General features: G+C 41.8%; 1 protein-coding gene across 4 annotated transcripts; it reads right to left on the bottom strand.

Annotated features, from left to right (window-relative positions):
- Positions 1 to 367: 367 nt before the first annotated feature.
- On the bottom strand, positions 368 to 52,696 carry TAB3 (TGF-beta activated kinase 1 (MAP3K7) binding protein 3). Of its 4 annotated transcripts, none has more exons than XM_086618672.1 (10): positions 35,989 to 36,022; positions 32,207 to 32,315; positions 31,246 to 31,356; positions 20,590 to 20,778; positions 16,439 to 17,573; positions 16,121 to 16,294; positions 12,784 to 12,944; positions 10,165 to 10,258; positions 7,974 to 8,057; positions 368 to 4,952 (listed from the first exon to the last, which is right to left on the bottom strand). In XM_086618672.1, exons 4-10 carry the CDS (start codon positions 20,689 to 20,691, stop codon positions 4,804 to 4,806), a joined length of 1,899 nt encoding a protein of 632 aa, XP_086474798.1. In that variant the 5' UTR covers positions 20,692 to 20,778; positions 31,246 to 31,356; positions 32,207 to 32,315; positions 35,989 to 36,022; the 3' UTR covers positions 368 to 4,803. The 4 variants fall into 4 exon arrangements, with proteins under 4 accessions (XP_086474798.1, XP_086474806.1, XP_086474783.1 ...); XM_086618680.1 differs by having other exon boundaries at positions 16,121 to 16,198; XM_086618657.1 differs by having other exon boundaries at positions 16,121 to 17,573.
- Positions 52,697 to 121,896: the final 69,200 nt, after the last annotated feature.

The raw sequence follows: 121,896 nt of genomic DNA, 5'->3' as shown, positions 1-121,896 counted from the left end.
CAAAAAGTGTACATACAACCAGAGAGGGTGCAATTAAAGAAAATACAGTACTTACCCAGCAGTATGGATCATCTTAGAAGCAGCACTTAGAAGAAGCAGCACTTAATTCCTGGAATGCTTACCAGATCACAGGACAAATCATGTCTCCAAGTGCCACAGGTTTAAGACATGATGTAGTACAATTGCCCAGTGAGAATCACATTAATCACCAAAAAGAAAACCCCAAAAGCCCTGAAACAAATTTGCTATAGCTATGTGTTCAAGCGGAAGACCAGAAACAATCGGACTGTGAAAGCAAAAAGGCTGTATTTTTAAAATGTTTCCTACTACATAGAAGAACAAATGCAGGATGTGATGTTTGCTTAGTTTTATTAATTTATTTTTGCAGGAATCTGCAACTTGGAGTATGCACTTTCTGGAGGTACCATGCATGCATAGCCTCTGAATGCTTTTATACAATTTCATCTCTTAGTAATAAGTTCATTCACAGCATACACAAATCTAGAATGTAGACACCATATATACAGGATTAAACAAGATCGTGTCTTCTTTTTTAATGAAAAAAATTTAACAGGGTTTCACACAGCAGGAAATATGGATTAGACACACTGGTGCCACCATAAATAAATAAGTTTCAAGAACACAGTTTTTAAAAATCGGTTTCAAAGGTACTGAAAATCCAGGATTATAATATTGCATTAACTCCATCGATTTCTGATTATTCAAAACCAAGAAAAATATTTGCATTAATATTTATGGACATAAACAGCAATGAAAGCCCCAAACTGAAGAAATCCGACAAAATTCAGTCATGGCTAGCTTCGTATAATATCGACATTTTGAAACGAAACAAATGCAGCAGCACATAGAGACAGTACTGACTATGAGATGTGATATCCGTGCATGTCTTCTTTCTTTACGGGATTCAAAGTTGCTGTAGTACGGAGCACAAATTCTGTGGTACCAAACAAGCTGATTAATTGTTTATGTCCAACTGTCCACTTCTCATCAGGATAGTCATTTTCACATTCTAGGGTATACGGCTGAATTTTAACACAAAAACTATCATCCTGATGACAAGCTTGCTTTTAACATATTTAATATTCTCACATTCTTTTTTAAAACATTCTTTATTGGTTTTACTTTGTTTTGTCCCCATTTCAACTCAAGTATTTTTATTTCGGTTTCAAGGGGTTTTACAATCAATAGTAAATGTAAAAGTATTTAGAAATCGAAGTGAGAGATGTATAACTGGGACAGATAAAGTAACTGAAAGAAAAGGTTGTTGGTTTTTTTTTAAAAAAAATGATTCAGTAGCATATCATAATCAGAAAGTACTGAGACCAGCTCTTTTAAGAATTATTACACCTTTTCACCACACCTCCCATTTTTCAAGGGAAACACACACATACCACAGACACACAGATACACAATTCAATCTGATCTAAGACTACATTTTACAAAGTACTTCCTTTTGCTTGACTTCCCACCCCTTTCCTCTTTGCCCAAACAAGACTAATAATTACATCAAATTAAAAGTAGATCCAAAGTTCAGAATTTCTTTTGGTTTACTATGTTCTGAATAATTTTCCACAAGCCCCGCTCTAAATAACCTTTTAAAGAACTACAGGAGCATTCTATAATTAAAGGGAATTCGTCTTAATAGCACAGTAAATACAAAATAAGCTTTATAAAGGTTCAATGAACAGTGAAATCATTTTGAATATCTGAATGTCCAAGTCAGTTACAAACTCTACCACTCTAGTAGCATGGTTGAGGGAAAGCTCAGTCATTAAGGAAAAAAAAAAGGAACACACAAGTAGTGCATTAACTCAACACAATGGCATCAGCATCCCACCATTCAGACACACGCGCACACACACGTTTTATACAATACAGTGCATTTTGTATGCCAGCTGACATTAGGGTTTTATGTGCATTCAATAAATATTACATAAACCAATCTTTTTGGCATAATCTACAATTCAGTTGGGGAGTGAACAGCGTCACCTGCTTTCAGAAGGGAAACGGATCTTCCAATATCCAAAATACAATTTACATTCTAACAAGCTAAAAATATTCAAGCACCATGTAAAGTCTTTACTATTAATGTTTGCGTATGGGCATTTACAAGTAAAACAATACAACAGACGGAGGTTTTTTTTGTACAAGCAACAAATGAGAGTATTGAAAAACTGGAGTAAAATTATTGGTACGGAGGAATTCATTTGCAATTTAACGGCACTCACTCAGTCTTCTAAAAAGCATCTGCTGTCACGGCAGCCTTCTATCTCTTCCTCTGGCGAAACTATGACCAAGATGAGCAAGTCTCCATTTATGCTTATTACAGTTCAGGGAATTATTGGACTGCAGGCACTTCCCTCCCCCCTTCAAAAGTAGCATCTACTCTGTCTGAAAATGGCACAACTGTACTGATGCACGACACACCTTCTCTCATATGCTGACTGTCATTTCAGTTGCTATCATTTTGTAACTCCAGCAAAAACAAATGCTTCTGGAATTTCAACAGAAGTACAAATGAACAGAAAATTGAAATAATACAAAGGCAAAGGCATCATGATAGAAAAGTCATGAAGTGACTGGTATTGTTTTGAGTAATCCATTATACAGCTGATAACAGCAACGGTACTGCCTATCCTGGGTATACTACTTCTGCTCATCTGTTTCCTAGTTACCTCAGTTTTGTCAGACTGTCCACATACATGAACAAAATTAATATTTGCCTTCTAACTTCATTTGACAATAATTTTTTTTTACCCCTTTCCACCATGAGATGAGCTCCCCACATAGTAATATACATCATTAGAGAGGAGGGAAGGAAAACTAGCTCTGATGCCTTTGACTTTGTTTTGCTCATCAGTGGTGCACACTGATTGCTGGACATCTTTCAGCTTATTTAAAATTATGCTGGAGGTTTAATTAGTGCCAGAACATATTGAAAAATGCCAGATAAAATACTGGTTCCTCATCTAAGATCACAGTTTGTTGTTTACTGTTATCTTTATAAACCGCAGGGACAGAAGACACCAGATTGAGCAATGCAGTCAAGATGAGTCTTCTTCCACCCACCCCTTACCAATGCTGCTTGATCTTAAATAAGGATTCAGACACATGATTGTTCTACCACAGCTGAACATGTTATCACACATCAAGCGAACTGGGGTAATTGACCATATGGATGCAGCTGCCACGAGCTAAGAACAATTTAAAATGAAGTAGTTTAAATCTCTTCTGGTAAGGTTTAGCGAGCACATTCTGCTCCACAGTTGCAAAGCTGATTACCATAATTCAGCTGACGTGCTTGACTGTGTCTCTGAATCTTGACAAAGGTATGCCATAAAAACTCAAATGCACTGTACCAGATTCTGACCAGAACACATGAACACCCTACTCAGTCGCGCAGCTGCGTAACGTAATCACTCAGCTGCCCAAACCCAAGCTCGATTTCGCAAGTATCGAGTGCTTTATTGCAGCAACCTGAAGCATCCAAACAAACTGAACATCACCTTTATAAATCAGTGTATCATATGCATGAAGTACCAGTGCGGTTTGCAGTTGCAAGTCTTGTGTTCTTCAACCTACAGCAAATATTTCCTGACCAAAATATAAAGAATGCAGTGTGTAATTCTTCGGGATCTGGCATCTGCCATTTTACACAGGCTGGTTTATTAACAATGTGCAAAGAAACCTTTACTGAAGAGCTAATTGATTAATTATTTTCAGCTAACTTTGAACTGGGGCACAAAGTACCTTCTGTGCTGTAAACATCATAAATTCTTCAGAAATTGGAAGCTGAAAAGGCCTAAGGAACTGAGTACAAACTCTTCTTATACACAACCATGGCTGAGCTCAAGTGTTCCAAACCAAATTTGGAGTAGTCTGTGTTTGGCATATGTCACTGTGCTGCTACAGAGCACAGGCTTAGATGATTGTTGTATATAAAAGCATACTTTTAGCTCTGAAACACAATGGCCTAATGAAAGCATGCAGCAGTATTTTCATCCGTAATACGGTATAATTCATTCTTAGTTTATTACCAGTGTTGACACAGCCAGGTGAGCACTGTACAAGCAAAAGGGATTGTAAAAAATTACCTCTGATTAAACTCTCTGTAACACTCACACGGTATCTCATTTAGTCACCTTAGGTTACTACTTCAAACAGCAATTTTTTGTAGACATAAGTTACCCTGAAAAAAAGCAGCAATTACAAATACCCTTCTCCTTGTTTTTTATACATTGCAAAATTTATCATTGCTTTTACCTGTCTTCTTTTTTCAGTAGCTTACAATCTAGAAGCACAGGGAGCCTTTGTTTTCCAGCTAGCTGTGGCCAGGTTAAATCAGCTCTGGCTCTTCAGTTTTTCTGGTTAAGTGTAATGTTTCACACCATTATCAAGTCCTATAATTTTTTTTAAAAAAAACACAGGGTTTTTTTTTTTTTTAGAGCCACTAAGCAGTAACTATAACCACAGGACTAAATCCCAGTAGTTATTTGCTTTCCTGTATACATTCTTCCCAAAATTAATCCTTTTACATTTTCAGGTTTCATTTTCTGCTTTGCTCACTGCAAGGGGATAAGAAAGGATTTCACCCTTAATTTATTTATTTTTAGTGTAGCACAAGCAGAAACATCCTAACATATTACTCCCATCCCTTGCAATATGAAGATTGTTGACTGGCAAAGGCTGGGCAGATGGTCTGAAAGGTTCCCCATGTTTCCTTCTCCTACAGCTGTCGGCTTGAGAGCCTGTTTTCAATCCAATGCAGCCCCTTCCTGATTTTCAGGTGTATCGTGGCATTTCACACTGCTCACAGCGATTTAGTGCTGGGTGATTTAGAAAGGTGCAGCTATCACAATTCCATGGAGCCCCTTCATAGTCTTCATCTCTTGGCTGAGTCCGTGAAGTCTGTTTGGAGCTCGTTTGATGCTCTAAAAAAAAAAAAAAAAAAAGAATACATTGTTTCTTATTTCAGAGAGAAGGATGATAGGAAAGCTTATACCACTGGTTTGTCATCTCATTAAACCATTCTATCTTAAAATGAACATGAAAACCTTTCCACTTAGCTAATGTTAAAGGCCTTTTACTAAAGCACTTCTAATTCAGTTTGTGAAATCTGAATACTTAAAGTATTTCACTTCTGTGAAGAGTCACTTAACCACACTACATTAAAAACAAAAAGAGTAGTCACCACTGTTAAGTCACCTATACTGCTAAAGGTTTAATAGCTTAAAAGGTACTGAAAAGTTTGTTACTGGCATTGCAACAGCATCCTGTTAAGGAATGACTTCATAGGTTTACATACAGTAGCCAAGTACCAAATTTTAAATTCCAATAACCCTACTTTATTGGAAGCGAAAGACTACTTCTAACTTTGTTCCTTCAAAAAATCTGACAGATGATATTCTTTCCACATCTTTTTCTAGCACTTAGCCAGGCTGAAGAAAATACAATATAAAGATAAAATGACAGGCCTGTTTCAAAGCAAGATGATTGTTTTTTCTTTCTTACGGCTTTGTAGCAGAGATGTGTGTTTGTGAAGCAGCACTTAAGTCTGTTTTCACTCACAAAATCAGTATGTATGCAAATCATACACTAGGTATTAACTCATGGAAAGACTCGGTTTTCCAATGTCTCCTACCACCACTTCAAGACCACAGGTTATTTATTAAAAGTGACAAATACTCCTAAGATGTGAAAACACAGCATTTTACAAAATGTTAATATCCAAAACAAAACTAGCACACATACATAGAAGGTAAGGTTAAGATACTCATCTGCTAAACAAACATCTGTAGAACAGCTTAATTAAAAGAGAACTTAACGCTGTAAAAAAGAAGACTAATTTGTAATTCAAAGTGGACACGTTGCTGCCATCTGCTAAAGAAATCTAGCAGATGGCTGATGACAAAGTTAGTGCAAATAGTACTTAGGTTAGTTTTCAGAGACATAACAAAGAAAATAAAAGTAACGCCCTTGCTTAGATATAAGTCCTCTCCAGTCCAGAAGCTGCGCAGTCGCATGAACAGTGCTTAGCCTCCACAAATTCCTTCTAAGCAAGCAAGTAGTGCAGGCCCTAGACTGCATTCACCTTGACTAGCTAGACAGCAGCACAGAGCAGATCCTTGTCTGCTCATACCTGTCTGTCTGCCCACACCTTCAACAGCTGAATATTAAGGAAATGGAAATTTTAAGGAAAAAAAAAATATTATTTTGACGACTCCATGTTAAAAGCCAAGCTCAGAATACAGTACACCAGCCCTAAAACTGATCTCTAATAAGTTGACAGACAAAACTGGGAAGCTAGTCATAAAAGTCATACAAATCCTTACAAGATGCTATTTTTTCAATTGCCAAATAAAATCACTTATTTCATGCAAGTTTTGCAGATTATTTTGCTTTTCAATAATAAATCAAATAGGCTAGTGTAATTAAAAGAATCTCTTCAACCGTCAAAAAGTAGGAGTGCCTTAAATCAAACAAATGACCGCTGCAATTTAACACGAATCTAGGCAGCTGCCCTCATGCCACTGCTTACCTGTCCTTCCTGGACACTACCACCTATGCAGGGAACACATCCCAGTATTGGGGTTTTCTTTGAACCACAAGCAGTAGTTCTGAGCCTTCTCTTTCTTTTAAATTTCTACATACCATGCATTTTATTACATTGAAGGGAAAAATACTTGCTTTAAAAGAGGAGGAAAAATTTCCTTATATGAATTCAAAATGCAACTGCAAAAACCTTTGTGAAGCGCCTATCAGCAACTAGAACTTATTTACAAAACTTGGATTGTCAAGCAGACTATATGATTACTGATTCAGAAGAGCGACTTCTTCTCCACTAACAATTTTAGTATGTGCTAGTTACAGCAAGAAGTGACACACGCCTAACGCTTCCAGAGAAAAGACCGCTGTTTCTCTGTATCAGAGCGCAGGATCCTAGATTGGCTGTTTCACCAGAAAGATACAAAGTGTTTAATTACCTTCCCTAACATTTGAAACCATTCCTTTAACAGATTTCAGGAAGAAAGAAAAAAAACTAGAAGGTCCAAAATGACCTGAGGAAAAAGGTAGGACTCTGCTCCAAAACCACTGCTGAACATAGCAGAGCTCAGCAAGTTACTGAGCCACAGGGCCACCAGGTGTCTATTGACCGTGAGCTGAGTCATTCGGGGATGTACTGACTTCATCTCCCTCCACTGGGTAAAAAGCAAGACTAAAGACAGAGCTCCTGTGCTCACATAAAACTTAAGTGTCCTCAGCTGGATATGAATCTCGGATACTATACAATGAGCACAGAAAATTTTAGAAACCAGTAATGAACTTGTGTACAAGTGGGACTCCATTATCACTTTAGACCAACGTGAGGAAATGCGTTCTGTCTTGGTCCTTAAAATGTCTGAAGCTCTTGCTGCACTAAAACTTCAGAGCTACTGTGAAATTCATACTCTGCACAAAAACAATAGGTAAAGTGTGACCAGTCAAGTTAAAATATAACTAAAAATACAAATGCAGATTTTTAAAAAGCTGCTGTGATCAATTAAGTTTGCATAAAAGATCCCAAGTAAACTATAAAATCCTAACAACACCTATTAGAAGACAACTAAACGAACCTTACACAGACCTCTCAACCTAAAAGTATTTTAAAAATATATAATTAGGAAGCTTCAGTTAACACACAAAAGTTTGTATACTTTCAACTCTTTTTGTAATGGTGAATAACAGTATTAACAACATATTAACAGAACATTCATTTGTGACAACCTGCCTGAGGAAAACAAGTTGTAGCCAGGATTACTGTACTTAGATAAAAATGTTCTGGTTTGGTTTATACAGAGAGAAAAGTTATAATAATTAGAATTGCTTCCTGTCATGACAGGAGTTTTTTAAAAAGGGGGGGGGGGGCTTTCTCAATGCAGATCAGTCAAATTGATGCTTGTTTGTTGACCTACCCTTTTTATATGGCTTTGGCGGCACAACAGGACCAGGCTCTATGTTATCATAGAAGTTAGACGTGGCTTTCGGATCAAAGTTCCCTGTCAGAAAAGAAAAGTAAGAAAGCGTAACTCCAAGGTTATGCACATGCCTATGCCAGTGATATGAACATCCAGAGGCTTCAGATTTTACATATCTTTTTATTCTGACATTATGTATTAGCTTTTTCCTGAGTAGCCTTGTGTCACACTTTCAGATTTGTGTTGATCCTAGTAATTTTTAGCAGGTGTGCTGATTTTGGCTGGGATATAGTTAAATTTTCTTCACAGTAGCTAGTATGGGGCTATATTCTGGATTTGTGCCGGAAACAGTGTTGATAATACAGAGATTTTCTCATTATTGCTGAGCAGTGCTCAGACAGAGTCAAGGCATTTTCTCACCCCACCCCACCAGTGAGTAGGCTGTGGGTACACCAGCAGCTGGGAGGGGACACAGCTGGGCCGGCTGATCCCAACTGACCAAAGGGACATTCCACATCATACTAGATCATGTTCAGTATATAAAGCTGGGGGAAGGAGGAAGGGGAGGATGCTTGGAGTGATGGTGTTTTTCCTTCCAAGTCATCATTTCACATGATGAAGCCCTGCTTTCATGAAGATGGCTGAACACCTGCCTGCCGATGGGAAGCAGTGAATTCCTCGCTTTGCTTTACTTGTGCATGTGGCTTTTTACTTTACCTATTTAACTGCCTTTATCTCAACCCATGAGTTTTCTCTTTTACCCTTCTGATTCTCTCCCCCATCCCACCAGGGGGAGTGAGCAAATGGCTGTGTCCTGCTTAGTTGCTGGCTGGGGTTAAACCACGACAGCAGGCTAATCCCATATTGAAGAATCAACTCCAGCCCTATGTTCTGTATTGCTTTAAAAATATGTGAAAACATAAATCCTTCTGTAGGACACATTCTTGGCAAACAAAGCAGGACTACGCATATTCTATCTATTTGACTGTATTTATGTCAAGTTTGTCACAGAAAGAGGATTTTAAGACCTAAGTAGATTTCTGTTTGCCAGCTTCTTGGTTGCAGCCTGTAGTTCTGTTTTGTTATTACTTGGTCAGAGCTTTTGTCAGCAAAAAGTTAAATTTTTAAGTAAAGAATCTTCACTAAGGAGTACTTTTTTTAAAATTTTCTCTTGACAAAGTCACTTGTAAGTCATCACTTTCTTGGAAATGTAATTTAACTTGGCCAACAGAGATATCAGGAAGTGAAGTTTATCAGGAAAAACACACCTTTTAGAGATAAGCTGATATTGATAATCAAAACTGAACTTTAAATAGAGTCCAAGTATCCACATTTAGGCACATACTGTATTAGAATCAAAAAATCATTTAGGTTGGAAAAGATCTTTAAGATCATTGAGTTCAAACATAAACCTTACACTGCCAAGTCCACCACTAAACCATGTCTCCAAGTGCCACATCCACACATCTTCTAAATACTTAAAAGAATTTTTTCCTAATACCCAATCTAAAATTCCCTTGATGGAGCCATCTCCTCTTGTTCTAACTTGTTACTTGGAAAAAGGGATTGACACCCACCTCACCAAAACCTCCTTTCAGGAAGTTGTACAGAATAAGGTCCCCCCTTAGCCCCCTTTTCTCCAGACTAAACAAGCCCAGTTCCCTCAGCTGTTCCTCATGAGACTTCACCAGCTTCGTTACCCTTCTCTGGACATGCTCCAGCACCTCCACGTCTTTCTTGTAGTGAGGGGCCCAAAACTGAACACGGTGTTTGAGGTGCGGTCTCACCAGTGCCAAGTACAGGTGGATGACCACTGCCCTGGTCCTGCTGGCCACACTACTTCTGACACAAGCCAGGATGCTATTTGCTTCTTGGCCACCTGGGCACACTGCTGGCTTATATTCATCAACTAACACCCTCAGGTCCTTTCCCTCCGGGCAGCTTTCCAGCCACTCTTCCCCAAGCCTGTAGTGTTGCATAGGGTCATTGTGATCCAAGTGCAGGATCCAGTACTTAGCCTTGTTGAACCTCATACAATTGGCCTTGGCTCATCGATCCAGCCTGTCCAGATCCCTCTGCAGAGCCTTCCTACGTTCAAGCAGATCAACACTCTTGCCCAACTTGGTGTCGTCTGCAACACTTTCACCCATATTTAAATTATGTTTTCAAAAATCTATCGATTCTATACCTCTAGATTGAAGGAGATCAACTTCTTTCAGTGTACAGTCAACGTTTATCTGCAGCTGTCTGTTGAGGCTTCTCAATCTGGTCATTTCCTCAGGCTAAAAAGAAAAAACAGAAAATAGGAATTGTGGGAAAGTCAGTATCTCATCTGACATAGAAATAACATTGCTATATCTTTAACAGCTTTATTAGAAACAGAGTATAGCTAAGGCACTGAAAAATATAGTCAAGATTGCACTGTTTGTCTTGTCCCCTCTACCCAATTTATTCTCTCAAAAAACATTCTTCTGTTGGCATTTGAGGAGGAAAACAAACCAAACCAGGAAAAATTAACAAGTTACTTAATCTTCAAATGCATTAGTAAGATGACATAGCTGAGCTCAAGTTCATAAAAGCTTACACCTTACAAAATTCTGATAAATTGATGACTTCCTACAAGAGTTTACATCAAGATGATCAGGAAACAGAATATGAGCTGCAGTTCACATTAATTATTACTTGATTATAACTGAATAAGGTCAGAAATTTATTTATATGCATCATCCCAAGGAGCTCCAACATGTCAAACCTTCTAGTCCAGTACACTTAAATCATTCAATACTGCAAGACAGTAACAATTTTTAACAGAATAACTAGTTATTTAAGTCCATATATTTGCATATCATGAAGAAAGTCCAAGTTACTGGAATACAAAGTGTACTTAATGCTAGCAACAGTGATTATTAACATGTATATAGGAATAACTACCCTATCCCAGGATACATTCCAGCATTGCAGACAGAGTCACAAAATCACAGAATGTTTGAGGTTGGAAGGGACCTCTGGAGGTCATCTGTTCCAACCCCTCTGCACAGACAGCTTTTAAGTATCTCCAAGGAGGAAGACTCCACAACCGCTCTGGGCAGGCTGTGCCAGTGCTCAGGCAACCACACAGTAAAAAAGTGGTTCCCAATGTTCAGAGGGACCTTCCTGTGCTCCAGTTACTGACCTCAAATCAGACTTTGTGCCACTGATTACCACTCCTGGCTTGGCTGTTCAGCCAGTTTCCAATTCACCTTACTGTCTGCTCATCCAGCCCATATTTTATCAGCTTCTCTATGAAGATCTTACAGGAGACAATGTTGAAAACCTTACTGAAGTCTAGGTAGACAATAATCACTGTTCTTCCCTCATCTACCAGGTCAGTCTTTTAATCTTGGAAGTCTGTCAAATTAATCAAGCTTGACTTCCCCTTGGTGAATCCAAGCTGACTACTGCTGATCACTTTTTCGTCCTTCACATGCCTGGAAATGGTCTCCAGGATTAGCTGCTCCATCACTTTCCCAGGGATCAAGACAAGACTGACCAATCTGTAGTTCCTTGGGTCTTCCTTCTTGAAGACAGAAGTGACCTCTAGTCTTTGGGTACTTCTCCCAAAAATCAAAGATTATCTAGAGCGGCCTAGCAATGACATCTGCCAGCTCCCTCAGCACTCATGGGTGCATCCCATCCAGGACCACAAACTCATGCATGTCCACTTTGCTTAAGTATTCCCTGACCTGATCCTCTTCCACTAACGGTACACCTTCCCTGCTCCAAGGTCTCTGGGACTCAGGATTCCCGCAGGCCTGTAAAGACTGAGACAAAGGCGGCATTCAGAATCTGAGCCTTTTCCATGTCCTGTGTAACCAGGTCTCATTAAGCAACAGGTCCACATTTTTGCTAGCCTTCCTTTTGTCACCTACATACTAATAAAAGCCCTTCTTTTTGTCTTTGACATCCTGTGCCAGATTCAACTCCAGTTGGCTTTTAGCTTTCCTGACCTCATCCTTGCACACTCTGACACTGCCTCTGTATTTCTCCCAGGAACATACCTGCCAAATACCTTGGAGGTAGGAACATACCTACCTCACCATACCTCACCCTGAGGCAGGTGAGACAGAACAGCCCCAACTATGCCTTCCAGCCTACATGTCTGTGCATTGTTGATGTCAACACAGTGAGTAAGTCTGAACTGATTTGGTTAACAACTGCACAAAGTGGAAGTTATTTTTCACTCTGACGAATTCTCTCATCAGAGCCATGCAGATGTCTGGGCTAGAGTCACTTGCAGGCAGAAGTCACACAGATAGGAAGAATCGACAAGGAAAAGAGGAGAGAGAGATAGGTGTCAACTAACTGAGCCAACACCACCACTGAAAAGTTACTTGGCACATCCTGCATATAGGAAATGAGAAACAGATTATCTAGGAGATGCAACCACTCAAACAACAAAATACCTCAACGTAACAAAATACCTTTTAAAAAGGAAAGTGAAACTTTGCTGCACGAACACCAAGCTGTATATGCCTTGGGCTCTTAAATGGACATGCATACTTTTATATTGTTAGGAAATTTGTTGTTAGGTCCAGAAAAGCACATATATTCGAGTTTCAGAAACTCTGTTGTGAACACTAAGAAAGCTGGACACATATCTGTTTCTTAAATTATAAAACTGGCTTACAACAAGCCAAGAAGTTACAAAAAATCATCTCCAAAGACTAAAGATTTTATATCTCAAAATATTTTTTGTATAATACTTTAGTTCATGAACACATAAAAAATAGATTTGTATCTTGAATTAAAATACTAACAAATTGCTTACTGTTGGAATTGCAGTTGTACAGCTAACTCTTCGAAGCCGCCTCTGCATTAGGTCATGCTCCATACCATTGACTTCAGCTTTCAGGCGCTCGAGCTCTTCTTGCTCCAGCTTCAGTTCCTTTGCTAGTCTCTCCATCCTTGCTCGTTGATGTAACAGCAAGGCTAATGTTTTACATGGAAGATACAGTTAGTAACACAAAAAAAAACTCGAAAATGGAGTTCTTAACTTATACGTAAGATTCATGAGTGACCTTTCTGGAAAAAAAAAGTGATCATAAACATGCAGCCGAATATCAGCGTGAAGATGCTTTCATGCCAAATGAGCTACAAGTTAGAATCAGTTCTTCTAGAATAAAAACACATTTTAGACAGTAACTTGAAGTTGATATTACCATTTTGGTCAAAGCTTCTTTTTTTGCATTTGGTCTTTCTCATCTCAAAAATACAAAGGCACCTGTACAAGGAGACAGCTTCTCAGGATGAAACAGCAACCTAGTTATATTAATACTGTACTGGCAAAAAAAAAAAAAAAATACCAGAGGTAAGATCAGAAGGTAACACACACTTCACATCTGCTCTTCAACAGCAGCTGACATGCTAGCTTTATGCCATTAGCCCAACGTCAGTCCTGAACTGTTTCTTTCCCTGCTATGACAGATTATACTATAGTAACTTTAAGTGGTCTTAGCTTTTCAGAAAGTACTGTAATTCTCAATACTCTAAGTTCCCCAGTGCTCAAAGGCAAAACTACAAAACTTCAATGAAACAGACTAGAGAATCTAGAAAATAAAAAGTGGGGGCAACTCAGGTGCTTCAGAGTCTTTAATTCTACAATAAAGCTGATTTGCTGTCCTCTAACCTCTCTCTGCTGTTAAATATTCTCTCATATTTTTGTCATGTACTGAAGTTTTTGACTTTCAGTCACCAGCTGATGTTGGGCTCTCAGGGCAACCAAAGAAAGAATTTTGACTACCTAGAAAATAAAATACAGTTTCTGCAGCAAGAGCATTTCTCAGTATTTCATCAGGATGCAAAGCTGGCCAAGTTAATTAGCATGATGCTTAGCACTGTCTAATCTGGCTGTTTTCACCTGATTAAAGCCTATTAGGACAGAGGAAAATAAGAGAAATTTGCTGTAAGTATTCAGACTAGCATGCTGCTCATATAACGACGTTCCATCAAGCTGTTCAAATGTAAGAAGATGTTGTAGATTCTGCACAATGCTATTTCATACAAAGCACCAGCCAGCATCTGCCCTTTTCTTCATCCCTACCAGAGACAGGCAAAGGAAAACTACATAATATCTCAAGAATATTTGCATACTAGCAAAAAAACATAATAGAAAAATAAGTAACAATATGACACAGCTTACTGGGGGAGGACAAAAAAGAAACCACCAGTCAGGAGCACAAAAATGACTGGTTTTTATCAGATGTCAGTACTCTGTGCAAAAAAGTAGCACTATGTTTTGAATTTTGTACGGGTCCACCAATTCACCGCCAAAGAATAAACACTGAAAATCCTATCCAAGAATAACAGGCACCAATATTACTGAACGAAACTATTCTCTGCTTTTTGAAGTAGCACAGGTCATCTAAGTAGAGTTTAAGAGAACACAACATTTTTTAAAAAGAAGTACAGATACCAGGCTGTATGATTTTACACTACTACTATCAAACCTTGCCTTTGTTTGACTCCCCCAACTTAATATCTGATATGACTACGTTACAGACCTTCACAATATACTCTAGTACAACCCATCAAACATGACTCATGCTACAAAGAAACAGTGTAAGTAGACATCAGAAGGGATTTTTGTTAACACTTTTCACAATAGTTCATATCCAAACCAAACTTAAATTAACTTGTTGCCTACATTAAGGTGTTAAATATAATCCTCTTTAGGACTCTTTTGTGGTAGTAACGATGGTTCTTCTACAATTTACTTCTCTCAAGAGTTCAGAGTGCAGCAATACCAAAGGCCCAGCTTTGGTTGGTATGGTCACAAAAGCAGATGCCCCCAAAAGCACGTAACTAACTAGTTTATTGGGTTTGTTTTCCAAAACACACAAATCTAATCAGAGATACAACGGCAAAACCAGATTTCTACATTTCAGAGAATGTTTTTCTCAGTTATGTGAAGCTACTTATAGTATTCTCACATAACTGGCAATCTTTAATGAAGCTGTAATAGGAACACTACTAAACAAAGCATTTGGCCTAGGAGTTACAGACCTCCTAGTGCTCGTTTTCTCCAAGTAACATTCCTAATTGGGTCTACCAGGTACAGACAGCTCTTTGGTTATGAGTTAGAATAGCTCAAAAGACATAAAGTGAAAGAAGATATCAAGGAACTACAGGGCAGCATCTTAACCATTACTTCAGCTCTCTAAAGTGAAAGGAAGGCTAGAAGGAGCAGTGGAGGAACAGACTCTCTTTTTCCAAATACAAATCCAGAAACAAAGCACATATTTTAAATAATTGCTGGTGATTATCATTCTGTCATTACCCTAAATGATTGGTTTGAATCCTTGCAGGCTGATTCATTTGCTCAATTTTAAATGCTTCCAATCTATAAAGCACATTACTCTGGGAAAAGCAGTTTTCAGCTAATGGTTGGATTTCACAATTTTTTATTTTTTGTTACTAAATTACTTAATTCTTCATTTATGCATGGAATTAAGACTAATTATGTCCCATTCCTGTGCAGCAGAACACACATCCTAAAATTTCTTTCCTAATCTCTTCCTCCTCTTTGAAAACTCTAATTGGAAGAAGTGAACTTTTGACTAAGCTCTTTAAAATAATTATTTTAATACCTTTCAAAACACAAATATGATTTATATTGACACCTGAAATGATTTTAACTACAATCCTACCTAATTCTCCTCTTTCACTTAATATGCTTCGATCTAAATCAAATAAATTAGATTCAAATTCCCTGCACAAGTTAGTGCTTCGGGTTTTATAAAATACCCAAGTACAGAATAAATACAAAAAATAAAATCCACATGTAAATTTATGACACAGTTCTTCAACACAGCATTTACAAACCAGGCACAGTGTATAAGTCACTCTTGTCAGCTGCAGTGTTTTCTTTTAAGAAACTCCCCTAACGTCAAAAGCATAGCAACTTCAAAAACCTCAGAAATTCTTCATGTATTAGACTGAAATTTGGCAAAATTTTTTAAAAAACAGAAGAAGCTCCCTCATTAGATGATTTTTGGTGCAACTCCTATTCCTGTCTGTACAGGTTCAAGAATTCTCACCTAGTAAGTAGCGAAATGAAGCCGAAAATGCATTTTACAGTAATACAATTTGCAGAGTGAAACATTTACCTTGAGTGTAAGCATAGTCATCAGATCCAGAACTAGAACTTCTCTGATACTTATGGCTTCCTTTTTCTCCTCCAGATCCTGGGATTACAGAAATAGGCTGAATAGGTTCTGGTGCTGCAGAACGCTCTTCTTGGTCCACTAAATTTAAAAGATTCTCAGTCGGTGCTCGACCTACTGTGATTTTAAAAATGGTTGGGTTTGGCTGAGACACCATTACCCGAGGAGACTGTGCTGGCGCACCTGCAGGTCCAGTTGGTTGAGTGTAGGTAATATATACTGGATTAACGCTAAATGGAGGTTTGGGTTGACCCGACATACCTCTTGATGGAGAGCTCGAAGGAGGAGTAGTGGCTGTATACAGCGGGTGCTGGTTTCGTTGAGAGGGTTGATTACTTATTGGTGAAGGACTTCTGTTCATTGCAGCCCCAGGTCTTTGCGGTGGCTCAACTGTAATTTCTATCTTATTCATGGAACCTTTGGATAAACTAGGTCCAGCAAAAGGAGGAAGATACGATACAGAGTGACCGCCTTGTTTTTGAAAAGTCTGGGATGCTTGCTGATATGGATGGGGTGGGACAGTTGAAGGACTAGGAGGCATGAAAACATGTGAACTCTGATGACTCAACTGAGGAGGCTGAACTTGGTGTTGAGGAGAGCCAAAGGGAGAGGGACACTGGGATGCCGGTGGTGATCGAAAAGCTGTCTGAGGGATCTGGGGCTGTTTAGGAGAATACTGAGAAGGTTGGTAGTTCTGTTGATGTGGATACACAGGTAGAGGACGGGGAGTATAATGTGGAACTGGGCCCTGTGGCGACGAATGCCACTGCGTATTCTGAGGAGTCTGTCGTCCTGAAGAACTTTGAGATGTTTGTCTTATATAAATAGAGCCAGGAGTCCCATAAAGATTGCTTGGAATCTGTGGAAGAATTTGTAGAGCTCTGGGTACACTCTGTCCAGAGGGGAGGTTTTGTGACACTGTAACAGTAATGGGATTTGTACTGTACCGAGGTATGTGCATATACGTGGGAGGAGGGCCTTGCATAGCAGACGTGTTCATTCCTGGTTGTATGGAAGATGGCTGTGGAGGTGGCTGTGGAGGAGGAGTAGCTGCATTTCTATTCTGGTCATTCACAAAAAATGGATTGTAACTAGGAGAAGCTGCCACAACAGCAGGAGCAGAATGTGGTTCTTGAACTAAGCATATCAGCTGTTTACCTGCTGTGCGTTGTGGATCAATATGTCCATCGCTTGAACTGTGTACCAGTGTACGACCACCATTAAGTTGAGCTCCATCCCCTGCATGATAGCTGGTATGAGGATGAATACCCAGATTAATGTGCAAAAGGCTATTTCTGTTCATTCTGCTGTCATCAGGGCTATGGTACTCCATGTATAAGTATTTGTTGCTCTCCTGTGCGAGGGCTCGACAACAGGCATCTAGGTTGTTGTTGTTCTAGGAGTAAGAATGGACATCTGTTATTCTCAAATAGCAAAAGAAAAAGCCACTGCTCATCATTCAACCGAAGCTGCAATCAAGCCTAGCTTGAACACAACTAGGGATAACATTTCATAGACATGAATTTTGAAATAAAAGTAATACCTACTAGGTCATAGTATGCAAGCAGTACATAGCATTTTACTACACGCAATGTGATCTATGGTCACACTAGCTACAGTATGACATAGTGAAAAATCATGTCCAGCTTTGGAGAAAGCAGTGGTTAGAACTCTTGGCATCTTCTGCAAGGAACAGGTACGTACAATTAACTACTTCTAATAACAACACGAATCAAATTAAACTAGACCAAAATTGCAAACTGGAAAGTCGAAACAAAAATGCAGATGACATTTTAATGTTTACCTGAGTGTTTACTGTTTTCACCTGTGACAGTTTACCTGAGTATTTCTCTTTACCTGAAAGCTTAAAATCCAATTTGAATTTTAAACCAGGTTCTCTTGGTAGAACAGAATTTAGTGCCTTAAAAATGAAGTTAGAATAGGTATGGCTTGAAAAAGTACTTGCAATTCCATAAAGCACCTTACAATTCTGACATAACTTCAACTGCCTTTAAGAATTTCAGGCTCATGGGTAAAAAAAGGTTAAATCATACATCAGTGAGGAAATCAAATAACCCCTGTAAACGTTTGATTTGTTTTGTGATGCCAACAGCTGAAACTATATAGAAAATAAATTATTAAACCGAATGTATCATCGGGAATTCCCTTTCCCTCTTCCCCTTTCCACTAATTTTAGCTTAATCTACTCTTGTTAAAAGAATGACACAAATGATAGCTTTTCCAAAAAAGTAAAATTATTAGAAAGCATTCCAGATTGTGGATTTTTTTTTCTCCTCAGTTTCTTATACAACAGCCTGTATCAGCTGTTGGTCAGGTTTTAATTTAAACAGTAGTTAAATTAAAAAAAAAATTAAATTCACTTTAAGTCAAGTTCAACTACATCTGGCCCTCAGCACCCTAACTTTGTCACACGTAATCCAAGACTGGTGCCTACTGTGACATACAGCACCTCCTACCAGAACAAGTGTATACATATTTACATATACACACATACACCACCGCCTTCCTTAGTGTGCTAAGATTATTAATGTATATATGTATATTCCTTAAAACCGTAATGGTTTCACTTCTATTTTAAACACTATCACTACATAAAGTTTGTATATGTATTAATACTCACGTGCCCTTGCAATACAATTTTCAGCAGCCTATCCAGCTGGTTGAAGTCAGCTACATATCTTTTCTAAAGGACTGATATCTAGACAGTCTTAATACTAAAGTGAAGATGACTTTCCCAAAATTCCATATGGTTTCACTATCAGATGAACACACACATACAGCATCTTCTCCGATGAAGACTTACTACTGAACATGACAGAAGAGTCCAGCGCTTAATTATGTATGACTCCCTGACTACTTCCCCTTCATGCCAAGTTCCTCTTCTAGACCCCAATGGTCAATGGGAATATCCAGACTTATCACAGAAAAATGTTAAACCAGAATATGTGGTAACCAGACCATGTAATAATAACCAGGACCACAGCGCCAAGATAGGAGTCTCAAAGTTAACTGCTACAATCAGCCACCTGTCATCTAAACAGGACTTCATAAAGAGAGCCCTCAGCTTCCTTCTGTCTCTTCATCAGGGTGGAGGTAGAGAGAACATAGATAGGACAAGCCCTAATCTGATTTTCTTAGGGTACAGAATGTATTTGTCATTTCAAAGGACTCTCAATTTTTAATAGGTCAAAAACTCACACTGGCTGAAGTCTAGAGCATGTATTGCAATAGGTTCACAGAAACCAGCTCATGTATCTTAAAACAAATATAAAGTGGGTTTGGAAACAAATTCTACACTTAAAGAAATGACAAATATTTGCACTGTAATGTTAACTAGCTATCCATAATACCATATTATAGATATAGGACACCATATGCTTCTGCAGCATTAGGAGTTCTTTAATTTTATCAGTTTAAAGATGTCTATGACAAACATAGTTCATCAAAAGGATCAGGCACGTAACAGTACAGAAGAGATGACTGCCAGGACGACTAAAGCTTTGTATTGCAGGGCTTCCCTCACTTCACATTTGTCTGAAAGCAATTAATTTGTATTTGTATGGTTTAGAAGACACACGATGCAAAAAAATTACAGCCACAGCTGTAAGTAAACCTACTCTTCTGCTAGGGACAGGCAGGATACAAATACAGCTTTGTTACTTTCATATGCAGCAGTTTATCACATCAGGTTCCACCTTAGTCACAGCCACACAAGGCCAAACCAGATCTTGCATGTTTATATACCACTCCTGAACCTTCCCATTAAGGCAAAGTATTCCCAGACAACCATGACTTTGAAAAATGATTGTGTGTGGTCACTGATGATCACTTCCAATTTGTGATTTTAGATGAAGGAGGAAGGAAGAAACAGAAAGAAAAACAACAACAAAAACAACAAAACCAACTGCCACCTGACTTGGAAACAGAGAAATAAAAAGTAATCCTTTGGACAGCTGCAAGGAAAAGATGCCATGAGGACAAAAAACCTTTATACTCCTAGCTAAAGCCAGTTCCTTATCTTGGAAGACTGAGTCATTGCTTGCTAAAATCTCCTCCAGTATATGTTATGTTGTGTTATTTATGTAGCCATCATCAATAATCATGCCATTAGCCACGTTCCTTACTCCCCGTACACATACAGTCACAGGTCACATATACAAGGAATAATAGTTAGTGGAAAAGCCATCACAAACATAAATGAAGAATGATAAAAAGAAGAATGATAAAATCTTTGTACCTAAAAGACAGGACAAAAATACAAGTAGTGGACTCTTCCACCCCTCCAAAATAAAACCAGAAGAATGAAAATCTATGCTCCATGTATACTACTACAAAGAATTTTCATACTACAAAATTTAAATACACAGACTCTTAAAAACTCTTTACCATACCTGAAGCATGCACTGAGATACCACTCCTTCTGGTATCTCAGGGAAGCGTTGTCGGAGATCATGGAGTACCTGCACATCGAGTTGTTGACTGCCCTGCGCCATGCCAGATTGATGATGTTCCAGATTACCAAAAAATGGAAGTCAACAAGCCTTCCAATGATTATGGTCTTCTGAGGCTTCTGGCATTTTCTGTAAGAAAGAAAACACAATCAATTATCTTTCAAGCCATCACAACAACTTCTCCTTCTTCCCTAGCTGCATGTGTAAAAGAATTACTGTATTATATTTTTAGATCTAGATACCAAGAGAGACAACAGCTTAAACACAAGAGTGGGAATCATCATGTCTCAAATTCTAGTATTAAAACACTTAACATCACAGGTATTTCTAGATGACATTTCACTGGAATGTGCTAGTTCAGGTCTTTACACAGTCCCATGGTGGTACCATGTAGACATAACTTAGATTAATCTGACCTGTATAAAATGGAACTGTTAGATATCTACTCCCAGCCAAATTCTGAACAGTTTGTAGAAAAGTCTGACGTCATCACAAAGCATGTATGTGTGTGTTATTTACAACATGCTAGAAGTAACAGGCTGGAAAACTAAGTAGCACAATTACACAAAAATACTGCTCTAGTAGCAGAGCTTAAACTCTTTCCTCTTTACATCACCACAAATCCAAGAAGTTGAAAGCAGTTTTTGTGAAACCCAACAAGAGTTAATAGAATTTAAAGAGTCCTTCTTAGCATTATGATAAGCATCTATGTAAGATTTTTGTAAAACACCTAATATATTCATACTAACATGATTAGTGACAAAAACCCTCTACCCATTGCAGGATTCCAGTATTCAGCAGCAAAAAAATTCTACCTGAACCTCAATATCGAAGAACTACTACAAGGCTGAGTCAACAAATGCCCTTCTTGCTTGTGGCTCATGATCATAGCAGTAATCAAAAGGTAGCTGAAGTCTAAGTAAAGATTCACGAAGACTTTGCATGAAGGTGGTGCATGACATAGCCCTTGTAACACATCTATTACTGCTAAGCTTCAAAAGCCTTTCCAACACTACTACTCAGTCCAATACTTAACTTCAGAGAAAGCAGTAAAGTGTTCAGAAATCGAAGTGAAAGTCAGCAGAGTTGGTGTTCCAGCAATGTATTAGCTACTCAAAGTCCCCAGTTTAAATCGTGTTTATCTCAACCTCAGTGTTAATTGTGGGTGGCACATAGTATAGGTATTCCAGTCTGCTTTCACTCGTTAGCTCAACTTCTTACAGCAGTCTAGAGCAGCACAACCATATGCATACCTTTATGCACTAATAAACTCCAACAGTTTCCTGTATCTTTCCTAAGAAAGTCTTAGTTTTCATAGGTAAGAAAACAGAACACATACCTTCAAAGAAATGTAAAATGTCTGCTTTAGGGTAAAAAAAAAAGTTTAGGTGGGTTTTGTTGTTGCTGGTTTGTTTTGGTTTGGTTGTTTTTTTTTTTAATATTTAATAACCATACCTTTCTTTTTCACTTCTTTCTAAATACTACTTCCTTTCTCTGAAAAGGGGTAAAACAACAACCACCACCACAACAACAAAAATAGAAGTCCCTGCCACTAGCTACTTTGTATGTGAGCATTAACATTCATTAAATAACACGTATGCTCACTGGAAGCATTGTGCTCTGTCATTATCTGATATATTCCTGGTATCCAGTATCTGTCACATCACACTCTTTCTCAAGATAAATGAGGCAAGTTTAAAGAACAGTGAGATATGTGAATTATCCTGTTGTGATTTAAGAAACACTACAATAAACTTACATTGCATAATCACAACGACGTTCTGTCCACCGCAGTAACGCTGCAGACTCCTTTTATTTTCAAAAGAAATGGGTTTCCACTGACAAAGCCAGTTGAAACTTCGTATCTACACTCACAGCAGAGGATCTCCTACAAAACTTATCTTTCCTAACTGACAAACAAGCATAATACTCTGAAAGGCAGACAACCCCAGGAACTCTCGAAGAAAACCTGACAGCAATCAAGTTCTATGTGTTTCTAGACAACTCTCCTTTTCCCAGGAGGCAGGGGATGAAGCACAGTATTGGAGGAGCACCCTACCAGAATACATTGCAGTTAAAACCCATGTGAAATAACAATGACAGTATCTGAAAATCTGAAATAGATGACAATAAATTTAAGGATTTCACTTGCATGAGCAAAAGCCTTTGCATCACTTCTCTCTTCAAATGCAAATTCAAACGTAGCATGGGTGAGCAGACTGGAGATCCATTATGAATACATACAATGTTTTTCCACAACGCTTTTATAATAATCTAAATTACTGATTTTTTGGATGCTTTTTCTAACACTTCCTGAACACGTGTGGTAAGTAGAGGTGTTACACTCAAAGTAGTTGGCAGTTATTGGCCAACTATTAATTTCATCAGAGTTCTCCTCTAAACACAAATAATGGATAACAGAAATTTCCATTGTCACTTTGAAGAGTTGAAGGTTCTAGCCTTTACAGTTACAGAGATAACCTTGAAAAGTCTACAAGAAATCCAGAATATTTGTCTTGAGAAGCATGAACACACAATCATTCAGAACTCCTCAGATTCCATGGCTACACTGCTGTGGAAATCTGTTCTTTTTCAGCCAATACCACAAAATTCACTTCTGCCTTATTTAGGAGTCCAACATTTTGTCCTACCTATTTGTCCAGCATTTCGTCTTGCCTATTCTGCTGGACTTGCCTACAACCAACTGCACGTTTTCCAACCTAAGCAGGCACAAACTGACTGGAATAGACTACTTGCTTTCCATGCTGCTCTACAGCACCAAGCAGGCGGAGAGGCAAGTTGTTCAGAGAGCCAAGAGTTCACATTGCAGACTACACAGCTAAGATGCTTAGTCAACAAGAGCTCCTACTGAGCCACACGAGACTAGGACAGCAATCCCTCAAAGCTTTTCTTTCATGGCATGCATAGGCTAGGGGACGTGCCGAGGTGCACTATGCTACCAGGCTTATAATTATTAACAGTTCACAGAGCAGAATGCATCAAAAAAATCAACCCAAAGTCACAACGAAAGCAAGCTACTGCATCTGTAACTTGCAAAAATGAGTTGAGGATACTCAAACTCTCGTTGAAAAGTATTTTAACGAGGATGGAATAAATTACCATTGCTACATACACGGCAGTTCTAATGGCAAAACCAAAGGGTATTGTTGCAGAATTGGTCCCGCTTTGTTAACACACAGAGGTGACTCGGGAGACATTAGTGAATCTTGGGGATTATGCAAAGCATGACTCAAGCCCTAAACAAGTACACTAATCAGTTTTTCACACCTTTTATATGCCCAAACTATATGTACAAGAAGACAGCATCTTAATCTTCTTTCTTTAAGCTGTTTGTGTATCTTGCAAGTTAAGAAAATAGTCAACAGTTCCATCAATCAACTGATGCCTCTTTTCTGAAAGAATGAACAAAAAAGTAGAATTACAATAGTCTTGATACTCCCCACAGATGTGTTCAAATACATACAGAAGTAAATCCATTTCACTACTGTTATTTTTGAAGCACTAAATCACCTAAAATGAAGATGTATGAATCATCAGTAATGAGATCCAATTGAAAAATAAATTAGATTGATATACACTACTTGGAAGTTTATAAATTATATACTGGTGTGCACTTACGCAACTAATATATGTAGCAACTAAAATAATTCCCGAGTGAATTTCCAGAAAACAGGTTACCTGGAAGACAGTTTCTCAGGCCTCCTCAACTTAAAGTTAGTTAAGGTAAACAAGAAAAACTTCTATAGATATGTCAGTGATAAAAAGAGATCTTGGGAAAATGTAGACCCTCTCCGCAAGGAAACGGGGGACCTGGCTACCCAGGATAGGGAGAAGGCTGAGGTTCTCAAAGATTTCTTTGCCTCAGTCTTCACTGGCAAGAGCTCCAGCTGCACTGCCCAAGCCACAGAAGGCAAAGGCAGGGACTGTGAGAATGAAGAACCACCCACTGTAGAAGATCAGGTTCGAGACCATCTAAAGAACGTGAAGGTGGACAAGTTCATGGGACCTGATGAGGTGCATCCGCAGGTCCTGAGGGAACTGGCAGATGAAGTTGCTAAACCGCTATCCATCATATTTCAGAAGTCGTGGCAGTTTGGTGCAGTTTCTGCTTACTGGAAAAGGGCAAACATAGCCCCCATCTTTAAAAAGGGAACAAAAGAAGACCCAGGGAACCACAGGCCAGTCAGTCTCACCTCCGTGCCTGGCAAGATCATGGAGCAGATCGTCCTGGCGACTATGCTAAGGCCCATGGAAAATAAGGAGGTGATTGGTGACAGCCAATATGGCTTCACTAAGGGCAAATCCTGCCTGACTAATTTGGTGGCCTTCTATGATGAGGTTACAGCATTGATGGTGTGATGGTTTGATGGGGGGGGAGGGGGTGGTTCTGGTGGCAGGAGAGGGGATTTGCTCCCTGTGACTTCCCTGGTTTTGGAACCAGATCAGACTCCCATCCCCCTAGGGGTTGAGCCAATCAACGCCTCTGCGAATTGCCCTATTTAAGTTGGCACAAAGAAACCAGAAAAGGTGCTTTGCCCAGGAGCGAGGAGAGGGGAGGAGGGCACTGCCCGCGCCGGGCCGGCGCCACCCACTGAGGATGGTATGGCTGCGGCAGAGCCGCCGGGGGAACTCGGAACTGGTGGCAAAATGGCAGGCAGCCCCCCTGCAGCCAGGACAGACTCGGTGGGGCAGAGACCCACTCGGAGCCCATGGAGAAGCCCACGTTGGAGAAGAGATGCTTGAGCCTGAGGACAGTTGTGAAGCATGGGACGCACAACAAGGCAGAGACACATCTGAGTCCATGGGACCACCCATGTCAGAGCCAGTGGCAACAACTCCCTAAGAATCTGAGACTCTGGTAAAGCCCGCACTGGAGCAATCCGATGGGGAAGGATTGCATTCTGCAGGTAGGACTCACGCTGGAGAATTTTGTGGATTTTTCTCGTGAGTAGGGGATCCACTGGAGCAAGGGAAAATGGTGTAAGGACTCCTCTTCCTTTAAAAAAGGAGAAGCAGTAACAACATGGGATGAACTGACCTGCACTCCCCCATTCCCTGTTCCCCTGCACTGCTGGGGGAGAGGTAGAGACGGGAAGAAAAGGAAAGGGAGGTGGGGAGGTGCTGTTTTTAAGATCTGGCCTTGTTTTCTCTTTATCCTCTCAAGTAACCGGTTTTGTTTCCCTTTGTCCTTTTTAAGTAACTGTTAATAAACTGTTTTGCTTTGAGAAAGCCGAGTCTGTTTGCCCAGGACCATGGTTGGTGGGTGCTCCCTCTCTGGTCTTGTCTCGACCCTCAGTTCTTTTATATTTTTCTCCTCTCCGCTTTACTGGAGAAGGAGTGACAGAGTGGCTGTGCGGAGTTTAGTTGCCAGGTCGGCCTAAACCATGACAGACAGACAGGGGAAGAGCAACTCACATCGTCTACCCAGACTTATCCAAAGCATTTGACACTATCCCACACGGCATCCTTGTCTCTAAACTGGAAAGACATGGTTTTGATGGATGCATCACTCGGTGGATAAGGAATTGGCTGGATGGTCGCACTCAAAGAATGGTGGTCAACAGTTCAATGTCCCAGTGGAGACCAGTGACGAGTGGCGTTCCTCAGGGGTCAGTACTGGGACGAGTGCTATTTAACATCTTTGTTGGAGACATGGACAGTGGGATCGAGTGCACCCTCAGCAAGTTTGCAGATGACACCAAGTTGTGTGGTGTTGTGAACACACTGGAGGGAAGGGATGCCATCCAGAGGGACCTTGACAGGCTGGAAAGGTAGGCCTGTGAGAACCTCATGAAGTTCAACAAGGCCAAATGCAAGGTCCTGCACATGGGTAGGGGCAATCCCAAGCACAAGTACAGGCTGGGTGGAGAATGGATTGAGAGCAGCCCTGAGGAAAAGGACTTGGGAGTGCTGGTGGATGAGAAGCTCAACATGAGCCGGTAACGTGTGCTGGCAGCCCAGAAAGCCAACCGTATCCCGAGCTGCATCCAAAGGAGCATGGCCAGCAGGTTGAGGGAGGTGATTCTGCCCCTCTACTCTGCTCTTGTGAGACCCCACCTGGAATACCGTGTTCAGCTCTGGAGTCCCCAACACAAGAAGGACATGGAGATGCTGGAGCAAGTCCAGTGGAGGGCCACGAAGATGATCCAAGGGCTGGAGCACCTCTGCTATAAAAACAGGCTGAGCGAATTGGGGCTGTTCAGCCTGGAGAAGAGAAGGCTCCAGGGTGACCTTATTGCAGCCTTTCAGTACTTAAACGGGGCCTACAGGAAAGCTGGAGAGGGACTTTTTACAAGGGTGTGTAGTGATAAGACAAGGGGCAGTGGATTCAAACTGAAAGAGGGCAGATTTAGATTAGATATAAGGAAGAGATTTTTCACTCAGAGGGTGGTGAGGCAGTGGAACAGGTTGCCCAATGAAGATGTGGCTGCCCCATCCCTGGAAGTGTTGAAGGCCAGGTTGGATGAGGCTTTGGGCAACCTGGTGTAGTGGAGGGTTTCCCTGCCCATGGCAGGGATGTTGGAACTAGATGATCTTTGAGGTCCCTTCCAACCCTAACTAGTCTATGATTCTAAAGAGTTTTACAAAAACAGTTGGGCCTTGAGGGAGAGGAAAAAAAAACCAAGACAAAGCACAATAATAAACAAATCGGTTTGTAAAGGCAACACCTCAAAGGCATCATGCTTCTATATAATTTACCTAAATTCTTTCATCTTAAAGATTATTTAAATCTTTAGATTAAAAGGATGAGAAAACACAGATGGTTTTAAGTACAGTCAGGCAAAGAACCTCATTTTTTCCTCTAAATATTACACAACTGTAATTCTTGTATTTTTTGTCCCGACTTCTAATCAAATGCATGTTGACACCTACAGATTAAAATCGGATTTAGTGAATGGTATTCACATGAACTCAACCCATTATTTATATTAAATTTTTTTTTCCTCCTTGTTCATCTCTGTGATCTAAGTGTTGAAGATAACTTTTGGCCTTCAGATTCATACATGTAGCAGGATTTTTTTTACTTAAGCACTCACATGGCAATTCCTTCAAACACCTGCACTGGACGGACAGGCTTTCAGCCAAGAGGTAGAAAAGGATTCAGGGAAGGCTAGGAAAGATGGATGTTCTATTCTGCCTAAACATTTCAGGAACTGGAGTATGAAGATACCATGAAATTTAGGTGGACAAAACAGTAAAGCACAGAAAGAAGAAAACTAATATTAACACAAATCAGTAAGCTGAAAGGAACGTGAACATATATAACACTTCCACCAAGCAAAAGTGACTTCGACTTCAGAGACATTTAAACTCATTTGCACTAAACACGAAGTAGCAAATCCAATAAACAGTTATACAATCCAAACTCATGACAGTAATTCCGAATTGTTATCTGTTTAAATGTCATTTGCCGATACCAACAACTCATTCTTGTTTGTATTTGCTACTGACATTTAGGCATAAAACTTCTGAGTAACACTCATACCAATGCTACTCAGAACTTTATTTCTGTTCTGAGCCAAACAGAAGAGCAATAAGAGTCTGAATACCCACCCTGATAAGCTTTCCTTATTTCTCTGGTAATAAGTAAAGGGAGACCTGTGAAGAGCGAGGACAGGAACTGAGGAAGTAGAAAAAGATATGAAATTCTAAAATTCAGTTTCCTTAATCTAGATCAGTACCAAATTTTACTGTCACTAAAAATGGCAGGGTAAATCAAAATGAGATCATGTCCAAAAGAAAAATATGAATGGAAGAACAATAATAAAAGCTTGACACTCCTTTGTAGTTGCTTTACTAAAACGTGCCATTTTGTTTTCAAAACCATGCTAGATTAACTGGCTGCACAGCATGACTTCTGAATCTGAGTGACATTCAGAATCACAGAATCAGAGAATCACAGAACAGTGTGGGTTGGAAGGGACTTTCAAAGGTCACCAAGTCCAACCACCCTGAAATAAGCAGGGTCATCTTCAACTAGATCAGTTTGCTCAGAGCCCTGTCCAACCTGACCATTAACGTTTCCAGGGATGGAGCACCCCCAACTCCTCCGGGCAACCTGTTCCAGTGTTTCACCACCCTCACTGTAAAACACGTCTTCTTTATATCTAGTCTGAATTTACTCTCTTTTAGTTTAAAACCATCACCCCTTGTCCTGTTGCAACAGGCCCTGCTAAAACATTCATCCCTGTGTTTTTCATAGGCCTCCACTAGTTCTAAGTTTATTAAATGGAAAGAAGTTGCGAGTGCATCTTATGAATCATATTCCTTCCTGAGATAATTTCAATCCATGAGATGTTTCTCTCAGTTTGGTAATTAGCTACAGTTCTTGAAATTACTTTTTCAGTTTTTTCATTGCATTTTTCCTATTTACTTATTTTACTGAAGTTGGTGTCAAGAATAAGTTATTCCATCTTTCTCAAAAAAATCTGCTCTAGTCTGAAAAGTCTTTTAGAAGAACACAGACCATTCATACTTGAAGCAAAAAACCCTAGCATTACTAGACTTGCTCTATAAAATAATATTAGTAAAGTATACAGCAAACTTAAGAGTGCACAGAGTGCTTAGGAAGTAAAAAAAGTTTTATACCGATCACAGCTTTTTTAAAAAATATAATTGAAAAAATTAGTTGCTTATTAATAACATATATTAGGATGTTCATGTTTCATGACTACTTCCTTCTAGATTCCTAAATTCAAGATGTCTTACAGTATGGAAATAATCCTACCAAAAAGTCATCCAGGTACTGACCTACAGTGTTCTCCTTTACCAGGCACAGTGCATAACAGATTCTCCAAATAATCTATTATTTTCCCAACTGTGAAAATAATTTCATTGTACTACTATAACTCAAAGTTTTAAGCTGCATTTAAAAGATGAGACTACTTACTAGAAGTATCTTTATTAAACTCTATGGCCCAAGAAAGAAATGAAATGAAAATGAAATGAAATGAAAACATTACACCTCTCACAAAAGTAAAATATCATCTATTCCAGCTTCAGGACCTAGTCCAAAGCATTTATTATTATTTAGGGAAGAAAAACCTCTCACAACAACAAAAAACAAACACCACACAAAAACTTGGGCAAGTTAAGTCCCTAGGAACTGTCCTACTGGGAAAGGATTTAAAAGCTTTTGTTTACATATACATGCATATAGATTGAAAACTATTCTGTGAATTACACATTTGTTACAGTTTCTTGAATGAAGTTATCCTAAAAGCAAGTACTGCTTAGGGGGCAGATGTCAACTTAGCTTCCAGAACTGACATGGACAAACTTCCACTGCCTTCAGAGTCATCTGGAGATTTGGCTGCAGTCCTCCAAGGGTGTCAATATTTACTGCATATGAGGCAGCACGAAAAAGCAGTGAGATCAGTTTTAGTGAGTTACAACTCATACACACCTTAACAGCTTTCTCCACCTTTCTTCCCTCTCCTATGAGCACAGCTAACTCAACCTGCTAAATCAACTAAAAAAAAAACAAACACCAAAACCCAACCCAAAAAAACCCCTCCAATCTTTTTGCTAGTTTAATAAGCTTACCCTGCACAACGTATGGCCCACTGAATGCGACATCACTGTGGAAAGCAAGAATAAAGTCTAAAAAGGGGAAAGTGATATAGGACCAGGAACAGCACCTCCCTCTTTTCAGCACAAGTAAGCCAACTGATCAGTTAAAGCTGTAACAAAAATGCACCTTCACCTGAAGCAGACTTATAATAAAAGAATCAAAGCTGTTCTTGCATGAACAGTGCTAAATCAGGACAGAGATTTTGCCAAGTGCTGTCACTAGTGGAGTTCGAGAACATGGTTGTGGCATTGCAAGAAAGCTGACGGTCAGCTGAGCTCAGAAGGAACACCTTCAGCAAGAGGTCAGAACTGAAACTGTACTTCAGACTCCACATCACTTCCCCACAGTCCATCCAATACTGTCCTCCATAAAAATTCTTTCTGAAAACTATGACGGACCAACTGATTATAGGCAGTCAGCTCTTTATTGCTGATATGATTATACCTTCTACATCTCCGTTCACGCATCGGTTACATGCTTCCAAAGGCTAGAATATCCTCCATACACTGCATGCCAATAGTAAAACGTGAGAAGACAAGAAGAGAATTAGCTCAGCCAACAGATTTAGAAAGCACTTTATTAGACAAGGTATTAATATCTTTTTGTTTTTATCTAATGTTGTGGTTTTAATAAATAAATATGATTTTGGTCTAAGTCTACATTACTATATGATCACATCCCAGTTTCACTTCTGTATTTCAATACTCAAGTAGATGTTATGGTGTCTAATTACTGTGGTGCTTCCTACAATGACTGCAAACATACAGAAGAAAAGCTGTTAAATAGCAACATTTTTGTACATAAGCTTGTATAAAAACATGAAATTTGAAGATGATGATTCAAACTGAGTTGCTTCGCACAAAGGATTAACTAAGCAAAAGCATGTTTTTAACATCCCATCCCACACATACCTACTATTTAACAGGCATCTGCACCCAATTATAGCCTTGTAAACATGCCTGGCATGTGACCTGGCTGCAGATGCAATCACGTAATCTCACCTCTAATCCTTGAGCAGCCTCTGGAACCACTGTTGGCTTAAATCCAAAGGTGTCTGCAGTAGAATATTAAACTGACTGTAAATGGTTTAAAGTCATCTCACTATACTGATCCTGGGAATAATAAAGAGAATAATTTTGTACATAAAGTTTCCATTTATTTAATCATTCAATTAAGCAAAAACAATGAACCAGCTCATCCCACAAATGTCAGAACACTCACATCAAGCCAGCTAAGACTTTGGATTGCTCTTGAAGCAAAGGCAGGCAAATACTTTTACGGTAATGTGACATATTTATAAAGATTTGCTAGCCGGAAGATCTTAAAATCTGAGAAATACCAGAAACTAAACTGCTGTAACAGTGCCAAGAGAGTAATTTGTCCTCACAACCATCTTCAGTCACATACTCACTCTGTTTAAACACAATGTATGACAAAAAACAAGGATTACTATTCCCTGCAATGGTCCAGCAAAAATAATCTTTAGGATTACATATAACTAAGAACAACTCTCCCACCTCACAAATCACAACAAGCATTTGTTACAGAAGTTTTTTTTTATTTACAGGGTGATACATCCCACAGCTTTGGGACTGTATTGCTTCACAGAGTAGGAAAGACACCTACAACAGAATTTAAAAATGTTTTCCAGTTCATCCAGACATTAAGTTCAACAAAGCAAAAGAAGAACAGTCAAAATTTAAAGTTGAACTCGGCACGCTGTCACTGCTGAGGATGACTGGCTACATCACTAAAAACACAACTTCGTGGTTTGGCAAGCTGTCTTACGATGAACATTCGTTCACGTGTATAAAAAGATCAACAGATTCATAGAGCTCCTGGATGATAAGAAGGCAACGTGAAGCACAGGAAAGAGGTATACAGCAAAATAAAACTAAAAATAAAGCTGACAAGCTACCACTGCTGACTAACTGGTCTCATGGTAAAGTTACATAAGCTCACCTGTCAAGTCTTGGTTTGATATCCCTGTCCATTTAGCCATACAATAGTTACACGGCCATATAGTAGTTAAACAGATGTGTCATCTGATGGCCTAGAACAGCTCGGAGTACTGAAACAGAATGAAATCTGTTAAAGTTAAAGCCAGCATGATGAGAATACTACTATCTCACACTGATGAAATGGGAGTGTAAAGAAATGAAGACATTTCTTCACTTGCCTTTTTTTTCCTCCATTAGCTTAAACTTAAGCAACGATCAGTTTTATCCATTTTTGAAACTATTTTCAAAGACGCTATAAACGAGGAATATTGTGATACAATGTAGTGTGTCTTCATCACATGAAAGCAATATGCAATGCTGAGGTAAGAGAATCCCGGATGGAGGAAAGTCATTTTTGGCACAACAGTGAACACTGCCTAGAAACAGGACTCAAGAAATAAGACTAAGGTTTCATCTGTGGTCTGTCGACAAGCACGTTAATGATACAGGTTGTTACTAAAACTCAAAAATCGTAATTAATCATTGTTCTCTCTTAGGCATGTATTTTGTGTACCTTTGCGTGCCTTGGCATTTGCTTTGTTTTTCTTCCTTTCATTACAGTCTGTCATCCCTGCAAGCTATCAACATCTAAATGGACTAGTGTTATCTATGTACTGTTCTTCTCTTTCATCTATGACAGAAGACATTAAAAAAAAAAATGTCATGGGAACAATATAAACGGTTTAGTGTTTACATAGATTAAAAAACGATCAGGCACTAAGACACCAAGTAGCCAGGTAGAAGAGGAGGTAGAAGTATTGCTTTACAAATATCTAACATTTTCAAAACAAGTCACACATTATTCTATGCCCTTGGTAATGATTAAATTTCTGTCCTTTAAGGTAGAACTAATATTTCACAATAAGAGACTTTACTTATTCCGCTGCTTTAGAGGCAAAAGAAAAGGAGTGAAAACAATTTCTATCCTATATACAAGTCAAATCTCTGCAAAGTATAATTTACTTTTAATAGCTACATTACCATAGAATCATAGAATGGTTTGGGCTGGAAGGGATCTCAAAGATCATTTAGTTCCAAACCCCCTGCCATGGGCAGGGACACCCTCCACTACAGCAGGTTGCTCAAAGCCTCATCCAACCTGGCCTGGAACACTTCCAGGGATGGGGCATCTACAACTTCTCTGGGCAACCTGTTCCAGTGCCTCACCACCATCAGAGTGAAAAATTTCTTCCTTATATCTAATCTAAATCTGCCCTCTTTCAGTTTAAATCCATTGCCCCTTGTCTTATCACTACACGCCCTTGTAAAAAGTCCCTCTCCAGTTTTCCTGCAGGCCCCCTTCATAGCAGAGGTGCTCCAGCCCTTGGATCATCTTTGTGGCCCTCCTTTGGACTCACTCCAGCAGCTCCAGTCCTTCCTGTGTCGGGGACTCCAGAGCTGAAGGCAGTATTCCAGGTGGGGTCTCACGAGAACAGAGTAGAGGGGCAGAATCACCTCCCTCGACCTGCTGGCCACGCTTCTTTGGATGCAGCTCAGGATACGGTTGGAGATATAAATACTGTATGATAAGACGACTACTTAACTGGAACAATTGTACTCATTTTAGCAAGTAGCTAAGATGTTCTTGGCCAGCAACGACTCTACCAAGTAGACCATAGAATCATAGAATGGTTTGCGTTTTAAAGGACCTTTAAAGATCATCTAGTTCCAATCCCCCTTGCCGAGGGCAGGGACACCTTCCACTACAGCAGGTTGCTCAGAGCCCCATCCAATCTGACCTTGAAACCATATGACCACTTCTAACAATGGGGCACCCACATCTCTGAGCAGCCTGTTCCAGTGTCTCACCCCTCTCACCAGAAGAAATTTCTTCCTTCTATCCAATCTAAACCTATCGTATTTCCGTTTAAAACCATTGCCCCTTGTTCTGTCAGGCCTTTGTAAGAAGTCTCTCTCCATCTTTCTTATAAGCCTCTCTTATATATTGAAAGGCTGCGTCAGATACTAGTAAATACTTCATTAGGAATTTATGGTTCTCTCACTCCAAGGAGCAACGAGCAAGGCCTGCAGAGGCACTGACTGGCTCAGCCTTGGCCTGAGGGGATGGGGGGTCTGACCGGGCCAGAGGCTGGTCCAATCGGTTTTGGAGCCAGGGAAGCCTGGCCCATTTCCACAAGCCCTCCGGTGCCACCAAACCTCATCACGTACAGCCAGCACATTTAGCTTTTTCACAGCTACTTACAGTGGCCATTTCAGCAGCCCCTCCCGTAAACCCAGTACAATTATAAAGCATGGGAAAAGGTCTACAGCAAACCCATGGATCAAACCAGCATTTTTTTTTAAGTACAGTCTGCTATTCCTATTTCCAAGTTTAACAATTAGCAGAGGCTGAGGTTATTCTAGAGAGAAACTTAGTTAACAAACTGCAAAAATACTGGACTATTGTTTAATATCCAAATTGTTCCAGAAAGTGAGCTTCCTTCTCAGAAGTGTGAGACTAACATTTCTCAAAGAAGAAATGTCTGAGTATTGCTATGGAGAGAAAGTTACCTACAACTCACCAGTTTGAATCTCACTCAGCTCAAAAGGAATTTAACACTGTTCCAGCATAAGAAATGTTTGATAGCTCCTACACAAGGCAAGTGATTCTCAGCATTAGCTACTGCTCCTACATCAAAGTCATTGCTACACTTTGAATTCGCTTGTAAGACGTTCAGAACAGGCTATGCTGCAAGATATATTATTTATACTGGTCAAAATACAATGAGTCCTTCCACAAAATGAAATGCTGTATTTACTTCTGCAAGAGTTCAGAGAAGCATCCACTAAAGCCAGAAGTTTCGAAACGACTGAAGACAACAGTCATGATTTAAAAAAAAAAAAAACAACCAAACTGTCATTTGGTTTACCACACAGAACTTGTAAAATTTCAGTGTTAACTACACTCATAAATCAACTGTTACATATTCAAATGGCTATTCACAGAACTAGCCTAAATGTCTTGCTCACTTTTCTTCACCTTCTCACCTTGATTTGGGCTTCTCCATGTTAAAAATGTTTGCTTTAAAAAAATGAATCGCTATCAATAAATCTTAAAGAAACTGCTGTCCATTCATTTGCAGAGTAAAAGCAACATAATCACGTTAGTCCTTTGAGCCTGTTGATATTTCCATAAAAGGCACACTGCTGCACTTCACACATTCAGGGCTATACCATTTGAATTTTTAACCAGTTATTTGATTTACTTGAGTGGCTCAGCAAACAATTTTACAGTGAAGTAAAAGCTTGGCCATGCTCTCAGAGTCAGCTGAAGCTGTGTAAGAACTACAAAATTTAAATTTACTCCTTTTAGTCAACCATGCTATGAATTAGCCACAGGACGAGTGATTTGTGACAACGGAAACTTTAAAAAATAAAATTTGATTGTTTCTTCTACCAAAGAAAACTTGAACTATTTGAATTAAGCCATTCTTAAGGTAGAAAGAGGAAAAAGGTTCTAAGTCAACTGTTTAAACATCAGGTTTCCTGCTTCTGAAATATCCCTGACAGACTTTTGTGATGGCTAACAGTTTAAACATTGTAAACAACAGTTTAAAACAACCAGACTTGTACAATTTCTGTTAAGTCTCTGATGAGCTTTTATGTAACAAACCTTGAAAATACTCTGTATTGAATATACAAACTGAATCAAAGATTTCTGTTTTGTTTATAACTGCATACATGGAAGAGCATTACAGGATAGGGTGCAGACAATTTCTGAAACACACCTTGTCTCAAACTCACATTTTTCTGCATCATCAAGACGACGATAGCACAGCGTATTTATAACTGTAAAGAAGTATTCATTTTCCTGCAGAGATAAAAGGAGATACTAACTAGCCTTAGTTTCAATCTAAATGACCTGTGTAAGTTTATTAGCAAACCATTTAACTGACCACAGTGCAAAAAGCAACATCTATTGCAAAGACTGCCTGCTTACTAAATTCACTAAAACTCATATCCAAGATGACCAGTTGAGAAAAACGGTACTGGTAAGCAGGAACACCTATGCGACACTGTTTCTGTCCGGACTACTACTAGCCTCTCCTCACTTTAGCCACCTTAAACTAGAAGAAAAACCCTAGATTAGAAAGAAATGAAGTTGAATGAGGGGATTAGAAAATCTTATTTCAGGATCCCCAGCAATCCCTTACTAATGAAGGATGTGACTCTACACAGAGGAAACAGAGGAGGGAAGTTGTCAGGCGTATATAAACGGGAACAAAAAAGAGGACAGAAATAAAGAGAGGATAGACACAGAAAAAACAAGCAACAGACAGGAGTCACAGAGCAATGCAAAAAGATTACCAACAGTACAGAGAAATACAAATCACATACTCCCTACACACCAGAAAACATCAACTTCCACTTTTGAATTAAGCTTTGGTGGCCTGACTGCATAAATTTCTTTGACATGACTAATTGCTGTAAAATATGGTGGACAAGTTATGCACCATGTCTCTTTTCTATCTTTCCAGGAGAATTTGTTAAGATAAGGAACTGTAACATAAACCTTGCCCATTTTGTGGTATCTTCTGACAAGTCTTTGCATGAACATCCACCCATAAGGGTGTCACAAAAAGAGGTCATATTAAGAGGCTACACATAACGTTATATTAATTTTATCTATATAGGTTTATTCCAATCTAATGATAACATATTATTATATTTAGGTTATTTATAATCACACATGTACATCTATAGATGCTTCAGTGTGTGGCATAGTTGAGGAATTGCTGTACCCAATTTCCTAGCAAAACAGAAAAGATACTTAAAAATAAAAACATCATGTGTCAACAACACATATATATATATGTACACACACGTGTGTATGTGGCTAGATAAACAGATGTCACAAATTCTAGATGGAGCTTTTTTATTTCCCCCCTTTTGCTTTTGGGAACAGAGAGGGAAGAATGCCTTAAAATTAAATTTTTGTTTCTGTAACAATTTGTTTTCTTTTAAGGCCACATTCATCTTCTATTAACATTATTTTAAGATGAAAAATTTTATCTCAGCTTAGCCCCAAGACTGACTTTCTGCGGAGATGTGCCTTCAATACTATATAAATTCATACATCTGCACTGGCTTCAGCCTTCCCTATAAAGAACACTAATAGCATACAAAAAAGTCTGGTGAAAGAAAAGCTGTGAGTTTCCTCCTTTCTCTAAGTAAGTTCTATGTTAAAACTGTCGCAGAGAGAAACCTCAGTAGCATAAGGTAATGTTTAAACAATTGACACTCAGATAAAACTGTAGCTGCCCTGTTTGTGGAACTGCTTCAGTGGCAAAGTTCCATGAGGAAGACTAGATATTTCAGACCCACTCGTTCCATAATCTTAAACCAGAAATAGGACAAGCCAAAGCAGACCAGAATATGAACACAGTTAAGATGCACTGATGCATTCCTGTCAAAATTTCTGTACAGCTTCAAAGGACTTGAACAGTATGGAACAGCTTTACTTGATAAAAGCTTTAGAGTATCATCTTCCTTACAGAGAGCCCGGCACCAAGTCAGGTGTTTTAACACCAGAGTGGGCAGGCTGAGCAACTACAGATAGCAGCAGTAAAAGGGCAGCCACCAACACTGAACTCTTCCACAAATGATATTACCTTGGACTTCACATTGTCAAATAACTTTCATGCTCTTCTGTGTGTGCTGAGCCAAAGACAAGATTGAAAACTGATTTTTCTAACAATTTAACAATAAATTAGAAGCTTTATGAATTACAGTCACCCATAGGTCATCCATAGCTATATAACCACACAAACTCATTCTGAAGACCATGCTTTACCTCTCTCCCAGAGGCTTTCATTCATGACTTCTGTAGGTTAAGGAAAACTGTATTTGCAGTATTGACACCTTTGTTACTCAGCGACATTGCCTGCAAAGGCAGGTTGTAAGTATTCATGTCCTCAGTTCTAACATTTGTTTATTTCTGTTAGTCTGGTACCAGGCCAGAAGTGACGGGATTCAGGCAATTCCTGGCTGGAGAATGCATGACTTTTTATATACACCTGAGTATAAAAAGACCAATTTTGTGACAGAGCTACAGCCCTCTTTCACAGAGTCTGTGATGACAAGCAATAGCAGGAATATGCTAAACAACTCTGTGGTTTTATAAAATCAGGCTTACAGTAAAAAAGTTAAAGAGGCCCTTTACTGCTAGCCAGTCTTTCCACAGTTGACTCTGCACAGCTGGCTGATGGTGAAGTGATGTGCCAATTTCACTTTCATCAGGTACAGCTACAGAAAAAAAAAAGGAGACAAAATGAATGAAGCACACTTTCTGAAACTTTCAGGAATCAGTATTTGGCTTTTCAAAGCATTTCACCCAGAAGTCTGTATTCACAATTTCAGTTTTTAAAATACCTTATTTTTATTCTATATGACAAATATTCTGCCAAACGTAAGTTAAACATCATGTAAGTTAAAACACTTGAAGCAATCAGCATCTCTCTAAAGCCAGATAATTTCCACACTGTACTCCATTAAGGTTGGTAGGATAAACTGCTCTGATTTCATTTCCCTTTTAGGAAGCTATCCTCATAATCCTGCTTTAGAAGAAGGAAAAAAAAAAAAAAGCGCTCAAAGACAGCTTCAACTTAAAATAGTTACTAACTCATTCTACTCTGAAAAAGGTTTGGATTATTTCACTTCTCTATAACAAGAAGATACTGTCCAGCAGCTCCAGGTAGGTGCATTCTCCAAAATCACTGTCCTATTTTGTTTAAACAGACCTCTCCGTTCTTACGGGATATATAGTGTCTTGTGGGTAACTTGGTAAAGCAGTAGCAGAAGAACTGTTTGAAACATTCTTTACACCATACTAAAATTGCTCTAGTATTCGTGCTGTGCTCAAAGCTATTCATCTTCACAAGAACAGAAGAGTGCAACAGATATCCATCCAATAGTTTGAGTGGCTGCAGATGGAAGCAACAAGAACTTAACTATCTTTCACCTGATACGGTACAGTGGTTTCCTCGCTCAGATGCCACAATAAGGAGGAGACATGATATTAAGTTAGCTCTTTAATCCATCTCCCAACTTGTTTACTGCTAACAAGTGGCAGTGTCCATATGTTTTGTACAGAGAGACAACATGGAGCAAGCCCAGCTCTTCATTTAGACACTAAGAATTTCAATCTGGAACACAGGTCTTTTGGTCTAACTCCCTGGAGTCTTAGAAGAGCATCATTTGCTGAGAACACAGAGAAAAAAAAAATCGAGGTCGTGTATCTCCCCACAAATCAAATATAGTCTTGTATACAACAGGAGGTTAGACAGAAGAAAAGAAGTTTAAAATCATTTGTAGTCATCCCCCTGCCAGCCAAACACACGGCCACCAGAGTATTCCCCTGAAGCCAATAACTGATGGATTGCACCTGCCCTAACACAAGCAGCACAAAGTGGCAGATTTGTACATTTCAGAATTGAAAACACAGTTGAAAGGAAAAATACTTTAAAAAACCATTATAATCTGATGCCTTGATTCTGAAACCGTAGCGTAAGTAGTCACACCCTCTGCTTAACCAAACAGTCCAGTGACTTCTTCAGAATTCTCACAAATCACAGCTTTAAGCATTGGCATGGCCTGGACTCAGGTGCACGCTTTGGGTTTTCTCTGCTTTCAGAAGAGAGGGAGGAGAGGGAAGGAGGTGAAAATCTTTGACGTTTATAGTGAGGCACAAGCCTTATTCGGGAGGGTATCTGTTTTATTCTCTGTGTCATTCTTTCCTTACAGCACGGAAAGCAACGCTACACTTCTGGACAATTAAACACTATTACTTTATTTTGAAATGGAATTCAAACCTATATGAAAACGAGACATAAACATACTTCTGAAATGCTACGAATAAGCAAATTTTAAGAATAATTCTGGTAAATAGGACTGCGTATTTAAAACCTGGTTTTCAATACCTGAATGGCCAGATGAGCTGAGCAATACTGTAACAGATCTGTTAAGTTAGACTATATATCGCATGCAGATTCTCTGTTCCTTCCGATCACTGGAGACATATGCAAATTAAGTATTTAGATACCTCTGTAAGATGCCTGTTCCTTTGATTCAGCATCAAATTTAAAAAACAAAGAGAGTTTATATTTTTAAAAACCCCTGTAGTACAAAAGTCATTGATTCTTACCTTAATGACTACTTCACAGCATCAGTTTTCCATTATAGTAAACCAAATTCAATGCTGTTTAAAGTTTGGGTTTTTCTTGGCTAAAAAAGAGTGGAATCTTTTTCAAAACAATATTTACCTGAGAACCACAATCAAAAGAATCCCCAGTTACCAGATTTACACAATAGTATAGTATTTTAGCAAACTCTTCTGCCAAGAAGGATTACTAGGCTCCTTTCAGGGTATACACAAGACCTTGGATACTCGAGGCTCACCAATTCTCCACTGTTGTATAAACAGTTTAACCTGTGGATCTACTCTTAATTCAGCTATCTTATTACATATTTTGTCTAATTTTCAAGTTAATTAAAAATAAATTTCACACAAATTTGAACACCTGTACATTCAACTCTCTCTATTTAAGCAAGCACGTAGAAGACCTTTTTTACTTTGATAATTTATCAGGTTTCCACACTCCACCATGCACTTTGATGAGAAGACCAACTTTCTACACGTTTGAAAAGTAAATTAAATGGACATAGGCAAATACTCTTCTAATGAGACACTGCCTTTATAATAAACAAATTTCCAAGCATGTATAAGAGTAAAGACATTCTTTATGTAGTTATACACACTCAATTCAACTGAACTGATTCCAGAATAAACAGGAACTGCACATAAAGAAAAACAGGCATACATTTAAGCTACAAGTACGAACACTGTAGTATTGACTAGCCACTTATTTATGTCAAAGTATTCACTACGTACACCAAACTTGTCAATAATTGAACACTATCATGAAAGAATCATAATACGTATGCTTAAATTGTATGCAGGGTGAGAATTTTTAATAATTTATTACAAAAAGTAAAAGTTAAAATTATTACTTTCAAATAAAAGCCAAAGAATTAAAGGAAATCTCAGTACTAGAATTCAAAATTATACATTCATGATTTACAGAACTGTTCATGTAACTGCTTTTACCTAAATAAAATTGAACTCTCAAATGTATTTTTCATTTTAAATTAGTTTTTAAATTACTAGTGTAAAACGTAGTCTTCTCTAAAGAGACATTTAGAATAGAATAGACATAACCTAGGCTAGCCTGGGAGTTAGTAGTAAGACTTAACTTACTAGTAAATTCTGTAACATTAGAACTCCTGATTAAGGTGCTATCGAATGCTATTTTCAGAAAAAGGGGAGAAGAAAATAAATTCTTAAACATCAGAAGCACAGAATAATAAGCAGAAGGAAAAAAAAAACAAAACACACCACCAAAATTACAAACATAGCTACACCCCAAATGTCAAGCTTCTTACAAACTTTTTTAATGGAGCATAGGGTTGCAGTCTACTTCCTTTCTATGCAGAGACACAGAAATATGCAGTTATAAGGGAAAAGAAATACTGAACATTGAAATTAATTGATTTTTTTCTCCAGCGTATAGTGTCACAACTGAAAAAAAAATCAAACAAAAATGAGCAATCTCAGAAAAAGAGAGGCAGTTTTGTGATTGTATTTGAACTTTGAAAAACGTTAAAAATTGAAACAAGTGAGCATGAGGCAGAAAAATCTTAAGTTCAGGAAATAAGTTTTGGAGGAAAAAAAATCTCTTCATCCAGCAAAGTGTTCATCAGCATAAAATGCCTAGCTATAGCAGAAACTCTGGGTGTTTCCACAAGAGAAAATTATCACATAGGAAGTCTCATCTGACTCTTTCATAATCACTTTAAACCAGCAAAAATACAATATTTTGAAAAACAAAAAAAAGAAAATTTGCTTCTCCTTTCCTTTGAATGCTTGCTCCTCCCAATGCACTAGCACAAATGTTTAGGGACCAAATAGCAAACTGAACATTATTAAAGCTGAGCTTTGATTTACAAACCCTAAACACTAGCTCAATCTGTATCAGCTCCCTGATTCACCTCAAAACCCCGTGAAACCTTGTGCCATAATCAGAGATGAAACTTTAAGACAGAAGTGGGCAGCCAGGGGTGAGACAGAGAAGCATTAGATCAAAACGTCACCATGAGATTTCACCAGGAAGATCTCAAAAGCAGACTCTCACTTTAGGTGAAAAAAGCCAGAAAAAAACTATTAGGAATTAGACTATCTCATTATGAAAGCAGTCCAACTCATAAATCTTTGATTTCATTTAGCACGTTTCCTTCTGGGAAAGACAAGCACCTCATGGCTGCAACCAACTGTGCAACCAATACTTCTGGCTGCAATCTATATATCTGGTCAGTCATACTAAGCGTTTTAGACACTGAAGAAAAAGAAAGAACATTTCTACAAGTCTTACTTTCGAGGTTAAACAATGGAATAATCGGTATTCCTGTGGAATCCAAACGATCTACATTCAAGCAAGTCAGGAGCCTAAACCTTGGAAAAGAGTCGACTTCCCAACTTCCCTGAGAATCTGCTGTTCTGAGTCTTCATTCCCTTTTTTATTTGGATGAATTAGGAAGAGTTCTTAGCCTTGACCACAGGAAAAACAAAGCTACAACTCCACATTACTTGTGAATAAATTTCAGCGATTAGCAAACAAGAAGAATCGCAGAACAGAGAAAATAACCCAAACAGCAGAGCAAACTATGCAAAATACCTATATTACGCTGGAAAAATGTTATGCATTTTAAGATGAGATGCAATGAAGTGATATGAGTATAATTCAGTGTCATGAAAGAATTAAAACAAACACCTAGAAAGAAGTTTGCAATCCTCACAGATCCCTCCTGAAAAGTTACTCAGCTGAAAGTTTAGAATTACATTGATAAATGCAGAAGTTATTCATCTTTGACTATCTGTAACTTATTTCATAAAACTAACACAAAATATATGTACTCAAATATATGCATAATAATAACCTAATGTAATTCAATCTTGATGTTTACACCTTAGTAAACTCATGTAATGTTTAAGCACTTTTTTTTCATAGATAGCAATGTAATTAATCATTAAATGAACTCTAGAAAAATACTTTTTAATACAATCACAATACAACTATTTTACTACTTTTCAAGAACACGTGCCTGAAATAACCACCATAATAGTTCCTGAATATTGCAAAAAATCCAGCATTTTTTTGGTAGAGTACCTGTCTACTGGATAGTCTTCTAGTAGTATTTTGTCATGCTGTACATACTATCAGGTAGCCAAGCAACTAAAATGCTCATACTACATAACATAGGATCATTGCTACTCATGAACAAATAAACCAAAACATAAAGTTTTCTGATTGTTCGACATTTCTTACAGTTTAACAAAAATTTAGATTATTTGTGATTATGTAACATGTTTACATAATTCACAAATTCTACTATACACAGAAATAACTTGACCTACAAGTTTAAGAATACCATACATTTACTGGTAAAATAAACAAACAAAACCTTCAAAAACCCCAACTGCAGTAAAAAAAAAAAAAAAGAAAAAAAAAAAAAAACCTCGGGGAAAGCAGACAAAAGAAAGGTCTAAGCAAGTCTAAATGCATCCCCCCTAAGCACATGAAGTTTTCATTTTCTGAAGAGACTAAATAGCCTGAATCATAAATAGTTTCACGTAAAAATTAGTGCATCTTACATAAGCATGTGGCAGTCCATTTTTACTGATGGACATACAACTAGCAGTGGCAAAAAAAGTATACACACATGGTCAGTTCAGAAAGTAGCATTTAGGAACTAAATCAAAATATCAGTAGCCTTTACTATAAACCACTGCTAATGAAGTTTCAACTCAACTATTCCATGAACGGACAAATGGACACAGCAGACCAACAACTATGCCCATGCAAAATTTATTTATTTAGAGTAGCCCCAAAGCGGAAAGCTGCCACTGTCATGAGAGCACAACTTTTACCATAAGACACGCCTGTACTTTCTGGAATCTGTGTCCTATCACATAATAAAAACATAAGACCAAGAGATACTAAAATGTTAATGTCACGTTAACTACTTTTTCCCCTCCTAAACCAAAGGCTATAAATCAAAGAAAAATACTTAAACCTTTTTCTTTTCTTACCCCCTCTTCTTCTGTCACTTTTGGACCTTTCAAAAAACAAAAGACATTAAGACAATTCTCTAGAATTCTTTACAGAAAGATGGACTAAATGATCTATGATGTAGACTTTAATAGGAATCAATGACAGGGAGAAAAAAACCACAAAAGAACAAACAGAAAAGAACTGGTTTTTTGTTGTTTGGTTCTGTGGGTGTTTTAAAACTGAATTCACAGAAGAATAGAGTCAAACTTCTTTTGATCCTTTCCAGTTCCCTAACATCACTTCCCCTTTGCCCAGGTTCTAAGAGACATCAAATCCGTGAACAGCAATGCCCACAGGGACCGCTTCAGTGAGTCCAAGACTGGTGATAAAAAGTTTTCTCCACCTCTCCCAACCACCAGAAGAGTGGAGCAGAATTTTCCCTTTGAAAAGATATGGATTCCTTAAAAGGTGAAAGAAGTAAGAGATCTTTCTTCATCTTTTCTGTTGTTTCTAGGACGGGAATCCTCCATCAGACTGAAGATACCTGTCCACTAACACTGTGTTTTGACTTCTCACTACCAGATGTACATGAGAACAAACTGCACCAGGACTTCTGAAACTGAAAAGCCCAGAACTGAAATGTATAGCTAAGAACCCAACAACACAAGCTGCTGCCTCTGTGCCCTGATCACATCTTGAGTAACATATGCTCTTAGGAGATCTGCCACGCATTTTGTTACAACTTCTACAGAAAGTGGTGTCAGTTAGGGAAACACAGCTTTCAAGCGACTGGGTGTTCCTCCAGAAATAGAAGTACTGTTTCTCTCAGTACCAGCAACGTCTGTGTTGTTGGTACTAGTACCTTGCTGAGTTAACAGCAGAAAAGATCAGTGAAGATCCTTCAAGGTCCACATTACTATAGGAAGATGTCATCCAGTTAATGGTACCAAAAACATTAAGACCTGACGTACAGAGTTGCTGAGAGCAAGTTTCTTTCTTGCCTTTGGAAAACTTAAAAGTTGTCCTCTACAGAAGTCACTAATTTATCTCCCTCTCACAGACCCCTTCTTCCTAGAGGAAAGGACTCTTTCAACACTTTGGTGAGTTTTTGACTCTTCCTCTCTCTCGCTTTGTGTTTTTTTGGGGGTTTTACTTAGGGTTTTTTAATACAGTAGAAGATCATTTCTAAAGACAGATCAAAAAAGCTAATCTTACTTAAGTCTCTCTCAGGCCTAAGGCTACCTTCAGCCTCATTTACCTCAACTCTCAAATCTAGAAAAGGATTGGCAGGTAGAACATTTACTTGACTGGAACTTTCTTTAAAGGAAAAGAAGCATTTACTTTATGTGGAGAAAGGGCTTCAAAAGCAAAGAGGCAGATTTCATTTAAGAGGGTCTACATTCTGCAATTTATAAACTTAATTCCACTATAACAGATAAGGTAGAAACTGCTTTCCCCTTCTGTCCCCTCTTCCTTTAAACTAGATATTTCAAGAAAACAATAGTGAAAGAATATGTTTGTCACAGAAAGTGCTAATAAACTCAAATCACCACAGAAGGAAGCTGGATGTGAACAGGGACTTACCTCACTGTCACTACCGGCTACTGCAACCGGTACACATCAAAGGCTAATGCCTTCAGTATAGAAGCAAGAGAAAGTACAAAACTGCATATATCATCCTGAACAATTATTCAAAAATTCATAAGCTCACAACACGTGAAGCATTTTCAGACCAACAGCAAGACCTTTTTTGAAATACCTGTATAAAACACTGATGCTCATAAAGAAGGAACAGCAAGCAATTTTTATAACCGCATTTTCACAATGCTGTCCTACCAGCAGGAAATGAAGCAGAGACACAGACTAAAATAACTGTTACCCCATGCTGTCCACTTGAAACTTACTAATGAGTTGCAAAACCCATGCTAATCTACAAAAGCACTGACAAAAACGTCTCTTTTTAAATATCATTTCATTTAAGTGTTCTGAGTTCATTTACAACACTTGGCAATTTCAAGATTACTAGTCACATCTGTACACTACCAGGCCACCTAGAAGCTAAAACTTGATTTGTACCAGGAAAGGACATATAGTGCCATTTCAGTAGAATTACTCAGAAAATAAAGTTTTTATCACTTTCAAGTCAGCAGTGGGAAGAAAGATGATATTTGATGTAGAAATGCTTGCTAGTAGAAATTTATCCTATTAACATTTTTTGAGCAAATATGAAGCAACAGAGTGAAATTGTATCAAATTAACACTTTGCCTTATCCGGACATGTCATTTCTGGACAGACATTAGCAGGATTACAGTGAGAATTACCATTCCATCAAGATAATCTTGAGAATTTCAGGAAAGAAAAGCAGATACTTTTCAACAGCAATGCTCCACGAAAGACCCAGTGCCTGGCTTACTACTTCTACAAGCTGATCTTCCACAACATCAACATGAAAGCCAAATTTTACATTACTTTCGTAACTTGCACAACATTCAGGTAAAAAACCACCCCAAACCCAACAAAAAATAACCACCCCTTCTCTTGCTCTAACTACTATTAATTCCATGTCCAAAGGCAAAAAAAAATAAAAAATAAAAAATCCATAACTCTTCCAAGCGCTAGGAATAAACGCCCATAGCTCGAGTGAAGCCAAAGCATAAAAACACCCCACAGAACAGAAAGAATTATACTTGAGGATTTATACCAACATGACAAATACTATGACATACATAGAACAAAATAAGCCTTTCGCCAGCTATTTTCAGTAAATTGTGACATTGTAAATCAGTACGAATTGTTCAAACAGATGAGGCTGCGGGACAAATTACATTAGAACATAACCAAGGAAGGGAAAAATGAAGGCTTAAACCTGCAACGAGATTAAAATACTAGCACTGCTGTGGATCTTATCAAATCTGATAACAAGAAACAGTCAACACTGAATATATTTTAGAAAAGCATCTGATTTTTTTTCTGCCACAACATCCAAGACAAATACTGATAGTATTAGAATTTTGTTTCTAAAAGTATCCCTAGGTCAACCAGGGATTTCACAGAAATTGATCCACTTTTCAAATTAATATACACTTCAGTGGATATACAATTTCATTTGAAAACAAGTATTTCATTAAAATTTATTGCATGTGGAACATGACTGACTGAACATAATTTGTTGAAAGGTGGTTTTAAGATAACATTCTTAATTATCAACCAGCAAGTCCACACGCAGGTAGGAAAACACCTAGACTTAAGCTGTAACAGTCAGCTTACTGAACACTACTGCAGCAGAACGACCTTTATCTCTATTCTGTAGCTTTACTGTTCGCTCATGAAGCAAACCCGCTTTATACAACTCTCTGAAAAGAGCAAAAGGAGAAGTAGTTTTCCTTACAATAGAAATAGGTTAGGATGAAACCTGGTAATACATCGAGGATGCTTTTAAAATAACCCAACTTTAAATTCAGGTCCTGAATAAAATAAATAAAGCCCACCTGGAACTCAAGAACTAATGTTTCTTAAGAACACAAAGCTGTATATAACTTTAACAGAAATTACATTTTCACTTTTACACTATAGTGCTATGCTGGCTATTATGAAACAGTACTTGAAGAGAAACATTCAGCATAGTAATAAACGTGGTGTAAGAATACTGGAATGTTAGTTCTACTCTGACATTAAACTGAGACACACACAGAGTGTGATCTATCTAATACAATTAATCTTCAAAAAGAGAAAAAGAAAAAAAACAACAAACATTAAGAACTCACTGCCCATCTGGATCTGTATGGTTTATTAGCAATGCTCTAATTTTATCTCACCTTCTTATTACATATTGAATTTTGCCGGATGTGTTTGGGCTTCTCCTGACAATAAAAAGGCTTCAGCGATGGATTTTTTGGTGGTTTTTTTTGGTAGTTGTGCACACGTGTCTCCTGGATACTAATCCCACAGTGCCATCTTTTAAGCACTGCCTGACACAGCACAGAAGTCGCTGACCAGCTATCCACCTCACACAGAATAAGCAATGCTCAGAACGGATACTCAGCACCACAGAACCACCTACACTATCAGGTCAGACTTACATTGTTTGTCTGAAGCTGGAGAGACAAGTTTGCACAGCATTACTAGCACATTCACCATTTGAAAGGCTTTCAAAGGACAACTTTGATACTTCAATGTTCGGCAGAGTACAAGAACCTATTCTGGAAATGCTTCCAACCAACACCTTCGATATTTGCATACGCGAGTCTAAACAAGTATTCCAAAACTCTCACCTTCCCATTTAGAAATAACACTTCACACATGCAAACTGGCACCTTGACATAACCACGAATTCAATCTCAACAGAATGATTCTTGGTCTTTCACAAGAGCAGGACAGCTAATACTGCCCTTCAGACAATATTTTCGTCTATTATGCCCACACAGAAATAACAGTCTACAGAAAATTTACGTTGTGGAGACAACTGAAGGACAGCTCCAACTTGCAAAAAAGACAAATAATACCAGACAAGTTTGGCAAGGATTTGAAAGCAATACCCAAATACCAATTTACTGCACTAAGCAGCACCACCAATTTCCAGTTTAGCTTTATTTTTCTGTTTGAGTAAAGACAGTAACAGGGACAGGAAAAAATATTGCAAAACCACAAGTCACAGATATTTCTACCTTGCAACTTGAAACACTTGCAGTCAAAAGTAGTCCAAAAGGTGCTTATGAAAAAGTCTGAGGCTTTGTATAAACTCTCTTAGTTTCACTCTCAATTTGTCACATGCCTTTTAAATGTGCCATGTAACAAAAATAACTCTTGCACTGCAAATATCTTTACTTACATTTATGTATGCACACACAGGTACATAAACACCAGGTACTGCATCTACTTCATCAGTGCACAGCGGTGGAAAGAAGAGCACCACACAGACACTCCTAGAGCAAAATGTGTCATACCATATTTGAGTTGGATGACTAACCGTACACGATAGACTTGACATTATCCAAAATTTACTAGATTTGACCATTTACTCAATGTTTGGATCATCATTAAAATATCTCTGGTGTCAAAGAAGTAAATCAAAGGTTTTTGCTTGTACTGTTAGTGATTTTTCTAAAACATTGCAGCTGTAGAAGGACAGATTTGAACTATTATCCCACTTGAAGAGAGAGCTCTTTGAAAAATAATTCAATAAAACATCTTCTCAAGTTTCTTATTTATTATGTACTGCAGTACATAAAGAAATACGTAACTGATCCTAACAAAGAATACTTTTGCAGGCCATACTTTGAGGCTACTTATGCTATTTAAAAATACATATAAAACGAATCATCACAGGTTTAAGGTCAGGAGAAAGCATCTACGGACCAGTGCAATCAAAAACTTAACTTCATTTAAGCACTACATAGTTTTTGAGAGGGGATAGAAAGAGACAAGCTATCACCAGATAACCTTAAGAATCATGTTAATGTATTCTCTTGGACGACTTCAAAGGTATCCTTTACCATTAGCATCTACTCTGCCCTGGTGAGGCCTCATCTGGAATATTGTGTCCAGTTCTGGGCCCCTCAGTTCAATAAGGACAAGGAACTGCTTGAGAGAGTCCAGCGCAGGGCCACAAAGATGATTAAGGGAGTGGAGCATCTCCCTTATGAGGAAAGGCTGAGGGAGCTGGGTCTGGAGAAGAGGAGACTGAGAGGGGACCTCATTAATGTTTATAAATATGTAAAAGGTGACTGTCATGAGGATGGAGTCAGGCTCTTCTCACTGGCATCCAATGATAGGACAAGGGGAAATGGATACAAGCTGGAACATAGGAGGTTCCGCTTAAACATGAGGAAGAACTTCTTCACAGTAAGGGTAACAGAACACTGGAACAGGCTGTCCAGAGAGGTTGTGGAGTCTCCTTCTCTGGAGATGTTCAAAACCCGCCTGGATGTGTTCTTGTGTGATCTGATCGAGGTGGCCCTGCTCAGGCAGGGGGATTGGACTAGATGATCCTTTGAGGTCCCTTCCAATCCCTGACATTCTGTGATTCTGTGATTACTGTTTACCGTTCCTCCTCTGCAACTCAACGGACAGATATCAGCACAGACATCTCTCCAAAGCCAGGTAGAAGAGAAGACATGTTTTCATAACACCTATTCGACTTGTCTTCCTCAAGATGACAAGTAACGGAAGGAAAAAAGAGCCTTGATGAGATCCAGAAAACAAGAAAGAATGGACATCGATCTCACAATACCCTTTACATTTATCTGCAATCACTTGAGTAAAGATTATGACCCAAGCTGGATAAATCATAACATTATAGTTTCCTAATAAGCATCCATCACACTTATCCAACTTACTGTACCTAAACCAAAAGATTTAAGATTAAAGGCAGACTTAAATTCTGATTTTACTATTCTTTACTAATGTGTGTAAAATTCGATACGTGAGTAATTTTATGGACGAACAGAGACAGTCTATATATACATTAATACAGGCTGTTATGGCATTCTTCAGATTGCTGTTATCAACTGACACCATTCACAAGACAGGACAAAGGGCAGGCTTTAAGAAATGTTGTGAAATACTTTTTTTTTTTAAGAATTCTCTTCCTCTCTCACTACTAAGAGGAAATGAATTTAACATTTCTTCTTTTCACATGAAACATGTTAACTGCAAATATACTTGAAAAAGGGCAGAAGAAAGTACTGCTCTTCTCACAGATCTGGAAAAGAAAATTAAAGCGATCAGGACAGACAGTGACCTTTGACCATGCAGGCTTTACCTGTAAGTTTTAAAAGTTCTTTTATACCAAAGAAAAGAGAGCTGGTTAAGAGGACGTGTTACAGAACATAAGCCTATAAACAATTACTACTCAATTTTTTAACAGTGAACACCAGCACTAAAAATAACACACGGCTACCAATACACCAGTGGGATGGGTTGGCCTATCCTCTCTCAGTATTTATTTAGAACGGAAGAAGAGGGGAAAAGGAAAGCTACTGTACAACATCAAACTGAAAAATCTTGAAATGTAGTTATTATAAAAGCAATTATAAAAGCATTACAAACAGCTATATTTTTAGTTAATTTATCTATTTAGCTAATATTTACTGTATTCATCAGCTACAAAGATACTAACAGACTGCTAACAACATCTTCAAATTAGTTACCGCTGAAACCTTCAAAGACAGTTTTATGCATATTTACCCAAACATACTGTCTTGCTTTAAGTTTTTCCACTACCATCCAGAGTGGTATACCCGGGCCATTCCATTTTTTGATGACATGGATCCTCTACCAAACTCCAAAGCACAGCTACTCTCAAGACGTCTAAGCAACTGCCTTTCTTCTCCTTGTTTTCTCCTTGCTAAAGCAAGGGAAAGAACAGCCAATATCACCTTAAAAGTCATGTCTGAACGAGGGGAAAACACACCAACTGCACAGTCAAACATTAACTCTGGAACAGTATCAAGCCATAAATGAGAGGTAGCATCCATCCACCGTATCCACCCATACTAAAAAACAAACCAAAAGAAACCCCAAGCTGTTCTTCCCAACAGCCAATATAAACAATCCATAAGATCTCAAATCTGACCGGAAGACAAGACTCTGGACACCACATAACTAAGGCCTTGCTACCTTTGGAGCCTTCTATCTCCAGAGCCAAACCACAACGGCAGCAGCATCATACTGCAGTCAACATATTGAAGAGGCACTAGCAGCTCTTTCACCTGTGAGTTTCTTCGGGTTTTGGTTGGGCTTTTTTGTGGTTTTTGTTTGAGTATTTTTTTTTTAACACAGCAAGAACAGCATCTATGGCCCAGCGGACACCGCAGCCCCTGCAAAGTGGACACCCGCATGGGATCTCCGAGCAATCAACCCACCACCCTCTCCAAGGGGCTCCAAAAACAAAGACCAAAGTTTTCTCTGCTCGGTGCGTGGGAGTGCGGCAGCAAAACAAGAGCCAGGATCAACACGAGCACCCTCCCATCACCACACCCCTGCCCCCGCACACCCCGCGCCCAGCGGATCCCCCCCCCCGCCCCCCCCCCCTCGCTGAGCTCCTCTCCCCCAGCACAGCCCGTCTCCCCCCAGCACCGCCAACGGGGCGCAGCCAGCGCCAGCCCGCTCCCACCCCGCCTCTCCCCTGGCCACGGGGGTCGGAGTCACCCCACCGCCCGGCGGCACGGCGGGCACCACGGAGGCTGCACCCCCCCGACTCCGTCTTGAGCCTCCCTCCCCGACGGGGCACCCCCGGCAGCGGGGCAGCCCTGCCCGCCCCCAAACTCAGCCCCCACGCGCCTCCCCTCCCCCGCCCGCGGGGCCTGCCCCCTCACCGTGCTGCGCTGGGGGCTCGGCTCCGGCGGCGGCTGCATGCCCGCCAGCCCGCCCGCCCGGCCCTCGGCTCTGTCCCGGGCCTCCGGGACGGCGACCGCCGGGGGGACGGGGGGGGCGGCACGCGGGGCGCCCCGCGCGGGCCCCCCCGCTCCTCCCGGGGACGGAGAGGCGCGTGCCCCCCCCCCAGTGACGGCGCGCGGAGCGGGGGAGGAGGGGGCGTTCTTCAGGCGGCACCGGGTCTCTGCGGGAGCGGGGGGGGGGGAGGGGGGGGAAGAGGGGGAGGGGGACCCGGAGCGCGGCCGGGAAGCGCTTCCGGGAGAGGCGGGCTGCGCCGCACACTCAGTGCGGGGCGCTGAGGCCGCCGGGCGCGCGGCGGGGGGAGGGGCCCGGCCTGCGCCGACCAGGCTCCGACATGGCGCGGCCCGCGCGCCGGCTGCCCCGCCCTCGCGAGACTTGGCGGCGAGGGGCGGGGGTTCGAGCGAGGTGCGGGGGCGGCGCGCGGGCGCGGCGTCCCATTACGTTCCTCCTGCCCGCCTTCATTCACAGCGCGGGTTTTTCCTCAGGGGATTAAGGAAAGGTTTCCCGAAGGCGGTTTGGGCGCGCCGGCGGCCGCGAGTAGCGCGGTGTCGGGAAGAGAGGTGTGGCGCGCGGCGTCCCGCTGTGCTGGAGACCCGGCTGGGAGACAGGGAGTGGGGGGCTGCCCAGCGGGCACCCCGAGCGGGACTCGGGGCCACAGGCGGCGCGGGGGAGGTAGCGCCCTTGTGCCAGGGCTTCCTGCCCGCCCCCCCTCCCCCCGACAGAAACCTCATACTGAGCACGGTTAGGCGGTTACCGATACTTTTCGGCGTTATTTTCTGAACATCGACAGCAGCGGTAGGGTGTGCGGACGCAAAGCCGACAGCACGGTTGTTACGTGGCAGGGGATGGCTGTTCGCATAAAAACGCCGGTGTGCTGCGCTCCCACCCCGTGCTCTCATCGTCCTGCGCCCGTCCGAGCCGTGTTTTCCCGGCCCTCTGCGGGACGGACCTCCGGCAGTCGCGACGATACGGATTGATAGGACGCGGGCTTTTCATTGGCGTCAAGGGAGGCTGAAATCTTGGAGATTTTCTTGGAGGCAGAGCCCTGCAGATGGTTTAGTGGGTGCACATTGATTTTCTTCATCCACAGGCTGGGCCTTGGTTTGATACTACGTTTTTCTGTTTGTGTGCTGGTGTAAGGTGATCTAAAGAATCTCCTCCCAAATGATAAATTTGTGTTTCTCTTTTTTCTGTGTGTGCAAATAATTGTCTTTGTTTAGCTCACATCTGTCTTATGTAGATTTTTTTTTTCTTTTTATCATTGTTCATCAGAGATAACAGAAACACCATTCTGTTCACAGAAACAACATTGCACTGAAATTAATCAGAGCAGATGCAGAATTCCTGTAACCGCTTTCTGTTTCTCTCTGGTAGAAATCTGGGATGTGCAGGGTGAAGGGGCAAAAGGAGGGGGCATGTATCTTGTATTGCCATTACTGACTCTCCACATCATCTTCCATATGTGGAGGCCTTGGCTCCTGTGTCAGAGGTTGCGTGAAGTTAATCAAGGAATTCCTGTATTCTAATCCTTACATCGGAAGCAAGCCAAGCCTGACTAGCGTTTCTGGAGAGGCAAGACACAAAACCAGAAGTAAACAGGATCTCAGTGCAACAATACTGTTATTAACAGAAGCTGATTCTTATCCTGTGATTGGAATTAATATCAAGGTGCTGAAGCGCACATTCCTCAGTAAAAATCCATAATTTCCAAATATAAATTCATGCTTTTGGACCCAACGAGTAGTTCCAGGAGGTCTATCTAGTCTCTCACTTTTTAAAAAATTAAGAAACAGCCCTTTGTACAGCTGTTGATCCTTATGTATGATCCTTATTAGAGTCTCTGTACCCTGCATGACACGTGCTGGCCCTGGCTTGTTCAGCTCTTTTGTGTTGTCCAGCTACTGTCTTAATTCATCCTGTCATCTGTTGCTTCCAGATCTTTCAAATCAACATCCAAATCAAATCTTTCCTCTGCTGTTTCTCACTCTCTGTAAACTCCCTGTACTACAGCTCCAGCGTGTCTTGGCTAACCAGTGTAACATCATATAAGTAAGCTCCATGGCTCTTTCAGTTCAGCAACAACTAATCCTTTACTTTTGTTGGGAAATGCTGCTTTTCGTCTGCAATGGACTAATGGAAGACTATCATCTAGCAATTGCTTGATTTATCTGCACACATCCCACTTTCAAATCGGGAGCATTCCAACAGTAATTGCAGAGACTTCATATTTTTCATCTGCCCATAGCTAGTCATAGATTTGAGAGCAGGATTGTGCTACTGGCAAATTAATCAGTCTTGAAACTTCACAATTAATCATAGCAGAGCCAGTACTCTGCTTAAGAATTCAGGAAAAAGAATCCTTGTGGGTATTAGGTGCCTGATTACCCCAGAAATCAAAGACTGTATGTATTTTAACTTTGCTGAACACTTCTCTGAAAGGAGTTAATATTATTGCTGATCCAGTTCTTCTGTCTCCTCTTATCCATGTGACAACTACGACAATTGATTATACAGAAAAGTAATATTAGGAAAGTATTTTTAGCTGCTTCTAATGGGATTTAGCAGCTGGAAACAAGGAGAGCTGGCACTGAGTAATCAGGGCAGTTCTTAGGCAGCTGTGTGAGAACCAGAGTATCAGACAGGGCTCTGAAATACAAGACTTTTTTTTCCCCTGTATTTTAAAAAATGTAATATATGCAATGAAAAAAATTGAAAACTGGACTTCAATACTTGCAGCTAAGACAGTTAACTCAGAGTAGAATGGAACTCATTGTTAAATCCAGTTCTGTAATAACTTCTAGATGAAAATGCCCCTGGGTTTTTGGGTGACTTTTAAAAAAAAAATTTAATGCTTATGGCAGTTATTACTACCCATATTTGAAAGGCCTCAGGTTGGAATTTAAATTCCATGCTACATTCGTTTTTAAGTAGAGCAAAAATGTAGTTATTTCTGCTCCCCTTTTCTCTTTACGAACAAGCAATCTGAGAGACCTATTTTCCTATTTTGGAAGAATGCAATTTTCTGCGTGTTTGTGCCTAAGAGTTGCAGCCAGAAAAGTATCTTGATAAAATGGCCCTCTAGTATTCCATATGTTCTCTATATGAATAGTTCCTATACTGAGTTAATTCTATTTACAAATCCAGAGTAATTTTTCAATGCAAGCACTGTAAACTGAGTCCTGAATCTAAGAAGTCGAACTGAGTTCTTTCTCTTTGTTACACTGTGGTCAGTAATGTGTATTTTGTCACTGAAATATGCCTAGTGGTTTTATTTGATGATGCATAAAGTAGGATGCAGTATGAATCCATTTTTTTATAGTTTTAGTTACAGAAGGAAGTAACATTTTTGGTCTTTGTGTGCTTGAAGTAATTAACATCATTATAAAAAAGCCAAGAATGTGTGTCTAGAGTAAGGAGGTACCATTTTTTCATATCATTTTCCATATGGAAGAAAATTATCTTGGGATGAAACCTAAGCAGAGTAATCTGTAGCCCTATGGTAATACTTGTAATAATAATAATAATGTCAGATCCTGCTAACTTGCATACAAGAAATTGCAGACTTACGGGTCTAAGCAGTTATTTAGGTGGAAGCCTATAGAACCAGAGCTTGCAGTGAAGGATATGCTTCCTGTAGCAATTTTAAATCTGCCTACATAATTAAATAGAAAGTTTTAGTCTTGTTAGGTCAGTTTAAACTTCTCGAACTGTTTAGCTATTCTTTAATAAGTCTTGTATCATTGGTTTATAAGACCACCTTCTCTGTCTTTCATTACATTTTAAGGAATGTATCCTTGGCCTTTCGTCATCTTGAGGTGAATTCTGTGCCCTAAAAACAATTTGTGGAGCACAATTTATCTACTAGATCCCAAATTTAGTCCAAACTTTTTGGACCCATGCATCACTTTTTGTACTTTTCCTTTTGCAGTAAAGCTGGTTTGACACTACTAGGTACCCTGGTTATTTTTGCATTTCAAATTTGTCAGCCATGTGACTCAGAGAGAACAGTATAAAATGTTTGTTGTTTTAACAGGGATCATGGATCAAGAAGTTGAGTTCAAAATGAAGATATCTTGGAACTGAAGAGTAAACGCAGCAATACTAAAGTCAAAATAAACCTCTTAAGAAACTGGGAAAGATTCCTAAAAGCACTCAGTAAGTGTTATTGCTTTGTCTTAAGGTGAAATCTTTTCTGCTTTATGAAGTGCAAATCTAAGCAACTGTCTCTTGTTATAGCCTCTGAAGGGCTGCTCAGCACAGCTGGGTGAACCTGTTGGTGTGTGCATAAACGTGCATATATGCTCAGTAAATGAGAAGGTGTTATCCCTCACTGTTGTCTTTTCTGTGTCTGGTGCTCTCCAGTTTAGACATGGAACACTACGATCACATCTGTATACACAGCAGGAAGTTTTCAAGGCACACCTTTGTATTCTCAGGTTCTGTGAGTCTAGCAAATGGGAATAAAACTCTGCCACTCTTTGGGGAATGGTCTATTTGACACCGTACAGCGCGGACACTGGGAAGAGCAGTAGAGCTAGTGCCAGTGTGCACCTTTTAGGTGGCTTTCACTTTCCTCAAAGAAAAGCTATAGAGCAGCCCCCATTTTTCGCTTTGCAATTTCCCTCATTAAGTTCTCTGCTTTACAATTTTCTAGCCTGTAACTTGTAAGAACTAGATTCTACAGAAATACGTGTTCTTCATGAGAACACTTGAAAACCTATGAAAAGTTGCAAGTGTTCCTTTGCAGAGTCGTCTTATCTGCTGCAGTCCTGGAATAGTTATTGTCACTAGAGCTGCTTGGTGCTGAAAAGCTGATGAATCAAATCAGTAATGATATATAGAGTAAGTGTTGTGGCCTAAGTGTTTTCTGGCTGTTTGAATGGGATATGTAGTGTGAGGGAAGTGAAAAGACATGCTTGCATGTATGCCTTTATGAGCATGTGTCTTTGTTGTTAGGGTTCAAAGGCTTTAATAATACAATTCAAAGAGGATGTGTGTTATTTTTTTTTCCCTAAAGCAACATGAAGACCGTATTTATCTTTTGGATCATATATGTAATTGATTCCTTTGAGGGTATTTTTCGTTGCAATTAACCTTGGTGCTCTGGTCAATTCTATTTTCTAAATACCTAGAGTTTCCCACTAGTAGCAGGAATTTAAATGAATGATGTCATTTGCTCCTTGTGTGCCAGGGCTATTGTGTGGAACTACTGTATTCTATAAAATTAGCTGTCCTTTTTTATCTTAGGTGTGGTTGTACTTCCACAGTGGAAACAATGACTGTGGTGTAAGTCCATTTTGCCATTTATGACCTACGTGTGTTATACAGTTATACCTGGATTATTGAGTATGTGATTTGTAAAACTGCTGGTAAAGGATTTTGAAATTCTTAGTCATAAAAGAGATGATACATTTGTAAATTACCATCATAGAACATCACACATGCTTTTCTTAACTTTGTATAATTTGGTGGTTTGCAGTCCATTCAAGATGAGAGCAACATTTTTGTCACAGTTCCTGTAATCGGATCCAGTAGTATCAGGATGGTATTTCCAGTTCCCACGCTTTTCACTGAGGTGTGACATTTGAAAGGGAGATAGTATTTTTGAATTGTACTGACTGCTTGTCTAAACTCATCATCACATACTGTCGGTGGCCCAGTCGTTGCTCAGTGCCAGCTTATCCTCCGAACAGGAATATAGGCAGATAGCAGATCACTGCGTCACATCAGATATGCTTGCTAGTAAGAGCAGTCAGAATGACTGAGTCAAAAAAAACCCCAATCCATAGAAGTGAAATACTCGTCCTTATGGGAATGCATGAGTACTGTGCAACATATAGAAAGCACTATTGCCTGAGGATCAAATGTTTCTTCTGTTCTTTCTTGTTTTTCTACTCATATCTGTTGGGCAAGAGAGACATAAAGGGTGTTAGAGCTGTGTGGTTTGTTCCAGAGGGGAGGAACAGTGTGTTTTGACTGTGATGCAAATACTTCCTTTTGATATCTGTTGTTAAATTCTTGGAAAGATACACAAGTATAATAGAAAATTATTTTCAAACCATGCTCTGTAGTACTACAGAAAATTGCAACAGTGCTGCAGGATATAAATAAAAGCCAAATAATTACATGAGGGTTTGGGGGTTTCCTACTCGTTAACTAAAATACAATAGATCTCTGCGATTGTTTTGATTGTATTGTGCAACCTGTTACGGAATGTTTAGTTTCAGCCCTGCTAACATATTGTGGGGCAGCAGTAAGACTGCTTTAGTAGGGCATAGGATGTGTGGAAAACACTGTTAGCATTCCATCTATTGAGCTAGCACTTACAGTGTCTTTACTCAGTAAATGATTGGGCATAACCAGGTTTGGGCAGAAACCAAGTTCAATCTAGCTAGCATGCAAATTAGCAGTCATAAAAACATATCACTGTAGGTTTTAGTGAGGCTTCACAACATGTACATATATATATTCAGGGTTTTCTGCAGGCTTGTGCAGTCAGTGATGAAGTGTATGCTGCTAACCCTCTGCTACTCCTGTTGGTGTTTCTAGCTACAGTTAGTATGAGCGTGCCCAACTCCACTACGACCAGCTCTTGTGGAGACATCTGCACAGAGGCTGCAGTGGTGTCATAGTACGTAGACTGGGTTAGTCTCCAGGGATTAACATAATTTGTGACCTGCGTGTGTTGCTAGCTGATAACAGAGGATTTTGTCTCAAGTCACTAGACAAAGCATGTAACTTCTTGGACCTTGAAAAGGAAGCTTTAAGGTAGACCCTCATAATTAAATAGTTAAAAACGTCCTGATCATTGTTTTCCAGATTATTATCTTGCTAGTACTGCATTATGCAGCCGGAGTAGTTCTGTAAGTCAGCAGCACCACTTGTAGAGGAAGGGTGGGGATTTGGAAGAACACTGGTAGTTCAGGGAGAGTTGAGGCTAAGATGTTTTTTCAAATCCCAGCTTGTGCTGCAACACTTTATTGAAATAGTTTTCTCAATTCTTGAGAAGCTAGCACGTAACTCTGAAGACATCTGTGACTGCGTTCCCTGTTCCAATCTCCCATTTCAGGACAATAATCAGTGAAGTACTAAACTTCCAGCAGCCAATGGCATCTGTGAATATTGTAAAGGTCTCATCATAATCTGAGGTCAGAGCATGGGACAGCATTGGTGGTTCTCAAGGACTGTGCGCAACCTCTGTGCTTGTAATACAGTGTCCTCCTGCAGCCTTGGCACTACAGACTAGTATATGCAACAATGAGATTTTGCAGTCACTTGCAAACACGTCTCATGTAGAGCTGGAGACACTTGACTTCTATTTGTCAAAGTCATACAAGGTCATACATGGTGTTTGAGTTAGCAAACTTGCTTGCTGAGTTGCATTAGTTTCCAAGTGGGACTCCTTTCATCTCCATCTAACTGAAAAGCATTGTCCTTTCTTTCTAGCTGATGCTATGGTCAATAGCAGCAGGTGCTTCCAATACTTCCAAAGCAGTTTACCCCAATTGAATTGAAATGTGAAGACAGCTGATGCAAAAAAACATCTTCACTTCTCCTTACATCTGTCTCTCTGCTGAGGTCCTTTTTCTAGCTGATACATATTCCTTGGTAATAACTTTGAAGCAATTAATGAATAGCATTAAATAGCTAGCATCAAATGTCTATCATTCTGTTTTGATCCAGAGACCACTGGTTGTTTGGGAATAGCTAGTTACAGGACGTAGTATAAAGCATATGAAAACTGGGCATAACCACTGCTACCACCCAGCAGAATTAGATGAACATTGAATAAGACTGTTTTTAGAGAATTCCAAATGGTCTACGGTTCCACAGTCTACGGAAAACTCTTTTCACTGAGACACTCGTAATAAAGATTCAAGTCCTTCTGCTCTCTTTAAAACTAAACACTCCTCAAACTTAATCCACCATTTTTCTCCTTAATGGAAAGAAGTAGATTCTCTGAAGGCAAGAAAGAACTTACTACTGCTGGTTTTGTCTGGAAGATTTAAATTTTATAGAATTGGGCAACTATTCTAAAATGCATAGCTTAGATACATTGGTTCTGTACTCTTCAAGGCTGTCACAGTCCAGCCTTGTGTATTTTTCTCTACAGAGATTAGCAGAGCATAGAAACAAGTTCTGATTAATCTCTGTCTTGGTACTACAGGAATAAGAGCAAGCAAAAGAAAGGAAAGAGAATTGTAGCAATTCCCCTGAGTTGTATGACCAGGCAAAATTAAAGTGGGAGTTTTCCTTCACGCCAGTAGTTTGAAACGTTAGGCAAAGGCTTTAAACTAGACTTGAAGGAGGAAAGAGGTAATATCAGGCTTGATTAAGACAAGCAGAGAGCGGCAGAAGGGAACTCCAGCCAGTAAGTTGGCTTCATTGGGAGTCCAACTCAAATGCCTCTATGCAAACACACGTAGCATGGGGAATAAACAAGAGGAGTTAAGACATGGGTGCACGCCTGCAGGGCTGTGGTCTTATTGGCATCCTGGAGACATGGTGGGATGGCTCCTATGACTGGAGTGTTGGAATAGAAGGATACAGGCTTTTTAGGAAGGACAAGCAGAGAAATGAGGAGGAGGTGTTGCCTTCTAGTTCAAAGACCAGCTGGAGTGTATGGAGCTCTGCCTGGGAATGGATGAGGAGCTGACTGAGGGCTTATGGGTCAGGACTGAAAGGAGGGCAGGGACAGGTGACATTATAGTGCGGGTCTGCTACAGGCCACCTGGCTAGGAAGATCAAGCGGATGAGGCCCTCCACAGACATACAGGAGCAGCTTCACGTTCATGAGCCCTGGTCCTCATGGGGGACTTCAACCACCCCGATATCTGTTGGAGGGACAGCACAGCAGGGCACAAGCAATCCAGGAGATTCCTGGAATGCATTGATGATAACTTCCTTCTCCAAGTGATAGAGGAACCAGCAAGATGTGGCATGCTGAACTTTGTTCTCACCAACAAGGAGGAGGTGGTGGGGAATGTGAAGCTCAAGGGCAGCCTTGGCTGTAGTGACCATGAAACGGTGGAGTTCAAGATCCTGTGCGAACCTTATGAAGTTTAACAAGGCCAAGTGCAAGGTTCTGCACCTGGGTAGGGGCAATCCCAAGCACAAGTACAGGCTGGGCAGGGAATGGATTGAGAGCAGCCCTGAGGAGAAGGACTTGGGGTTGTTGATTGACAAGAAGCTCAACTTGAGCCGGAAATGTGCGCTTGCAGCCAAGAAAGCCAACCGTATTCTGGGCTGCATCCAAAGAAGCGTGGCCAGCAGGTCGAGAGAGGTGATTCTGCCCCTCTACTCCGCTCTCATGAGACCCCACCTGCAGTACTGTATTCAGCTCTGAGGCCTCCAACATAAGAAGGACATGGAGCTGTTGGAGCAGGTCCAGAGGAGGGCGACGACGATGATCTGAGGGCTGGAGCACCTCTCCTATGAAGACAGTCTGAGAGAGTTGGGATTGTTCAGCTTGGAGAAGAGAAGACTCCAGGGACATCTTATAGCAGCCTTTCAGTAGCTAAAGGGGGCCTATAAGAAAGCTGGAGAGGGACTTCTTACAAGGGTGTGCAGTGATACGAGAAGGGGGATGGCTTTAAACTGAAAGAGGGTAGATTTTGATTAGATCTAAGGCAGAAATTCTTTGCTCTGAGTGTGGTGAGGCACTGGAACAGGTTGCCCAGAGAAGTTGTGACTGTCCCATCCCTGGGAGTGTTCAAGGCCAGGTTGGATGAGGCCTTGAGCAACCTCATCTAGTGGAACGTATCTTTAAGGTCCCTTCCAACCCAAACCATTCTATGCTTCCATTATTTTATGAAAGTTCACAGGGAGTAAGAGAAAACAAAAGATCAATGGTGAGTATCAGAGAGACATAACTCAGGGTCCTAATACCTTTTAAACAATTCCTTAATCTGGCATGCAGCTTTCCACTGGAGAAATGGAATGTCTTTTCCAAGCCATGTATTTCTCTTTGTGTCAAAGTCTGTACCAACACAATAGTAATACAGTGAATGCAAGTTAAAAAGAATGAAAATGTTCATTATTAGATTGAAATTAGTGGAGAAGAGAAAGCGAATACTCTGTATTTCAGAGAAATAATAACAGGGAACTATGTGAAACGGTAAACAAATTAGGGTAAATATTTCACTTGTCAGTAATTATAGTGTCACTATAAAGAATCATGTTTTTCAACCTCTTCCTAGAATTGTTTTCTTCACACACACTTTTGGTTATGTGTAAAGTGAGGTAGATACTAATTTCCAAGCCCAGATAGCTGTGTGTTTTTAATTTACGTTGCCACAGGGGAGCCGCATGGTCCTTTATTACAATAAAACACAAAAGCAGGTTCTTGACGTGGGTTAGATTTTTCACATTAGACAGTGGCTGATGGCACTGCTGTTGATGACTGTGCTTTAAATGGTCTGCAGGTATGGAAAGTTGCTTTTTTGTCTACCTTGTCCCCAAGAAAATGTTTTGGCTTGCAGTCTGCGTATGCCTTTGAGAATGTACCTTCAGCAATATAGTAGCTGGAATGATCTTATTAATCCTTGGAAACAAGGACCTCGCTCCAGAATTGTCACCTGAAGTTATCAAGCTATGTTGCATCTGGTTTCAAGTGAAAGTCATTCAGTTTTACAGTAATTAGGAAGTACAGTGAAGTTTAAAGAAACAGCTGCTTTTTTTTTTTTTTCAAACCTCACTTACAGAGGGTCTACTACTTGTTAACATTCAAGTCAAGGCAAAATTATTTGCGCTTACTTTGGCACAGAAGCTAATCCTTATGCATCGTTTGCATGGGAAGGCAGCCAGCTTCAAAGCATAGACAAAACTCTGCTAGTATCCCTGGAGCAGAGGGTTTCCAGGACTCCTGACCCTGCACCTTTCTTAGCAATGCCATAAATCTTCTGTGACCCATCAGCACAGGAGACGCTGAGGCTAATTTTGACCACTTCGGTTTCCTACCTCATTGCAGTCTTTCGGACAGAAGATGTGTCTACCAAGGTGTACATAGGGGGAGCTGGTATAGTTACAGGAGTGAGTTTGTGCTATTGATTTCTGTCAGCCCTGCAGTCTCACTCAGACAAAAATATTACTGAAATCAATAAGCTTGCAAGGACTTGCAAAAGCTGTGTGATTTGTTGTTTGGTTTGGTTTTGTTTAAGGTTGAGGTAGATTTTAGGACAAGAAACAAACGGGACCAGCACTGGCTATTTTTATTTTTCGGGTAACTATAGAAAAGATATCTAGTGCACAAATATTAACCTTTAAACCCATCACAGCTGGTTTTATTTTAAAATTTTTAAGGAGCTTGCTTAAACCTAACATATCTGGAAGATTTCCCCCTGAGTTGGTGTGTATAGGCTCAGACCCTTAATATCTGAGAAGAGAATCAAGATGAAGACACACTTAGTTGAAAGAGAATTAAACATGAATGTCTTCCTTCCTATAGGTAAATTATTTCTTTTCTGGGCTTTCTCTTCCATGAGTTATGACAATGTGCAAATTTTCATTGCTGTGTGGTTTTAGTTGTTAATGACAGGGTCCCCAGACATCAGAGGTATGCGTACTGTCAATTTATATTTCCATTTCAGTCCTCTCAGTTGTCAGTGTAAGCTGAAAGCTGTATCTGGATTTTACTATGGCGGGCTAATACCCTGAAACCAAGTGACCCCCTCGAATCTCTTATAAGAACAATACACTCATTAAAAGTTGTTAATAGACTAAACCAGCAGTTGCTTTCCAGGTCAAGGTTAGCAGAGGCTGAATTGTTTGAAGTTTGATTCCATGTAGCCTAAAAACAGGAAAAGTCTATAATTAGGTCTATTCAGATCACTGTCCTATTGCTGTCCATCTTGCATGCTTTGTCAGCTCAGTTTAGGGAAGTCTTTACAGAATGAGCTTTGTAATTAAAATTCAAATAGTAGTTCCAGTCTAATACCTTCTTTATAAATATATAACTTTCTCCAAACTTGTCGTTTTTGTCTGAATTATGTCTTCATCTGTCTCATCTTTGACCATTTATGTTTTTTATGTTACGCTATTGCCATGGTATAGAAATCCTCACTCCTGTGCAAGCTGTTGCTTCTGCACAGTTCTTGCTGGTTTCTGTGAAGCCGTAGCACCTTGCTAAGTTTTGTTAGATCCCAATTTTGTTTGTTCTGCAAGATAAATATAGTGGTTTATTTATGTTGATGTCTACCAGCTGTGGAATTGTCCCTACACTGATATGTGGTTGCATGTAAGCACTTATTACGTGAAGAGCAGGGTCAAAGGGTACGTAGGGGACACTCTGGGATGGAATAGTAGAATTTCATAGCCATTTGACGCTGGCAAAAATAACTACACAGGACGTTTTTTCTTTAAATAGTGTGAAAAGTACCTGCCTCAGTTACACCTCTGCATCTTGAGTGACCAGAGCATTTGTAATACCTGTCGCCAAGTCTTGAATTTGACTTAGAAATTGTAAGGCAAATTAAGTTTTTTCTTAAATGTGGTTTTGCCAGTACAGTTAAAATATTGAGACATTTGCTCACCAAGATATAAAACACCTTTGTTTTGCTCTCCAAGTGTTTATTTAAAACAGACGGCCCAGCTCATACACTGCGATTGCTTCCTGAACAATAAACAGCAGAAATGTGGTTCCTAACAGATCTCCTATTCGTTTGTCCTCCCTGAAGTATTTTAAGTATATAATTAACACTGGCTAATTAGAAGCATTTTTAGTCTGTGTAATTGTACAGCCTATAATTTTTCATAGTAATGTGACTCATTTTATCTAAAGTTGTTCAACATATATCTTTTTTAACAATTTAATTTGCATGCCTAGTTGGTACCGCCTTCCCTTTGTTGCCTTCATTTTGTGAGATGCTCAATTAGTCACAAGGCTAAACAGGCAGATTCACGGCTTTATTTGAGTACCCTTTGCTTACTGAAATCCCTTGTAGGAATTACAAAACATGCTATCCTTAGGGCTAAACCTCCAGTGTAGCAACACAGCCCTCAATTTATAGATAGCACACCAAAAGGGAGCAATTCCATGGTCATTACTTCCTGGCAAAAGGAAGCAAGCATCCGTGAAGACAGAGGGATCTGTAGCCACGCACAGATCTTTTTTCCACAGCGTTACAGAAAGCACAGAGTATTGACACTTTAGTCCTCCCCATCGTGAGCTTCTGTACGTTCTCTGAAACAAACTTGCCTCTCACTTCCCCTGGTAAGCCGTGGTAGTTTTATTGCCAGGGTGCTGCGTGAATCTAAGAGTGCAGGTTTGGCTCAGCAGAATTGACTTCTGAGTAATGACCAGCCACTCTATTCTCATGTACATGTAAGCGTTAAATGAAAAAAAAAATGCAGTTTGATAACTTTAATGAAAAAAAAGTTTTATAAATCAGCTGTTTAGAGATTAGCACCTGTTTTCTGACAAAATTTTAAGGTGCTCACAGCCAAAAAGTAGTTCATATGTTAATATATTTACTTTGTTGCTGTCTTAATGTTTTAACAAAAATGTTCTTAGTAAGAACATATTTCCTAAGCGAACATCAGCTTGGTTAACAATTCTAGTTCAAGTCATGTAGAACGGTGGGCCATATTTTGTATTTAGCCTGGCATGAGGCTCCAGCAGAGAATAAGGTGGACAAAAGTAATTTCATGCTGCCTCTGTGCTCTCTGAATCCTGGGCTTGATTGGGTCTGCTTGCTCCAGGGCACAAAGTTCAAGGGTTTAAAGTTATAACTGTATAAAATTCAGAGTCTGTGTAAGAAGAAATAAAACTCAGCAGAGCTTGGCACTGTTGTGAAATGCTTTTGTGATGGGGTCAAAAATCACTTTGGGTTATATTTTTGATAACTCATTGAGGTGACCTCTGTTGCCCAGAAGAGGAGAAAAGGCCTTTCATGCATGGGAAAACAAAATTGTTTCAGCCATGACTCTTCACAAATGTCATGCTCTGTGCTGACTCCTGGCATGTGAAATGATTCTCCATGCTTTCAATACTCATGGATCATTTCAGTAAACCTTATTCTTCTTGGTTTAACTCAATTTTTATGTCTTAGGATAGATCATAGTAGATAACTGTTGTGCCATTTCTTTGTCCAGTGGTCATTTTCTCTCTACTTTAGGAAATCTGTGAATTTGGTTTTCTCTTCCGTTAGACTGTGTAGTGAAGCAACTGAATCCTTCTTAAGTATCATAATTACATCTTTTCTAAGTTCCTCTGTCACATTACTTCCTACACACATGTGTTTCTTTCCATGTGCTTTCTAATTCACCATACCCGAATGATCAAAAACTTCAGGTATCAGCCAAGGAGGTGTTGAGGAGGATTAAGAGGAACAGTAGCCAAGAAATTAGCCAGGCTTCTAGTGAAAAGGAAGAGACTGAAATACCAGCCTCCAATATATTGTCAGAGAGAGACAGGTCTCTTGGAGATTTTAAATATTTGTAGGGAGAAAAGATCATTTTTTGTTTATTTGTCATCTCCAAGAGTCTCTTGGCAACTAGATTCCTTTTTCTTTTTTTTTTTTTTTAAATTTCTAACAGCTTATGACTATTCTGACAAAGAGAAAGACTGAAGACATAATTAAAAATAAAAGATAAGGTTCGTTTTTGTAGTGCATTTAGTCCACAAGAAAGAGGTCATGCACTGTAAACCCTAAGGCTGCCTATGATGACTTTTACAATAAATTTGTGTCATGGACAAGAAGCAGGATCAGTACATAGTTTCTTTGGCATTCTCTTGCTTTTGGGAAAGGATGTGTGAAATTCTCAGCTGACAGAGATCCAACAAAAGGGGAGCATCATTAGCAAAAAATAAGTGTAAATAGCTGAAAAGTACATTTTCCCAACGCAGGTTGGGTGGCTTTTCTAAATCAGAGGACTGGGTTTGTATGAGGTCTGTGACGTAGAGAGAACTTAATGGAACTTTTTTGCTGTCAAGTGCTGATAATACTTCTGATAGAGTCCAAAAACAAATTCAGAACATGTTTTGGTGCAACATCACCCCCACCAAAATAAACCAAACTCCCAACACAACACATCTGAATGGCATTGTGACTTGCGCGTGCACGGCTGTCAACAGGTTTGAGTCAAATTTCCCTCTCAGTTACACAGCTGAACTTAGAGATTCATCGCCACTGTGGAATACACACTTCTGGACCTTTTCCTGCCAGCAACCTCTCCTAGTACCAAAGGCGTGCAGTATGATTGCCTCTTGCTGTAGGGAGACTTTAGGTTGTGTACGTGGGGTAGTTTTCTGTGACTGAATCAGAAGTGATGGGCTGACCCTGATTCTTTCATTGATACTGCAGTCCACTGTGCATGGCATCACATCCACATGACAAATCTGGAACAGAGCTGGCTTCCCAGCTATCATTAACTTTGGTTCATCACGATGCTTCAGTGAACTGCCAAGCTTTCCAGTAGTAATGAGATAAATATAACTGGCTGAAGTAACAACACGAGTGTAAGCAGCAACTCTATCTTGCCATTTCAACTTCACACTTGGAAAAGGAATGACTGTTCTGAATGACTATATCACAGCAGTTGCTGATATTAGCCTGAGCTGTTGATGTTGACAAGGTTTCCAAAGGAGACTTATAATGTCCCAGTGGATTCACGTTTTACGTACGTCAGCTTGTAAATTGTTGGAACTTCCTTTTGGCATTACAAGGGATCAGCAGTAAAGAAGCTACATAAGCCAAATTCTCTCTTGCCGTAATTGATGCTATTGACTTTTCAGACGATCTGGCCCAAAGTATGCATTTAATCCTTTCAGTGCTAAGTTTTTTTTACTTATATTAGAGAAACAACTTTCTCTGGTTTGCCATGGTTTTATATTGATATAAATATACAAAGAGTACACAATCAGGTTCCTGAAAGTGACCATCAAAGTACTTAGTGCTGTGGAAGAAGGGCTAAATACATCTGTCATGTACACTGTTGTAAGTCCAAAGCAATACCGACAAATCAAAATAATTTAGTTTGACAGGAAAATGCAATACCTAATATGGAATGTATATAGCCTTCAGCTCCCACTGTGGCAAATCCGTGCTAGCGAACTGTCCACCTGTATTGATGAGACACTAAAGTTAAAAATTGACGCATTATACTTGGGGTGGGGAGAGGGCAGGGAGGCAAGGAACAACCTAAAAAACCTAGTCCTAACAAAATAATAGAGGAAACACACCTGCTAAGCAAAGGCAAGTGGGCTAGGGTAGATCCCAGAGTCTATCCTGCCCTTGTACATCTTAGGCAACAATACGGACTTCCCTTATGTAACTGAGAGCAAAGTGTGTCCACTATGTCTTTAAGAGACCAGCAGCCTTAGGACAGCAAATTAGCCTCAACGTGTGTTAGTAGTACATCTGCAGCCTCTATGTCAAACGAATCTGACTTTTTAATATACTTCCTCGGTGAGTGCAGTTGCAGATAGTATTGGTGTATCTGGTGTGTCCCATTATTCATTCAAGGATGACACCCTCTATATTATTCTTACTACCGTTATGCATTAATCTACTTTGCAGTTTTATGTCAAATACCTTTTTGAAATCCAAGCAGATTATGTCCTTTAATCACTTTGCCCAGTCTGTGTTCCTTGTGATCTCATCTCTTATTAATATCTTTAGGATCTTGCCTACCACCAAGGTCAAACTGGTCTATAATTTCCTGGCTACACCCTGGGCCTTTTTAAAGGGGGTTGTTTGTGTAACTGTGATCCTTCAGTAGCTGCCTCCTTTTCAGAAGACTATAAAGATTCTTTCACCTGGTTTGTTTGGTTTTCAATTCTAAAGTTTTCTAGAAATCCTGAAAATGCTGCTTTATTTTAGTTGCTCTAGTTTGCCCTAGTGTCTTAAAGTGCACATCTGGGTTCCTCGCTGCTAGAATTTTTCCACGTCTGGTGTCATCTCATCTTCTTCCTCCACAGGAAGTAGCTCACTTAATTTTTCATTTATCTCCTGATAGTGTAAGGTTTCTAATCTTAAATCAAAGCCTTCATCTTTTTTTATCTTTTGTGAATATCGTGAATCTTTTGCCATTGAAGTGTGGGCAGCATACAGGATTGCTTGGGCTGTACAAATACCCTTGATCAGATTCTGCTTTCATGTGGAAATCTGAAATAATTCCTAGGAAAGCAGTGAAAACTTACACCACTCCACTGAGATCGGAATCATACCTATGTCTGGTCCTCATTGTATCCTGACTTCTCTGTATGTACCCATCAGGTTAGAAGGAAGTTCCTTAGTAGCAGAACCATTTTATTTTGTAACCTTGTACACCTCCAGGCATAAACAAAATTAAAGAGAAACAACAGCACAGTAATGAACAATATACAAATTACAGGCTGAAGTTAATAGTGTTGAAGAAAAGTCATCAGACAAATAATGTTTTAGTACTTTCTGTAGGTATATACTTAGTCCAGATTGAAGTAATTGTATTCGTGTGGATTAAAATGAACCGTAGAATGTTAATTAAGTATATAGCATCCTCACCAGTGGCTTCAACAGAAATGCAAATAAGCAAAAAGACATATCAGCAGCAAAGACCATAGCTGTCATAATTAAAACTGATGCTTTTGCTTAGGCCTGACTACAATAATGAGTCACAGAAAGAAATTTTGACTTTGTATTGTGAAGTGTATGTGTGACATGAAAGTAAACAGGAGATTTCACTGGATATTCTAGTTGGGAGTCTTTCAAGAGAACTGAAAATACATTAAAAATAAAACATGGTAATTTTTCCCTCTTGCCATTTAAAACTTTTCTTCCCTAATGATTTACGTCAGTGGTATGGCTAGATACATTTTCACTTAGTTTTCATTTGGGGTCTCTATCTGAGAGAGATTGCCGATTCACTTTGTATGCAAAGCAGTGCAGATCAGGGCGTAGAACATGCCACTGACATGGTGTCAGCATTCTCAGCATGTGGCTTCAAAGGCATGTCACAAATTAAGATCATGTTTAATGTTCTGTTGTCTTTGCTGATGCCTGTGAAATTTGCCACTAGTGTTACAGCTTTTTTTTTTTTCTGTTTTTAGAGGCCAACCTCTTCATGAGGGAGTATACACACATAACTGGGTCAAGGGTACGGCATAATGGGCTTTGGAAAAACTGTGAGTTTTTACCAGCAGTAATTAGCAGTATGGCATGGGAGGGGGCACGAGTGGTGTTTTCAGTCGTCCCAGTGAGAGGGAAAGATTTGGGCTGGGGTGGTTACCTCCAGTGGATCAACTCTTGGTGCATGGCTGGTGCTACAGACGGGAGTTTGACTTCTGCACATGTGTGATCGTTTTGGAGGAGCAAGGACTTCAAAGCAGGAGCAGGATCCAGCTGACAAAGCGTGGCAAGAGTGTCTTCAGCAAGCTTCAAACCTAGTGAAGCCAGCTTGAAACTGAGTAAGCTGGGGAAAGGTTATCATAACCTATAGAGAAGCGAAGGCACAGGGAGCAGTGGGGAAGTGGCAGCACGATGGGGAGGGTTTTGTACTTCTCTGTGAAGGCGACGTGACGGGGTCCATCTCAAGTGCCTGTACACAAGTGTACGCTGCAGGAGAAACAAAGAGAAGACATCAGAAGTCTGTGCACGGTGGCAGAGCTTTGACTTCGTCGGGGCGTATGTGGTGAGATGGGTTGTACGACTGGGGTGCTGCGCAGGTGGGGGTAGGCTCTTTGGGAAAGACAAAGCAGGGAGGCGGCGAGGAAGGCCTGTGCAAAGGGGTGGCTGGGTGACGAGGCAATGGAGAGCTCGTGGATAATGAAGGGGGCTGCTTTCACTGTGAAGGTGGTCAAACACTGGAACAGGTGACCAGAGAGGTGGTGAGGTGTCCATCCCAGGAGGCACTCAGAACTCCACTGGACACAACAACCCTTTTGGACCCACTTCAAGCAGGGACTTGGACCAGATGACCTCCAGAGAGGCCGTCCAGTATAAGATCTTTTAGGATTAAGTGGACAGCAAACATACAGTGTTTAACCTCATGGTACTCTGATGTTTAAGCCGATTTCAGAGAGACCACACATTTACTTAAGCTGAAGTATGAGCAAGAAGTGTGGCAAAGCTGAAACCTAAAACCCCTTATCTATATTATTTTTCCCGATAAATAAAAGAGTAGCTACAATTTTTTTTCGTCTTTCCTTTGCACAAATACAAATGACCACCAGAGAGAAGGGCATAAATAGTAGCGTTCACTTGGGAAGCAGAAAGAGGAGGGTAAAGTCTTCACCTTGAAAAAGCACAGCATAGTAAAGACAATAAATCCCTGGAGCTGTTCTGACATCGCACCCAGCAGAGGGCAGGAGAAGCTGCAGAACAGGCTGCCGAGGCGCGTTTGTTGCTTTTAAGTTTGTACTGAGGAAAACCTACAAAAGAAAAGCAGCAGCTTGGATTTTACAAACACTTCTAGACAGAGCGGGTGAAAAGACAGACGAGTGCCTAATTTTAATAATCTTGAAGTAGTCTAGCACAAGTCCAAGCACAGCAATTTTCCACAAAGCAGTGTAACACAGGTTACCTGTTGGTGAGAACAGCTATTCTGAATACGGCAGTCGGAGCATTAGCAGTGAAGGTATGAGGCTGTGTTAATATAATGCTAATTATGGCAAGAATATGAATATTCACTGTAATGACAGTGAACAAAATATTGTGATTAGAAGAAAAGCAGACTGTTTAGGAAATTAGTGTTTGGTACCATGAAATTTTGGATAAATGCTTTCAGCTAACAAGAAGAAAATAGTTTTGCAGTTTGACACAGGGATATAGAGGTTTCCAGTGATGTTTTAGTCAAATAACACCTCATGGAAAATAAAAGGATTATTTCCTACTTTACAGCAAAATAGAGATTTCCAACACTGATGCATTTTCAGAGATTATATGCACAGTAATTAATGAATTACATTCAGAGACAACAAAAGGCTAGAATGAACATGGGATACAGAGAAGATTGTCAGATTGTAAAGATCTCTGTAAATGTCTAGTGTGTGATATAGAAAGACTGAAATTAGTGGCAACAGTTTTTATCTGTAAGTGACACCTTGAATTAAGTTAGGAGTAGCAAGTGAGTGTAAATAAATGATGCATTTTTCTTGCTACTTGTCAGAGTCATTCACAGTATTTTGAAGTGCCTGATATAACTGTCAGAACGTAAATAAATCCGTTGAGGTTACTTTAAAATAAACACTAAAAGTATTTCTGCGAGTAAAAATTTTGTTACCATGTCAAAGAAGGGCCCTTGCAGAGAAGGGTTTTAAAGGGATGGAAACAGGCATAAAGTCCGTTTGCTGTGCCTCTGTGGACCTGCAGGGTAATTTGAACAGCTACTTTATCCAGTTGTGGGAAATCCGTGCAAATTCTCACCTGAATCTCACCTGCTTTGCTATCTGAAGAGTTTACGGTTTATAATACATACAGGTGGAGTCCTGGCAAAGACACAGCAGCCTGTTCAAGCAGCTCTAAGCAATCAGTTGAAATCATTCAAGCAGCCTGCTCTTCGCCACAAATCAGAGCACAAGGAGAGAAAAGCAACAGACCCTTCGTCTGAGATGAAAAAGATCTATTTGCAGAGGGTTTCCAATCCATACTGTTTCAGGAGTATACAGCTCACTCGTGACTTAGCTGACCTTACCTCTCTTGAATACCACATCCGTCATCGTAAATTCCGAATGCTCTGTGTGTAGGATCAGGCAGGTGAATTTACTCTTCCATCGAAGGCAGTGCCACAGCAATCTCCCAAACTAAGAAAAATGCCAAGTATTTTGACAAGAGGCAAGGATTAGGTGAAAAAGCACTAAGGCATCCCAGCTGTTGGCTTTCTGAGTTGTGCTTTTTCTTTGGATTTTTTTTTTTTAATGTATATTAAGAATGTGTAGTGCCTAGGGTGGAGGCACAAGTGAAATGTGCAATTTAAATCTAAACCCAATTTAGCAGAAACTGGGTTTCTGCAAGAAATGCTATTCATTCCTACAGAAGCGGTCCAGATCCTCTGAATTTAGAAGAGGGGTTGCTGTGTGCAGGATTTTGCTTCTGGTAAAAGGCAGGTCATGGTGGTTCACTGTTTCCTCTGATTGATGAGTTCAGTGAGAACTAGCTGACAAGTGACCTTGCCACTCGTAAAAGCAAGACCCAGTTTGAAGATGCTGCCAATAAACAATTAATTCAGTTTGGCTGAAGTCTTTTCTCCTCAGCATGGTACATCACACTGCTTTGAATATTCATTCCCTTCATTTTCAGCCCTGAGTAAATTAATACATCAGTTTTCAATCTCTGTAATTTACGTAATTACCTTTGTCATTTGCATAAGATTTAAGCAGATAAAAGGATTGAAGAGAGTGGGTTTTTTTCTTAAAGTTTTAACAACAAAAGAAAGACTGTGATTTTGGTAAAAGAAAACAACAAACATTCTTTGTCACACTTGAGGGCAGCTGCTACAGTACTTGTCACTGAATGCTTGCAAGCAGAGCTAGCAAGCAGAAAGTCTTCAGTTTTGTCACTAGTGGCAGAAATAGGAGAATGTAGAATTATTTTTTCCTCTGAAGACAGAGAATACAAATTAGTTTGAAGCCGATTATACTTTATTTTTTCTCAAGAGGTGTCTGAAAGTTAAGTAGAAAGCAGGCTTTGGGAGGGAGCATTTGCTCCATAATCATAGATGACGAGACTCGAGAGTGGTAGATATTGAGAAAGCATCTGTTTTACAAATATTTTGTGGTGGACTAGTGCCTTTTGCTTAGGATGCTGATTTTGCATACTTCTAGGTCCATCTAAAACAAGTTTTGTATTATTTTAGCTATTATTATTATTAAAACCAAAATAGCTATACTAGGTAGCCTCCAGTGTGAATACTAATATTTGTTAGCAATAAATGAATAGTGGTGATTCAATTAGCATAAACAATTCTCTCATGGAATAATATTGCTAATTCAGCACAACTAAACTAATATGAATTTCCTATATTAAAAAAAAAAAAAAAAAAAGAGAAAGTTCAAGCAGGTCCCTGAGGCAGCAGTATCTTCAATCGTTTTACAGTCCCTGTCAGGGACCACTATTTTACTGCCAAACCTCACTCAGTGTTTTGCCTGAATTTCCTCAACTTACCATGAAACCCGTTGGCTTCACTGACCCAGGTACTCCTGGCAGAGAATCCAATATGCAATTTGCTTTATCCAGGTTTTAGTCATAATAAAGCTGGTTGTGAAACAGTAAACAGTTGTGCTGCCCCCCATCTTTAATCAAAATTATCTGATGGGTCCATAGTCGGATACATGCAGAAGGCTAAACCTTAGGTCATCGATGATCCTGACATAGGGAGCATAAGGCAAAGAAGAATGGGGAAAGGAGTGAAACAGAGAACTAAAGGAAAGAAATGAGAATGAAGAAGAGGAACAGCTGCTAAGGTGAGTTCATTTTGGTGAATTAAGGTGAGTATTTTTACCAAAAGCAATACGTCCATGTCATACATCAGAGCTTGTGAATTTGCTAACTTTTCTGTCTAGCCTTTAAAACTTAAAATTGAATATATTCTAATCCAGTATTCATATTCATGAATATATTATGAATCCATGCCTCGTGATGTTTCCATATTTTCTCATAGCTCCCAAAGCTTTGTTTCTGAGGAAACTTGTCCATCACTTTTGAATAAATTTGTAAAACACTAAGTACTGCATAGGACAGTAGGAGTTAGGAAATTGTGTACTGGTGCCTTTAAATTCATCATGGTTAAATGAGCAGTATTGTCAGGACACTTCAGATCATTCAGAGGCTAAAAGTGTAAAACACAAGGAGTCATCACTTCAGGTGGAAGGAGTGGTTTTAGTCACGCAATAGATAAACACGTACAAGGACTATGACAGTCTTTTGTCTCAGGCTCTCAGAAAAAATGAATAATGCTAATGACAGAAAAGTGGGCAGGTTAGTTCTTTTCTTCTGTAATATATCTTCTCTGTTTCCAACATAGGCAAATATTCCTGTTCATCCTGTGATTCTGAGTTCCCTAGGCAAGGTAATACCAGCGAGTTAACCCACAAGACTCGCAGGTGTGGATTATGGATATTTTTAGAAATTCTTCAAGTGGAAAGTTTTCTGGAGGTGTTCTTCTATGAAATTACATTGTCTCCCTCTAGTGACTGCTTCTGTCTCTTACCTCAGTTTTAACGTGAAGTTTTCAGGCATTGGACATCTTTTGTGTTTTGTATTGCAGTCAGACCCAAAGCCTGAATTTGCAAAGATACACGGGGATATTGGCACATCGGAGACAATCATCTAGGCTGTGATAATCGGGGCATTTTGTTTAAAAATGTGAGTTTAGCACATAATTATATTTTTGTTTATTTCTTAACAGCCAATTGGATGTGATGGAAGGTAAGTATACCAGATGTATTTCAATGTGGACTGAACAGTTCAAATTAAGTAAATGTCTGTGAATTACATTACTGCTAGCTGAGATTCACAGCTGAGAAAGTTTTGTTTAGTAGACTGTAGGATAGAAAGTAGAATGGCTAAGAAAAATAATCTCCCACTCCATTGCTCAGTCTGGAAATATCAAAACCAATATAATATAAAGTGTAGGTCATATGCAACTGTAAGAATGTCACCACTAATGCACCACAGTTTTGATTTCTGCAGATGTAACCAGTTTCTTTCTGTAAGTCAAATGAACATGCTCCTGATTCAAACAGGTGGAAGCAGGGGAGTAAAGCATCTCTTTGATGGTGATAGACATGGTGGAGATTTGTTTCAAAGACAGGAGAGACTCTCTGCATCAAGGCTAAGTTTAGGCCTTGGAAATAATCGAAGTCTTCATTGTTCTCTTGTGTCCACTGTGGTAGTTGTTATGTATGTATCCAGTTAATGGGAAGTTAGCAGAAAGTATGCTGTTTAAGCCCAATTGGGGCTTGACCTGATACGGAATTAGTGTGCAGATTGCTCTGAAAATCACACAGAATAAAGGCAGAAGAATGACACGGTGTTTGCCTGGCTTACATGGATGTAATTGAGTGAAAGCAAGGAATTGTGGATGAAAACAAAGAAATGAAAAGGGAGCAGTCCATCAGGTGTGCTCCTGTGTTGAAAAAACAACTCTGAAGGTGCTTCAGTCTGTAGCAGCAGTCAAGGTGGAGAAGACGACACACAGCTGTAAGCTCAATAGCATGGTGGAGGCCGTGTTGGTAACTCCCTGGGCATTTCCCCATTTTTAGCCTGTGCTCGGCACTCAGGACCTATGTAGATCTGATGAGCAGAAGTGATCAGCAGCATTCATGCGCTGACCTTTTTGAGTTCAGGTGTGTGCAAAAACAAACTAGAAAATGAAGAATGAGGCAGGAAGTGCTGGGTTGTCTGGTCGTGTGTTGTGAGCTCCGCTGAGAGATTACTTCAGTGTATTGGAAAAAGAAGAGTAAATGTCAGATCTTGAGAAAGAATATCCTTGCCCTATCTTTAGAAAGTTTATTTTAGTGAAAGGGGTCATGAACTGAAAGGCATTAAAATCAGTGGATTGTCCAATTCTCTGAGGTCTCATTGACCAAATCCTCCTCTTGGTTGCAGTGGCTGCAGTGACTCTCAGTGCTGGCGGTGTTCTGGGTGTGTGCTGCAGATGTGAAAACATAGTTCCGATGACTGCTTTAACTCCTTTTATAGCTTTTATACTACATCTTAAGAAACCATTTGTCAGGCTGTTGCTACTGGTGAACAAAGTAGCTTTGTGGTACTTATTTTGCAATATGTGTCGATAGAGCAATGCAGCGACACATACATCATCCTTCTTCAGCCACATAAGCGCTTCTGACAGTATGTGTTCAAAACTGGTGGCATGCAATGACATTTTTCAGACATTTTCAATAAAGATGTGTAAAACTGTTCATGTAGCTTTTCTTTCAGCAGAATGTTAAGAAAAAAACTCCGGACAGCATTTTTTTGCAAGCTTCTGATTCGTATATGTATATACAGCTTACCTTTCTAACATATATCCAAATCTGAGCATTTGGAGGCAAAGTAGTATTTTTGGACCAGTTTGTGATCTCGTTTCTGGAAATTCAGTTCTGAAAAACCTCTCGGTAAATTAACAGGGATTAAGGCTGTGACAGGTTGCTACACAGACTCTGAGCTATAGGATAAGTGTGTTTGGCCATGTCTGCTGAACCCCATATCAGGGGTGAAGGTCCAGACAGGGTACGCCCTAATCTTCTCCCTGTCCGAGCATCCATGCGTTTGTTTCTCAGCTTCCCCAGTTCGAGTATATTAACTGTGAGTAGCAAGAAATAGTAACAATTTACTCTCTCACAGCAGTTTCACGCGGAAAGTACTTTGCCAAAAGGTAGCACCGCCACGGTTTCACAGATGAGAAACCAGCTAGGGCAGAGAGAGACCAGTGAGAGTATGGTCTGGGTTTCCTGAGCCAAACAAGAGAATCACTCTCCAGTCCTGATGCGTCGTCTGTGTTTTTCTGTTAAAAGATGCTGGCAATGCCTTTTGCGGTACACAGGGTCTGATGTGCGCCTCTGAAAAGCTCTACATCTGCTCATCTATAATTTAAGCAGTCTCTTGACAGAAGCCAGAGTGCTGGACTCTGAAAAGCCACGTAAGCCAGTGCTCTCCGGCTGCTCCATCCTGCTGGACTGCATCAGTATGCTGGATTGGCTTTTGGAGCAAGAATTTTTCCTTTTAGTAAGAATCATACAAAAAGTTGCAGAGTTCATTCCGTTTTCCCTGACACCTAGGGGCTCAATTTTCAGGTCTGTGCTGCAGCATTTCCCCACCAACTAAACCAGCATACAAGGCAAGGCCTAATCCCTCTGCAAGCATTTACGTAGTCTACGTATTCCTCAGCCTCTCTCCTATGTTAATTTTCCTGTCAGGTTTAAATGGTGCTTCTGTCTCTATGTGAAAAACAGTTTCTCTCCAATAAAAGAAAATCTGATAGTTGCAGCACCAGACTGAGACTCAGGAGTCCCCAGTTGTCTTTCTGCAAGTGCCACTGGACATGCTGGATGATCTTGGATGTGCTACTTCACCTCCCTGTGCTGCTGCTTCTCCTTTGGGAAAATGGGAACAATGATCCTGACCTTAGTTATGAAGTACTTTAGTCTGGCAATGTTAAATGCTATAAAAGAATGAGACATTGCTAATTTAAGCAAGAAAGCATTTTACCTTGGCATACCGAGGTTTTAAGCCTATGTCCTAATATGCAGCTGGCAACCTGGATGGCTGATCCAGGCTCTTTGGAGCTCATAGTTAATTACAAGGCAGATTAAGGGTTCTTCTGAGGCGGATTGTCACTTCTGGTATGCAGAGACTTAACTCCGCATAAGCAAACCTCAGTCTTTACTACCACAAGAATCTTCCTCGTGTTTAGGAAGAAATGAAAATCCTTCATCTTTTCTTTGTAATAATCACGCTATCAGAATAACGGTGGCTTTTCCCTTTGTCGTGGTTTAGCCCAACCGGCCGCCAAGCCGCCACATCATCGATTGCTCGCTCACTCCTCCCCTCAGTGAGGTGGAGAGGAGAAAAAAGTAACAAAGGCCTGAGGGTCGAGACAAGAACAGGGAGGGATCACCCACCGACCATGACACTGGACAAAATAGACTCAGCTTGGGGACAAATCAGTTTAATTCATTACCAGTCATTCACATTCAGAGAGGATAATGAGAAACAAAGCCAGATCTTAAAAACTCCTTCCCCCCACCCCACCCTTGTTCCCAGCTCTACCTCCTCCCCCAGCAAGCGCAGGATAACGGGGAATGGGGGGTTTCAGGTCAGTTTGTCACACACTGTTTCTGCCACTCCTTTCTTAAAAGAGGAAAATTCCTTAAAGTCTTCTCCTGCTTCCTGTGCGGGCTCTTCTCATAGGAAAAATAGTCCAGAAACTTCTCCAACACGAGTCCTTCCTGCAGAATGCCATCCTTACCCATCAGATTGCTTCAGTGTGGGCTTCTCCCACAGAGTCATGGTTTCTTGGGGAGCTGCCACCCACTCTGGTGTGGGGTCCTCCATGGACTCCAGATGCATCTCTGCTCCACTGTCAGTCTCCAGCAGCGTGGGGAGTCCTTCCCGCAGAGACAGTCCTCTATGACCTCCTTCAGGTACAGGGATCTCTGCTCTAGTGTGGGATTCTCCACAGGCTGCAGGTATCTCTGCTCTAGTGTGGGATTCTCCACAGGCTGCAGGTGGGTTTCTGCTTCAGCGTTAATCTCCACGGACAGCAGGAGGTCTCCTGCTGTCTCACCATGGGCTGCAGGAGAATCTCAGCTCTGACACACCTCCTCCTGTTCCATCTTCACTGACCTTGGTGTCATTTCTCTTAGATCTTAGTCTTCCACCCAGAACTCCACCCAACGAGCACCCTGGGAGCGGGCGCTTTGGAGCTCTCCAAGCCGTGCCGCTGTGACCATCTCCAGTCGAGTGATGGTGGCCCAGCATGGGCAGCCACCCGCCCAGGAGGCCAAGGGGCCAGCCCCCCTCCTCCCCTTTCTTCAGTGTAGGTCTGGCCTGGTTTGGGCTCCTTTGCCCTCATCTTAAATAGGGCATTCGCAGAGGTGCTGGTTGGCTCAGCCTTGGCCAGAGGGGAGGGGGGTCTGACCTGGCCAGAGGCCAGTCCAAATGGTTTTGGAGTCTGGGAAGCTTCTTGCAGCTCCTTACAGGGGCTATCTCTGCAGCCCCTCTCCCACTACCAAAACCCCATCACATAAGCCCAGCACACCCTTCCTAAAAGCAACTCCACTGATGATTAATACTTCACCTCCTGGAGCCCATCTGTTCAGCTAGAACAGGAATGATGAAGCTGGTTTCCAGCATCCCCAACAAGTGCTTGCCAAACACCACCTTCAAAAGCATATGTGACACTTTTCAGCTCCTGCTCATCTGCAGAGAATCCAGGTTCCCCCATTTGCTAGCAGGTCTGTTTTAAAGAAGTGCTTGTCCAGAACTGACTCAAGAGGGCACCTTGCCTAAACTGGGACAAATATCCTATCAACAGAGATCAGTATGGTTTCAGAGGTAGAGGTGACAGCAGTAAGATTGCTCAACAGTTTCAAGAATCCTTCTTTCAAGTGCCCCCTCGTCATTGGGCACTCTGACCCTGTCTTTTCCCTGGCCTTCTGTAGGTCTGAGTCCTCATCACGCATGTTTCCAATGAGTGACCTTTGCTTTCTCGTTAATCCCGGAGTGGCAGCAGAGGCACCGAAGGCACCGCTCGGCAGTCGGAGGGAGGATGCGCGCTGGAGCATCTCTTGTGCCTCTCTGACTTGAGGTGGCCAGAGGAAGCAACCGAGCAGTAAAAAGGCTCAGTCCCTGTCACTCAGTGGGAAAACGTGGTCAGTTCCTTGCTGAGGACGGTGAGTAGGTAAGTGGCAAAATTGTGAGGTGATGAACTTCATTTATAATGTTTGTAAAATTCCCTGTTAACCCCTAATAAGTCTTCACCGACTATAAACAAACTCTGCTTTTTTAATGCTTGTCCCTTACAGCACTCGAGTGGATAGATTTTCCTGGCAGTGATCACGACACGCTGCTGACACCAGCGTGACCCTCTCTGTCATACTTCATTTTTTCACTACCAACACTTTCCCTTAATTCCCTGAAACAGCTGGGTCACTGTGACTTAAACTTAAAATCAACAACAAGAGGCAACTCAAAGCAAGCCTCCAGCCTGAAAAATTTTGGTGTAAATGTTAAAGCTTGCTAAATTCTGAGCATCTGAAAGCAAGACATTTAAGCCTGGCGACAGGAAGGACTACCAGGCACAACGATGACATTGGGTCTCAGTGCCCGATTCATACTTAAAAATGGAAACTGCAATGAACTTGTACTATAAAGAAATCAATCAGCCTATTCATTACAGCGCTTGGGAAAACAGCTGGGGCAGAACGAAACGGGCAAGACCAGAGGAGGATGTAAAGCCTGAGAGCTCAGTACTGTTTCTCAGTTTTTGGATCCCTGCTGGGTGATCTTTTCACAGAGAAGGGTTTCCTTTGAAAAAAAAAAAAATATTAAAAATGAAGGAGAAATGAGGTTGGCCATTTTGTTTCAGAGAGAGTGTTCCTGGGTATGCAAGTTAAACCAGACGCGGATAACTGATTAGAAAGACCTCTGGCCAAAACCATTACTATTATCTGAGCACAAGGAGAATAAATTAAGCTTCCTCAGGCAGCTACAGTAAATATGAATTTATGCACAAGTTAATGCACTAATGATTTATGCACCTGCCCCTTTACCTGTAAATCCTTTTCTCTGGGATTAACTCTAGTTTCCAAGGACTCAGCACATTGAAACAGTCTCTCTTCATTACTAATTTTACTTTTTTTTTTCTCTTTCTTTCATACTGACCTCCTTCCCCAGATTTAAAAAGGCAATATTCAGTTTGTCACCATTCAAATGTTTAAAATTCAGTGCTTTGCAATGCACGGGGTTTGAAGTATAACTTAATACCACCAAAACAGGGATGTTCTCAGCTTCTCTCTGTAAGACATAGCATTTATTTCTAGCTTTAAAAATGTCAGTTCAGATCTTGAAGTCAGCACATTCTCACGCATGAAAAAACTGTCTCTGTTTCCTTTTAGTTCCCAGTAGCCCTTTAAGGCTAGATTTGGAAAGTAAAGGGTGGTTAGGATTATGCCCAGAATATCCAGTGTCAGAGGGACACTGCTGCCTGTGCAGACTGGCCTCCCCAAACTCCTTGGTCCTGGTCAGGCATCTACGAACAGCAGAGCAGAGCTGGCACCATGGGTTTGCAAGCAGGCTGAGGTAGGATTGCTCCTCATCATCGGCCTGGCCCAGTGCCACTCACAAAAAGTATAGTAAAGCACCAGGGGATATTTTGCTTTCCATCGCTGAGATTTCCCTTGCTGGAGACTCCTTTGGCATTTTATACAGCTGGGACAGCATTGCCTGAGACAAATAAAATAATTTGCTTTCTAGGCAGAGAGATAAAAATTTTTTTCAATAATAATTTTAAAACATTCTTAGCTCCATGCCTTTTGATTTGGTACATCCTTTTTGTGGCTGCCAGCGTGGTAGTACCCAAAACATCTGAAACAGATCCGGCAGCGTGATGTATCAAGGCGCTTTGATGCTACATGGCCCTCGGTTAACACTGAGATGAGACCATCATATAAGCACTTGGAAAGAGTACATAAAAGTTTTATTGGCACTAATTTGAGAAGACCTGCATGCTATATTTTTCTTGGTGTACCATACCAAGTGAGCTCAAATAAAATCTTTATACCCTAACATCCCCTCAAGCCTTGGATACATATTTTCAGTTAAAGGTGGGGAACTAAGTGTAAACAGTATAGAAGGAGCAAGGGTCACATTGTTAACTATTCCTAAGATGCTGATTTATTCTCTCCTTCTGTCCATATTCCTTGTCTGTTTTTAACCTGAACAATGTTTACCCTACGGAGATTTTCTCTTTTATAAAGTGTCAGTGAGACTGGGCTTCACATCTCTGACCTGCAATTCATTTGCTGCACAATGGGCTATATTAAGTTTGTTCTTGTTGCTTTGAGCAGCAATGATGTAGTGAAAAGCATATATTTGAATAAGCGTAGCTTTGCACAGGATGTGTCAAAAGGCAAGACCATACCGTTTAGCTTCCACAAGCAAATATTTTTGGGAATGCAGATTTCAGAAGGGACCACCATCACCCCTGCAAACAATCCCGCAGGCTGCTCATTGAGCAGCGTGAATGGGTTTTGCGTTATACTGCAAACTCCTGGGCATCGCAGGGCACGAAATATTTGCCCTGATAGAGTTAGAAGCAAAAGACAACCAAAGCAGGTGTAATGTGGCTCAGAAAAAGAGCAAGGTATCACGCCAGGTCCCTGCCACCGCAAGGGATGGGTGAGAGGACACCGGAAACCCTCCCATGCTACAAAGGAAAAAAAAAAAAAAAGCTTTTTTTTTTTTATTAAAATCTGTTCTTTTATACCTACACCTGCTCCGTCGTCTGCGTTTCGGGGCGTTTGCCCCGAGCCCGGAGGGCAGCGCAGGGCAGCGGTGCCCGGTGCTCCGGCTGTTCCGGCCGCCAGGGGGGAGCCCAGAGCCGGCGGAGCCCCCGCTCCCGTCCGCGCTCCGCCCTGGGCTCCTGTCCTCCTCCCGAGCTATGGCGGCTTTGGTAGACACAGGTTCGACAGGAATCGCTTCCAGTCACCTGAAGTGATTAACGAGAAGTTTATGCTGCGTTTAGGGCAAAATAATTGTTCGGCTCCTCGTTAAATACAAGGTGATGGTGAAGAGTGATGAGGTCGGTCAGGAGGGGTTGTAACACAGGAATTGTAAGGGATACAAGATTTTCCTTATGCTCTGTTTGTTTAGTCCTTGAGGCCGACGCTGAAAGTCATATTTTCCTGCCTTCAAAGTAGTCGAATGTTGGTGAAAGGAAGTAGGGAAATTTTCGTATTTTTCACAGTGCATAAATGTGTAACCAATTTGTTGTTCACTCCTGAGCTGAGAATACGATTGTCATATGCATTTATCTGCAAAGAAAGTGATTTCAACAAACATTAATATACTTATGTCATGTAAATGACAAATTACCACAAGTTTTGTTTAAGACTGATCCTTTGATTTTCCTTTGGCTTTACAGTTAGAACAAGAACAGTAGAAACAAAAAAGATAAAGAAATACAGGTTAATTCAAGCTAGAAAGGAGACACATTTCTTGTATTTAAAATTTTTTACTTGTTTTTAAGCACTTTCTGGAAGGTTAGAGGATTTGTATTCTGCGTTGCACCTGAGGACTAGGTGGAAAACGTTTAATGTATGGGATGGAAATTTGAAGAAAGTGCACAGTTTTAATCTCCTAAAGACCAGGATTTTGAGAAATTTTGCAGCATGCATGAGCATAGATGTGTAACTCCACATCGCTGTTGCTGAGTTTCATTGCAGATATGGCTCGAGGTGTGGCCTTGTGTGCTGAGGACATTTCGTGAGCACTGAAGTCTCCATCTCTCTGAAGTGTGCGATGTTTTGATTTCAACTATATTTAACCACGTAAATAATTCACAATACATGTCTCGTTTTTTTTTTCTGTCTGAGGGTTTTGAGCAAGGTTTTGTCATAATCCAGCCGAGTTGTCTAAGAGACCTCCAATTGTTTCAGTTCTGTGCAAGAAACAGGTATTGCTGGGCCTCACTGGGGGAAATTCTCAGTATGAAACCTTTTAGTGTAAAAGGAGGGTTTGGACGTTTTGTTCCTCTGTCTTGAACCAACCACCACATTGCTCTTTCAGGGGATATATTCTGCTACCTTGCAAAAACTTGTCTTGCTGGCCGTATTTCCTCTGCTCTCATGATGATATTGGGCATCAGCCAAGGACCTGAGCCGTCGCCTGCAGAAGCTAATGGGAACCACCTGGCCAGCCACACTGGCTTCTCATCAGGTCTTCATGGCTCTGCAGCACCACCACCGTAGTCAGACCTCTTACGGGCAGGGCTTGGCTTCAATCTTGTTTCAGCCATGAAGATGATAATATTTTCTAAATTTTTTTCTCACTTTATCACCCTCAGCCAGCAAAATAAGCGTCAGTATGGCCTCATGTCATCCCATTTCCATGACATACACAGAGGTTGTGATTGAATTTATTCTTCAGATGTATTCAACTATTGAAAGCAAGCTCATCATTGGCACAATATATACCTTGGGCATTTTTCAACATTTTAAAGTCACAATGTATTAAATGACGAAAGTAACAGCATTTGGCACTTTTTTCCGATCTGAAACTTGGTTTAGATTTGAATGCTCACAGCAACCAAGTACAAGTCAAGTAAAAAGGGCCTAAATCTGCAAAATTCGTAATTGCAAGTAATATTATTCACAGGTTTCCCCACCAATGTCAACAGTTCTGCTTGCAAAGCAGCATCTGTCACAACAGAGACACCTGTGACTTCAGTGCTGCCTCTCCATGTAGTGATGAGAGGCCCTCTGAGGCTACAGGGAGCTGCGACAGAGTTCACTCGTTTTTACAACTGGTGACATACGTATGTACATAGAAAGAGATATTTCAGCATCTCAATTCACAGCAAAGAGTCAAGTCAACTTCCTACCTCACAGTGAAGAGTCTGACTGGAGAGGAATAGGTAACCAAGGCAACTTTCCTGGATTTTAGGGGGAAAAAAAAAGCAAAATCTTTTGTCTTGATGTTCTACTGTTGCATACCAAGAATCAGATGAAATCTAATTAACTGTAGTCCCTCCTCAACCTTCCTTGCACAAGTTCCTTCTTAATCTCAAAACACTGCTCCTCTGAGTAAATCAACTGCAGAGCTGCCATTGGTAAAAGGTGGATGCCTCTGCCATGCTTTTACCTCCTCCAATACTGCAGCTGTTTAGCAGTAGATCGATGGTGTCTCCACTTGAAAAAGAAACCATTATTTTGGTGCTTTAAGTATCAAGATGTGATATGCAGTTCACATTTTTACATTATACCTCCCTTGATTAGTGTGTCATCACATATCTGCAAAGTAATATTCAGATCGATATGTATGAGCTTTAGGTGGATGGCAACATTGGAATTCTTGATGCTGAGCCACTAGTTCTACTCGCTGTCGTCACACACAGGACCCCTGTCAGAAAACCAGTGTCAAGTGAAATCATACTGAACCGTATCAAAACTGCTGTCGTTTTCAAGCAGCAAGATCTTTGGCTGATTTCTGCCAGTGCCCTCTCATGAAAGGGATCACACAGCCGGATGCGGAACAAATCAAATGGTACTAAAACCTTTGAAAAGGATAAATCTTGCACAGGAGATCACTTACAGTCATTTGGAAGTGGGACTTACTTGAAACGGGTTAAAATGGTTTCTTTTTAAATGAAGATTTTTCTCCCCATATTTAGTTAATATAACTGGATTGTGTTCATACAAAGACTTATAATGATTATTTTTTCCGAGCAAACTGCTGCTATAGCTTCTGTTGTCAGTTTCATTAGCCTGCCTGCTTCTTTGAAGTAATGTCAAATATTTTTAGTCATAAACATCATTATAACTAGCCTAAGAAATGTTGCTGGGGATGTGGACATAAAAATGCAGACTCCTTTTTTTCCCTAGATCTTTTCCACATTCTTTGCCTGCTGAGCATCTAATATTGTACTTACATTCTTCTTTCAGCATACATTTTTCAGCATTTCATCGTCTACCCCATGTTGCTCAGCTGTGGGCTCCATTTCACTCTTCCAGCTGAGGGTGCTCTGTGCTTTCCTCCTGTTCAATCTCTGGGTGATCAAACTGTCCATAAACACACTCTTCTGCAGAGCAAGGTTGGGGCTGGTCTCTGCTGGGACAGTAAAGAAAGGTTTGATTTCAGAAACATTTCCTAGAGCAAGGTGTCCTTTTTTTTTAACTAGAGTATAAAATAGGCCAAATATTTAGGAGTGTATGTAGGCATTTTGTTGAACCTGGGTGACAGAAATCAATGGAAGTTTTGTGAAAAACTGAGCATCATATGCATTTGTCTAATGCTGGCTTTGTAGAAAAACATTTCTGAAACAAATGTCCCCAACACCTCCGTACGCATAGCCCTTGCAAAGTGGTATTCCCTTCCCTTCCCTTCCCTTCCCTTCCCTTCCCTTCCCTTCCCTTCCCTTCCCTTCCCTTCCCTTCCCTTCCCTTCCCTTCCCTTCCCTTCCCTTCCCTTCCCTTCCCTTCCCTTCCCTTCCCTTCCCTTCCCTTCCCTTCCCTTCCCTTCCCTTCCCTTCCCTTCTTGCAGGGCAGGGGACATGAGAGACACCCGTTATACTGTAGGGAAACCCCCTAAGGTAAAAGACCTTACTTCAGGCAGCTCCATCCTCTGAGAGACATATGACTTTGGTTTTGTTTTTTTTTTTAAAAAAAGAAAGGTTTTGGCTGTTTATTCCCAGTCTGTTGCTTGTCACCCACGGTTTTGCACTAAACCCCCGCACAAAAGCAGGTCGAGGGAGGTGATTCTGCCCCTCTGCTCTGCTCTCATGAGACCCCACCTGCAGTACTGCTTTCAGCTCTGGCGTCCCCAACACAAGAAGGACATGGAGCTGCTGGAGCAGGTCCAGAGGAAGGCCACGAAGATGATCCGAGGGCTGGAGCACCTCTCCTCTGAAGACAGGCTGAGAGAGTTGGGGCTGTTCAACCTGGAGAAGAGAAGGCTCCAGGGTGATCTTATTGCAGCTTTCCAGTACTTAAAGGGGGCCTATAAGAAAGATGGGGACAAACCTTTTAGCAGGACCTGTTGCAGGAGGACAAGGGGTAATGATTTTAAACTAAAAGAGGGTAAATTCAGAATAGATATGAGGAAATATAAGGAAGATGTTTTGTACAATAAGACTGGTGAAACACTGGAATAGGTTGCCCAGAGACGTGGTAGATGCCTCATCCCTGGAAACATTCAAGGTCAGGTTGGATGGGACTCTGAGCAACCTGATCTAGTTGAAGATGTCCCTGCTCGCTGCAGGGGGGTTGGACTGGATGACCTTTTTCGGTCCCTTCCAACCCAAACTGTTCTATGATTCCGCAATTCTATGATCTAAGCCTGAAGGCTGTGATCAGCAAGTTGGCCTCGGGGCATGCTCTGCAGTGGAGAGGGAGGATGCAGACGTGCTGCTTTGGGAAGAACAATTGCACTTTCTCTGCACTTTCTGCTTTAGCTAGTTGGTGCCATGGTGTCGCTGCTGTAGCATGAGACGTCGATAAGGATGACAGTTGGAAGCACATGCCAGCCCAGCCCTGCACAGCCCCCACCTGCCCGTTCCCGTGCTGCAGTAGCTAGAGGAAGGAGGCTTTGTCGATACTCACAAGCTTCATCCCGGGCTTATTGATCTGGGCTTATCTGGGAATTAACCATCTCCATTAGGTATTCACTGTCAGCACGGGGGTTACTGTGATATTTTAGACAAAGCCCTCTTTGGAGATTTACTGCTTGGCTTCTACTCTTCTGAGCTCCCTTTGATGTGGGGAGGAGAAACTGCAGTGTTCCACACTTCTTAATGGCAACAGTGATAGCTGGTTGCAGGCTGTCAGCGCACGCACAGACACGGAACGTCTGCAGAACCCGCTCAGTAGCAAGGCCTGGCAGCCCAGTTCAGCAGGACTGAAACATTTCTCCAAGATTTTCGGTAAACACAATGAAACCATTTGAAAGTTGTGTGATGTTTTTTTTTTACTAAGCAGTAGTTTTGAAAGTATTCCCCACCTCAGGAAGCAGAAAAGCTATCTTTTAATTCAAGAATCACGGGAGAGAATGAAATAAAATTAAAAAATAATAAATAGAATAGAATAGAATAGAATAGAATAGAATAGAATAGAATAGAATAGAATAGAATAGAATAGAACAAAATAAAATAAAATGAAATATCTGGGACATGAGTCTGTGGTATGTCACAGAGTGAGCTGGTGACAGGCCCTCTAAGGAGAGAGCAGCCCCTTAATCAAGACGAGTGCAAGGTGCTGCAGAGCACCTCAAGGCTTCCATTGCTGCAAAGAGCAGCAGAGGCAGCAGGGGACACAAGGACGCGTGTGATGCTGTGTTTGCTGTAAGCAGCTAGATTAGGAACTAAATACCGAATGTTTACTTGCTCCTAGAAAATTTGGTGGAGCATGTACTAGTGAATATTCCTTTCATTCAGTGTGTTACAATTTTTCTGCCCGTTCCCAAAGGTCCTAGCTTGTTTGACTTCCCACTACAACGTACGACATGGTTGGACTATCACTCCACCTCGCCTGGGCAGCAGCCGCCAGCAGCCAAGACGCCACGGCCACCACGGCCTCCGAAACTGCCCCTCGCCCGCTCCGCGGCAACGCCTCTGTTCACGGAAGGGTAAAAGGGAACAGAAGGACAGTTTTTACTGAACATGATAAAGATTTACGAGGCATGTGAATGTGCACACGCTAATGAAGGCGCTGCAGGTGAGGCAGTGCTAATTGGCGTTACCAGCCGCGAGCGCAGACCGGGATGTCGGCAGAGGCACTCTCTTGCTGGGTTTTTGCTGCCTTCCTGTCATATCCTGGCTTGTCTTTATGTCTTGCAAAAGTATCGGTACCCTTGTGATTTAAAAACCACTCAATTCCTTACCTGGGAATTTGTTCGCCCAGGATTTAGTGAGCGTACACCCAAACGTGGTGTGTAGTGAGTTACTGACTCCGTCCAGTCTCTGGACATTGTCTTCACCATGTGTGAAAGCAGAGAACCCATTCAGCAAACAGCCAAAGCATGGAGAAGAATAATACAGTCCTTTTTTTTTAAGCCAAAAGTGCTCTCTGTTGGGAAGCACCAAGTGTGATGCTTTAAAGGAATAAAATGCCATCATGTGTGCTTCAGGGTGAATGCTGTATAACCTATGACTGCTGAAAGGCATTGCAGATCTATGGACTATCTCATCCTGCTTTAGCAATAAATGCAACTGAGAGAGCAAAATAATGTAAAATTAGCTTCCCTAGACAAAAGAATTTCATATGTAAAATACACTAAAAAGAAAACGTAAAATTAAGGAAACACAAAAACCTAAGAGATTAATTGGGTTTAGGCTTTTATCCAAATCCTCTTACTCTTTCCCAGGATGAGGTTCAAACAAAGCAAAAGCTAAATGTAATAATTGCTATTACAAGTTGATTTTGAGAAGTGATTACTCTAAGGCAAGCCGCTGCGTACCTCCAGGAAAAGAGGATCTTAAACATTGTGGTGTATTTCCCTGCTTACCCACCCTCATTTGTCCCAAAGCAATGCTTTCAGAGTCCATACTGTCAGAAATTTCAGATGTCTGTGCAGATATTGGTGATACCTGATCTCACCATCAGCCTCTGGCATCCCTCAAAAGACTGCCCTCACATAGCAATCCTGCTGATTAGAGCTCCTGCATTTTAATGCTCCATTGAAGTGAGACGTGTGATCGGATGCTGAATCCGTCCTGATACATGTGACCAGGTACTGAATCCTTACCGATGCTTCCCACCCCTGGCTGCCAAGAGGCACAGCAGAGCTGTAACCGAATCTGTTGGATGCAAACACTGCAAAGAGCGATGTCAGAGTCTGGCACTTCCACTCACAAATCTGCATCAGGCCAGAACCGACTGGGTAAAAGCACAAACATGGCATAATGGTACAATAACACCTTCTATTCCTTTAATTATGGATCTTCCAGTATTCCTTTTAGGAAAAATTACTTTTTTTTTTCCCCTATAAAAAGCAATACTGCAGGAAACAACAACAATGCAGATAAGCGTGATTTACTGCAATATTCCTCAGCAGTTGCAGTCAGAGAATATTTTTCAACTGTCATTAAGTATTTGAACATAGCAAGAAGCTAAGAATGGCATACATATTGCACAGCAATTTTTTTTGTCTTTCTGAAGGATTTGCTACAAGTGTCACAGATGCGCTGGAATTTACTTAATCATTTGTTTAGCTGGGTGTATGCAGGACAGCGAAGCAAGTCAGGGCAACATGACCTCAGAAATTGGTTCTTCAGAATGAGAGGATTTTAATTAATCGTGAGCTCTAAAGGGAGTTTTGAAAGAAGTAAACATACAGTTACAGTAAAAGGGCATTCTGGTCATTTTGCCTTTGAAATGATTTTCCACCCTGGGAGAGAGCAGGGGAAGGAGAAAGAGAAAGGAGGAGCCCTTTAGACACAGGGTGGGGGTATAAAGACCCATCTTAATCAGATGCCAGGGAAACTTGCCTGTTGGTGCACATCAAAACTGACTGGCACTGAAATCGGAAATATTACCGTTTGTTCCTGCTGCTCCTGTGGACACTGAAAGTTGTCAAATTAAGAATACTTTTAGACACATTAAAATATAATATTTAAGGCACTTTTCTCTTTCTGCATTTCTCTGATTCTAGCACTTATCATTCCAACATATTCTCTTGCTGTACAGAAAAATCACAGATTTTCTTTCTAGATGCACCAATGTGTGTGCAGTGTTGAAGAAGAGCGCGCTGGCCAGCAAAAGGTGTGGGTAACACTTAAAAATGCTCAAAACAAGACCCCTGTCAACTGACTGTCAGAAGTCTAGTAGCTGATTGCAAAACATAACAATGATATTTGCACCTCTTTGTGTTAGACTGCCATGCTAACTCCCATCAGGACATGGTACCTGAAAGTCCGAGCTGGTAAAATCCAAGCAGCCCCAGAGAAACACAGAGCTGCCTCAAGCCGAAAACCAGGGAATGTGAAAATACTGATGGCCATGAATGATTGCTTGGTACCTTTTAAAAGCAGTCTCTGAGCGGTTCCCTGGGCTTATTAAAGCCTCTTTTTTTCAATTAAAAGAGCGCTGTACTGCGAGTGTGAAAAGCTGGCAGTGGTGGGGCTACCTTTGATGCAGCTGCTGCTCCTTGTTCCTCCTCCACTCAGTCACACTCCCAGGGCAGCTTGCCTCTGCTTGGAAGGGCTGTCTTACCCACCACTACAGAAAGGGGAAAAAATAATAGATAGGTGGGTAGGAGAGAGAAAAGAGAAGCCTTCTTGTTGCACAGGGAATCGTTTTAGGAAACGTGGCATATGTACAGCCCTTTGACAACCCACCGAAATAAATCGGCTCCCAGCGGTCGCGACGTTGTTCTGGGCAGCCCACCTCTGCTGCACGGCTGGAAACCAGCCGCACCGACACCGGCGAGGCACGGTCAGAGCGGCAAGCATGGAGCTGCGGCTCATGGTGTGAAGAAATCCTGTGTGCCACAGCTGCCGGAGTAGGCGGCAGCAAGGTAACGGAGTGCACGTTGCAGAGCCGGGTCAGAGGCAGGTCCCCAGCCATCTTCTACAAACCTGTATCACGCTTCTCAGGATGAAGTAAGCCCCAGCCATTACGCTGCCCGGCACGGTGGGCCTCTCGTTTCCTACAGCGTTTGTTTGTGCTGGAGTCTCCGTTTGCTTTTCACAAGCGGATGGTGAACCCGAAGCTGGTAAGAACATAAACCAATGTTGTGGTCCTGAAGTGGTGAGAGAGAGAGGATCTTGCATCGCAGCTTCAGTCCCACTGAGGGCATGGAAACCCCCGAAATCCTGCTGTTTGGGGAAGGAGGCTCTATATATAAATGCACCAGAGTACCGCAATCAGAGGTAGTAATTAGTAAATAAAAAAATAATATCCTTAACCCTTGGGAAACACCCAAACTTAAGCAATGCAGTGAGCAGTTTGATTATAACATCTTCTTTGACTCATCTTCCTTTAAGCCAGCTTTTTTTCACACTGTGTGCCTGAGAACTCCAGCCCCAAAACCGCTCTGAATGCAAGTGAATATGTGCAAGCCATACCAAGTCTCAGGGTCTTTAGGAGGACCACAGAAATACCCTTTGGGGTGCAAATAAAGGCTGGTTTGCCAAATCCGTCAGCAGAAATGGATTAGTGCATGTAGGAGGCAGGACACCTCTTAGGGAAAGGCAGCTTTTAAGTATACGTTGACCAAAATATGCTTCCCAGCTGTTAATATGGATATTAAAGAACGTTGTAGAAATGACAGAGTTTCTGTCAGCTGTTTTAATTTCTGCCTTGCTATGTACTATTGCTACACATAGCACTCCTCAAGTAGATGGAAATGACTGGAAAGAGCACAATTCCTCTGATTCGAATTCCTTCTTCTCAGCCTTTTGCAATCAGTTTAGTTGGCTGATGGTCAGCGTGTGTTGCAGGAAATGGGGTGTTAGTGATCTGCTCCTCCAGCTCCCATGTCCTGTGTTTTATCCGTTGAACATTTGGTGTTGGGCTGACACTCATGAAGCAGAAACCTCTGTGTTTCACCCAGGTATCTCCCAGCACAGCGGTCATCCCATAGGGGCTGACAGAGTGGGAGTGTAGCATTGTTTCTCACCCTCTGTGGATAAAGGAAGGGAGCAGAGAAGGACTGCATATTACACCAGTGATTGAGTATTATATATATATCTTTCATAAAAAAAACTGAGAGCCCCATGACTTTGTTGCACCAACCTAGCAGATGCTTCCTCAGGTCACGCAAAAGGGTACTTGGAAGTCTGCACAGCGCTGAAAGAGAGAGACAAGTGTTTTATCTCTAGAGGAGAGCAGAAGTCACACTGAACGTGTTCAGACTTTTTTCTCTCAGAACTGTTGGCTCCTCTGCATAAAATACTCTTTTCTAACATCATCTGGAGAGTCTTTTTTTTCTTTATTTTTTTTTTAAATAAAATTTTAATGAAGCTGCTGCTGCTGAGAGCTCTGTCAAAAACTTCCAATTATTACCACAATATCCCTTGATGTTTGTGGGGAAATGGAGCATTGGAGTATTAATTGACCTCCTGATAGTAAAGAGGACCCCTCTAGCAGAACAAGGATTAAAACTGAGAAGCTCTTGGACTCCAATGCTACAACATGGAAAAAAAAACTCTGAAAGAAGGTAATCAGGATGATTAAAAAAAAAAAAAGCCTCTACAGGGAAACTGAAGCAACTGGATTAGCAAAATACCTTCATTCCCAATACTGAGTTTATCCAGAAATCCAAATGAGTTGTCCTCCACACAAGAAAAAATGAGACCTGGATAAAGAAGGAAGGACTGTTTCTTGCTCTCCATAAAGACCTATGGGTCCCCTCAATGCAGTTTTAATCTGTAAACTGCTGTACACCATATTACTGAGAAAAAAATTTTGAGAGCTGTTTTCAATCAGTTTTGTGTTAAAAAAACACTGACCAACCAAACCAACCCAGACAGAAGCTCAGAGAACCTGGTAATTCATCTGAGAGTTCATGTACTGTGGCACTACTCCAGCACTGCCATCACTAGTCACAGTGGCTACCACCCTGACACCTCTCAGTCTTCTCTGGAAGGAGTAAATTATTTGGGGAAGAGTAAAATTTCTCACATGGCAGAACAGGAGAAACACTGCTCTGAAAAAATAAAAGCCCAAGAGAGTAAGACTTAAAGGGTTAGATGAAATACCTCTGCCTAGAAAATTATGTGACAGAGTCCGTAAAAATGTGCAACCAAGTAGCTGTGGACTTGTTTTATCTACAAATGTCAAGTTAAGAATTAGTTAAGAACTTACATACTACATATATACTACATATAATTTTAGGACAAATAGCAATGTATACCTAATCTCTGCCCTACATTTCTGGAGGTGTTAGATGGGAATACGTAGTAGAGTAGCATTTCTTCCCTTGAATGAAAACCCATAGTCAATATACAGTTGTGCTGCTGGCACAAGTTACACTGGTCATTGTCAGTTTGATAGAAATCTGTAAGAAAAATCCTTTGCTCAGTGCCTCTCAAATCTCATTTAACTACGATGAACAGTCCGTAAGTTCTTTCACTGGTATAACAGGTTAGGTTTTTTGCATATTTAAGCTCTTCACACCAGTTAAGGATGGAGTCGAGGCAGGGTCCACCCGTCTGACTCATTGAACATCAAAATTTCTACATGGAAATACACCACATGTCTTGAAGACGTGAAAGAAGGAAAACTGCGAGCGTGGTGTGAATTAGACTCCTCTCATGGCTGGGAAAGGGTTGAGCTTTCAGCTGGACCCCAGAAAAACCTGGAGAAATTAACTTTCACTGCTGGCCTGCTTTCTCCCAAGGCAAGAGCAGTCCCAGTGTCCGCACTACCTCACCACTGGTCACAAAACAGTCCCTGCATGTAGGGGCTGCATTTGACCTGACTGTGACTCAAGAGCCAGGAATGGGCTGCGCTGATCTGGTTTGTAGTGATTTGTGTGAGTGCTGTAAGTGCCAAATCGTCCAGTTCAGATAGCCCCCTCCCAGACTTACAGAAGTTTATGTGAGCTGTTTGAGCTTCATGAATAACTTGCTTGGATTGGAAGTCTCATAGAGAAACAAGATTGTTTTTCCTTGTTGCTTTACTTTCCTATAGCTTTCTGCCTACAAGACCTGATTCATCTCTTATTGAAGCTGATGGGAATGGTCCTTCCACATTCTGTCTGGAAAATAGACTACCTTGTTCGTTTCTGTAACTTGGACTTCTGGGAAAACGTTAGAAGATTATATATGAGCGACCTACTAAGGTGGCCATCATTTCGACAGGACTAGCTGTCTACATCGCTGTTAGTAAATTAAATGTGCCAAGAATCACACTCTGGCAATGAAGTCAGTTAGCTTAGAAGCGTCTGCATCCACACTGTCGGTCATTCCAAGCACAAGTACAGGCTGGGTGGAGAATGGATTGAGACCAGCCCTGAAGAAAAGGACTTGGGAGTGCTGGTGGATGAGAAGTTCAACATGAGCTGGCAATGTGCACTGGCAGCCCAGAAAGCCAACCGTGTCCTGGGCTGCATCCAAAGGAGTGTGGCCAGCAGGTCGAGGGAGGTGATTCTGCCCCTCTACTCTGCTCTTGTGAGACCCCACCTGGAATACTGCCTTCAGCTCTGGAGTCCTCAACACAAGAAGGACATGGAGCTACTGGAGCGGGTCCAGAGGAGGGCCACAAAGAAGATCCGAGGGCTGGAACACCTCTCCTCTGAAGACAGGCTGAGAGAGTTGGGGCTGTTCAGCCTGGAGAAGAGAAGGCTCCGGGCTGATCTTATCGCAGCCTTCCAGTACCTAAAGGGGGCCTACAGGAAAGCTGGAGAGGGACTTTTTACAAGGGCGTGTAGTGATAGGACAAGGGGCAATGGCTTTAAACTGAAAGAGGGCAGATTTAGGTTAGATATAAGAAAGAAATTTTTCACTCAGAGGGTGGTGAGGCAGTGGAACAGGTTGCCCAGAGAAGCTGTAGATGCCACATCCCCGGAAGTGTTCAAGGCCAGGTTGGATGAGGCTTTGGGCAACCTGGTGTCATGGAGGGTGTCCCTGCCCATGGCAGGGACGTTGGAACTAGATGATCTTTGAGGTCCCTTCCAACCCTAACCATTCTATGATTCTATGATTCTATGATTCTATTCTTAGCCCCCGAGCCGGGTTGTCTTACACAAGCTGTGTCCTGGGGATGGTCCCTGACCTTTCCTGGCTCACAGCCTGAGGCCTGGGACTGTTTTGGAGAGTACAAGTTACCCCAGGCCAAAACTATCCCAGGAACTGTTGTAATATTTTAAAGTATACCTGATCAAGTTGCAATGCCCAGGAATGTCTTTTGGTGTTAAATAGTACAGATATAACCTCTGTCTACTTAAAGTGAGACCTAAGAGTAAGTATTGAACACAAGCTTAAATGATCACCTTTTTGACTTTATACTGATGGAAATTCTTACTAAGTGCTTCACCTTAGCCTTTTTAAAGTGAAGTCCTATCTTAAAAAAAATCTCAGCCCACATGTTAATCATATGTTCCCCATTTACTGTATATCACTGTAAATCAGCTTGCTTAGTCCTTTTTTAAAAAAAGGAAAGTGCCTGTGTTTTTTACCATTCTTTTATTCTGTTTAACCTGGAACTTGACACAGGATAGAAAACTGCAAACTTGTCCATGATGAATAGAAATACTGTGTCTGTCAAATTCAATCTGTTAATTCATGTAGGGTGTTGCAGGAAAGGATTTGGTGATGATACAGGTGTTCACAGTTCTGCTGAGTATGTAGAAGCCACAAAGACATTTGAAACAAATACTGGAAAAAAAAACAATGCAAGAGATTATAAGTAAGTCCCACAACTTGCTAAGAGTAAATTCTATAAATATCTTGAGAATTATTCTGTCGATACTGATTTAAATGGCAAAGCTGAACGCATTCAGACTTTTTGGGTAGGATAAAATTTTGTTTGACACAGTCAATGACTGCAACCAGACGTGATATATTGTTCTGTATCACCTCTGGTACAGTGATATATGGAGGCATTATTGAAACAGCAGATCATTAGAGAAGTTAGAAGCAGTACAAAAGACAGCAGAATAATGCCAGATTTGTGATCCCAAGCTACGTGACAGAATGAGTACAATTTTGAAAGCTTCAACATCGACCTGAATAGAAACACAGCTTTTAGTATTTTAGTAATAGCATTATTAACAAACTATCTCTAACCCATGCCAAAGTACTCAGTGTGCTATAATAACGTCAATTAAAATACAATAATGGACTTAATAATGTGGCCTATAATGGGAAAAAATATTCATATGGATTATTTCTTCATACCCAAGAGAGAAATTCCAACAAAAGATGCTATAATGAACATAACTCTAAACATCCTTAATGTAATATGAGTTAGAAATATGCCAGGATAAAAAATAGCGTGGATAAAGTCAAAGCCGTGTCCAGAATGGTTCATCAGCTGCTTTGCTTGTTGTTTTGAATACATAAATTTGCAAAGACACTATTAGCAAAAGCCAGTCATTGGCCTAGATTGGTTTGAGCTGCACTTCCAAGCAAAGATCCCATCAAATTCGGTCTTGCCAAAGGCAGGTCATCTTGGTGGCTTCTTCTGGGACCTGCCTCTCTCAATGGACTACTCTCGCATCAATCGGTACTGGCATAGCAGTAACAACAGTAGCCCTTCTGTCTAGTGCGGGGACCCTGACCCAGTATTGGTGCTCCAGGGTGAGGTTGATAACTGCTGGCTTCACATGACCGTTCTGGTTTGTCCATAATCCCAGCCCTTTAGAAACCAAGTTCATTTTGCCTAGCCTTGGGCACAAAGCTCTGCTGGAAACACGTCTTCATAAGGGGGATATAAGTGGTAGTGGTCAAACACCACATTGGGGATTCAGTAGCCTAACGTCCTGTTTGATAAGCTCAGGCCTTCTTCATGTGTTAACACTGCACAGAGCTGTGCTGTTGGCTGGGGATACGTGGTGCACTTTTGGGTTCCGTATTTGGAAATGCCCCAGTCTGCATGTCTGCACTGTACAACACCAGAGTACTCTTGTGTAGATGTTCTTTAGCCCCTGACAGACTACAGATATCTTATTCATCGGTCCATTTTCTGTTTAAACATGTGCAAGCTGACCATTTGTTCAGATTTCATTCAATTACTGCATAGTTGTTTTTGCTCACTGGCTTCTGCTAAGTATTTTTGAACATCTGTAACAATGCCCGTCAGCTACCACCTGCGGCCAGACACCTGAATGAGGATCAGCCCAGTGAACGCGAAAGAGAGATGCAGGCTTTCCAGCGGGAAGGCAGGAGAGGACATTGCGCGTTTTGAGATCCTGGCAAGGTCTGTTCTTCACTATGTACCTCCAGACCACTTGAATTAGGCCCTGTGCAACATCTTAAGGCTTTGCCTGCAGTTCCTAGTTTCTACTGAAAGATAACAGGGCCTGAGGTGTATAAATCACCTTCAGAGATTTCTGAAAGTTCTGTCTGGAAAAGGAGAATATGCTTAAAACTACACTTGTGGTGAATTCAATTATAGGAAGACTTTGTCTTATAGTTTTTGCAAGCTGACGTTAGGTTTATATTCAAGAATCCCATCTCAAAGTTACAGTAAAATACAGCAAAAGGTTAAATTCTTCTCCTCAACCTGCTTATTCCAACAGCATAAATTCTTATTTGGGTCTTCTTGATTCCAAGACAAAGTAACATCAGAGTTTGTGAACAATAGCAGACAGATAAGTATTTAATCCAGAATGTAATACGCAAATCTGCAAAAAAGAAGTGTTTTCTTCTCAAAATTAAAGCTTTTTGAAAAGGCACTCAACTCATTGCAAAACAGTAGTGCAGAAAGAATCCTGCAATGTGCTAAGTGAGAAAATGTATGGTGCAGAAAGTAAAGAAAGTGGATGGTCAGAGTGCATTCATTTATTTGGCATGTTACCTCTCTTAAAATATGCTACTACACTGTTGTTACCAAGCTATTTTCTGTACTTGTCTCTATTTACCTTTCCAGCAGTGTGATTTAACCATCTATACCCTCTGCATACCCTTGGCTGATATTTTGTTGTTCTGTTTATTATCCGTAATTTCAGGTTTGTGTAAAGAAATAAGCGGATAGACTTTAATGTGTTTTAAGGTAAAAAGTTCCAGTGAGAGATGCGTTTAACAAAGTGATAGGAATTCTCAAATACAAAAGTGCAAACTAAGAAAAAGAACTCTGAGTAATAGGATAATAAATATTGCACAAACAGTGTACTGACCAGGAAAATCCAGATGTGCTTTTGTGCCATTCCAGAAGAAGCACAATCCCTGATCATTCTGGGTCAGCGCAGAAGCCTCTAGATTTGTCTGACATCAGGATTTACTTGATTTAAATAGATTTAGCATAAGCATCTTTTCTTACTAGGGTTAGAAAAACATGGTTAGGAGGTAAAAACAGCCCTTCCTCCCAGTCAAGCAGCTAGAAACATTGTAAATTAATATGAATAACTGCTTCTTGCATAATTAACACTTATTGCCAGGAGCCCTTAGCTTTGGTGAATTAGTGAAGCAGGTAAGATCTAAGTCATACCAAGCAGACACTGTAGCTGGCAAGTTCTTGAACTTAAAAATCAAATGGCTAGACATAAAATACACTAGAGAAATGACGGGAAGGAAAGTGATGGAAACCAGAATGGAGAACTGTTTGCTGTGTGAGGACACAAAAAGGATTAGAAAGGAACAGAGTTTGAAACGTTCGGGCTTTGAGTCACATCTCTGGAGGTGTGGAGTCCTCTCCAAGTAGGGAAACCTCAGCTCCAGCTCTGCTGAGCAATGTGCCAGGGTCACTCAGCACCTCACCAGGTCAAACCCCATCAAGAGACTTTCAGATATCAGAGACAACCAGAGTCAAGCTTAAGCAATGTAACAAATGGTCCAAGGACATGAGACAGGGAAGCTTGTCTGGCCTGGTTGTGATCTCAAAGACATGGTGCTGAGGAGAAGGGAAAAGATAAAATGAGAGCTAACCGGTTATTGAAGTACCGATGGCCACATGTAACTGGAGGCATAACTAACTTGGACAAGATAATTGCTGAAGCACTCTGCTCCCCCCATCCTCTCCCCTAGCTGCTTCCCTGTCAGATGATTTGGGAATTCAGAAACCTCAGCAGCTAATCTATACCATCAGATTTCTGTCACCCCTGCAGTTTCTTTTTTTGATGGTTATTGAATGTATACTGACCCTGAGGTAATGATGGTGCAGAATATTTTCAGGTTCTTGAAGGTCACAATAAATTTTGCGAAGCATTGTCAGCATAAAAAGGCAGTGGTGTTCTTTCACCTAAAGCTAGATATAAATGCGCTATGACCTTTATTGGACTCGTATCAATGTTTGTGAAGGATGTACAGCTCAAATGACGAAGATTCCAGCACCAGCATCTTTTGCTTGGTTTGCTGCTGCGTTACAGTTTGTTGGCTGATACCTGCATAAGCTGCTACTGGGCAGAAAGCTTCTATAAACAGGCTGTCAAGTTTAATTGGACTGCCTGGTATATATGTTGTTAATAAATAAGGATGTGCTTTTGCGTGGTGCTGAACTACTCTCCTTGGACTTACTGGGGCTGCAGCAGCTCAGTACTTCCCGGGATGAGACCCGAGGTGCCTACTGTTGCTCCTATCAAATACAATTGCAATTTCATTATTGATGTTATTACCAGCAGGACTAAACCTTAAAACTTGTGGAAAGCTTTTGAATCTCTTTCGATCTATGCATGATGTCACGGCGAGGCTCTCCGATGCTATTAAGCGCATATTGTAGGATGGAGATTGTAATGGCTGATACAGACCGTGACAATGCAGCCAAATGAGCCCCATTCCTGAGTGTTTGTTTTCTCAGAGCCCTGGAGATGGGTAGTTATGGGAAAATCTTGAGTTCATTAAAATCAAAGATGGTCCTGGTGTGCACAATTGCTGAGAAAAGTGACAGGGAGCATTCCCTGGGCAGAGAACAATACGTGTGTGTGTATGTGTGTGCCTATATGATAATATGCCCGTTGTGATTGTTAGGAAAATCTAATGAATTCTAATGGCCTGATTTAACGATTTCTGAATGCTGCACAGTAGCGAGATGTGGTTGTTTGGTGGTAGGTAAAGTATTTCGCTGATGGCTGAAGCGGGAATTTTTAGGAGATTTATTTATTTAATGATAAAAATGTGTTATTGAGTCAAATTTGCTGATACTACTTCTGTAAGCTAGCCCGTCTGCTCGGTCTGATAGTCCGACTGCACATGCATGAATGATGCCAGCCGTAAGAAAAAAGGAGTGTCAGCATCCCCTCCTGGGAATGACAAATGCTATTTACTCCAGAAAAGCAGTTTTTTTTTGAGAAGAAAAAGAATAATTTCAGGTTTATGCAAGGCAGTGGGGGAGAGGGAGTCCCTCTCTCCTAGAATCAGTCACACAGCCCCACGCCAGCTCTGGAGCCCTCTCGGTCAGACCCACCTGGGGCTGTTTATTTCACAGCCCTCTGGTTCACACAAGTTAAGCAATCAGAAAAGCATCTGATTTTTACCCTTAAAATTGCATTTTGTGTTGCTTTTCCTTCAAATGTTTGTTTGAAAAAACGCATCAAAAAAGTAGCTGACTTCGCAGTCTGTGTTATTTTACCATTACACCTCTCCGGAGCTGAAGACAGCGTGAAACATGTTAAAACGAAAGAAGCCAGTGGGCTTTTTCTCCCTGTGTTCAGGTACCCAGGGCTTGCAGATACCCCTGGGGCATTTCGGGGAAGTGATCAGAGATGCCAGGACTGGAAAATTTCCAGATTTGCTGCAAAAGGCCAGAGAAGGAGTAGTGTGGAAAAATGTTCCTGCAGCAGACAAGTAGCAGATTAGCATCCCCCTCCACCGAGGGACTGCAAGTGAGAGAGGTGCCACCGCTTCGGGCAAACCCCAAGCGTCATGTTGGGGCTTTGTGGGCTTCCAGCTCTGCTGTGTTGTACAGCTCAGCTTCCAGGTAAGGAAGCACTGCCCTCAATATTTCCAGACTCTTGCTGGAAAAGAAACATGTATCAGTAGTAATAATACTAACGAACAAAGCCAATCTGGTTTTATCATTCAACATACCTAGAAATAATTACGTTAATCAATTTAATGCTTGAGGAAGAAAAATGTTTTTCTGTTTACCAAATGCGAGCCACTTCATACCATGTTTGACATGTTTTCCCGACAGCTAATACAAGTAATACTAGTGTCTTTTTAAGAAATATGTCTTTGCTAGTAAAAATGTAACTACTTAATCTGGAACAGCTCAGATTCAGGCATCATCAGTTTGTAGCACTGCGTGTAATCTTTCAAGCCCTCTCTTCTGGACAGGCAGTTTCTAGCTGAACGCAGCCATAGAAGCAAAGAAGACACTTGACAACTTTATGCCTTCTTCAGTCACTCTCTGAGTGCTGGAGCCACTTGCCCCTACCTTGCAAAACATCAAACATCTTCCCTCCAGAGTCTGACAGTGAGATGAATCTTACCTGCTGATGTGATTGCTGCTTTCCAGCCAGAACGCACTCATTTCATGAGCACGTCATGTTCAAAACTGACTGAGCCCCAGAATAAATCTCTCATCCCTTTACATCTCCTGTCTTGGAGCTCAGGAAAATAGACAGAATCGCATGCTGAACTAAAATAACACAATCAAATTACCATATAGCAACCAGGAAGAAACTAAAATAGCAACAAGGTCCTGTCTCATTCTGGAGCTGGAGCACAGCCAGTTTGCAGTCTCCTTTTCTCCTGATGCACCCTTGCTGTGAGTAAAGTTCTGGCATCCAAGGGTACCCTGGAAAACCACCTGCAGCAGATTCCCAAGTTGTAGATACGAGTGGAGTTAATTGCATGGAGAGACTGGTCTTACATAATGCTACAGCCCAAACACATTTTGAGGATAACTTTGCCACCAGTGAAAAAAGTATTTAATTAATCATCCTTGAAAACCAGCCTATTTTCATGATGAGTTGAGTTTATGATTCTTATTAATGTAAATAATAATCATTATTATTACTTGTGGACAAACAAAGGTATGTTCTTTGTTGTCTAAAACATAAAGGAGACAGTGTCTCCTCCAGTGCAAAGTTCAAGAGGACAGAAATCTGCCAAACTCTGGAAAATTTTGGACAAAGATTTTCCTAATGCATGCAGTCCATCTCCAAGATGTCTCAGTGGGGTCACTCTCCACAGAAGTCTCCTTTTGCTGGAAGGTAGAGCTGATTCCCCCCTCTCCCCTTGGAGGTCTACTTTACTCAGGCACCCATTATGAAGCTGGACCAGAATTCAGGCACTTCTCAACCCTAACAAACTGTATGCCTGCACTGCTAGAAAGAGAAAAAGAAAAACAAGGGAAAACAACCCTGTCCAAACCCTTAGCTCTATTTCAAATGGGTATTAACAGAACTAATTAGTTGTTTCTGATTTGCTGAATTTAGCCCAATAAATGTGGCCAGATGGTTAATATCTGTGTTCCAGGCTCAGACAAGCATCCATCATCCAAACTAGGTGCTATCAGACAGTTCATTATATCCGAGCGACTACTATCGATTAGCAAAACCTTAGACCCAGAGTTTGCAAACTCTGAAATTTATCACCTGGCTCTCAGAGGCACCTGATATTCCACGCTGTTCACCTCAGGGGAATCTGGCAGTGGCTTAGCACTTCTGAGATTCAGACCATTTACTTAGCTGGGTAAGTGCGGATTTATAAACCTACACTTCCTTTTCAAATCGCGGGGTTTTATATGCTTGCTAAATCCATGCCATTTCATGAAAATAAGAGATTGGAATCATAAGGTAGGTTAATGCACTTTAGAGAGCTGTGCTCAACACATTTTTCTTCTGGCTGTGCTAGCCAGGGTCTCTTGGCAGCCCCCTCTATGGGGTCCATCTGTCAAACGTGGCAGAAGAGGACATCTGCAGCCACAAAGGTGGGAGTCAGCACGACAGAGGGGCCGGATCTCCTGGTGCCTGCTCTCCTTCCCCTTGCCCCTCGGCAGATGCATTTTAGGGGGGGCTGTGGGTCCAGCTGAGGCCCTCCCTCTCACGCTAGCAGTGCTGGCTGGCTGCAGCGCCCCACCTTTGATGGGCGCTCACTGTGCCCTGGGAGCCCTGGGAGCCCTGGGAGCCAAGTCCTCCCCTACATTGCACAAAACACTTCTTCCTCCCCAATGGAAAGCATGCAAATCATGTGTTTTCTTCACTGAATAGAAGACTGTATCAGAACAACAATTATTTTTACTAATTAAATCTGACGAAGAGTATGACTCTCTCTTGGGCAAATATTATCTGCCATTGACAGAGGAAGAAAAATTGTGCTGAGTCTGATGGCACCAGCACTCGTTCAGATCATCCCGTTAGGACGCGATGTCACAGCAGCGTTGCCGGCCGTGGTTTCGTCCTGTGCTTGCGAATTCCTCTGCTTTCAGAAAGTGCTGCCGGAACTGATGCTGTCAAAACCAACTCTGTGTTACAAGGTTTTTCCCCTTTTCTGTGACCTTGGTGGTTATTAAATGTCTCATTCTCACAGGGAAAAAAATGTGAAGCGTGAATTGGACCTGTTGGCCTAGCTGCTGATTTATGGGTCGAGTCTCTAGCTGTTACGGGCAAAATTTTTAAGTCTCTGATTAAGAAGCCCTGCTGATTTAAGGATCTCACAAGAAATGTGTGCATAATGAATTATATACAGATGATAATTCAAAGATGATTCATATCACCTTCCTTTATTAAATTACCATTTTCAGAGTCTAACGAGGGCAATGCAAACTGACAGGTGGTGACATTACAGCATATATAAGAGGTCAGCCGAGTAGCATGCTGCAAGTTTGGGCAAGTGGTATTTGGCCTCAGTCAGAGAGGTCAGTAGAAAGCAGAGGCTCGAGGAAATACAAGAGGCAGAACAGTGTCGTTAAGGGATAAATGTTTTTCAACATCCAGCATTTCTGTCCCTTGTGTGTCTGAACCTGTGCTCATTTTTTTTCCTCACTTGAGCAAAATTTCCAGCAAGCTGTCTGCAGTAAAGCCCTGCTCCAGTATTAGTTGCCATATTAGGATTAGTTATTAGTATCAGAATTAGTTGCAGCATTGTTTGCCAGCAACGAAATGGCTCTGCCTGTTCTTGCTGAGCAAATACTGAGGGCTATCATGTATCACCAAAATCTGTACATATGTGGGTAACATGATACAAAGACATGTAAAAACGTGTGGCAGACTGAACGATGTTTTTCTTTCTGCGTTTAGCTTCTGTTAGCAGAACTTACTGCATCTCAACAGCATGCTCAGGAACCTGGAAATACCTGCTGTGCCCTGCATTCACTAGAAGGGTGTGTAGCAAATCAGTGCTGCAGACAGCAGTGTCTCTCATGGTCTGCTGGTAGAAGGAAACACAGCGAGTTTGGTAGTGGGAACTGGGAAAGGCAAATGCACCGATGCTGACTTTGCTTTAGTGTCATGTCATATTTTTCTCCAAGCAAATGGCAAAATAGCAATCTCTGTCTCTACGTGTGACGTACGTCAGGAAAGTATAGAAAATGCAATAGCCACTCATAGTCTTTACCAGACACGTCCCAGCAAGAAGACTCCGCTTGTTTCTGTGTGTGTTCCGTAAGATGATGTGAACAAGGTCTCAGAAGGAGCCCCGTACCTTCAACCTCCTCCACGAGTGCCATTTTTCTCACAGCTGTGTGTTAACCAGGTGGCAGGGAGCGGCCTGGACCGCAGATGCTCGTGGCGATGACAGTAGGGGTTAAGGATCTGCTGCCAGACACCGGGTGAGCACCATCCCAGGTGGTGATCAAATAAGCGCACAAGGGAAAACAGAAAATGGTGTCCTGCATTTTGAAGGTCTTAAATAAGTAGTAAAGGCCAAAAGGCACTGTTCCGTACCTGCAGTAGTTTCACAAAGAGATTGCGCTGTTCCTGTGGAACATTAGCTCTGCAATTGCTTAAACCCTGGGGTTTTGTATTATCTAGCCAATACATATGCTAAAAATGAACAAAACTATATTCTGGACTTCAATAATTTTCACATTCCATTGCCTGTAACAAGCATTCTTGGCAATAACTTAGTAAGCCCAGCAAAACAAGGCTTCAGCAAACGCACTTAAAATGTAATTAATATACAGAAAAGCAGACCATAACATCTTGTGCAAGAAAAATGACATTCAGCAGGAGAATTTCCATATTTTCCACAGAGGAATCCTGGGAGACTTTCGTGTGAGCACTTATGCAGTGCATACACAGTAAAATCCAGTGTGTTCTGGACACCCAGGGCTATGCTGAGCTTCCTGAACCACAGCTCAGCACTCAGAGCCCAGCCTGACGCCAGGCACACAGGCGTTGGTGCACCTTGTCTGCACAGCACGCGTGCTCTGGCTCGGGGTCTGGCAGGTCTCGGGCCAGAACTGCTGCCCCAGGTGAGCCCTCAGGTGGCATGAAATCCTGGACGACTGCCCCAAGCAGCTTTTTATTGCTGGGATAAAGTTTCTGGATGGAAAAAGAAGTGCTGTTGAGGCAGTGGGTATGGTGGCTGCTAGAAATGCTGGAGGACATACAGTCCAAAACAGCACAGGCAACAAAATCAAGGCACAGTTACACCTGTCTTCAGAGGATGCTGAAAGGTGTTTGTGAATTGTTTTTTCTTAGTTTGTGAATTTTCTTAATTTATGAACCAATTGCTTTACAGCCCATACGAAACTGCTGTTGAACCACAAAACTGTATTAGCACATATCTGTGCTGGGGGAAGGGGGGGGTGTAATTTATTAGTAAGACTGGCTTGTCCGTAGGCAGAAGCCTCCTATAACACTAACTCCTTCAGTCACAGCAATGAAATGGCATTTCTCACCATCCAATCTCGTTATGTTCCCCTTCACTTGATCCTAATTATTCTGCTGTATTCTCACCTCGGAAATGTTCTTCAGTAAGCCCTAACCTCTACTCAAGTATCATTTTCCTTTCAAAAGCCTCTCCAATTTAATTCCAAACCTCACTCATTCCCAAAGCTGCTTTATCCCTCCTGACTCTTAATGTTTACAGTCTCCCCTCTTTTGTCTCTCTTATTTTTACTCTGTCGTCAAGGGCATTTCTGTATATGTGTGTGTGTATGCATGGATAGATATAGTTACTGTGATCCTTCTCTAAATCTTTCATTAATTTTCAGGAGCTCTGGATTTACTGGGATATTACTAAGTCAAAATACATAGATGATTTCAAAAGCTTCCAGGAAGCACTTGAAGAGGTCAGCCATGGAAGGTCACTGGGGTGGCAGTCTTTTGCCAAAGGCAAAAAGACAATGCTTTTCAGATGGTTTTGTTGCAGATAAACTGATGGGCTAATAACAGGGGAGGCACAATCAACAGGTTTATGACAAAGCCAGTTGAAAAGAAAAAGCTACGGCCACTGGAAAATGTCCAAAGGTACCAGAGAAAGCATGCAAATGCTTGGATAAGAGAAGCAATGAGTGTGACTCCGGACAGGGATGGACTCGTGGAGGAGTTGTGGTGCAGAGACGGAGGCACAGACAGAGCTGTGAGTGTGTGGTACAGGCAGAGGCTTTAAATCATACCAAGTGGAACAGTGGCTCCAGGTAGCTGGTAAAAAAAAAAAAAAAGTGTGGGAATTGAGACGATTAAGATAGCATTTCCTAAAGTGTTTTTAAAGGATGAATTGCAATGAGGTTCTTTACTTACTTTAAAAAAAAATATTATTCTTCCATTAACCTTCAATGTAATTTTAGTGGTTTCAGACGGATTTGCCTTGTCATAAGGACATTTTGCATGAAAAAAATGTGCAGCCTATAAACCCTAGTATTTAATTTTTGTATTTTTCTGCACTTCTAGAGGTGAAATTAGCACAAATCAGTCTCATAATTAATTGCGTCTCTCTATGAATTTAAACTGTTTTGCAGTTACTTCTCTAAATTCTTGTGTGGATCCTTTAGTATCTAGTTGTCTTCTTAATGTCTATCCTAAAAATGTAGTGTTCTTAAACACAACTGTTATTATTTCTTTAATAGGTCTCTTAGATTCTCTCTCAGCAGTAGTATCATCTTCTAGTCTATCACACTTTTATTTTTCCCTCTCAATGTCTTTTTCTTGTGAAAATTATTCAGTTGTAAGTTGAGCTTCTTTCCTTTTTCTAGTCAGATTTGAAGATGAGAGAATTATTTTCAAGAGTGGAGCTGGAAGAATGAAAATAAAAGCTAAGAGCTAAGAAATTCATGCTATTTATTAAAAAATTTCAATGCTAGATCCAGACTAAGAAGTGAAGAGAAGGGTTATTTACCAGCTCTTCATTTTAATAGCTGTCAAAGATTAACGTGGATAATGAAATGAATTTTCAGAGAAGAAAGAGCAATGCTTCATCCTGGAAATGTTGAAGGCCAGGCTGGATGGGGTATGAGCAACTCGATCTAGTGGAAGCTGTCCCTGCCCATGGCAGGAGGAATGAACTAGTTGGTCTTTGAAGGTGCCTTCTGACCTGAACCATACTGTGACCATGAGTACAGGATTCTCATGAATGTATTTCATGCTAATATTTAAAATTACCGGAATGAGAGCTGAAGGTGCCTCACTCATGGTGCTGTGGCAAAGCAGGCAGGCAAGGCACAGACTTGCCCTCCTGGTCTTCCCGGCCACCTGCCTCCCTTTCCATACCACTCGGAGGGTAATTTTCCCTGCTGGCCAGCAGCAGAGCTCCTGGCTGCACTAGTGTGGGGTATTCCTACAGGTATTTCTACCAAACCCCGCAGTGTGCATATAACATTGTACCTCTTGAAGAAAATTTTCCAACTACATGACTCACCAAAAAAGGGTACTTCTCACTTCACGCTTAGCAAGCTAGAGTCACACTGAATTTTCATAGGTTTTTTTTAGGTACAGTTCTATTTGTCTCTGAATTCCTGGAAAATTTACTTCAATGTAATCAGATTATTTGACGCAGGTCCTCTCAGTTCTGTACCATTGTATTTCCACATTTGAACGCACTGCTTCATTTAATATGTATTTCTTTTTCCACTTTCTTTTTTATTTTTCACATTCTCCTTCACTGTGTTTCCATGTATTTGCAGACAAAAAAATTAGCCCTGCAGACCATGTTGTTTTGGCAGAATATTTCTGTCCTTTTTGCTTCCCTGTCATTTCTCTGCCCCTTCCTCATCCTCTGCCTCCTTTCTGCGAGCAGCAGGTCGAGGCTAGCCTACCTCTCAGCTCATCTCTGCCTTGTATTTATGTTCTCTCTCCTCACACACCTCTTTCATCCTTCCTTTTGTCTTAGAAATCTTTACTTGTCCTTTTTCCAGGTGTGTGTGTGCCTGCCCGCATGACACAATGGTGGCAGGTGATGGCAACTGCAAAAGGTAGTGGCATCTCATCTCCACGTACCACCTCCCCTTCTGTTTGAGTACCATTTTGTTTATTGCTTATGACATTTCCAAAATCTTACATGAACTTTATAGCAACTGGGTAGTGTTGGATTATGTTGAACGCAGGACAACAACTTGGTAGTGTCAGATGAAGGACTGGTGTCCCTACATATGAGAGAGGACAGAGGCATGTGATGGAGAAGGGAACCCTGCCCCTCCCCAGGCTATCCCAGCCCCATAGCCAGGGGGGGACCTCCATTGCCATGGGGCGAGGGAAAGGCTCTAGAGCACCTTTGATCCCACCACCCCAGTCATTGCCTGTGTAGGGGATAAGACTTTTAGTGGCATGCAGGATAGAACATCTTGAGATTGCATGTGACTTCTGGGCTGTTCAGGGTGGGGAGAGAACTCAAGGTGAGGAAGGGGAGGGATCAAGTCAGCTTGAGGAGGAACAAGTGTGAGAAAAGAGAGGGGAAAAAAGGGATAAAAGGGGGTGGTTGTGTACATAAGTTGCTAGTCACTGTGCTTGTCTGGCCCTGCTCTGCTCCTGGTCAGTGGAACCTGTCCCTGTTTTCTCATTAAAACTCCATTTCTGACCATTTTACTGTGTGCACGTGGGTGTGGGGTTGTCTGAGTGGCAGCAGCTGGAGTGGGACCTACAGATCTTTGTACCTGTGCTCCTGTGGGCCACCGCTGGAGCGTGTGAAGGTCCATTTGTCAACACGTGTCACCAGTGAGCATAAGGCAGGACTGGCCAAAGAATAGGTCGAGTGGCCTGGTAGCCAGGAAGAGACCAAAGGGTCTGCCAGCTGGCTACGGGAGTGACCAGGAGGTCCAAGTCAACAGCTGGAGAGACTGTAGGGTCTGCAGGTCTCCCGAGAGACCTGATTTTGCATATGTGTGTGTCTGTGTATGTGTACATGCCTACCAGCAGCATCCACTCAGTTGGATCCGAGGGCATACGGCAGCCCCTTATGGGTAGGGGCTGTGCAGAGGCTGAGCACCATCCTGACTCTGTCCCCTTTGAATGTCTGCTGGTGTGATGGGAACAGAGCTGGGCTGATGCAGAGAGCTCTCAAATCTCTGCACGCGCTGTCTAAACTGGAAGAAGACTGATACAGACTGTCAGCCCTCAAATAAATCCTGCTTCAGCTCACCTGGAAAACAGCTCTGCACTGTAAAGCTGTAATCCTTGTTGAAAACTCTTCACAAGGGAGTAAAAGGGGAAGAAGCCGTAATATAAGTCGACCTGCTATCACTCAGTGTTGCATATTGGCTTTCTTTGAAGAAAAAATTGCCTGCAATCAATAGCTTTGAATTCTATTTCTGCCTAGGTCCCTTCAAGTGACAAATAACTAAGATCATGTTTTTGGACCAAAACTGTGAGAAAAAGTCATTAATAGTTCGTAACGCTCAACCTTTGTGCCCTTGGATTGCAATTTTAATACAGTGCACCTGGGTGCTGGGTATAGTAACTCATGTGTGCTCAGCCATTTCACGTGCACGGCAGAACAGTGAGGTGTTTCCCCTCAAGGGAGCTGAAAGAAAATAGACATCGAGTGGCGGGTTTGGAGATTTGTTGTGCAAAAAGGCCATCGGAGTTTGCACCTTCAATAGGATGAGATGAAAATAAAATTAAACGCACTTAGAATAATACCTCTGTAGTAAAAACGTATGTGGAAAGCTGTTGGGATAGACACCTGTAAGGCTTCCTACCCAGAAGAAGGTAGGAGAAGGTGGGGTGGGGTATCTCAAGCACCCATGAAGAAGGATGGGGAGGTTTTAACAGAACAGTGCCAGAACAAAAGCAAATACTTATCTATTTCTACTCCGGCTCTGCCAGATTACAGAGGAAAGGAGGAACTCAGGGTGCTGCAGCTTCATTTTCGGTAGCTCCTCCTAACCCCACCCACGCTCGGTCGGGGATGGTAAGCCTCCCCTGCCTGCCTGAGGGGCAGCTGCAGCCAGCGGCACTCAGAGGTGCACTCCAAGTTGTCAGGACACCTCTCTCCTCTTCCTCTCTCTGTGCCCTTTTTTGCTCTTTCTTTCCCTTATTTTTCTTTCTCTTGATATTTTTGTTCTTTTCCCCACGTTACTGTTTTATTTCCTTTCCTTGCTTCATCACTTGCATCTCCATCGTCTCTTACCCTCAGCCGTGCCCTCGGTCCCTGCGGAAGCTCTCCTTCCATTCCCCGGCTCACCTTGTCGTCTCTTTCTCCTCTCTACCTGTCCTGTTGTGGCAGTACGCTGAGGTGTAGCAGAGCAGTCGTTTGGCTGGAAACGGTGTCTCCCCAGGCGAATATCTTTCCTCTGCCCCTTTGTGTCCCTTTGTGCACCAGTGCATGAAGTCGAATGTTACATCAGAAGCAGTGACTTTGCTCATATATCCTTTCCCTTTCTCTCTCCCTTCCCTCCTCCTTCTTTGCCCTGTATCCTTCATATTTTGTGTGCACTTGAACAGTGTCATAGCCTCAATCTGATTACGAATTAGCGTGGCTCTGTCAAAGCCAGCAGATAGGGCTGAATTAAAGGCTCGTATCAATGCCCCAGACTCTCTTGCAAAGTGGAGAAGGAAGCGTCTTTTTTAGTAGGAGACAGACTTGATACACAAGGATGAGAGGCAGTAGATTAATAATGAGGACAAGGAAACGGTAGCCCGAGCGCACTTCACTCTTCCGAAGCTTTTATGCATTTCTGCGATATTTGCTGGAATAATAGAAAGGAGCAGCTGCAGGCAAAGGCATAGACAAATTGCAACCCACTGGTAATATCTGTATTCAGGACAGGTCTGAAATATACTCAAATGCTGTCCCATGAGATATTAGATGACACTGTTATTGCATTAACCTCTGGTTAGTTACTGCTCTGTCACAAACGCTGCATCGTCTTGGGCAATTGCTTTGCACGAGGCTTTCAAGGACAGGGGGGATCTGAATAGCTTCAGACAGGTCTATATGGCTGGACATAGATGGACTCGTGCTTGCTCTGGCTGTGCTCAAAACTGTTTGGGCAGAGTGACAGCAAGCCCAGGGCCATATATCCTCATTAGTATGATGCTATACCAGAGAGTGTATGCAACTGGACACTGCAAGCGCAGAAACACCTGATCATGGGTGTGCAGCCGTGTGCTTAAACATTTTTAAGTAGACCTTGGCAGAAACAGGCTTCCTGTCCCCTGTGTGAGGGCATCTGGTATATATATGTGGTGTGTGCACGTGTACATGTATGTATGCATGTATATAAGTACAATATATGTGTAACTATAAAAAGTATGCAAAAATATTATTAAATTTAGATATTAAAAAAAAATATCTAATTCTGCTTCAGGACAGATCTTCTAAAGGTTGGGTTGCATTTTTCTATTTTTTTTTTCTTAAGAAAAACCAAACAGTGTGTAAGACATCCCTTTAACACCTCAGAGCACTGCAGAATTGCTATTTTGCAAAAAGTTGGGATTTTTTTTTTTTATTTAGAGTGACAACTGCTGCTCACCTCCTCTTTCCTCCCCTGACTGTCCTGTGCACAGACCTTTTGGCTGCTGGAGGGTCTAGCAGTGGCTTACCAACACCCCCCAGATCTGAACAGCAGTTCCACCCTTGGCTTGACAAACCATCAGACCTGGTCCTCACACTGGTTAATCCAAGAAAACCCAAGGAGACCATACTGAGAAAATATTTTCGAGCAGCCTAATGGCCCTCAAATGTCTAAGTCAATTTACTTTCAAGTAATCACAGAGACCCTAAAATGGTATGAACTTTTGAACACATTCCCTTCAGTCTGCTTTGTGTCCCTGCCTCCTCCCCAGCATGTGGAGGAAAAGTATTTCTGTCTTTCACAGGAGATGTTGTGGGGACTGTAGATCATATGAGATGAGATAAATCCTATGTAGACAGCAACTGCTGACAAGCTCATTCACCCGAATTGAAAAAGGAAAATAAAAGCAAGGTTTGGCATGTTATCAAGGACCAGGGGCAGGAGACAAATGTCTGGCCACTCCACATCGTAATGGCAGCAGGAGCAGCTGCATTCACTGGGAGAGAGGGTGCCGAGGGGACTGCTCCGAGGTAGGAGCCCTGGGAGGTTTGTACCTCTGCCCTCCCCGGCCTGGGATGTGTCCTCAGCTGGCTGAGGTATAAGCCCTTTCAGCATGAATCAAAAATGGGGTACAGCATTCAGAGAGTCCCTCTTTGGGAACTTTAAACTAAATCAAAATGGCTTTACATGCTCAAGGTTGCTGCAAGCTTACATATTCTTGAAGCATCTCTTTTTAAAATGGAGAGCTGTGTCTTTTATTTATTTATTTATTTATTGTGACATGCAGCCCTCATCTTCTCTCACTTTCCTTTCTTCTTTACATCCGTTTTTCCTTTCTTCTTCCCCCGGCTCCCCTCCAAATGCAAAAAGCCAGGAGGATGGCAACATGAAGCGTGATTGGGCTCTCCGTAAGGATGCTACTCCCTCCGTCGTGAGTAGCCAGCAGGTGGAGCGCATCCACTGTTTTAAGTACCGGTGGGCTTCAGAAATTTTTTCCCCTTCTCTCCCTCCTGTAAAACAATCTATCGATCTACTGGCAGTGAATCAGTAGTTGCAAGGTAGCGCAACACTATACAAACCAGCTAATCTTGCCTGGACCTCGGCATATAACGTCGTGACTTGTGTCAAACCGTGCTGGGCTGCGCACCGGCTGATCTCCATGGGAGATAAAAATCTGAAAAAGAGCAGACATTTAACAGTTTCCAGTTCTGAGTGCTGCTCTTTTCTACTTTTTGTTGTGGTTTTAGGTTTTTTTTCCCCTAAGAAAAAACAGTTCCACAAGTGAGCGTCCACCTGGGGCCCGGCTCCCGGCTTTCCTGCCTTTCCGTGCTGGGATTGCAGCTTCGCGCAGGTTTTGCACGGCTGCAGCTGCCGCGGCTGCTGAGGGGCCCTGGCACTGCTGAAGCAGCGTCTGAGGGCTCAGCATCAGTGCCCCTACAAGCACAGGACCCCTCCTTTCCCACCGACACCAGGCGTGTGAGAAATCTTAGGACATCCGTTGCTTCTGTCTGATGTTTCCCTTTTTGTCTCCAGCGTATTTTCATGAGTCCACGGGGGAAAAAAAACGACAATGACAACAAGTGCAGACTAGCTTTTAGGCAAACAAGCCAAAAAGTCGTGTACACCTGAAATCTTGTCTGTTTTTTTCCTACTAGATCGGTTGTTGTAATGAAATATATTGCAAATCTTGCTTTGTCCACATCCTTGGAGCATCTCGGCTACCTCATCACTCCGGTTATGCTGCAGGCAGTGTTACCACTGCAGGCTTTTGCTGCTCCCTGCGAGCCCTGCACCCTCTCTTGCTCTGTGCAACCTGCTGTGACACGAGTCTTGCAAAAAAGCAAACCCAGCCTTTCCTCACAGCCCAGCGGTAGAGGTTCATTTTGGAGGGTCTCAACCAGCCCGCCTGGCACTGCCGGTGGCTTCCCAAAGCACCAGCAATACCCTGCTTTATGCTGCTGCACCAGATTCACCTTGGGAAGCAGTGGGCTGTAAAGCAGATGTTCATCTTTAATTTCCAGAAGTTTGGGTTTTTTAATGGTTGGTGAACACTGAGAAAGAAGGTGACCTTTCCAATCTGACAGACTGATGCTCGGCACCTCCAGCACATCCCCCCTTGCGTGCCACCTTCAACACATCCACTGCTGGCGCAGAAAGGGGATGAAGAAAGTGCAAAGTAGGACGAGGAGCCCCGGGTTGAACTCACTCGGCTGCGCTAAACCTGCCCCTTCCCACCGTCTTCAATGGAGACTGGCAGGTTTATGCAAGACATAATCTGTCTGGTTGGTGTCCTCCTTTGAACAGACACATTCTGTCACTGCTTGTCTGGGTGCCAGGCCCACTTTCCTGGCTTGGCGTTGCCTTGGGATGCGTGGCGGGCAGGAGCAGTCCAGTGCCCAGCCAACTTAAGGATGGCTTTGCAGCCCGGCCCTCTGCTGCGGTGTGGCTGCAGGTGCAGCACGTCCCCTCCACTTGGGGCTTCACTACTAGAGATGAGATTTTAAGAGGTCTCCCTTCAGGTGGCGTAGACAATTTTGTTCTCAGTTACACTGGCAAACCCCAAGAGAGTTTTTCCTAAAAACGCCACTCCTCCCCCTCCTCCATGGTATCCCCTCGAGATTTCTTGCTGTTTCCCTCCTCCTTGCAGTCGCTGTGGAGGGAGGAGGATGCTCCATCCCTTGTTTCACTCCACCCGTGATGGCCTTATCGAGGTGCACCAGCCAGTCATGGGCTGGGATGCGAGGTGCTGCTGGTGAGGCCAATGGTGTGAGCACAAGAGGTCTCTGAAAGAGGCAACGCACTGCTGCTGATCACCGCCTGCACCACCAGTGCCTCTTCCTCACGTCCTCCTCCCCTCCAGCCATGCCGGAGCGGGGCTGGGCTGGGAAAAATCACCGGTGCACCTGGAGGGAATGCATCACCGCCGGCGGTCATCGCCGCCTGTGCTTTCCGGGGTTCGTTTTATTCCCTGCTGTAGTCCTTCAAATTAAAAGCGCCTGGTTATTTACATTTGAAAATTGGATGATACGCTGGACTGCTGTTTCTCTATTGACTCTGTGCTGCTAACGCATGTAGAAATTGTCTGCCTGCTGCAGATAGGCACTGCCTGCTTGGAAACATTTGGATTCCTTCTGTCAGCGACGCAGAGGGAGACACAGAAAATAGGAAAGCACATTTGATTGTTTGCGCTTACCTTCATCCAGCAGTAACAGAAAAGTGTTTGTGGTCCGATACACCCACCTGGTGCACGCTGACAACCTTTGCTGTGCCCTCCTGGCGGAGGTGGGATCCGGATGATGCTACTGCTGGTTCCTGTTTTTGAACCACAGAGGCTGTAATTAGTCTGTCCAACCCCAATGTGTGTCCACAGCAGTGACTTGCTGGGAAATTTGGGTGAAGTCCCATGAGCCATGAGACCTTGTGCTGGCCGAGGGCTCGGGCTTTATGCTGTCCGCTCGGGCCATATCGAATGTGCTCCATCATCATCCCCTGGAACGTGCCTGGCGGGTCCTCAACACACCTCAGCTCGGGCTCTGCCCCTGCCCCCTAAAACTCGTGGCATCTGTCACCTCCAGGGAAGCCACCGCTCCTCTGTCAGCGCAGCTGCTTGTGCCGTGCACCCCAAGAGAGGATGAGGGCTTCTGCATGCTCTGTGGCACCCCAAAGGCACCTTCCTGGGTGCTGGGAATGGGGAAAGGAGGGATGGAGCGGGGGGACTCCTGGAGATCCCAGGGCAGAGGCAGGGAAGATGGAGGGTGAATAATAACAGCCCCCAGGGCAGTTGGGACCTCGCTAGGACGGAGTGAATGAGGGTTGTTTGCAAATGTGAGCCAAAGCGCTTGGGATAGCATTTGGGTGTCGTATGTGAACTATAAATAATAAGAAACAGAAATATTTTGGAAATCTGAAAGTCTCAGGGTATTTTTGTACAGCTGACTAATATTTGAGACATGGAGTTGCTTGTTACTTGCTGGCTTAAGAAATAAAAGGATCTCTGTTTCTGTGTTTTCCACTGCGACATGTGCTCCAGACATCCAGCCTGGCAGCAGGACCAAGCAGCCCTGGTTCCAAGGACATTCCGTTACAAGCTGGTGTGAGAGCGCTGTGGACCACAGGGTGTGAGAGGCTGACCTCCCCGTGCTCAGTGTCGCGCTGTGATGAAAGGTAACAAAAAGCCATGTGAACAACTCAAAAGAGGTCTTCCCGACTGGAGTCCTCCTCGGCCACCACTGCAGTGACAGACACCCTCCTCCTCAGCCGGCGTGGGCATGTGTGTAGGTAGTGAAGGTGCTGCACAGCCCTGGGCACCCCTGGGCATCTCCTCTGGGCAGCAAGCTGCAAGCAGCTGCGTGCTCGTCATGCGCTGCAAAGCTGCCCGACAGCCCCGGCGAGCGCATGGCACGTCACGAAAACCCTCACAGAAAATCAGGAGTGGTTTGCAAATGATTTTCTACTCAGTCAGCAGGCTGCAGTCATTACAAATCATCACTGTTTTGACCGTGTCCTTTTGAGCTGGAAGGCCACGGGTTAATAAAAGTTTGATTAGCTATATATATTTCTATATAACCCCTGCTGCTTCCACACACATACGTGCCCCCAACTGCTTTGCAGACTGCAGTGCAATCACCAAAGGGTGGTAAAGGCCCTGGGCTGGCTGCAGAAGAGAGAAAGATTTTGTTGTTTGCTTAGCTTGACTGAAGAGAATATTCCCTGTGTGCAGGCACATTGACTATCATGTATGGCTGCATTTAGTATGATCAGTCATGGATTCACACACTAGACCAGTATGTCATCGTACCTATACATCATATTAAATATTACCTAGAGGGGGGGAGCAGACATGTTTTATGGCTATTTTATTAACTCCTGCAGTTTTAGAGTTCCTTTCCTTTCCTTTCCTTTTCCTTTCCTTTCCTTTCTTTCCTTTCCTTCCTTTCCTTTCCTTTCCTTTCCTTTCTTCCTTCCTTTCTTTCCTTTTCCTTTCCTTTCCCTTTCCTTTTCCTTTCCTTTCCTTTCCTTTCTTTCTTTCCTTTCTTTCTTTCCTCCTTCCTTCCTTCCTTCCTTCCTTCCTTCCTTCCGTCCCTCCTTCCTTCCTTCCTTCCTTCCTTCCTTCCTTCCTTCCTTCCCTCCCTCCCTCCTTCCTTCCTTCCCTTCTCCTTCTCCCTTCCTTCCTTTCTTCCTCCTTTCGTTCTTCCTTGCACTCCTCCCTTCCTTCCTCCCTTCCTTTCGTCCTTCCTTCTTCCTTCCCTCCCTCCCTTCCTTCCTTCCCTCCCTCCCTTCCTTCCTTCCTTCCTTCCTTCCTTCCTTCCTTCCTTCCTTCCTTCCTTCTCCTTCCTTCCTTCCTTCCTTCCTTCCCTCCCTCCCTCCCTTCCTTCCTTCCTTCCTTCCTTCCTTCTTCCTTCCTTCCTTCCTCCTTTTCCTTAGATTACAGGAGAAATTTCAAGTGCTGAGTGGTTTGCTCCTTGTGTTGCTGTTTGCTGCCTTCACCGGAGTGCAGTGTGCAACCTGGGGTCTCGCAGCCTGTAAGAACAACTGAAGTGAAACCCATGACACTGTCAAGCACTTAAAATTAAAATGCTGGTTTGTGCTTACAGAAACGATGTGCAGCAGAGCTTAGCGGAGGGCTGTGGAGTTCAGGGAAGGATGGGGAAATTGCCCGTTAATGGATGACTGCCTTGGAAAACATCAGTCAGCCGGTGCTCCTGCCTCAGCCAGGAAAGCCCCACGTGAGCCTTCATAATTAAACTACTCCTGCATTTAAAGAAGCCTCTGCTGTGAGCATGCTGCTGAACAAGGTGCCCAACCACCTCTGCCACCTTGAAATTATCTTCTGAAGTGCCTGGATCCATGGGTAATGGATCCAACAACCAACCCGATGGATGAGCTACCCTCTTGCTGCTTTACTATCCTCCTAACTCCTCACTTGCACCAGGAGCTGTTGCGATGAACAGATTTGAATTCCCCCATGCAAATCCCCATCTGGCTGGGGGCTGGTCCAGAAATGCCCAAAGTCTCATTCCCTGCGAAGGGGCTCGAGCCCCACCGTGCCATCTCCCTTGGGGTAGCTGATGAGCTGGAGGCACCTCTGCAGCAGCTGCCCAAAGTTACACGTGAGCCGGCACACGCACATGTCGGGGGAGTTTCTGGCTGCTACATGGGAAGCACCTGGCCTTGTCGAGACAGGTGCTGCGAGTCACGGTGGTCAGCCGGAGACCACGTGACCTATGGGAGGCTTAAAGATGGGGCACTCCAAGAGGGTGTGGGGTAGTTCCCTCCTGGAGGTTGGAGTGATAGGAGGCTCCTGGAGAGCAGTGAGTTGGAGCTCTCTGTTGGAGATTAGAGAGCCTTCTGATTGGTGAGACACATGGTGGTCGCAACAGCCGTTTGGTTGCGACCCACTGTGGGAAGGTACAGGTGGTCTGTGACATCTGGTGACCCTGATGTGATTTGTTGAAGTGTGAACTGCCTGGACCACAGGGTGAAGTGCGGTAGATACAAGATACAGAGCCCAGCGAAGCCTGAGAGCGGCAGGAGCTGCGGATTGACCAGTTTTGACCTAGACCCTGGAACAAGGTGAGCCGCTGGGAATGGACATGAGACAGAACTTGTAAAGGAAGGCTAGACTTTGCATTTCTTGAATCTGCGATAATGGCTGCGGGGGCCAATATAAGAAGCAGGATCTATATAATTTACTCAACTGGGCGGGTGGAGCGTGAAGACCTAGGAGTCTCAGTGCCTCCTTTAACCTAGAGCTTTGGAAAAAAATGGGGGATAAGTTGCTTTGTGAAGTATTCTTTGAGAATGGAGGACTTAACCAAAACTGACCTATTGCGTACATGGGGGGCCTTGGATAATATAATTCAAGCAACAGATTATGTATCAATGGGCAAAGGTTTTGAAGAAGATGACGAACTGTCTGAGGGAGGATTGGCCTCAGACAGCATGGACAGTGAATCAGGTCTATCTTCACTGTTCAAGGATATCAAGAAAGTTGCGGGGACTGTGCAGGTTCTCTGCCCCACCCTGCAGGAGGTGTTAAAACATCCCCCACCCTTTGCCCCAACAGCTCCCCCTTCCCCCGGTATTATGCCTACGGCTCCACCATTTGAGCAATTGGCCCCACCCTTGGCAACTTCATATCCGCAGTACCTGGTTATCCGGGCCCAGGTACGTTTGGAGCAGCCAATAATACTACAGCAAGTTATGACACTATTACAAGGAGTATCCCGGCAGTTAGCAGCTGTAGTGGAGATGCTGCAGCAGGCCATGACCCACCCTGCAGCAAGAGAGACTATAAGAAAGACCTCTGAAGCAAGTGATAGTTCTGCTGGGAAGTTACCAACTGCACCTAGACCGAGGAGAAAGTCGCCAGAATCCGCCTGTTCAGTGCAACCAGACCCCCTGGGAGCGACTACAGGAACAGTTCAACCTCATGACCAGTTCGCTTCTGGACGAGTTAGAACAAAAGCAATAGAGGCTGGGGACTGGGACCTGGCTGAAGCTCTGGGGTACCAGTTAACAATAAAGAATCATCTATAACAGAAATGAGGGGAGGGCCTAGTGCGTTCCCCGTGGCACTATCCCTCTCGGGTTCCTTGCGTGTTAGAAAGCAGAAGTGTTATAGATGTGGAAACCTGGGACATATAAAATCGAATGCCCAGGGCGGAAGGGTCAAAGGCGGATAATAAATGCCGGAAAAGTTAATGGCCCAGTTACTCGTCATAAATGTGGAAAACAGAGATGTTACAGGTGCGGAAAGATGGGCCTTTTGTTAAGCAATGCGAGTTAGAGGTTTACACTAACGGCTGGCCAAGAAATAAAAGAATGAGAAAGTGTACGCAGATGCATGATGGTCCGGACAAAGCTTTTGCGGAGCATTACGGCAGCCACAGGTTGATCAACAGAAAAAGCAGCCAGGGTGGATGTATCCATCGTCGCCAGATCAATGGATATATCTGCCGTCATAGTATGACAAAAAAATGAGAACGATTCCCCCATGATTTCGTTCCAAGGCATCTGACAAACCGGTGACGAAAATGGAGTCGGAACATTAGAAACCCCTAAAGGCTATTAGGCCTTTTTTTCAAAAAAGAAGGGGGAATTGTTGGGGGAGTTCCTGGCTGCTACATGGGAGCACCTGTGCCTTGTCGAGACAGGGCTGCGAGTCACGGTGGTCAGCTGGAGGACCACGTGACCTATGGGAGGCTTAAAGATGGGGCACTCCCAGAGGGAGTGGGGCAGTTCCCTCCTGGAGGTTGGAGTGATAGGACTCCTGGAGAGCAGTGAGTCGGAGCTCTCTGTTGGAGATTAGAAGAGCCTTCTGATTGTGAGACACATCGTGGTCGCAACAGCCGTTGGTTGCGACCCCACTGTGGGAAGGTACAGGCGGTCCGTGACACGCACACACCAGGTCTCCTCTGGCACCCATTCAAACACAAAGTACTCCCTTGTTTTCTGTTTTCTTATATTTGTATTTACACTGACATGGGAGGAGGAAGGCTGCAGTGAGCAAACATCCTGGGGCTGAGGGAAAAAGCCCAGCCTGGGCGAAATGTGAGGTGGCTTCTCTTCGAGGCTAC

The sequence above is a fragment of the Tauraco erythrolophus genome, chromosome 1 (assembly GCF_009769465.1).
Source record: "Tauraco erythrolophus isolate bTauEry1 chromosome 1, bTauEry1.pri, whole genome shotgun sequence".
Lineage (NCBI taxonomy): Eukaryota > Metazoa > Chordata > Aves > Musophagiformes > Musophagidae > Tauraco > Tauraco erythrolophus.
Note: the sequence above shows the minus strand (reverse complement) of the source record. Positions and strands in the feature narration are given on the sequence as shown.

Coding starts and splice junctions, on each gene's coding strand:
- TAB3 (XM_086618664.1), bottom strand. CDS start 20,691: ATGGCGCAGGGCAGTCAACAACTCGATGTGCAGGTACTCCATGATCTC. Junction 12,945..16,120: donor TGACTATGCTTACACTCAAG/GTAAATGTTTCA, acceptor GTAAAACATTAG/CCTTGCTGTTACATCAACGA. Junction 4,953..7,973: donor GCCAAAGCCATATAAAAAGG/GTAGGTCAACAA, acceptor TTTTTTTTTTAG/AGCATCAAACGAGCTCCAAA.